This window comes from Schistocerca gregaria, chromosome 1, assembly GCF_023897955.1.
Source record: "Schistocerca gregaria isolate iqSchGreg1 chromosome 1, iqSchGreg1.2, whole genome shotgun sequence".
Taxonomy (NCBI): domain Eukaryota; kingdom Metazoa; phylum Arthropoda; class Insecta; order Orthoptera; family Acrididae; genus Schistocerca; species Schistocerca gregaria.
The window spans coordinates 101,804,480-101,948,658 of NC_064920.1; the positions used below are offsets into that span (position 1 = coordinate 101,804,480).

Genomic DNA, 144,179 nt, shown 5'->3' on the forward strand with positions numbered 1-144,179 from the left:
AGATACGAAGGCCTTGCTGACCCATACACGGTGCAAGCATAGTCAAGACGCGATCGGACGAAAGCCCTATAAAACTGAAGCAGACGCGCCCGATCTGCTCCCCAGGACCGATGGCTCAGACACTTCAAAATATTCAGTGCCTTCAGGGCCCGCACCTTGAGGTGTTTAAGGTGAGGCAACCACGACAACTTGGAATGAAAAGTGAGGCCCAGGAACCTCACAGTGTTTGTAAAAGGAAGAACGGTGTCCCTCAGACGCAATTCAGGGGAGGTAAAAAGACGCCGAGAACGATTAAAATGAACACACACAGATTTGTCTGCAGAAAAGGTAAAACCCGTCTTTGCAGTCCATGCCTCTAAGCGCTTTATCGTAAGCTGTAACTGCCGACTAGCACTGACAAGACTGGAGGAAGAACAGAAAACAGCAAAATCGTCCACAAACAAGGAGCATTGGGCAGGACTCCGGATAGTGGACGTGATACTGTTAATAGCAACGGCAAAGAGGGTGACACTTAAAACGCTGCCCTGAGGAACACCATTCTCCTGCACGTACAAATCCGATAGCACATTACCAACCCGATACCGAAAGAGGCGGTGAGAAAGAAAGGACCGAATGAAGATGGGGAGACGGCCACGAAAGCCCCACTCATGGAGTTGATTGAGGATAAGGCGGCGCCAAGTAGTGTCATACGCCTTATTAATGTCAAAGAAGACCCCTAGACAATGCTGGTTACGTAGAAAGGCCTGCTGGATGGCGGCCTCAAGCAGGTTCAAGTTGTCTATAGTGGAACGACATCTCCGAAAGCCACACTGAGAGGGGCTAAGGAGCTGCCTGGTCTCGAGCAGCCAAACCAGGCGGCGGTTGACCATGCGTTCCAACGTCTTCCCAACACAGCTCGTCAAGGCAATACTCCGATAACTACTGGGATGCGTTCGGTCCTTCCCTGGTTTGAGGAGGGGAATCAAAATTGCCTCCCTCCACGAGTCAGGGTACGTGCCAGATAACCATATCATATTGAAACAGTTCAGGAGAACTTCCTTGGATGGCAGCGACAGGTGCCGCAGCATGCTGTACCGGATTTGATCATGACCAGGCGCAGTATCATGAGCCACAGACAGCGCAGAATCCAGTTCCCACATTGTGAAGGGGCAGTTATAGGGTTCAGAATTTAGAGACCGGAAGTCCAAGTGACCCCTTTCGACGGCAGTGCGGTAGCGGCAGAAATCTGGATCACAGTTGAAATGGAAAAAAGAACACATTGACACCGGTGTGTCAGACCCACCATACTTGCTCCGGACACTGCGAGAGGGCTGTACAAGCAATGATCACACGCACGGCACAGCGGACACACCCGGAACCGCGGTGTTGGCCGTCGAATGGCGAAAGCTGCGCAGCATTTGTGCACCGCCGCTGTCAGTGTCAGCCAGTTTGCCGTGGCATACGGAGCTCCATCGCAGTCTTTAACACTGGTAGCATGCCGCGACAGCGTGGACGTGAAACGTATGTGCAGCTGACGGACTTTGAGCGAGGGCGTATAGTGGGCATGCGGGAGGCCGGGTGGACGTACCGCCGAATTGCTCAACACGTGGGGCGTGAGGTCTCCACAGTACATCGATGTTGTCGCCAGTGGTCGGCGGAAGGTGCACGTGCCCGTCGACCTGGGACCGGACCGCAGCGACGCACGGATGCACGCCAAGACCGTAGGATCCTACGCAGTGCCGTAGGGGACCGCACCGCCACTTCTCAGCAAATTAGGGACACTGTTGCTCCTGGGGTATCGGCGAGGACCATTCGCAACCGTCTCCATGAAGCTGGGCTACGGTCCCGCACACCGTTAGGCCGTCTTCCGCTCACGCCCCAACATCGTGCAGCCCGCCTCCAGTGGTGTCGCGACAGGCGTGAATGGAGGGACGAATGGAGACGTGTCGTCTTCAGCGATGAGAGTCGCTTCTGCCTTGGTGCCAATGATGGTCGTATGCGTGTTTGGCGCCGTGCAGGTGAGCGCCACAATCAGGACTGCATACGACCGAGGCACACAGGGCCAACACCCGGCATCATGGTATGGGGAGCGATCTCCTACACTGGCCGTACACCTCTGGTGATCGTCGAGGGGACACTGAATAGTGCACGGTACATCCAAACCGTCATCGAACCCATCGTTCTACCACTCCTAGACCGGCAAGGGAACTTGCTGTTCCAACAGGACAATGCACGTCTGCATGTATCCCGTGCCACCCAACGTGCTCTAGAAGGTGTAAGTCAACTACCCTGGCCAGCAAGATCTCCGGATCTGTCCCCCATTGAGCATGTTTGGGACTGGATGAAGCGTCGTCTCACGCGGTCTGCACGTCCAGCACGAACGCTGGTCCAACTGAGGCGCCAGGTTGAAATGCCATGGCAAGCCGTTCCACAGGACTACATCCAGCATTTCTGCGATCGTCTCCATGGGAGAATAGCAGCCTGCATTGCTGCGAAAGGTGGATATACACTGTACTAGTGTCGACATTGTGCATGCTCTGTTGCCTGTGTCTATGTGCCTGTGGTTCTGTCATTGTGATCATGTGATGTATCTGACCCGAGGAATGTGTCAATAAAGTTTCTCCTTCCTGGGACAATGAATTCACGGTGTTCTTATTTCAATTTCCAGGAGTGTATTTAGAAACGCATCGAACACTATTTAAAAGACAGATAATAGCACCCTTCTGCCTTATATCTCGTCTTCTTTCTAAGTGTCGAATATCATAAAGAAATTTCTGATTAAGTACGTCTACAGCAACAGTTTTCACTGAAATGTTTACCCCTTTATCATCTTATTTTTCTCTATAGAGTACCCTTATCCTTCGTTAACATATTGTAATGCGTGAATAATCTTTTTGGTGGAGCAGATTGATAACGACGAGGGTATGAGTGAGAGTTTTTAAGTGGAAAATTATATGAGCTATAGATACTGATGCACAGTCGTCAAGAAGAGAGATGGGTGTCAGACTGTAGCATCAATGGTAATATTTAATTATAGTTACACTGGTAGATATGTTCCTGGCTTCCATTATCGTTGTGAGTATGGTATGTATTTGATGATCTATAGACAAGTTTATGGGTTTAATTGTAATGCACCTTAGCGATCTCTGCAAAATAATTTTACCACTGAAAGTCCGAGAAAGAAGAGATGGATGGTGCTTGGATACCGGCAGCATCAGTAATTCGGCTAGTAAATTCGATGAGAGCAAATGATTATGTTGGATTCATTTACATGCTTTGTGCTGGGATATTGGAGCCTCTACGTAGCTGTGTGAACATTTTCGTATGTTGAGAGCAGGATGCATATCACGTGATGGAGTGAATATCACGTTACGTCCGCGATGAAGACTGTATTGGAAGTTACTGTGCTTTATTTTCGTAAAGAGGTTCTGTTAGGGCAGGAATTCTATGGATACAGGCTGAGAGAAGACGAAAACCACTAGAAAAGCACACGATAAGTATTTTTGGGGAACTATGAAATTTCCTAGAGTTCGACTTGGTTACTAGTTTAGATAGCAATGTGGCTTGAGTATAGGATTGAGAACGTTGCTAGATGCGCTTGCGATGGTAAGTAGTTGCGCTCGGCAAAGTGTCAGTCAAACGTCACACATGGTCGGTTACAATAGGCAAGGAGAAAGCAGGTTCTGGTATTCTGGAATGGATTTCTGCAGCGCCTTCGCTGGACTGCAGTTAGAGTGAGGTTAGCGAGGAAAGCCCAATTGCGCGTGGTCCTGCTTGGAGTACGCTCCCCTTTAAATAAACATTCACCCCTGTCCGATCACGTCATCAACGGCGCCTGCATATAACCTTCGCCTGCGTTCGGTGGCAGTTCCCGGCTGCGCTCCCACCAGATCACATCAGCGCATGTGTCTAGGTGAACACGTATTTGGATAGGAATTTCTCAGAAATTAAGTATGAATAAGATGGCGCCGCCCCATACTTGCAGGACCCTGGCGGGGGCCTGTGCATGGTTTGACATCTGACGACTTCTCTGCATCATTGGGGTTGCCTGTGCGCTCTACTGGACTGCGGATTGCGGAGGGTGCTTTCGCGCGTTGATTGAATTATTTTGCGAGCGGGTCTGTAGGCCGTGCTACGAGTTATTTGGACAGTTTACGAGTACTGAGCGTGTCTAGACATAACCGTGCTGAATTATTTAGGAGGAGTCTGAATGTCTGTACTTAAATTATTTGCGTAAATTAGAAGTTGTTCTCATGTCTGCAAACTGTGTATTGTGTGCCGCGCGGGATTAGCCGAGCGGTCTAGGCCGCTGCAGTCGCGGACTGTGTGGCTGGTCCCAGCGGAGGTTCGAGTCCTCCCTTGGGCATGGGTGCGCGTGTTTGTCCTTACGATAATTTAGGTTAAGTAGTGTTTAAGCTTAGGGACTGATGCCCTTAGCAGTTAGGTCCCATAATATTTCACACACATTTGTACATTTTTGTGTATTGTGACCCCAAGCATAAGATGGCGAGTGTTTTGCGTCAGAGTGATAAATATATTCGATCGCTAAATAAAATGTTCGAAACCAAATAGAGCGCACTCCTTCCTTACTCTCCCCAGCAGCCCAGGGGAGTCTGGGTCATTTTAAAGCCATTTTCCTCCTACAGACCACCATCTGGGATTAGGTCAGAAGAGGAATGATAGTACCCTGTGGTATCAGTAATGTTTTCTAGGCCAGTAGGAGTCTAGATCTTGTGGTAGAGACATTGATCGCAAAACAAAAACTTATGTCCATAATAGAGACAGAGGATTCCCACCATTTCGCCCCACCATTTCGGATCACGTCGTACACTATGCACGTTAGTGCACGTTAGTACTCCTACATGGGTCATTAAGGAGTCGTGGTGCTGGGTTGAGGATAGTGGTGAAGACTTTAACTATTTGATTCCAAGTCCAGGTGGGTGGGGCAATGGTTAAAATTGATTCCAAGTACTAGGTTCTATGAAGTCGAATCACGTGACTAATGCAGTAGCCAGTATGTGCGCAGTATTTTAGGGGTGGTGCAGGATGCTACGTCATGAATGAACACTGCACTCATAGTGAGAAAATGGGGAACTTCTCATTTGATGATTGAATATTGAAATAGTAAATTCACTTATTGAATATGATTAAAATTAAAATGGAATTAAGTACTTACGTAATTGATAGGTTAGATGAGATATGTTGGTGTCACATGTGTTCAGTTAAATTCGTTAGCATATTTGCTGAAGACAATGTCCAGTGGGAGTATAAAGGTCTATGCTGGGGGCTGAGAGATCAGTGGCCGCTCGCTCGCGTGCCGCTGGCGTGGAGCATGTCCGGTTATAACGCCCGGGAGAGGGAGAGCAGATGATCCTGTGTCATCACCCGACGTCACGGTAGCGTCCTCTGGCGGCGACGATATGAACTAAGCCTGTTGGGCTCTGGAGCTCATGATGAACACACTGGGTGCAGCCACCTTGAATAACGCCACGTGCGTCATCACCTGACGTCACAGTGGCGTCCTCTGGTGGCGACGATATGAACTAAGCCAGTTGGAATACAGACCCAGTGGAGAACACACCTGCTTGATATTGGTTAAATAATAGAGACCTTTTTTCCCGCCATCGTCTTTGTTTAGTAGAGATAACCGAGATGTGGTGCATCATCCTTCTGGAATTTCAAGTTCGCTCCACTTTTCTGGGAGTGGGGTTGGGGAAGGTGGGGGGGGGGGGGGGGGGGGGGAATGGGACGTATCACTTTCCTGTCAAAATTCAAACTTCCCGCCAAAATTCGACATCTTGACTGATGTCATCACCGCCATCTTGTAAGACGTCATCGCCGCCATCTTGGATAACAGTACTTTGGGGTGGTACGAACGTTGTTCCAGTACTCCTGTATGATGCATCACTGCTTAGAAACACAAGAGTAACTCAATGAAACTTATAGATTACTATACAAATTGGTAGTGATGCAAGGAATATTCTAGGGAATTGGTTTAAAAAAAACTTTATTTCAGTGGCTCCAACCAAGTCCCTAGAAGGTTTATTCCAGTGTAACTTTGGCTGCTCTTGTGTGTCCCAAGCTGCCTATTTTTCAGAACCAAGTGAGTTCTGTCTGCCTAAAGCTGTTGGCGACAGATGATTTCAGCTCTCTGCTGATGTTGTTGACGATTTCACGCCATCGGTTTATCCAATATTGAGCATGTGTTGTGGGTCATATGTGTGGTTGCTGGTGGGTTGTGGAGAGCATAACAAAGCCGTTTCTGTCTGTTGTGGTCCAGACCTTGAGAAGAACAGACGTTTGTTTTGGGATTCTGAACCTTTGGCTCCGCGTTTCATGATCAGCCACTAGCAGAATTTTACATGAACCGCATACTCTCCTGTTGAGTTTGTTCAGTCTCCTATGCTGGTCTACACATGATAACTTACTACCCTAGGCATGCCCAATGTGCTACGTATACTGAAATATATGGTATTTATTTGGCTTAATTGCCCATTCTCATTTAATATTAGTCCTGGACGCGTAAACCTAATTGTGACCGCTCGACCACCTGGACTGCCAAAGTGTAGCACAGAAGGTAACCGACAGAAATACACGACACGAAGAGCAGAGACACTTTTACTCAAAAACAATGTCAGACTGATGTCAACGTACTGCGAGACATGCTTCTTGAGATGGTGATTGACCACGATGTACGCTCTGGAATTCTCTGTAAGGTTCTCCCTTGCCGGCCACGAAATTGGTAAGCAGATCGTGTGACGACACTGGTTTATGACATGTTAAGCGACAATTCATAAAACCGTTTTGTTCTGTATTCTCGTGAACTTTCTGAGTGGAAGAGAACGGTCAGCGAACTCTGGCGTTTTAGCTCGTGTTTTTCCCCATAGTTCGAATGTGGCGAAGAGGTCCTGCCACAGGCCTTAGGCGCTGGGTAAACAATAGCAGAAATCCGGGTGGCTTCCGTCCTGGAACTCCCAGAGGTAGTGGGCACCCGAGTAAGCCACTTTGGATGTCTTCTAAGTCATGGTACTTCAGAAAGGCCCTTCCAGGCTGTGCGAGCCACGCGAGTTCCCCTGAGAGTTGCACAAGGCCCACATGTTGCCCTAGAAGCAGAGAAAGAGCAGAGAAAAACCAGCAAGGGAAACGAGCTGTATTTTTAAGTCCTTTCCACCAACCGTAAAGCGAGGGTTAGTACACCACCCACCTTTAGTTCGTTAACACAGAACACAACAAGCGCTGGAGGAGTAAATTCTGTAGGCTTTCCTTGCGTACAACATGAGAGAGGGCTAGTTCCCCTCTACGGTTTCTTTGGGGTGTGTACATGGTGGCTGTTTGCGTTTCGTCGTTGGAGTGTTGCTTCCTGCTTCTTTAGCTGTTTTGTGGAAGGGTCACATTCCGCGCTTGCGTTGTCTTTGCACTGCGTAGCTCATACTTTGGGATTCTGTTCGCTATTTGTGATTGTTTCTGTCGATATTTATTTATTATACTGGGATCAAGGGTCGATGCCATCCAGTACGTGCGCCTTCTGTGAGTTGCCTAATTTTTGGAAAGTATTTGCATCTCGATTTACAGTTTTCCAGACAGCATTCAGGTGGCTTTTGCGCCGGTAAAGTGCCTCTAAATCTGAATACTATCACGCTGGTAATTAAAAAGAACTTGACATCCTATGTCCACTGATATTTATTTATTTTTATTTATTTATTTATTTATAGATGTATTTAACCTGGCAAGATTGGGGCCATCAGCCCCTCTCTTATATCTAACCAGGAATTCTACTTATTTTACTTTCATATGTTTTATTAGGCATGTTAAACTACATCTAGTATAAAACTGAAATAAACACAAAGGCATACTTGGAAAAATACATACATATACAGTTTATATTCGTATATGATAAATACTGCTATAATTAGACATCATGAAAAAGACAGATTTTAGATAGGAGTGCTAGCAGCAGGGAGTATGAGGGAGACTGATGGTGAAGGGAGCTGAAGAATAGAGACATGATGAAACATAATGAAGGAGATGTAAAGGAAAAGGAGATTGGGTAGCTGATGGAGATAGATGAAGAGGAAGAAAAGAAAGGAGCAAAATAGGAGACTATAGGTTTGCTACTTGACGGAGGAGAGGATTGGCCTCGCGCATTAATTTTGTGGAAAACGTTATGAGGATGATAGTAGGAAATGCTCCAAGTTCTTCTTAAAAGCAGTAGGGAATTCAACTTTACGCAAGGGCAACTGAGAAGCAGTTTGCAAAAGTTTTTGTTTTGTTAGTGGGCACAGTTAGGATACCAAATAATATTGACCTAGTGTTTCGATTATGATGGCATGAAAAGTGTTTAATCTCTTAAGCAAGGTGCTGGGGCGCTTGCGCGACGAGGATTCGGTGAAGTAGATATAGAGTGTGGTAGTCACGCAATTTGTCCGGTCCCAGCCACTCTAGCTGGGAGTATGAGGCACTAACATGATCATATCGGCGAATGTTGCAGGTGTAACGTAGACAGGCATTCACGGTTATTTCTAACCGTCTTTTGTTTTCACTACTCATGACTTGGTGAATTACATCACAATAGTGGAGGTTCAGTAAAACGGGTGCTTGCACGAGCGGACGTTTCACGTTCTGTGCAAATACGTTCCGAAACTTTTTCAGAAGACAGCCACAAGCGGACGTCTTCCGGCACACTGCGACTATATTCTCTGCCCAGTTGAGATGATCCTCCAAAGTTACACCCAAGTTCTTAACTGTTTTTTTCGATATGGTATTGGAATACCGTCCAGCGGAAGAGGAGGCAGCCGTTTCCAGAAATAAATTTATTAATTTCTGATCGACTATTAAGATTAATTGTGTCTTTTTTTGGCATTTAGTTTGAGCCCCACGTTTTTCGCCCATGTCACTAATGAATACAGATCATCGTTAGTACGGAACCGTGCGACTGCTACGGTCGCAGGTTCGAATCCTGCCTCGGGCATGGATGTGTGTGATGTCCTTAGGTTAGTTAGGTTTAAGTAGTTCTAAGTTCTAGGGGACTGATGACCACAGCAGTTGAGTCTCATAGTGCTCAGAGCAATATGAACCATTTTAGATCATCATTCATCTGAACGAATGCAGTGTTTATATCTTCAGGTCTGACGCTTACGTAGAGCTGGACGTCGTCGGTATATCATGATATTTACAGAAGGACTGAACCGACGAAATATCATTGACATATAACAAAGAAAAAAAATGGTTCAAATGGCTCTGAGCACTATGGGACTTAACATCTATGGTCATCAGTCCCCTAGAACGTAGAACTACTTAAACCTAACTAACCTAAGGACATCACACACATCCATGCCCGAGGCAGGATTCGAACCTGCGACCGTAGCAGTCACGCGGTTCCGGACTGAGCGCCTTAACCGCGAGACCACCGCGGCCGGCTATAACAAACAAAACTTATCCTTGTGGCACTCCCGAGGAGACGTGTTTCCATGAAGATTTTTCATTTATACAGACAACACCTTGCTGTCTGTCTTTTAGGTAGCTTTCAAACCATCTCATTGCACTATCTGAGAAATCAAGCTGCTGCATTTCCTGAGCTATGTGTCAAAGTTAACAGTGTCAAAAGCTTTGCTGAGGTCTAATAGCCTTTCGGCTGTCGATGGTATATTTGAGGTCATCAGTTACTTTAATTAGAGCAGTGTTTGTGCTGTGATGTTTACGGAAACCGGATTTAAAGGTGTCATATAGACCGAATTCATGCAAGTGTTCAGTGATTTAATCATGAACAATATATTCAGGTGCTCTGGAAACAGCAGGCAGTATGCTAATGGGTCGGTAATCACTAGGCAGTTGTGGGTTTTCGATCTTAGTGATGGGTCTAATTATGCTTATTTTCCATGCAGTGGGGTATATTCCGTTCACAAGGGGAAAATTAAATATTTCAGTTAAGACAGGTACTTAGATATCGGCAACATTGTTAATATGTTTATACTGATACTGTCTTTTGTGGTTGGCACGACAGCCAACACCGTGTTACTAGAGGAGGCCGAAAGGCACGCGATTTAGCTCACGCAGGCTGGCGTGAGGTCTGGAACAGGACAAAGAAATTAGAATTTAAAAACAACGGACGTAGCTGGTGGAATACTTGTAAGTAGGCTGTTTAGGTTTTTTATATTGGTAACGCCACGTGGCGCTCTGATGGAAATCACTTGCTGTGCTGTGTGCAGTCAGTGGCTGGTTGGCATTGTTGTAATACTCACCACTGTAGTGTTGGGCAGCTGGATGTTAACAGCGCGTAGCGTTGCGCAGTTGGAGCTGAGCCGCGAGCAGTGGTGGATGTGGGGAAGTGAGATGGCGGATTTTTGAGAATGGATAATCTGGAGGTGTGTCCATCAGAAACAGTACATTTGTAAGAATGGATGTCATCAACTGCTATATATATTATGACTATTAAGGTAAATACATTGTTTGTTCTCTATTAAAATCTTTCATTTCTAACTATGCCTATCAGTAGTTAGTGCCTTCTGTAGTTTGAATCCTTTATTTAACTGGCAGTAGTGGCGCTCGCTGTATTGCAGTAGTTCGAGTAACGAAGACTTTTGTGAGGTAAGTGATTTGTGAAAGATATAGGTTAATGTTAGTCAGGGATTATTGAATGCCAGATTGCGTTGCGGTAAAAAAATATTGTGTGTCAGTTTAAGCACAGTCATTTATAATTTTGGAAAGGGGACGTTTCATATGTCGACCCTTAGCCAAGGATACCTCACTGGAATCTTCTGATTTTTTTCTTGTAGTTTGTGTAATTGTTGCAGCTATTGTTTATTGCTAGCGCGTAATTGTCGAGAGAATCTCCCTTGTAGTTGCAGTCTCATTTTGTACAGTAAAACAGTTGTGGCATGCATGTAGATTTGCACCAAGTATTTCGCAGCTGCGCTTGAAATTAACTAGATATTATTTTCAGTGCTATATTAATGTGTTTTCTTATTTTGCTCTTCCAATTGTGCTTTTCTGTTATCGTGTGCAATATTGTGATAATAATGGCGTGTGAAAAACGTAACACTAGGCTCCAAAGTAAACTGAGAAATAATAGTGACGACGAGCGTAGCTTATCAGCACCACTGTGCAGTGAATTAACAGACATTGGAAGTAATAATTTGGTAATTGTGCAAAGGGAAATGGAGCGGGCGGCAAATAATGGTGTAGACAATGAAACAAGTAGTGAACAGGAACCCGAAATGACAGAACACAATATTGCAAATACTGTAGATTCAGGTTTTGCGTCCTCACCATTTTCTCAAATAATTCAATACACATTTTCTGCTTGTCAAAATGTGAATGTTGCCGGTGCAAAAGCACTGCTGAAAAGCATAAAGGAACAGATTCCAGACACTAATACATTATTATTGCAATTAATGCAACAAATGAAACAAAATCAGAGACAAAAGCTTCAAAAGTTAGACACAATGGAACAAAATCTTCGGAAGTTAGACACCACGCTTGAACAGACACGAGAAGATTTAACTAATGAGTTACACAACATTGAACTGAAATGTCAAAAAGTCGGTAATGACGTAAAAACACAAATTTGTGAGCATTTTCAACCTATTTTTTCCCGGCATGAAAATGCATTACAGAATCACGAAGTAGCCATAAACCATTGTTCATGAAAATCATGAGACCGTGCAATCTAAAATTGACTCAGTTGCATCTACCGATTCGGTTACGCAACTTGCAAAAACTCAGGAAAACTTAAAGAACACAGTAGATACGATTTCAACACAAATGAACGCTCTGAAACTTGGTTCAGAAAAACACACAGAGGAAATTATTTCACTATCTGTTAAAGTTTGCAATTAAAAAATTTATTTATGAAAATATACAGTACAGTCACCAACAAACTTTACATATTCACATAGTCCTTTACCTTTTATCCAAATGAATACAGACTCATTGACAGATATTTTCTTCCTATTACGTGTATACAAAGACAAAGCAGAAGTAGACATATAAGCAGATTTAGCAAATTGTTTATTAGCTAGTTCGGCCATATGGTAGGTGCGAAATGAAATAATGTCTCTGTCAACAAAACTTTCGAGTCCAGGAACATTTGGTACTCCAGAACCTCCACGGACTATGGCTACAGCGAACCATCCGTTACCATGACCAAATGAATCATTAATATCTAAACTAAAATTAAGTGCTGATATAGAAGTCCGATAATGTGTGACCTTGAGTCGGACTTAGAATATTTCACAGTGCCAGCAGCGCGTTATCCTGGACGGGATCACTAGCCGTTCTAGGTGCTCCCGTCCGCTGTGCGATAAGTCCGCTGCTGGCGCACTGCCAAGATTTCTTAAGCTGTTCGGCGGGTTGCGTTGGTCGCCTTTGTACGCGAAACATGCTGTTGCATCCTTGAGCCTCCGGTTCTAGATGTACTTTTGTCCGGTTCTCAGCTACGCTACAGATCAGTTTGAAAATAAAAAAAATTATTTATGAAAATATACAGTACAGTCACCAACAAACTTTACATATTCACATACTCCTTTACCTCTTACCCAAATGAATACAGACCCATTGAGAGATATTTTACTCCTATTACGAGTATACAAAGACAAAGCAGAAGTAGACATATAAGCAGATTTAGCAAAGTGTTTATTAGCTAGTTCGGCCATATGGTAGGTGCGAAATGAAATAATGTCTCTGTCAACAAAACTTTCGAGTCCAGGAACATTTGGATGCCTTACAGAAGATACCGTCGCCGTTCTAAACAGAGAGTGTACAAAACTATCGAGAACATCGAGTTTGCTACAACAGCTGGAGACAAGAAGAATCGTATACCAGTCAAGTCTGTTGCTGCTAAAGCCTTGCTTGACGGACCTTCCGTTTTCTGTGGCTGCCGACTTAATTTCAGTTTAGATATTAATGATTCATTTGGTCATGGTAACGGATGGTTCACTGTAGCCGTAGTCCGTGGAGGTTCTGGAGTACCAAATATTCCTGGACTCGAAAGTTTTGTTGACAGAGACATTATTTCATTTCGCACCTACCATATGGCCGAACTTTCAGATCAGTTCACTAACGTATCTACAAAGGTAGATGAAGATCTGGATGACACAAGACCTGTAGCCTTCACTGACACTGAAGAGTATGAACAAATTAGAAAATTCAAACAAATTCAAAATCAAATCAATACACTGTACAAAAGAGATATCCGGGAAGTACAAGATCAGTTGGCACGAGTAATACAATAATTACAGATTTCAGAGGACACTCGAGCTCCAGTACGGGAAGAGGGACATAGAAATACGGAACAACCACAAAATAATAAACAGGTGACTTCGGAAATTATGAAAGAAATTGGCAAGGCGCATTGAATTTTGAGACGGAACCACCGAAACGACGTAACAATGAGCGATGTGCGACTCGACGACACGATGATTTTGACTATAAGCTGTTCATTACTACACGTAAATTCAAGACATTTAAAAAGTTCTGGCAACGACATTCATCCACGAGCAGGGCTTCGTCAATTCTCTCATTGTTTTCCTCCCAACTGGTCATTGCAGCACAGATTAGAATTTATGTGTGGCTACTTAGAGAATGAACCAGCAGTAAGAATGCGATCAGTCATTCACGATTGCCACAGTGAAGGAGAATTTTATCATGCCTTCCTCTCAGCATATTGGTCTCAAGCTGCACAAGACCGAGTAAAACATAGCATCATAATGATGGAACATTTCGAACAATCTGAATTTTCCACTCTTGTGAAATATTTTTCAGACATGTTGCACAAGAATCAGTACCTGTCAAACCAATACACCCCATCAGAACTCATCCGCATTTGCTTAATCAAATTACCTGAACATTTACGACATATTATTTTGGTAGGACGTTGCAAAGACGACATTGAAGCTTTTCAGGGACTCTTACAAGAATTAGAAATTGACACTGACAATCGCGGAACGCTAAAACAGGATCACAACAATTACAGGTCACATCCGTCGCAATTCCGCGATGAAAGAAATAATAACTGGACACAACAAGGCTATTCTTACAACGTTAATCGTGACAAAAACAGACACCACACGTATGACAACCGTTGGCAGATTAGTAATAATTACAGGGAAAGATCACCTCTCCGTAGTAATGAATATGACAGAGACAATCAGAGAAACAGACAATATGGGAACCAAAATAAATATTATCAAGGAAGACAGAATAACTTCAGACGCAACAGTCCAATGCACAGTTACGACTCAGGGAGAAGTTCTCCACCACGTGACCGACAAGAAATTAATTATAGAAATTACCGAGATGGCAGACGATATAATCATAATGACTGACCTGAATTTCATCAGAACTGGCGAGATTCAAACAGGGCAGGACCTTCTCGACAAGGTGAATTTGTAGAAGTCAGGTCTCTTAATCCTAATAACGACGCGGGCCAACAAAGAAACAGACAAAGACTCGCACCGCAGGCAGCCACGTGCACCGGCTGGCTCAGAGAAATATAACATACACGCTAATCCTGAAAAAAATTTTTGCATTCCTTGCCGACATAAACAACATAATAATTACTTAGAAGATGAAACTCTACGTACTCGGAAGAGTAAAGGATTGTACCACATTTCACATGTAAAACTGTTTATTGAGAGATAATCTGTTTTTTAACTTAGTCTTTGCTATAAAACTTTTCACTTCACATTTCTAGTACGCGTTGTCACACTTAGAAACTGTTAACACGCAACTGTGTCTTAAAATTAACTATCCACCCTAGAACCTAGGGAACATAACTAGACAGTAATTACGAATGCATTGTTATTGTGAACAGACGACACAGTGTTATTGTGTGTGTACATTGTTGCTTGTTAGTGGCACGATTAAGTAACGAGCATAAAGCTCACATTCTTAGAACATGTACCGGTAATGCTAATGAGATTTTACTGCTACATTTTGGTTTACTTGAATAGAGATTATGGATTGAAAGTGCTTTCTGAGATATAGCAGATGACACAGTTTATTTGACAGCTACATGACTATATCACAACGCTACTAATATGTGACATAGTTTACATAGTTGCTTTTACGGTGTATCTGTTTTATATCTGCACATTTTTTCTGAATTATTCTGCAAATTAAAACATGTTTTAGTAGCAACTTTTGTGGTATAGCTACAATGAGATAGCCTTTTCCGTAGAACAACAATACGTTACATTACAGTACTTTCTTGATCACGGTAAGGTACGTAATAACTACGATATCTATATGCAAAGCATTTCACTTTCGTTTATGATGAGGTAAGTACATTGACTTCAGCAGAACTTTGCTTACGTAGGACGATAACTACGACACTTCCACAGAATTATCTTACAGCAAGACGCACATTTAGCGCTACAGGACACGCATTTGATAGATTAATTTTGTACTTAAGCCATTTATTTTTCAAGATTTTTGAATTACAAAGAAAGTTTTCCATGATACATTTCATGCCATTTGCTGTAATCTGTAACACCTGATGGTATAATTACATTAATCCTCAGGGGAGTACACGCTTAATTTGTGTACCATGTGTATGGCAAACACAAGGAGCCCTAGCTAATATGGTATTTACTTATACAACTTTACACATCGGTACCATATTTCTCTAACACAGAATTACACAGCTATCTGATCATTTAACTGAGAGAGACAAAAATTTATTTTACTACATCAGTGACAGATGTTTAAGTAATTACACAGTTGGATAACTTCACGCTTATGAAATTGTATTTTATCTGTACCTTGTGAAATATTTATATTTTTTCGGAACCATTGTGATACTATGAGAGCCTTGAATGATGTTTTAGGTATGGGATTATGATTTTTAAAGTACGTTTGAAGTGGATGACACATTTGACATGAGTAGGGAATTTTTTTTAGGTTTTGAAATTATTGGAGGAAGCTATTAAGATTTTGAGATTTGACTCAGGTTTTATGAAGTTATGATGACGATGTGTATTACGCTGTTGAGGTATGTTTATGATCAATAAGGTGATGCTATATGAGGAATTTGATTATGCTATTTATTATGATGAAATATTGAAGAAGTGTCTACGAATATGTATATGTTTAATAAAGCAAGGAATAATGAGTAGTGGTTAGGGACTCTGGTTTGTATAAAAGGATGTTGGAAACCGTGAAACATATTTTAAGAGTTATGAAATGTGTGTATATGCGTGAATGTATCACTATGCTGGCGAAAATTTTTTACAGGATTTTGTTTCTACAGATTTGAAACGCAAATTCTCGACCTGTGAAATTTTTATATGAGACTGTCACAATAGCGGAAACTGATGTCGTAAAGATTTCGGTAAGGAAGGTAGGTCAGCTTTAAGTAATGCGCTTTGGGCGCCCAGCTGAGAGATAGTCGTCTGACAAAAGAAAGCTACGCTATTGACATTTCTTTGTAAAAAGCATCGCAAATACGATTACACTGTGGAGCTTTTCATAGATGATATTTACTAAAATGCCTAATGAAATGATGAGAAACATTTTTAGATCTATTGCCTTTCTAGTTGAGAGATTGCTCAATTTGTTTAATATGTAGTTTCTAGCTGCACTGCAGCATTGGTTAAAATAAAATTTAGTAGCTGTAGTAATATAAATATTTTCTTTCTACAGATCCAGTAAATAATAATTTTATGATACACTTCCAAAAAAATGAGGGAGCACGAAAAGACATTTCCTTTCACAGGAACTGCATACATAATTTTCTTTTCAACTACTTGGTAATATTTCTCGTAGAATAAGTTGTGGTGCACCACTTTAATTACATAGACATTAAGATGTGAACAGACATTTCCCTTTTATGCATTGTTATCTCTAGTGTACTATTTTTTCTGCTTCAGCTTTGTCACATTTAGGTATAAGTTATTGCATTTGCTGCTGGACATTAAGATGTGAATAGACATTTCCCTTTTATGCATTGTTGTCTTTAGTGTACTATTTTTTCTGCTTCAGCTTTGTCAAATTTACGTATAAGTTATTGCATTTGCTGCTGCTGTGTGCCAGGCATAGTGCTACTGAATTTCACTTTGTATTACTCTGTTAAGCCAGCTTTACTACCGCTTTATTTTTCTTATTTGCTGCACATTGGCTGATATTAGTGATAATGTAGCATTTGATTTGCTAACTTATATAGAACTTATATATATTGCAGCTTGCTTTGCCAATTTGCATTTTTTTTGGTCATTGGTGTCTGTCTTCATTGTTATGCGCTGCTGCATTGCCTTGTCCCATGGTCTATATATATATATATGTATGAACTCAGTAGATTTAAGTTAGCTTAAGAGGTGGTAGACTATATAAGAAACTAACTATGATGAATTGGAAGAAATGCATTGAGAAGCTATAAGAAAATGGTTTGGGCAAAAAAAAGTAGTATAAGTGGAGAAAAACTATTTTTGAAAGAGGATGTGAACAAAATACAGAAAGCAGGCTTAGATATGACTTTTTGGAAATTTTGGAAATAATGATGACCGAAGGGAGATCTCCATGCAAAATACTGTAGTAAAACAGTATTTTGTGTTATCCCTCTATGTGTTTGTGTTCACTTGTGTATTTGTGTTTTTCCTGTCTTTATGTGTTTATCTGATGTTGTTATGTTGTAGAATTTTTCTAGTACTATATTATTTACTTTGTAAATATGTTTAGACATTATTTGTTCTGTTTTGTTTTAATGCTCACGTGTATTGTCGAAACTCAACTGAACGTTAACAGTATAGGAAAAGACAATTGCTATTTACTTAAAGAAGACCCGTCAAGTTGCAGACGGGAACGATTAAAAAACATTCACATGAAGCAAAATTTTGTACATGGCTGCACGTTCAGAGACAGTGAATAGTTACAACTGAAAGAAAACAGCCCTCAGTAACTATTTTTAACGAATTAACCGGGTTTCAACACTGCTAGGAGTGTTTTCCTCAGAACTGAAATCAAAGAATGGTCTATAACATGATCACAGAATTATGACTAAAAACATATGACACAGAGTATAAGTACGGAAACATCGTGAAAGACTGGCAGTACTTACATGTGATTTACAAAATAATAAATATGCCGAAAGGTCATTAGTCACAAAGATATTTAAGATAAAGGCAAATGTGATGCCGAGCCACTAAGTTCTGCTCATTACTTGGTGGCTCGCCATCACAGTTTTCTTTATCTTAAATATCTTTGTGATTAATGCCCTTTTGGCCTATTTATTATTTTATAAATGACAAATAAGTATTATTTTATAAATGACATATAAGTACTGCCCGTCTTTCACGATGAATTCATACTTTTACTCTGTATCATACGATTTTAGTCATATCTTTGTGACCATGTTATAGACCATTGTTTGATTTAAATTCTGAGGAAGACACTCCTAGCACTCCAGTTAATTCGTTAAAAATAGTGACCGAGGGCAGTTTCCATTCAATTGTGATCGACATAAGGCTTTCGGCCACAACTTTTGTCAGTAAAAGACACTCATACACTCACACACACACACATACACACACACACACACACACACACACACACACACACAATCAAGCATACCTGACGCACCAAACGACCGCCAACTCTAGTTGGATCAACAGACACAGCACTAACGTTGCACGTCTTGCTTTCCCAGAGTTCGGAACGATGTCCCTCACCGGGTCCTGCCTGGTTGACGTGGTGGCTGCTGCGGCCTTCGTGGCCACGCTGGTCGTCCTCGCCTGCAGGTGGTTCTATGGCTACTGGGAACGCCGTGGAGTGCCGTCCCTCGAGACGGAGTCGATCTTCGGCAACTGCAAGGACATGCTTCTGAACCGCAAACACTTCGGTGAAGGCCTGCTAGAGCTGTACCGGCGCCTGGACCCTCACCCTTACGGCGGGATCTTCATATCCCTGAGACCAATGCTGGTCGTCAGGGACCCAGAGCTCATCAAGAGCTGCCTCCTCAAAGACTTCGGCCACTTCCAGCACAGGGGACTCAAGGTGGGTAGCGGTAAAGCGCCTACATTGCAAGTGATTTTTTAATATTTTGCTTATTCATACTTTATCAGGAGAGTTAAAACAGACCAAAAAACACTGTTTTGTATGCAATAAAAGGTGTATACCGTAGTTATTACTACTTGAAAATAAAACTGATTAGAGAAACTTTGACACACCTTTGAAATAAGCTTGAAATTATGTGCATAATCTGAAATGTTCATGAACCGAGATTTAGTTTCAAAGAATATTCTTAAGAATTTATTTTATTTACTACCGATTCATCAAGAACCTTAACACATTTAATCACACTATGTAAGCATGGAAGTAGTTTCCAGGGAGTAACCGATGAAATCATAACTAAATTCATTTTAATAAATGGGAATTTTATTCACTTTAATAGAGCATAAAAGAATTTTTTAAATGAAACAGATTTAAAATTAAAATCAGAAAGCACCCTCTAAACATCAAAGTTACAATTTATTCAGAGGCAGAAAGAAACAAGTTTTGACTGTATGAGCTTTCGCGCAGAGAACATTGTCGCCACCTTTTGACACGGCCGTAGTTACGACCGCTCACAACAGCCTCTGAAAGACTGCACTGGTGCAAAATCTGCAACACACCAGATTACTTTACACTAGGAGGACGAGGAGGAGGAGGAGGAGGAGGAGATTAGTGTTTAACGTCCCGTCGACAACGAGGTCATTAGAGACGCAGAGCAAGGAAGGATCTGGAAGGAAATCGGCCGTGCCCTTTCAAAGGAACCATCCCGTCTTTTGCCTGAAACGATTCAGGGAAATCACGGAAAACCTAAATCAGGATGGCCGGAGACGGGATTGAACCGTCGTCCTCCGGAATACTTTAAACTAAGAGTTTTAACAATATACACAAGCACACAAACTTTGCAACCCCCGCAGAAGGGATGTAAATGATACAAAACACTAACAATTAAAATATTAACCTTGCCACCGAAGGTACAACTTGATTTTAACTTCTAAGAAAAGCCTTACGGTGAAAAGGTGGCAACTTTATACACTAAAATAATCACTTAAATAAAAGCCCATGAAATGAAATCTTATATAAAATTCTACAAGGTTGACCAAACAATAGTTAAGGTGCTCTACAGTACACAGATACCGCCTCTCAAGGTCATAGACAATAATATCAAAGTTTCGAAAGATCAAAACATATTTTAGGTATTAGGCTATTACAGTCCAAGCAATAAATTCGTTACAACACCAAATCCGACAAACATGACAGACGCAGCTTATAATGTACTCTATATTCATAGGGAGATTACCGAACAACCCGAACCGCAGGTTTCTCTTAGCCGCCCCTACTCCACAAGGGAAAAACGGACCACCCAATTTATAAACAACCACCTTTCCGGGGGTGGGAAAACGGAGAAGAATGGTGGGACTACCCCAAATCAAAACGGCTGGTGACATCACCGGGAAAACAAGTAGAATTTAACAAGAGTAAATCAAACAACATATCACCAATCACTCCTAAGAAACTGCGATTTCTCGAGAAGACCTAGCGCAGCATCCTCAAATCAGTCTCCCGAACCGTCCGCAGCCAGCCGCTTCAACGGACGCAGGAAGGCGCACCGATCTACCGTCTCACGGCGTCGCAGCTCGCACCGGTCTGACTGAGGTCGAGGGTTTACTCCTGTTGCTCTCGCGTCGACCGTGAAGTCACTACAACTCGCTATATTCCGCGGCCCACTGCACTCACGTGGCGACCTCACATGCGCCGACACTCAAGACGGAGAAGTCATCTTGTGTCTCAGTGCGCGACCGACCAAACGATCGATCCAACCGCCAATGACCATTGCTTGAGCAAACTCGAGCAGACTGGCAGCCAGATGCAGGAACTAAGCCCCAACCGGGCGAGTTCAGTTACTGGCGGAGTAGAAAGACTCATTTTGCCTGCTTTAAAGGTTGATCCGAACGACAGACATACTAGCACTCCGAACGACAGACAGACACTAACTGCCTAACAAATGCGGACGAGAGATAAACTAGCAAGCTGGGGACGAGAGTCTGACCCAGACTGCCTGACTGGCGAGCTCATAGCGCCCCTTAAATGCACGTGAACAGGCAACCTTTCCCACCAGAGGGAGACACCAAAGCTGCGGTTGCTACAGCGGCGCCACCGCTGAAACGGAGGGTGTCTGCTGAACACTAAGCACTGCGGCGCATTCTTCAAAACAGCAATTTTTACCACGTCTCAGTTCACACTGCAGTGGCATAAGGAAACCATCGACTGGAAGTACACCAGACTTACAGCCTCCAGTACTCTTTAAGGTGCAAAAGAAGTTCAAATTCTCAGTCAGCACATTATTTGCTGTACATGACATCGAGCAACGTTCAATGTCTCGTCCACCGTTTTCTCCAATCGATAAGGAGCTATCAAATGAAAACCGAACACCCGCCACAACGTGACCATGGGACGGTTCTTTTCAAGTGAAATCACGAGACGCGTTAAAACAGTTATCCAACCGGGAGACAAGACAATTCAATATTCTTTCGCCGAAATCGGTCGGCGAGTGAAACCGACGTTCAAGCATGTCTTTCTTCAGTTTTGCAAGGATATAACAACCACATGATGAATCATACGTTTTTTTATCTCGCCTGGGAGGCTGCGCGTGGCTAGGAACATGAAAATAAAAGGTACTAGTCTCTTGGTACTGCAAGAACGTGAGTTGGTAACAAGATAACACCGTGGTGTATAGACAAGTTGTGACGATGTGCAGAGTAACGTCGAACGAGTGGATCTCTAATCTGAATCTGTGTTGCAGATGGAGGCCATGGAGTACGAATATATTGCAAAAGTATCTGCAAGGAAGCATCGGCGGCAGTCTCGGTAGTAATGCGACGAAAATCCGCCGCAAAACCATCAGCTAATAGTGACAACTTGAGAAACTATTCTGTGGCATCGTTGCTATCTATACCACAATACGGGCTCTACGGAAGATGTTGCGTCCTTCCCAACCATATCGCTGAAGTGTAGCCTTGGCAGTGAGGTGGTGGGAGCTGCCGTGAAGCAGGATGAATCTGTCGAACAGCATTCCGACAGCCCGAGGGAAAAGGCGAAGCCAACACTGGGACTTTCCACATGTACCCCGAGAAAGAAATCCGAAGTAGTCCACACAAGTTTCGGTAGAGCCACGATGACCTTCGACTGCAGTCACCATGTGCCCGTCGTGAACCACAATTAATGCGCAGTGTTATCGAGACACTTGGAGAAACTGCGACGCGCCGCAAAGTCAAAACGCCCACGAATGCAGTCGGACTGAAACATCCTGCTGAACTGTCACGCCCAGCCCCACACTGCCAGTCTCACGGAATTTTCACTTGAACAGTTTGCTTGGGAAACACTGCAACAGCCTCCGTTCAGCCCGCATCATTCACCGTGTGACTTTCTCATCTTCGGTGCACTGAAGAAAGAGATGCGTGGACGACGGTTCCAGTCGAACGAGGAAGTGCACGAGTTGGTGCGGTTGTGGTGCGTCAGAGGTCGACTGCGTTCTACGAAACAAGAATTGATCATCTTGTCACCCAGTGTGATAAATGCTTTAGCACGTGTGGTGACTGCTTCTGAAAGGAACCGTTGCATCGTCTTGTTGTGACAGGTGTTCAGTTTTCATTTGACTGCTACTCATACTTTATTTCTTAATTTTGGACAAAGTATTTCACAAAACATTTCACAATTTTTTCTAATTTTTATTTTTATTTTCTAGTTTTGCACAGAAATACAGATCGCTATATTTTTATTATTAACTGTATACGCATCAGTCAGCATCCTTAGCTGAGTGCTCAGTGCGGTAGACTGTGATACAGGTTCGATTCCAGTAAATGTTAAGGGTTTTTCCTTTGTAGGAGGGCTGGTACGGGGTGCAGTCAGCTTCTTGATGCCAATCGAGGAGATACTTGACCAAGTAGTAGCTGCTCCAAGGTCTGGAAATTCGGCAAAACGGCCAGGAAAACTGTGTGCTCACCAGATACCCCCACATACTTCTTCTGCATGATTCTGCAATGCAGAGGACTTCACGGTGGCGCTTGGACATCCTTCATAAATTCCCAGCCTGGCGAGAAGCTCGCATATACATCAAGAGAAAGCCGAGAAGTTTCAACTTATGCTTCTTTGTTGTAAGAGTGCAGACAAAGAGCAGTTCATCTGTAAAGCAAATGGGTCACAACACGCTACTGCGACCATTTGCAGAGCACTGCTACAATGTTTGGAATTGTTATCAAGTAGCCATGACAAGAGACATCAATAGAATTTAGAGACGCAGTGCTAGTATCGTAACAGGTCAGTGCAGCTTGTACAAAAGTGTAACAGAGGTAGTGGGCAACTTCAATGGCAGTGACTCAGCTGCCCTTACTACTGTCGTTTTATGCAACCAGCAGTGTTGTATTTGGCCTTCAATAACCACACAAGAGATTGTTACAAAACAGAAGAGCACCTCAGATGCACTTCCACCACCAAACATTCGGCACCAGTCAGAATTTCTAGTATGCTGGTAGTGGCACTTTCTCCCATCACTGTACCAAAATTATCGACTATATGAGGTGTTCCCGATACTCGACCTTTTTGGTCTCCATTGATTGGGCTATTATAGCACCAGCATGGTCGGCTATGTCGTTAACATTTATAATTTAAACGTGTCCATGAACGACTTCTGCAATCATTGCATTAAAAGTATGTTGACACTTGTTTCCAAACTTAACACTTAAATGCACGGTAGTTTTGTCGTCAGAAATGGTTCAAATGGCTCTGAGCACTGTGGGACGTAACATCTGAGGTCATCAGTCCCCTAGAACTTAGAACTACTTAATCCTTACTAACCTAACATCACACACATCCTTCCCGAGGCAGGATTCGAACCTGCGGCCGTAGCGGTCGTGCGGTTCCAGACTGATGCGCCTGGGACCACTCGGCCACACCGGCCGGCGTAGTCAGAAGACCTGACGAGTACAACGATAAAATTCTTTATCTTAAACTGCTAACAGTGACAAGACTGTTAGGTAAAATACAAATAAACTTCAGTTTTAACATTTCTGAGTGCGCGACTAAGCCGGTGGCATAATAAGGCCAGTCAATGAAGACCAAAAAGGATGGACTGCGGGAAATACTTCGTTCAGGCGCAAATTTTTGTGCAGTGGTAAGAGAGAGTGTCGTGAGCAACATCTTGTGATCGTGACCAGTGGCGATTGAGTGTGGGAGTGGGGGCGCGTTTGAAGGTGTTTTTTGTGCTCATTTATCGAATAACAGGAAAACTACTGCCTCTAGTGGAAACGTATCCAGGTACAAAATGTGCTAGGTTACATTTCCTACAGAAAAGGTCCCAATGATACTGAATTTGCCACCCGCCTTACCAACAATTAATTTTATATGATCATTCCATTTCAAATCGTTCCGTACGCATACTCCCAGACATTTTACAGCAGTAACTGCTACCAGTGTTTATTCTGCTATCATATAATCATACAATAAAGGATCCTTCTTTCTATGTATTCGCAATACATTACCTTTGTCTATGTTAAGTGTCAGTTGCCACTCCTTGCACCAAGTGCCTATCCGTTGCAGCAATTCGCTGCAATTATCTAATGCTGCCTCATTTCTGTGTACTACAGCATCATCCGTGAAAAGCCGCATGGAACTTCCGACACTATGTACTGGGTTATTTATATATATATTGTGAAAAGGGATGATCCCATAACTCTCCCCTCTGGGACGCCAGAGGTTACTTTAACGTCTATAGACGTCTCTTCATTGAGAGCAACTTTATTCTGCTTGCTGAAAACTCTCAATCCAGCCACAGAGCTGGTCTCATATTCCATAGGCTCTTACTTCGTTTATCAGGCGACAGTGCGGAACTGTATCGAACGCCTTCCGGAAGTCAAGGAAAATGGCATCTACCTGGGAGCCTGTATCTAATATTTCCTTGTGACCACCGCTGCCAGGAATCATATAGAGTGGCTGCATTCCTGCTAAGGCTTTCTGCAGTATCACAGAAGTAACATCCAGGTTCTCGTAGCCCTATTAGACGACCTCCTTCAAAAACACTGAGGCGTTATGGCGTCTTTTCCGCAATAAAGTCATTCTTGACTAACATCAGTTCACCATGTCCAGCTTCATAGGTAACTTAGGCTCACGAACGTTAGTGCGCGTATTTAAAGCAAAACTGATTTGCGTGGGTGAAGTGCCACTAGCGCCACTCTTACGCGACTGGCGCGAAATTTAAACAGGCATCATCTTTCACATGTAGAAACACACCTATCAACTTTCGTTTATGTCGCAAAAATCCTTCTTGGTGCTGGGATTATTTTCGTTCACGTAAAAGGCGACACATTCTCAAGTTTTTGAAGCAGACGGTAAATTTGTTAACGTCGAGTATAGTTTTAAGTATCAGGAAGTCTTTTCTGAAAGTATTTGTATGGTATGTAGCCATGTATGGAAGTGAAACATGGACGATAAATAGTTTAGTCAAAAATAGAAATGTGGTGCTACAGAAGGATGCTGAACATTAAATGGGTAGATCATACAACTAATGAGGAGATACCGAATAGAATTGGGGAGAAGAGAAATTTGTGGCACAACTTGACTAGAAGAAGGGATCGCTTGGTGGGATATATTCTGAGGCATCCAGGATCACCAATTTAATACTGGAGGGCTGCGTGGAGGATAAAAACCATAGAGGGAGACAAAGAGATGAATACACTAAAAAAAAAAAAAAAAGATGTAGGTTACGGCAAGTACTGGGAGATTAAGACTCTTGCACAGGATCTAGATCTACATCTACATCTACAGCCATACTCCGCAAGCCACCTGACGGTGTGTGGCGGAGGGTACCCTGAGTACCTCTATAGCTTCTCCCTTCTATTCCAGTCTCGTATTGTCGTGGAGAGAAGAATTGTCGGTATGCTTCTGTGTGGGCTCTAATCTCTCTGATTTTATCCGGATGGTCTCTTCGCGAGATATGCGTAGGAGGCAGCAATATACTGCTTGACTCTTCGGTGAAGGTATGATCTCGAAACATTAACAAAAGCCCGTACCGAGCTACTGAGCTTCTCTCCTGCAGAGTCTTACACTAGAGTTTAATTATCATCTCCGTAACGCTTTCGCGATTACTAAATGATCCCGTAACGAAGCGCGCTGCTCGTCTTTGGATCTTCTCTATCTCTTCTATCAACCCTATCTGGTACGGATCCCACACTGCTGAGCAGTATTCAAGTAGTGGGCGGACAAGCGTACTGTAACCTACTTCCTTTGTTTTCACATTGCATTTCCTTAGGATGCTTCCAACGTATCTCAGTCTGGTATCTGCTTTACCGACGATCAACTTTATATGATCATTCCATTTTAAATCACTCCTAATGCGTACTCCCAGATAATTTATGGAATTAACTGCTTCCAGTTGGTGACCTGCTGTTTTGTAGCTAAATGATAAGGGAACTATCTTTCTTTGTATTCGCAGCACATTACATTTGTCTACATTGAGATTGAATTGCCATTCCCTGCACCATGCGTCAATTCGCTGCAGATCCTCCTGCATTTCAGTACAATTTTCCATTGTTACAACCTCTCGATACACCACAGCATCATCTTCAAAAAGCCTCAGCGACATTCCGATGTCATTAACAAGGTCATTTATGTATATTGTAAATAGCAACGGTCCTACGACACTCCCCTGCGGCACACCTGAAATCACTCTTAGAATCGGATGACTTCTCTCCATTGGGAATGTAATGCTGCGTTCTGTTATCTAGGAACTCTGCAGTCCAATCACACAATTGGCCTGAGAGTCCGTATGCTCTTACTTTGTTCATTAAACGACTGTGGGGAACTGTATCACACGCCTTGCGGAAGTCAAGAAACACGGCATCTACCTGGGAACCAGTGCCTATGGCCCTCTGAGTGTCGTGGACGAATACCGCGAGCTGGGTTTCACACGATCGTCTTTTTCGAAACCCATGCTGATTCCTACAGAGTAGATTTCTAGTCTCCGGAAAAGTCATTATGCTCGAACATAATACGTGTTCCAAAATTCTACAACTGATCTACGTTGGAGATATAGGTCTATAGTTCTGCACATCTGTTCGACGTCCCTTCTTGAGAAAGGGGATGACCTGTGCCCTTTTCCGATCCTTTGGGACGCTACGCTCTTCTAGAGACCTCCGGTACACCGCTGCAAGAAGGGGGCCAAGTTCCTTCGCGTACTCTGTGTAAAATCGATCTGGTATCCCATGAGGTCCAGCGGCCTTTCCACTTTTGAGCGATTTTAATTGTTACTCTGTCTTCTATTTCGATATCTACCATTTTATCATCTGTGCGACAATCTAGAGAAGGAACTACAGTGCAGTCTTCCTCTGTGAAACAGCTTTGGAGAAAGATATTTAGTATTTCGGCCTTTAGTCTGTCTAGGTTGTTGTACCACGGTGGCTCTTTTCCATCTCTTACGATCTTGCTTGGCACATACTCATCTAACGCATATTGTACGATGGATTTGAACTTCGTCCACTGATCCTCAACACTCTCTGTACTTGAGACAAAACTTTGGTCTTGAGCCGTCAGGTACTCCGTAATCTTATTGTCACTTTTGCTAAACAGAAAAATCTTCCTACCTTTTTTAATATTTATATTTACGGCTGAAATCAGCGATGCAGTAACCGCTTTATGATCGCTGATTCCCTGTTCTACGTTAACTGTTTCAAATAGTTCCGGACTGTTTGTCACCAGATCAGCATGGAGAGCTGCATCGAACGAGTCTCTGGACTGAAGACCACAACCACAACAACAACAACAGTACAGTGACGCAAATCGGCACACACCTAGAGGTGATCCAGAGGCTGTAAGAGGAGACATGTGGCTACGTATGCGTTTGTACACCCAAGACAAATGTGACTGACACCTTCTTCTTCAACCGAGTCTCGCAGTGGGGCTGCGACCAGGCCAATACGATGTAGATGATACCTTTAAGAGCTGTGGTTGAAACTGAGGTGCCTTGTAGTGTTGGTGAGTCTTCTGGAGCACCTGGTCGAATTTGGCCGGTGTCGGCCGACTTGCCGTGTCCGCAGGTGGACGAGGAGCACGACCCTTTGAGCGCGCACCTGTTCAACCTGGGCGGGCCGCGGTGGCGAGCGCTGCGCACCAAGCTGACGCCGACGTTCACGTCGGGCAAGATGAAGCTCATGTTCCCGCTAATGGAGGCGTGCGCGCGAGAGATGGTCGCCGCCCTGCAGCCGCTCGCCGACCGCGGCGAGGTCGTCGAGATGAAGGAGTGGAATGCCAGGTTCACCACCGACGTGATCGGCACCTGCGCCTTCGGCATCCAGAGGAGTGGAATGCCAGGTTCACCACAGACGTGATCGGCACCTGCGCCTTCGGCATCCAGTGCAACTCACTGCGGGACCCCGAGTCCGAGTTCCGCAGGATGGGCCGCGGCCTCTTCACCTCGCCCATCCGGAACCTCTTCAATTTTGTGCTGGTAACGTACGCACGCTCTGTTTATTTGACACTAAAAGCGATTCTTCTGTGGGACTAGTGAGCGAGAGAGTATAAAAATTCTCCGTGGTGGGTGTTGTGGGTTGCATGAAACCCATCTGCAGGGGCAGCTGCCATATTTTTTCCCCATGTACACAGTGACTCACCTGCCCCTACCGATAGGTTTTATGCAACCTGCTATGCCTTCAGTGCGAGAATTTCATACCACAATCACACTGAGGTCTGGTGTAGTGAAAAGCGTTTTACTACGTTATTTGTGGAAAATATTTGTTATAGCTACATACACATCACAACATCTCAACATGGTGCGGAGAATGGAAGTGCTTGCCACACGAAAACATGACAAGCTACCTGTAATAATTAACACAAAAGTGGCCCAGAATATTCATGCTCACCAAATGTAAAGAATAAATAAAAACGAAAACCCACTGATGATGGGGCAGTGGGGCCGAAACATGTTTGGGTATTGAGGAAAACGGTGTTTTGCGTAACTGGCGGACCTCAAATCCCAAAAATTTCATACAGAATTTCCTACAAAGAAACTGAACAAGATTTTTTTGCCAGAATTCATTGTAGTTAAGTTTCGTACTGGGATACGTTTTCGCTGGAAGCCACGGTTTTCGAGTAATTCAAGAAAACCACGTTTGATGGTCACTATTGTGGGTTTTCGTTGGAAAATTCGAAAGCTACAGCCTCTAGCGAAAACTGTTCCCATAAAAAAATTTTATTCCATTAAATTTCCTACAGAAAGATCCTGTTCATTTTTGTATGTGGATCTGATAGCTTGCACATAGTGAGCGACAGTAGGGTGACCAGAACTCCGGATGAATCTGGGAATGTCCTCTTTTTTATCTCATTTTTTTTGCATTGTCTTCCTTTATCGCGAAGTTGACCGTAGTAAACACTACACTCCTGGAAATGGAAAAAAGAAGACATTGACACCGGTGTGTCAGACCCACCATACTTGCTTCGGTCACTGCGAGAGGGCTGTACAAGCAATGATCACACGCACGGCACAGCGGACACACCAGGAACCGCGGTGTTGGCCGCCGAATGGCGCTAGCTGCGTAGCGTTTGTGCACCGCCGCCGTCAGTGTCAGCCAGTTTGCCGTGGCATACGGAGCTCCATCGCAGTCTTTAACACTGGTAGCATGCCGCGACATCGGGGACGTGAACCGTATGTGCAGTTGACGGACTTTGAGCGAGGGCGTATAGTGGGCGTATAGTGGACGTACCGCCGAATTGCTCAACACGTGGGGCGTGAGGTCTCCACAGTACATCGATGTCGTCGCCAGTGGTCGGCGGAAGATGCACGTGCCCGTCGACCTGGGACCGGACCGCAGCGACGCACGGATGCACGCCAAGACCGTAGGATCCTACGCAGTGCCGTAGGGGACCCCAACGCCACTTCCCAGCAAATTAGGGACACTGTTGCTCCTGGGGTATCGGCGAGGACCATTCGCAACCGTCTCCATGAAGCTGGGCTACGGTCCCGCACACCGTTAGGCCGTCTTCCGCTCACGCCCCAACATCGTGCAGCCCGCCTCCAGTGGTATCGCGACAGGCGTGAATGGAGGGACGAATGGAGACGTGTCGTCTTCAGCAATGAGAGTCGCTTCTGCCTTGGTGCCAATGATGGTCGTATGCGTGTTTGGCGCCGTGCAGGTGAGCGCCACAATCAGGACTGCATACGACCGAGGCACATAGGGCCAACATCCGGCATCATGGTGTGGGGAGCGATCTCCTACACTGGCCGTACACCTCTGGTGATCGTCGAGGGGACACTGAATAGTGCACGGTACATCCAAACCATCATCGAACCCATCGTTCTACCATTCCTAGACCGACAACGGAACTTGCTGTTCCAACAGGACAATGCACGTCCGAATGTATCCCGTGCCACCCAACGTGCTCTAGAAGGTGTGAGTCAACTACCCTGGCCAGCAAGATCTCCGGATCTGTCCCCCATTGAGCATGTTTGGGACTGGATGAAGCGTCGTCTCACGCGGTCTGCACGTCCAGCACGAACGCTGCACGTCCAGCACGAACGCTGGTCCAACTGAGGCGCCAGGTGGAAATGGCATGGCAAGCCGTTCCACAGGACTACATCCAGCATCTCTACGATCGTCTCCATGGGAGAATAGCAGCCTGCATTGCTGCGAAAGGTGGTTATACACTGTACTAGTGCCGACATTGTGGAAGCTCTGTTGCCTGTGTCTATGTGCCTGTGGTTCTGTCAGTGTGATCATGTGATGTATCTGACACCAGGAATGTGTCAATAAAGTTTTCCCTTCCTGGGACAATGAATCCATGGTGTTCTTATTTCAATTTCCAGGAGTGTATATTTGTGATTGCTATCGTTCTGTAGGTATTTCCTTAAATACCTTACCTATATACGGCAGCAGGATCTTTGATTATATCGATGTTCGGCTCATGGATCGCTCCATAAGCAAGTGCAGACATCAACTGTTTAAAATTTCCGTTCTGTATTTTCAGTTCCGTATTGATATTCTCTTGGATTGGTATCGTAGATTTCATGTGTGATTGTTATTTGCTGTTTATTGTAACCGATTGAGTGTCATAAATTACCTGGCATTGTGACAGTCCATAACTACTTTTCTATTTACGCTGTTAAAAAGGAACAGCATGTGATAACTAGGTGGTTACCTCTTTTTCCCGGCTATTGAAAATGTACTGGAAATGTTTCCTGCACTGAAATCTTACTTTCTGTCTGAAACCAAGTCACCAAAGGTTTCATTTCAGTTTTTTGACAATAGGTTAAGTGAAACCATGTATGGTACTTGTATTCACTGATGTCTGTGTTCGGTTCAAATATTCTGCAGATCGAAAAGTGCTTGATGTGACTGAAATTTTAGATTCAGTGTGTAAGGTATTTGATTACCAATTCAATGAAACACTCATTTTCATAAAGGTTAAACAGAAGCTGGAAATGGCAACGGAAGAAGGATTTGATAAATGTGTTAAATTTTTTATGGAGGAAGTATATGTCGCTGTATCAATCCTGCCGTGAATATTTAAAACGATGGCTTTATATGTCAGACACCTTTTCCAATTTCAAATGGATGTCCCTTAAGACAGAAGTTAAATACAATGATGTTGAATAAATCTTTTTGTGATTACATGATAAATGTAAAGCTTTTAAAATTGAAGATGTAAAATGTTTTAACTAATTGTGTAATTTTAGACAGTTTCTGAAAAAGAATAGTAATGTTACTGAAGTTAGTGGGTTATCTTCTAGTTAAACATGGGACAAGTATTTTTGCCAAAGTTAGTCTGTTGATCGTCATTCAGATTTGTCAAGATTTGCCGAATACTTTTTCAGTACATGGGGACACAACGCAGCTGTAGTAGATGTATTTTCGCTCATTACAACACAGTGGACTGATGACAGGACTAGATTCAACATTGAATCTGTTGAACGATTTTTCATGGTAGAGTACAATAATTTAAAAGAATATTCCTATGTACTTTTTACAACTATCTGCTAAGCTAGCCTACACTTCTACAGAGAATTGGGTTTTCAGCGAAATACCTTGAAACTTAAGGGACGTATGTTATTTCTAATAATGAATTCATTTACTGAATTTTTCGAACTTCGTCCTCCTTTTTTAAACTTTTTTTACGTCTATATCAGGACACCCTAAGCGAGAGAATGTGATAGAGAATATGAAAATGCTGCGTGGTGGGTGCTGCGGGTTGCATAAAACCCATGGGTAGAATCAGCTGAATCATCTGTTATAGCCATCTTCAGACTTGTATTCAACAAGAGAAGTTCTGATACCAGGGATAAGAATTAAACTCTCTTTTATTGGTATGCTTGCTACATCTTTCCGATCCCCAGTCTCTAGCACTGCTATTTAAAAGCGGACGTTTGACCAGTGATTGCCAATCCCAGTACGTTAGGGATACACAGGAATATACCATTTCACTGAGGGAGGCACGGTAAAGGTATCCAGTCATTGAATTAACCTTTGTAGCGGTATTTCGAGTCCTCATATGTGCTATGGGTAGCCGTTACAATGTTCTCATGAATTTATTGCAGTTTACCGAAACACATTTTAGAGTACTAACAGCAACGTAGCAGATTAAAACCTAGTACCTATGAAAAAAGTTACGTTGTCCTACGAAGTACACGAAAGTTGCCCAGATTGTAAAAGGGGGGGGGGGGGGGTCGAAATTCTGTATAGAGCTGTATTGGGGTTTCTCATTAAATATTTGTACATGTTTATCCCTCCCTGGTGGTTGACACAGGCAGTCGGTGTCACTTTTTTCCCGTCACAGTAGTTTTGTACCACTTACTATTCTCGTTTCAAATGGCTGGTGGTAGCCCTATCGCTATTATTTTGTTCTGAAAGTAGAATCGATAATAAACAACCAGCAATATGAAACATAAAGAGTAACTGGTACAAATACATCCCTACTGGTTAAATACTGACTTGACTGGCTGTATCTCGCCTGCCGGAGTGACCGAGCGGTTCTAGGCGCTACAGTCTGGAACCGCGCGACCGCTACCGTCGCAGGTTCGAATCCTGACTCGGGCATGGATGTGTTTGATGTCCTTAGGTTAGTTAGGTTTATGTATTTCTAAGTGCTAGGGGACTAATGACCTCAGAAGTTAAGTCCAATAGTGCTCAGCGCCATTTGAACCATTTTTTGACTATCTCTACACATGTCGTAAGATAGAAGAAAAACGGCGAACACGCTCTAGAAAAGTGAGTGGCAGTTCAAAGTAAATGAAGACTTATTCAGTACCAGTCTATAGTGTTTTACACTTTCTCGATCGTGAATATCATAACCAATTGAAATGTATTTCAGAACGTAACACTTCCTCTCCAGCAGTGTACGATGTAAACCTAAGAAAACAGATGAAACACAGAAGACTATTGTAATCTGCCCCCTCCTTCCTACTTGCAGCTACTGTCCACAATAAGCAATGTCTTTTATGAAAAATTTGAGAGGAGCGAAGACAACAACAAAATTCCTAGTTTACTTAGCTTTTCTTGTAGGTTTGGCTCCAGTTCTACTTTTCTAGGGGACTGAATCTTGAAGGTGAAATCGTCCCCTTTTACGTTCTCACTGGTGGACTGATTAAATAAATATCAAGATTGTTGCTGGAGAATTTTTGTTGTTACGTTAATATATTTTGTCACATTTTAATATATCATACGGTCTTTTGATTTTCACATTAACAAAGCCGAAATTAGATTGTTCGTACAAAATACAAAAATACGCCCGATCACATTAAAGGCCTGCTTACGACAGTCTCACTCAGCGAAAATAAAAATATTCCAAAGGGTTTACAATTTTTTTAACAGATGAATTTCTAATATTTTCTTTACATTATTACTATGTATGATTATTTTATAAATGAATCCAGAAATAAACATAGTAACCAGTACAGTATTGCTCAATTAATAACCAATTTTAAGTGTGGCAAAAGTTTCTAAAACTAGTAATTCTAACTGTACATTCAGAACTAGTACATACCGATCATAACAAAGTAAATAAAGTAATTCCTTTTCATAAATTTTAGCTTGAAATCCAATATAATGTTTATAAAATTGTATGAAAGTTTTCAGAAAAGCACCTGAGATAACACAGACCTGTCCAAAATTCGAAAAATAACAGTGGTATCGACAACTACTGTTGACGAAAAGTAATGTTAAAGAATGTCCAGTTACACCATGCATCAGAGGAACAGGCATATGGAAGTAACACAGCAGAAGTTTCGGATTTTCAAGAAGGAAGACTCACTAGGTTATAACGTCCCGTCCACAGCGACTCAGGTTATACGTAATTGAAGACAATTCAATTAAATAAAGTATTAAAATGTAACACTGAATGAAAATTCCAGTAGTGCGCTGTAGCTGTATATACTTAAGTAGATTAGAGACCCACTTGATCACATTCGCAGCTTCTATGTTGCATCTTCTAGTGTGTACCTCTACAGAAAATCTTATAAATTACTAATGCTTTGTCAATGGGGAACTGAAGTTATGTAACATATAATAAAGTACTGCGTAAATAGAATTGAAGAAGGGATAAAATATGACGCATCTAGTTAGGTAACTAAGTGTGAAGCACATACCCTCCTCCTCCCTCTCCCCCACAAAAAACGCGGGCCTAAATGTATTTAATAAATGAGATTTATAATTTCGTACAAAAAGAAGTTTACTTACAATCCAACACAAAATGAGATAAGGAGCTGTTAGAGAACTTAGCAGAGTAATAATTGGTGTGGCTAGGAAAAGTTTCAACCCTCCTCAACTGCCCAGTACAGACTAAAAGACGAAGGAATAGACTTACGAATCAGAAACTGATGCTGGATTCAGTGATTGAAAGGAAGGTTATGCTGACGGTCAGAGTTGCCGAAAGACGGCACGATTATGTATCTGTCACCAGCAGCTCATAACACAAGCTACGAGTAGTTCTGCATGTTGACGGAGCGTGTGGGGAGACCGACGTCCTTAGACGTTTAAGGAAATCAATTAACGCGTGCAACACGGAAGATGCGAGAAGCGCGCTTCTGACGTTCTGTTGAGGAACTGCGGTCACTTCGAAAACTATTACACTCTGCTCTCTCTATTACCTTTGAAACAAAACCTAGGTGATACTGATCTAATAATGTTACGAAGGTGAAAATTGTAAAAATTGATTGTTATTTCTGCTTCAATAGAACAGTGTAAACACTGAATGAATCAGATGACATAGATGTGGACCGGCAGTGGCAGTAAACTTGGATATTAACGTAAAAGACTGTAATAAGTTAACTAACTAGTTAGCTGCTGAGACAGCTTACTTAAACAATTCACATAGTGGAAGTTGGCCAACAAAGCTCGGTGTCTTAATTCCGTTTGGTAGTTGAGAGTATTACCAGAGGTATGTCCTACGATCCTTATTGTACGAGGGTTGCCCAGAAAGTAATGCACCGCATTTTCTTTTCTTCAACAATTCTCTATTGAACATAATGATAATTACACATACGAATGAATGATGTTTTATCTCCATCCTCCAGCGTGAAACAACCGCGTGTATACCCTGCCGGTACCGACACCTGTGCTGGATGCGGAATCAGTGCTTCACTGTGTGGATCAGCTACTCATCGTCCTCAAAATGTCTTCCAAGAATTGCATCCTTTAATAGCCCAAACAAGCGGAAGTCCGAAGGGGCTAGGTCAGGGCTGTAGGGTGGGTGGTCTCCCCGACCGCTGCAAATCGTGGAGCTCCACCGAACAGCACTCTGATGACCTCATCCAGCGTGCCCAGCGACTAACTGCACTTTGGTTGACAGCAGTTGCTCAATAGACTTTGAAAAAGCGTTTGTGATCACTTACCACAGTTTTTTCTCTGGAGAAGGAAATTCAGTGACGGCACGTTGCTTGTAACGTGCATTACCTATACACGCCATTTTGAAACTGTCCTGCAGATATGCTATGCGAAGCAGTGACGGAAACTTGGCGCACTCACTCATGAGACTTCAAACAATACACACGTAGCGTTTCGAATTCGTAGCATTGTTCTCGGCTGAGGAAAAAAAAATGCGCTGCATTACTTTCTGGGCAACTATCGTACTATAAATTTTCCAGACGGACACTAACGTATCGTTGCCTAGCGTCATTTCGCGAGAACACCGTCACGTGTCATCCAAAGGTTGTCATCGAAGATACCTGAGCATTAGTGTAACCCTATTGTACAAATTACACCGACGTGTAGGAACGAAGTACCTAGTCTCTCTGCCACCATGCCTGCTTCATAAGGACACCTATAGCTGGAGGAGTACTCCAAACTGTGTATCATTTGCGTCTTGTGTATTTCCTTTACAGATGCACTGCCCTTTCCAACAGTCACCCCGACATTTCTTAGTCATCCTGCTCAACCCTGTTTTGCGACGTGAACAGCAGTCCTCAGTTTTGTGTGGGGCCGAGCGTTATCGTGTTACAGCAAACCATCTGGTTTTCTGTGGCGCTGAAGTCGCTGGAAGCAAGTCTTATGTTTTGTTAATTTGTTGACACAGGCTTTTGAGTTAATGGTACCTCCTTTTGGCAGCACATCAATGAGAATCACACCTTCACAGTCCCTGAACACAGTGATCATTGTCTTACCGGTGGGAGCAGTTGCTTTGAATTGTCTCTTGTGTGGGTAGTGGGAATGGTGCCATTCCATCGACCGTCATTTAGTTTCGGACTCAAAATGGTGAACCCAGGTTCCATCACCTGTCGCAATCCTGGAGAAGAAGACCTGCACCTCAGCTTCAATGAAGAAAAATGTTTTTCTGTGCGATTTGTGATCCACCGTTAGACACCGTGGAACCCATGTTGCCCACACTTTTGAATATCCAAGAGTGGGGACAATTGCATCCACACTCCCATTGCTGAGTGACAGGTGCAGCGCCAACTGATGAGTCGTAATGCCTCTGTCCTCGCGAATGACATCAGCTCGCTGCAACATTCAGGCCTGACTGCTGTGGATGGTCGTTCTGACCTCTGCAAATCATGGAGCCTTCTGATGCCCCCCCCCTTCCCCCCCCCCCCCCCCCCCCCGACGTGCCCAGCGAGTAACTGTACTTCTGTCGACATCAGATGCTTCATAGACTTTGCACAAGAGTTTCTGAATATGGTCCACACTTTCTTTCTCTGCAGTAGTGAGAAATTCAATGACGGCGCGTAGTTTGTAACGTACATCACTTACAGACGGCATTTTGAAACTGTCCTGCAGCTATGCTATCTGTCACAAGTGAAGGAAACTCACTCACGAGACTTACACACGTACGTAACGTTTCCCATTCGTAACATTGTTCTCGTCTGAGAAAAAAAAATGTGGTGCATTACTTTCTGCCAACCCTAGTATGTATCTCCATAAGCACATTTAAAACACAGTGCCATCTCTCTTTACGTACTATCTCCAAGTTCTTTTGGAGATCTGAAATAGGATGTTAATTATCACGTAAGTGAGAAACTAGTGCGGATTTCGAGCCGCTCATTTTGAGATGTTCTTAAAGCGCATTTAGATACCTGTACCAGTTTGCCCATTTGTAAACAGACATTACAGGGAATTGAATAAAACCGTGTGTTCTTGCCGGGAAGGTTAGGGAGTTGTGATGGAGGCGGTGGAGAAGCGATCGGGAGACAGCCATTTCATGGGATGATATGAAGAACGATGAAGTAAGGTGCTAGTGGTCGACAGTTTCCGGTAAATATCAGAAACTAAAGTATTGTTTCTTAATGTGAATTAGAGGCGAGGGTAAGTGAGTGTGGCATACACACAGTGTTTGATTGCAAATTGGGTACAAGACTGCTGCGAGTTCAAATGGTCTAGTAGGGAGCCGAAAAACTCCTTGTGGCCTTTATATAACAATAAGATAAAGTAATAAACTAAACGAAACCAACCACTGATTTCTACAGCGTAAGATGGGTGTTTTTGCAAAAAATCGTTTCCGAACATGGACAAAAAATTTTAGCATGGTGTAAAGACAATGGACAACCGATTTCTAGTACTTGTTTTTAATGAAAAAAGAATTACTAAAGTTGACATAATAATAATAAAAATAATTCCTAACAACTTCTGCGTTCAATTAATTTCGTCAAGTGGACAATTGCAACGAGTGCGAAAATTTTCAGCGGTAACAGTCTGGGCTTGGTGCGTAAGTGCATTAATATAAGTATTTTTAATATCTAAAGATGATGTGTTGGCGTAAGTGGGACTGTGCAAGTTGTTTGGAATGCAAATTAGACGTGCGCACATGCGTAACAAAAAAAAAGATAGTCATGATGCTTATTCAAAATGATACATAACGAATTCGTGAGGAGAAGCATAGCCTGCCATCGGGGAAGGATCATTAACGAAATAGGCCCTGCTCTTCCAAAACCATATTCTTGCTTGTCATTAGCGATTTCAGTTAATCACAGCAAACCTGATATTGAGAATTTGATTTCCATGGAACATCATTGACCGCGTTAACTAGTACTTGAATGCAAACTATATGTGTGTGCCATTTGCGTAAATTATACAGGGTGCTCCATTGATCGAGACCGGGCCAAATATCTCACGAAATAAGCGTCAAACGAAAATAATTACAAATAACGAAACTTGTCTAGCTTGAAGGGGGAAACCAGATGGCGCTATGGTTGGCCCGCTAGATGGCGCTGTCATAGGTCCAACGGATACTAACTGCGTCTTTTACAAAAATATGAATCCCATTGTTATTACATATTCGTGTAGTACGTAAAGAAATATGAATGTTTTATTTGGACCACATTTCTCGCTTTGTGATAGATGACGCTGTAATAGTCACATACAAATGGCTCACAATTTTGGACGAACAGTTGGTAACAGGTAGGTTTTTTAAATTAAAACACAGAACGTAGGTACGTTTGAACATTTTATTTCGGTTGTTCCAATGTGATACATGTACCTTTGTGAACTTATCATTTCTGAGAACGCATGCTGTTACAGCGTGATCACCTGTAAATACCACATTAATGCAATAAACGCTTAAAATTATGTCCGTCCAGATCAATGCATTTGGTAATTCGTGTAGCGACATTCCTCTCAACAGCAAGTAGTTAGCCTTCCGTAATGTTCGCACATTTATTGACAATGCGCTGACGCATGTTGTTAGGCATTGTCGGTGGATCACGATCCTTCAACATTCCCTACAGAAAGACATCCGGGGACGTCAGATACGGTGAACGTACGGGCCATGATATGGTGCTTCCACGGACAATCCACCTGTCATGAAATATGCTATTCAATACCGCTTCAACCGCACGCGAGCTGTGTACCGGACATCCATCATGTTGGAAGTACATCGTCATTCTGTCATGCAGTGAAACATCTTGTAGTAACACCGGTAGAACATTACTTAGGAAATCAGCATACATTGCACCATTTAGATTGCCATCGATAAAATGGGGGCCAATTATCCTGCCTCCCATAATGCTGCACCATACATTAACCCGCCAAGTTCGCTGACGTTTCACTTGTCGCAGGCATCGTGAATATTCCGTTGCCCAATAGTAAATATTATGCCGGTTTACGTTGCCGGTTTTGGTAAATGACGCTTCGTCTCTAAATAGAATGAGTGCAAGAAATTTGTCATCGTCCCGTAATTTCTCTTGCGCAAAGTGGCAGAAGTGTACACGACGTTCAGAGTCATCGCCATGCAACTCCTGGTGCATAGAAATGTGGTCCGGGTGCAATCGATGTTGATGTAGCATTCTCAACACCGACGTTTTTGAGGTTTCCGATTCTCGCCCAATTTGTCTGTTGCTGATGTGCGGATTAGTCGCGACAGCAGCTAAAACACCTACTTGGGCATCATCATTTGTTGCAGGTCGTGGTTGACCTTTCACATGTGCCTGAACACTTCCTGTTTCCTTAAATAACGTAACCATCCGGCGAACGGTCGGGACACTTGGATGATGTCGTCCTGGATACCAAGCAGCATACATACACACGCCCGTTGATAATTTTGATCACAATAGCCATACATCAACACGATATCGACTGTTTCCGCAATTGGTAGACGGTCCATTTTAACACGGGTAATGTATCACGAAGCATATACCGTCCGCACTGGCGGAATGTTACATGATACCATGTACTTATACGTTTGTGACTATTACAGCGCCATCTATCACAAAACGAAGAAAGTGGTGCACCTAAAACAATGTCTGAAGATGGCCTTGTAAGCCGAAAACCGGTTAGCAATAAAAGTAATATTGTAGAACATAAGCTAACTGGTGCTTTTCATTTATTACTATAAGGTCGCTCTACCAAGAATCGACGGAAGATTCTGTTAATATGATAAAACATTCTTATTTCTTTACGTACTACATGAATACGTCATACAAAATGGGTTTCCTATTTTTTTTTAAACGCAGTTGATTTCCGTTTGAGCTATTGCAGCGCCATCTAGCCGGCCAACCATAGCGCCATCTGGTTTCCCCTTTCAAGCTTGACGAGTTTCGTTCTTTGTAGTTTTTTCGTTTGATGCTTGTTTCGTGAGATATTTGGCCCCGTTGCTATCACTGGACCACCCTGTATAGACAACCTTTTCGAGCACTCCATTCAATTTTTGTCGTTGCGTCGTCCTGTGTAAGAACAAGATGATGTAAAAGTGGGTATTATTATATAAATTGAAGGTAGATGGGAAGATGAGGGAAAGGAAAATAAATGAACTGATGATGTAAGCTGCATCGGCATTTTATGCGGGTAAGTTAAGCCGAGTGAAAATGTGTGTCAGGCTGGGATTCGAAACTGGGATCTCCTGCTTACTAGACAGCTGCTGCAACCACTGTGGAACTCAGGTAAAAGGTTAACACACTTGCGCTTGCTACCTTGGTAAGTTCCTCCACCGATCCACATTCCGCCGTAGTTCCACCTCTCTGCAGTCTCCGTCTGTGCCCTCCATCCTCGCTACTTTGAGATCCTCGTAGGAAATCGAACGTGATTGAGCAAACTCACAGGAGCTCAAACACGACTGAGCTTTCGCACTCAATGTGGTGGATTCATTTCCCACCGAGACGACTCAGTTATACGAATGCTTGCAGTCTGGAGGAATCTCAAAGTCGCAAACTTGGAGGACATGGGAGGGCAATGCGGATAGGTGGCGCTGCTTTAGAGTGTGGGGTGGTCGAGACGCGTACCAAGATAGTCCGTGTAACTGTGGTGCAGTTGTTAAAGCAACTATGCAGTTAGCAGGAGATGCCGGATTTGAGATCAGGTGCGAATGTTGTAACCGCGACCGTTCTTGTCTCGGGGTTGGCGACAACGAAAGCGCGGCAGGACCAAACGGGCGAGGCCCGCGAACAAACAAAACGAACGGGCAAGGACGGACACGAACAACGACGGACGACCGAGCAAGACCTAACAAACAACAACACGCAAATAGCAACGGGGTCGTAAGCAAAACCTCACGATTCTACAGTGGCCACTCGTACACGGAAACCAAGTAAACACGCTGTCTGCAGGCCAGATGTCGAATAGACTAACGCGAATATCAGACTGCCTGCTGAGCGAGAGGCAGGCGCTTAATTAACTGATAGAGTACGTTGTTATTGGCGCTGGGACCATGTGCTCCACCATGGCGGCCTCACATTATACGACGGCCAGGAGCACGCGCGCTGCCATTGCTTATGGCGTGGCGACTGGTGACACCTCTAGTGGTAATCGAGGTCCATGCTGTCTGACGCGGATTCGAAACCCGCGGCTCTTGGTACCAGATCCCTCCCCCATGAAACTTGCATGGAGGGGCGCAAATGCTCTGGACGGGGGCAATGCAGTCGGCAGATGGGAGAAGACCCAGGAATGTCAGACGCCGTTGGCGGGGAGGAAGGAACGCCCGAGGTGTCCATGGCGGCGGATCCAAAGACCAGGGCGGCTGAGAGAGCCGCCAATACACCCGGAGGCAGGCCCGCGGGAGACGGCAACCGGGTGCAGGGACGGTGACTCGAGTACAATGTCCATACCCGAAGGAGGCTCCGGCGTGAGTCCCGCAGGGACACGCGGGCGCAGCTGATTATGATAGCGGCGCTCCAATCCTTTCGACGTCTGCACCGACGTCTCACGCCTCCCATGGGCCACGACCACCGTGGCGGGCGTCCAACTCGCCTTGCACCCGTACTCACGGGCCCACACGGTCGTGAAGGGGGCGTAACCCAGAGACGGCCTTTGCGTGGGGGCGGGAGGGACACGGCATCATCAAATGGAGCAGGGTCCACGGCTGTCGACCATGGAAGAGCTCCGCCACACTGTGGCCGTCAATTAGAGTGATGCGCTAAGTGCACGAAAACAGGGTGAGGGCCGACGTGATTGGAGATGTGTTGACTGCTTTTGTCAACTGTTGTTTGAATGTGTGAACAAGCCTCTCTGCCACACCATTTGAGGAATGGTGGAAAGGCGTGCTACCGAATTGTTTGACACCGTTGCCCTAACTGAATTCATGGATGCTGTGAATTGGGGGCCATTATTAGACACACCCGTGTGTCAGGCAGGCCTTCTATGGCGAGAACCTGGGCCAGGGCAGTGAGTGTGGCCTCCATGTTACTTGATGCCATGCAAACGACATATGGGTATTTCGAGTAGGCATCAACGATAAGTAACCACAACAGAGTCTATATTTTTGTTGTGCCATCGGGTAACATTTTCGATACAGTGCTATAGTTCCTGACCAAGGGCTAATGCGGTGTTCTATCACGCCTTCTTCAAGAAGCTGTATTACGAACTGTTCTCGTAACGGCTGGAGATGCCTCAATAAATTGCCGTTGGAATCCAATGCTGTGTTATGGGGGTGGATCGCTGAGTTAAATAAATCTTTGTATTGCACGAACAGTGATTCCGTGACTGACCGATCATAATCCCCCACAACGACTAACTTTACTTCGCAGTGCAGACATGCTGACAGTTTGCTTGACATTATGCTCTATCACTGACATATCACTGCTTTTCTATCTTGTACTTCTATTGTAGCTATTACAAACTCCTTCGAAAGACTCACTTCGTCCATTCCGAAACTCTCCAGGCTTACTGGCACCATGCAATGGTCATCTGTGTTCCTTGTTTGTGCTATACTTCTTCGTATAAAACAATGCTGTTCATTTAAAATGTCATTACTCGTCAGTGATTGTATTAAACATAAAGCTTGCTACAGTACTTGGAGGTCTGTTGTAAGCTAAATTAGCTTCCCTATACCTTCCGGTGCTTTGTCATCAGAAGCAGCTTTTAATGTAGTTTTACGCAGTTAAATAATGGCATGTACATTATAACACAGAAACATTTGCTACATCCGTACCTATCAGAAAAGAATAGCCTTTGAGGTCAACTGTTTATTGCTGGAGATCGATTTTACCACGATGCCTAAGTGCTGAAGGAAATCCTTTTCCCACGGTTGGGAACATTTCCATTTTCTCACAGAAACATGTTTTTCCTACATTAAACTTGAGCAGTGTTGTTCCTACTGAATCTACTCTATGATCCATGCAATCTGCATCTCCTATGGTCCACGAAGTCCAGACCCCACAACCAATACGTGGACAGCAGTATCCACTAGACATTCATACTTTTTATTATTCACCCAAGCTATCAAGTAACAATACGTCTCTGTGTACTTTTTTGCTGTCCTACAGTTTATTGGAAACTCCTCGCGACGAAAGTAAAATTCTCACAGGCATTTAACGGTTTTCATTTTTCTTCGTATTTACCCAGCTTTTTGGATCTAGAATTCCGGGACTTACGTCTGGACCGTAGGTAATTGCAGCATTTTGGGTAGCGATACTGTACCTTCAAGTGCCCCTCCTGATCACAACGGTAACATTCCTTTTTCTTTTTTTGAGTCATCAGTCTTCCGACTGTTTGACGCGGCCTACGACGAAAGCCACTCCCGTGCTAACCTTTTCATCTCAGAGTAGCAGTTGCAATCTACGTCATCAATTAATTACTGAATGTGTTTCAATCTTTGTGAAAAGGGGTCCCGCAAAATCGAGATGGATGAGATCCCAGGCTCGGCGAGACACAGGCCAGGGTGCAAACGACAGAGGAGGGCTTGCATGGTGACGTGCACACACAGTGCACCTGCGGACCAGGCGGTCAATATCGTCATCAATGTCGGGCCAATACGTGTGCCACTGAGCCAAAACTTTCATGCGGGACATACCCCAGTGCCCACTGTGTAACAAACTGAGCACTTGACGCTGCAAATCCGGAGGGATGACCACCCGATGGGCATCCGACACTAGGGCTAACAGAAGGATATCATCGACCATGGAGAGCCTATGGGACGGGTGGCGTCAAGGGCTGAAATCGGTCGTCTGGTGAGTAATATAGGAGGGCCACCTATGGACCATGTGGAGAACCAGCCGCAAGATAGAGTCGCAGCTTGTAGCCGCAACAATGTGAGCAGCGGTAAGAGGCAGACCGTCCAGCATATCCCAGCGGGTGGAATCAGTGTGAAAGCAGAGGACCTCCTGTTAGTCAAACGCATGATCAGGGCCTGCTGGGAGACGTGACACAGGGTCCGCATTATAATGGTGGGTGGAGGGATTACTCGGGATAGTGTAAGCGTAATTTTGTAGAAATAATGCCCAGCGCTGGAGCCGTTGATCCGCCCGCTCTGGAAAGTGAGAGGTTTTATCGTCCGTCAGGAGGGTGAACTTTCCCTCAAAGAGACAGGTGTGAAATTTTTGGACCGTGAACACGTTCGCCAGATCTTCCTTTTCAATCTACGAGTAGTTCCGTTGTGGTGCGGTCAATGTTTTAGAGGCATAAGTGATGGGCTTTTCAGAGCCATCGGAATTCCGATGCGCGAGGACGGCACCAATGCCATATGCCGACGCATCCGCTACCACAACCAACGGGCGGTCGGGAGAGAAGGGGGTAAGGCAAGGGGCGGACTTCAGTATCGCCTTTAAATGAGGAAAGCCTGGTCACAGGCAGGAGCCCAGTCGAAAAGGCGACCGTTTGGGACAGAAGTGAGGGGTTGAGCAACGGAGGCAGCCTGGTGTAACAACTTTAAGTAATAAGTAACCTTGCCCAAAAAGTACTTGGGACGAGGAAGGGCCTCAATGGCCGCGACGTTACGACTTGAAGGGCGAATACCATCTTTGCCTAACCAGTTAACTAAGTATTCCACTTCCAGTTGAAAAGAAACAACACTTCTCCAGCCGACAGCATGAACGTGCAGAACACACAATATGAAATAAGGCACTGAGGTTTTGCAAATGTTCCTGGTGGGGACGCCCGGTGACCAAAATGTCATCCAGATAATTCATGCAGGCAGGGATAGGCTACGTAAGCTGCTCCAGGAACCGCTGGAAAATGGCTGGCGCTGAAGAGTCACCAAATGGAATTCGCCTGTACTTGTACAATGCGAAAGGCGAGTTGATAAAATGTTCTGGTTCAAAATGGTTGGCTCTGAGCACTAAGCGACTCAACGTCTGGGGTCATAAGTCGCCTAGAACTTAGAACTAATTGAACCTAATTAGAACTAATTAAACCTAACCAACCTAAGGACATTGCACACATCCATGCCTGAGGCAGGATTCGAACCTGTGACCGCAGCGGTCGCTCGGTTCCAGACTGAAGCGCCAAGAACCGCACGGTCACTCCGGCTGGCAAATGTTCTGGGAATTGGCATCCAAGGGTAACTGGTGGTATGCCTCAGGCAGGTCGATCCTGGAAATGTACTCTCCGCGGCAAGCTTGGTGAGTAGGTCTTGTCTACTAGGGACTGAGCATTGACAGTAGCGCCCAAGTCCACAAACAGGTGAAGGGACCCATTGGTTTTGCATATGACCACCCATGGTGTTAATCAGGCACTGAATGTCACAGGCTCCAGAACGCCAGCGGCCTGAAGCCGATCAAGTTCCAGCTTGACTGTCAGCCGTAAGGCCAATGGAAGGGGTTCGGGCCTGGAAAAAGAGATACTGCGCATCCGGCCGAAGAGTGATGTGTGCCTGAAAATCGGAAGCACATCCGAGGTCCATTGCAAACAACGACGCAAAAGCGGAGCACAGATCGTCCAAGTCCTGAACAGGAACAGCCGTGGAAATGACCTTAACTTCATCGGAAATTGAAAAGCTAAACACCTGAAACGCATCCAAACCAAAAATATTCGAAGCCGACGAATGGTCGGCAACAAATAGGGTAAGGAGTTGGGGTACATGTTTGTACTACTCCTGGATGACGAACTTCCCACGACTAGGAATGGAACAGTCTCTGTAGGCGACCAAACGCTGAGAGGAAGGTGACAACTCAGGAGAGCCCAGGCAGGTATATGTCACCATATTAATTAGGGAGATGGTGGCCCCAGTGTCTACCTGAAAACTGACATCCTCAGTGAAAAGGCGGAGCATGAGGAGACTCTTCCGTGCTAATGGGACATCGTGTGGGACTACCAATTGTAGAGCATGGACGGTACCTTGAGGCCCAGGAGGGGCAGGACTGGAGCGAGTCGAGCGACTACGACAGTAAGATCGGATGTGTCCCTGCTTGTTACACGGTGTGCACGTTTTCCAGCGGTGGGGACAATCAAATCGAGAATGTGTTGTAAAGCACTGTGGGCAAGATGGAAGTGGGCCACACGGCCAGCGACTAGCGGCGACTGGAGGCGCCGATGCCATAGAGATGTCGGACAAAGAGGAGTCCTGATGGCGCTGGCCTCTGTCGGCACGGCATCGTCGCGAGGGCAGAACCCACAGGGACGCATCGATTGCCGCCACTTGCGGTCGCGCCATAAGACGCTCATTAGCCGCCTGTGAAATTTCAAAGGAGTGGACAATTCTGGGAATCTCTTCCAATTATCGACTCTCAATTCTGCAGTGCAGACCTCAGGTTCGGGAGCAAACTGAACCACCACATTCTGTATCAGGGAGTCCGCATACAAAGTCTTACACTGCTGATTCGTGCATGTAAAATAGCATCGATGGCTGAGTCCCTGCAAGTCCGTGACCGAGGAGTGATATGATTGACCAGGCTTTTTATGGTACAGGTAAAACTCCAGCGAAGAGGCGACCACATGGTAGCATTGGGAATAATAGTTCGTCAGCAAAAGGCATATCTCCTGGAAACAGAGAGCCACAGGATCGGACAACGGTGCCAACTTGCATAGAAAAAAGAACGTGTATGGGGAGGCCCAAGAAAAAACAATGACCACTGAAAGGAGTCATCCGTGATTTGAAAAGCCATGAGTTGTTGTTACAGTTGATGTAAGTATGTTTCCCAGTCTTCTTTAGTGCCTTTAAATGGTGGGAATGACGGAGGACGTGGGAGAGCATCGGACACCTGAGAACTCCGAAGCTGTTGTGGTGATGCGTCCCCGTAATCGACTTTGTCCGTTAGCAACCGCAGCATCTGTTGTAAGATGTCTACCTTGAGCTGCTGCTGCTGCATCAGCTGCTGCTGTTGCTCCAGAAGACAGGCTAACTTCGCATCCATACCAACAACTACCACCGTTTACCTCATCACCAAAATGTTGTAACTGTGACCGGAACAGTAGCGGGGTTGCCGAGAACGAAAGCGCGGCGGGACGAAACGGGAGAGGCCCACGAACAAACAAAACGAACGGGGAAGGACGGACATGAGCAACGATGGACGACCGAAGAAGACCTAACGAACAACAATAAGCAAACAGCAACGTGCTCACAAGCAAAACCTCACGAATCCACAAAGTCCACACGTACATGGAAACCAAGTAAACACACTGTCTGTAGGCGAGATGTCAATAGACTAACGTAAATATCAGACTGACAGCTGATATTTTTTCTTTGTTGTTATTTTCAAACCTTATACAAAGAGAGGCCGGCAGCGGCAATATTACACCGCTCATCGGCCACAGATAATACATAGAGAAAAAAGGAAGACATAGAAAAACAAAACATAGAGATGGACAAAAAACAGTAAACGCATGAGTAAAAAACACGGAGCTGTCCACAGGTGTAGTAAAATATAAAATACGTTCCGCACTTGTACACAAACACTGATGACTGAAATGACACATGTGAACGATGGAGCATGGGCAGTGAAACACTAAAGCACAAACATGACAGCACGCACAAGTTTCCCAGGTTCGATTCCCGGCGGGGCCAGGGATTTTCTCTGCCTCGTGATGACTGGGTGTTGTGTGATGTCCTTAGGTTAGTTAGGTTTAAGTAATTCTACGGGTCTCATGACCATAGATGTTAAGTCCCATAGTGCTCAGTGCTATTTGAACCATTTGAACATACAAAGAACTGATGGCGATGATCTGCGGCGCGCGAATGTTCACTGTACATGTATGAGTCTGGGGACCTGCCAAAGGGGAAAAGGTGAGGGATGAGGGAGGGGAGATGGTGGAGATGCCAGTGGCAGAGGAGATGAGAGGGGAAGGAAGGAAGGTAGCGGGTAGAGGAAGCCCGGAGGGAGGAGGGAGGGAGGAATAGAGGAGGGAGACAGGGGTCCCTTTGGGTTAAAACACAGGGTGTGGTTGGGGAGGATCAAAATTTTAGGAGGGGTAGATGGAGGGGATGAGGGCATCATCATGGAGGGGGAGTTGGTGGAAGCTACCTTGGGCGAGGGTATGGAGAGTGGAGAGATGGAGAGCAGGTGGGACATGGGAATACAGGCGAAGCAGCAGAGGAGGGTGGTAGAGGATGGGAGAGACAAGCGGGTGAGGGGCATCTAGTTTACGGGAGTCCGAGAAGATCGGTATCCATTCGAGGAAAAGGAGGATGTGCGGGAACGGAATAAGGTCATACAGGATCCCTTTGGGGGAGAGGAGACGGATGCGATAGGCGACGCAGAGCGCATGACGTTCTAGGATTTGAAGGGATTTGTATTAGGTAGGTGGCCGGAGATCCAGGCAGGGTGGGCGTAGCAGAGGATAGGGCCGATGAGGGATTTATAGGTGTGGAGAATAGTGGAGGAGTCCAGACCCCATGTGCGGCCAGAAAGGAGTTTGAGGAGATGGAGTCGGGAGCGTACCTTGGCTTGTATTGTCCAGATATGGGGGTCCAGGAGAGGCGACGGTCAAGGGTGACGTCAAGGAACTCGAGGGTGGGGGTAAAGGCGACAGGATGGCCATAAATGGTGATATAGAAATCGAGGAGGTAGAAGTGGTGGTTTTGCCTACAATGATCGCCTGCCCGCTGAACGAGAGGCGCTAAAGTACCTAATAGAATACGTTGCTATTGGCCGCTGGAACCACGTGCTCCACCGTGGCGCTGTCATATTATAAGCGGGCCAGGACCACACATGCAGCCACGGCTTACATCGCGACCGCTGGAGAGACCTCTAGCGGTAATCGAGGTCCATGGCATCTGGCGCGGATTCGATACCCGCGGTGTTTGGTACCAGAGCTACAAACATTTCCAGTCATCGACGCTGATTCCGCATAATGTACCGATGCAGCTGAAATCATGAGTTCCTTCCTTTTCATTTCCTTCATCTTCCCCCTCCACCTTCATTTTACATAATATGTATCAATAGCTGCTGATTCTTCGTGATGTTGATACATCAGCTGATCAGGGCTCATCCCGGTGATGTCATAAAAGCGCCAAACTTGTCCTACTAACAGCTTTTTCCCAGGGCCAATTTGTCTCTTTAATCATTCAATAGCGGACATTATCCAGAAGAACAGGCACCACATATTCACATGAATAGCGAACAAATGACATAGAAGTTGGTATTCCATCTGAATATTCATTTATTTGACTATTCTTCCATGAGTTATTACAACCTTTTATTTTCGTTTTTAAGAATGGTATCCGATGAGAGCTGTGTATGCTGTCAATTAATGGTACAAACATTATTAAAAGAACTCTTCACGCCACCGTGGTGCTAACAAAACTTGTTAAACTCGTACGGTATTTGGAGAGCATGAATTGTAAAGACCAAGAGCGCAGTGCAGCGTCTTTAAATTTAAGCAGTGCAAGCGGCAAGAGTGCCTGGCCCTGTAGCTGTGTTCTGCCCTCAGGATGAGCTTGTACCAATAACCAGGAAATTGCAGACTAATTCTGCACACGGAGGGTTCGTCCCATGTGATATCGAGACAGAGGTACTACACAGTGTTCATCGCTTCGCGCTTTATACCTGCACACTTGCACCTGACAGTTCCATAACAGTCTCCTGGGCACCACATGCCCCCTGAGGTCGATACCTTGGCCTTCATTCATTTTTCTACATTTCAATCAAATACTTTGAGCAAAGCTTCCAAAACACAATTACATTCAATGTTCGCATTTTTCTCCTTTTCAGAAACATTCCTCTTGCTATCATTAAGTTTACAGTTTACGTTCAGCTTACCACAGCCAGTGGCAGTTCTTCTTCTGCTCAAAAACAAACAGACCTACTACTTTCATTGCCTCATTTTCTAATCTGATTCCATCAGCATTATATGATTTCATTTGATCCAGAGTTTCCTACTGATCTGCTTATTTACATTTTTCATTACAAACAGAAAAGAAGACAATATGTATTCCCTCAATTCCGTTCAAATGGCGTTCCAAATCCACTGCAATCTTTTACAGTTTTACAACGCAACAGTTGTACCTGAACAATTTTTATTTCGTAAGCTTGAAGTAGTAAGTACTACTTGCATAAGCGCACTTTCAACGCACTCACACATAAGATATCAGCGATATGAACGCAGTCCTTTTACAACTTCCTAGGTACCTAGGCTCTTCTCGTCTAGTGTACTGACTACGGTCCAAAACCACTACTCAATGGTTTCTCGGAAACTACAATGTGATAATCTGTCCAAAGCCTGAATAATCACCTTTTTGCAAAGTGGACTGTTGCCAGACGTCCAAGAAGAGCATCAGTGAGTTTCTAGAAGGTACTGCCAAAGATGTGGAGCCATGTCCATCCGAATGCCGTCGCCAGCTGCCCTAGGTTCCACGCCTGAGAATCCATGACGTGAACTGCTTGATCTAGGTGGTCACACAGATTCTCGATTAGGTTTGAAATCCGGGGAGTTTGGCGGCCAAGGGAGTACGGTAATCTCAGAATGGTGCTCTTTGAACCACACATTTACACTGCAAGCTGTGTGAAACTTTCAATTCTCCTGCTGGGAGATTCCATCGTGCCAAGCAAGAACACACTGCATATAACGTTTGACATGTTCCCCAAGGATAGATCCATACTTATGTTTATTCCTTTTGCATTCCGGAACTTCGAGATCACGCACAGAATGTCACGAAAACATTACCCAGATCAAAAGGCTCTCTCCTCCACCCTAGTCCCGTCCGAAGGCTGTTACAGGGTGTTGGCTTTGAGACGTTTCACGCCGTACATATCGTACACGCAAGTGGCCATTTTTTCGAGTATAAAACGTGACTCATATATAGAGGTCATTTGTCGGTGCTCTGTGGTCATCCAACTGCGGTACTGGCGTGCAAATTCCAGCCTTCGTTGCCCATGTACGTCAGTCGGCATGGGTGAATCGAGCAGGCGCCTGCTGCCGAGACCCATATGCACTAACCTTAACTGGACGGTCGTTGAGAAGATTCTGTTGCTACCTCGTTTGTTCATTTGGGCGGTCAGTTGCACGAACATTCGCACGCACACATCTCCGCTGTTGTTCTTCAACCATCTCACCTGTGACCCTTGGTGAACAACAGTTGCCTCAGTGCCGGTTTTGGACAGTGCCATTTTGTTGTGTTAGGGTATATTTTAAGCATGGTGTCTAGCCAACAGTTTACAGAGTCAGCCGCTTTGGAAATGCTTCCACCCAAAAGCCAGTGATAGCATTCTTTTTCATGTCAGATAAATGTTCAAATGTGTTTCAATTCCTATGGGACCAAAGTGATGAGGTCATCGGTCCCTAGACTGACTCACTACTTAACTGAAACTAACTTATGCTAAGAGCAACACACACACACACACACACACACACACACCCATGCCCATGCACGAAGGAGGATTCTAACCACCGGCGGGAGGGGCCGCGCAATCGATGGCATGGCGCATCTGACCGCCCAGCCACTCTACGAGGCTGCTTGTCAGATAAATCGCTCCGTTTCCGCATTACGACAACGGCTCCATCGTTCCCCGCGTCCACCCAACAGGCTTTACATACCCTCCACTGGTCTATATGAAAGGTTTCTTACCTGATATCTACAGCGTTACAATTGTTGAACTTTATGAAAAAAATGTAAATTAGTTACAAACGGTGTCGTGCACACAGTTTATTCAAAATGTAAACGTAATTACAGATATTCGGATTTAAATTATGACATTTTCGGTGCGCCTGCCGCCACTGGCTATGACGTGGTGCAGACGAGTAGCGAAATTCTGGATGACATGCGGAGTATCTGCACATCGATGCTGCGGATGACCTCCTGAATGCCTGTTTTCAGCTGAGCAATGGGTTTGGGGCTATTGCTGTACACCTTGTCTTTAATATAGCCCCACAAAAAGGAGTCGCATATCTTCAGATCCGGAAAAGATGGCAGCTTATGCCAATTGCCGGCCGGTGTGGGCGTGCGGTTCTAGGCGCTTCAGTCTGGAACCGCGCGACCACTACGGTCGTAAGTTCAAATCCTGCCTTGGACATGGATGTGTGTGATGTCCTTAGGTTAGTTAGGTTTTTAGTAGTTCTAACTTCTAGCGGACTGATGACCTCAGATATTAAGTCCCATAGTGCTCAGAGCCATGCCAATTGCCACTGGGTACCCCAGAGCCAGAATGCTGTCCCCAAAGTGCTCCTCCTTGACATCACTCTACTGTTTCGATGGAGAAGAGATCCGTCTTGCATCAACCGCATCTTGTCGAAATCATGATGACTTTGGATAATGTGGATGAAATCATCTTCCAAAACCTTCACGTATCGTTCGGTAGTCACCGTGCCATCAAGGAATATCGCAACCATTATTCCGTGACTGGACATTGTACACCTCACAGACATGTCTACGTCTACGTGATTACTATGATATTCACAATAAAGGGCCTCACAGAGGGTTCAATGAAGCATCTTGAATCTGTCTCTCTACCGTTCCACTATCGAACTATCTGGAAATACGAGCACTTAAATTTTTCTGTGCGAGCTTTGATTCTCCTATTTAATCGTGATAATAATTTCTCCCTATCTACGTAGGTGCCAACAATATGTTTCGGCATTCGGAGGAGGAGAAAAACGGTGATTGAAACTTCATGAGAAGATCCCGTAGCAACGGAAAACGCCTTTGTTTTAATGACTTAATCTCCACGTATCATGTCTGTGGCACTATCTCCCCTGTTTCGCGATAATACAAAACGAGCCGCCCTTTTTTAAACTTTTTCGATGTCATCCGTCAGTCCCACGTGATGCGGATCCCACACCGCACATCAATACTCCAGAATAGGACGGACAAGCGTGGCGTAAGCAGTATCGTTAGTAGACCTGTTGCACCTTTCAAGTGCTCTGCAACGAATCGCAGTCTTTGGTTTACTCTACGCACAACATTATCTATTGCACCTTTCAAGTGCTCTGCCAACGAATCGCAGTCTTTGGTTTACTCTACGCACAACATTATCTGTATGGTAGTTCCAATTTAGGTTATTTTTAATTGTAATCCCTAAGTATTCAATTGAATTTACAGCCTTCAGGTTTGTGTGACTTATTGCGTAATCGGAATTTAGCAGATTTCTTTTGGTACTCATGCGGATAACTTCATACTTTTCTTTATTCAAGGTCAATTGCCACTTCTCGCAACATAGAGATATCTTATCTAAATCATTCTGCAATTCGTTTGCCTTTCAATGCGGACTCTCAGTTCCCAAAATGCGCCAATTTAGCTTATTGAAGAACCCAACCACATGAAAGTGGCCTTCGTCGCTAAACCAGACCACATTCATATCAATGTCCTTCGAGTGCGCACGCGGTTACTGGCTCCCATCATGCCCAGCGGCCAACCGTGCTGTCTGTACGTCCTAACACAAACTGTTCAGAAGTGACGACTATTTTATTTCGTGGAGTTCAATAATTGCCAACTGTGTATAAATAACATATCGTTATTATCTAGTGTTCCAACTATTTATACTGGTGCGAAACGTATGACGCATCGTAACGTTTCACCTCTCTTGCTTCCCTACTTTCATTTTCTTCCCGAGGGTCCCCCACTCTGTTGGGGAACTTGGTTGAAATCGATGGTTGCAGACCCCTCGGTTTAATTGTTCGTGTTGTTCCTCGTGTGCATTTCTTTCCCTGTGGCACTAATGGTAGTCGCAGTTGAGAATAGTAAACGTATTTTATGGGAAATACAGACTCTGCATAAGATATATATCTCAACACGGTGTAGTTTCCGTTAGATGTTATTAGTCGTTTATGTTCGCCATTTTAAAGAATAATATTTAGTCTGAAGCGTTGTCCCGAGCATTTCTTGTACAAATATTTATACATTTACATATGTACACTCCTGGAAATGGAAAAAAGAACACATTGACACCGATGTGTCAGACCCACCATACTTGCTCCGGACTATGCGAGAGGGCTGTACAAGCAATGATCACACGCACGGCACAGCGGACACACCAGGAACCGCGGTGTTGGCCGTCGAATGGCGCTAGCTGCGCAGCATTTGTGCACCGCCACCGTCAGTGTCAGCCAGTTTGCCGTGGCATACGGAGCTCCATCGCAGTCTTTAACACTGGTAGCATGCCGCGACAGCGTGGACGTGAACCGTATGTGCAGTTGACGGACTTTGAGCGAGGGCGTATAGTGGGCATGCGGGAGGCCGGGTGGACGTACCGCCGAATTGCTCAACACGTGGGGCGTGAGGTCTCCACAGTACATCGATGTTGTCGCCAGTGGTCGGCGGAAGGTGCACGTGCCCGTCGACCTAGGACCGGACCGCAGCGACGCACGGATGCACGCCAAGACTGTAGGATCCTACGCGGTGCCGTAGGGGACCGCACCGCCACTTCCCAGCAAATTAGGGACACTGTTGCTCCTGGGGTATCGGCGAGGACCATTCGCAACCGTCTCCATGAAGCTGGGCTACGGTCCCGCACACCGTTAGGCCGTCTTCCGCTCACGCCCCAACATCGTGCAGCCCGCCTCCAGTGGTGTCGCGACAGGCGTGAATGGAGGGACGAATGGAGACGTGTCGTCTTCAGCGATGAGAGTCGCTTCTGCCTTGGTGCCAATGATGGTCGTATGCGTGTTTGGCGCCGTGCAGGTGAGCGCCACAATCAGGACTGCATACGACCGAGGCACACAGGGCCAACACCCGGCATCATGGTGTGGGGAGCGATCTCCTACACTGGCCGTACACCTCTGGTGATCGTCGAGGGGACACTGAATAGTGCACGGTACATCCAAACCGTCATCGAACCCATCGTTCTACCATTCTTAGACCGGCAAGGGAACTTCCTCTTCCAACAGGACAATGCACGTCCGCATGTATCTCGTGCCACCCAACGTGCTCTAGAAGGTGTAAGTCAACTACACTTTTCAGCAAGATCTCCGGATCTGTCCCCCATTGAGCTTGTTTGGGACTGGATGAAGCGTCGTCTCACGCGGTCTGCACGTCCAGCACGAACGCTGGTCCAACTGAGGTGCCAGGTGGAAATGGCATGGCAAGCCGTTCCACAGGACTACATCCAGCATCTCTACGATCGCCTCCATTGGAGAATAGCACCCTGCGTTACTGCGAAAGGTAGATATACACTGTACTAGTGCCGACATTGTGCATGCTCTGTTGCCTGTGTCTATGGGCCTGTGGTTCTGTCAGTGTGATCATGTGATGTATCTGACCCCAGTAATGTGTCAATAAAGTTTCCCCTTCCTGGGACAATGAATTCACGGTGTTCTTATTTCAATTTCCAGGAGTGTATTTATCCTGAGAAAGAGATATTCTCTATTTATTACATTAATAGAGACAACCTTCGTTGCCATTATCAAGGATTAACAATGAGCCAGTCTACGTACGACGTCTTGAACACATGTGCTACTAGCATAACTCATTTCAGATTACTGCTTCACTGGTTTCTGAAAACACCCGCGGTTTTCTCACACCATCGTGGATAAAATAATAAATTATAGACGTCTCACTGTTTCTCGACGTTTCTCTGTGGATTTCTTTTACGTTCTCCGACAATGAAAGAAGTGAACGTACCTTATGTGTCTGACGAAATAATATTCAACTGTGTGTTGCAGGTGCGTATTGGTTACCTGCTGCGCATAAAATTTCTGAGTCCCGAACACGAGCGCTTCTTCATGGGCGCTGTGCGTGAGACCGTGGACTACAGGAAGAAGAATGGCGTCGTCAGGAACGATTTCGTCAACCTGCTGCTTCAGCTGCAGGAGAAGGGGCAGGTCGATCCCGACCACGACGGTTCTGACAAGGACACAAAGGTTTCTCACTCACCGGACACCGACTTCAGTAAGTACACACATTCCACTAACAACGTGCAGCACGGTCTGCAGAAAGATGACTTTTCTTCCTATAAAAACGGTTAATCAGATTGGAAAAGTGCTCAGGTCATCCCAGTTTTCAAGAAGGACGTGGAACAGATGTGCAAAACTATAGACCTTTATCTCTAACGGCGATCAGTTGTAGAATTTTGTAACACGTATTATGTTCGAGTATAATGACTTTTCTGGAGACTAGAAATCTATTCAGTAGAAATCAGCATGGGTTTCTGTTGTGTTCATAGTTCCGCGTAGTCAGCGCGTACACAACTTTCCCACTAGAGCGCGCCCCACTAAGCACAACAGCGCAGGCGCAGCGCTCGTCCGTCCCCGCACTACGAGATGGCGCTACCTTACAGACGGACCAAATTCTGCTTCCGCCGATCCGCGTATTAATATGTAACGAAGCCAATGAGACTGCACTAACGAGGAACCTTTTCTCCTCGTGGATCACACTCGCGCAGTGATACATGAACGCGCGAGGTATTATAACGAGTGTACAGACCTCCGATTAGTCAGTCTGCATTAGTCAGCATTAGTCTGTAGTCAAGTTTCAGTCCAGTTTGCATGTCATCATTAGTCTGTAGTCAAGTTTCAGTCTGCGCCTAATAAGATTACCATATTCCTGTACATAGCCATGAAGATAAATGTGTAGACACTTTTGTCAAGTATCAGAGATATGTGAGAATAAGATTAACGTAACAAGACCAAAGGAACATCAGATTGTCAATTGTAAATAGCATCCTGAACCAAGTTAAGTTATTTTTATGATTGTTATTATTTTAATAAATGTGTGTGAAAATTAATCAAGTTCTGTTTAAAGTTGGTCACCGTCAATCTGCTACTCTAAGCGTGCAAGTGGCATTTCTATCGTCTGACCTAACGGCAGAAGATAAACACGCCATGATAAGACCACGAGACATATTGCTGACACTCGCCTACTTCGTTAGAGCGACAAGTCAAATAATCTGATGGTGTGTGTACCGAACGTCTTACAGTACGCACACCACACTTTCGAAAAAGACGATCGTGTGAAACCCAGCTCGCCCTATTTGTCCGCGAGACTCAGAGGGCCATAGACACGGGTTCCCAGGTAGATGCCGTGTTTCTTAACTTCCGCAAGGCGTTCGATACAGTTTCCCACAGTCGTTTGATGAACAAAGTAAGAGCATATGGACTATCAGACCAATTGTATGATTGGATTGGAGAGTTCCTAAATACCAGAAAGCAGCATGTCATTCTCAATGGAGAGTAAGAGTGATTTCGGTTGTGCCGCAGGGGAGTGTCGTGGGACCGTTGCTGTTCACAATATATATAAATGACCTTGTGGATAACATCGGAAGTTCACTGAGCCTTTTTGTTGATGATGCTGTAGTATATCGAGAGGTTGTAACAATGAAAAATAGTACTGAAATGCAGGAGGATCTGCAACGAATTGACTCATGGTGCGCGGAATGGCAATTAAATTTCAATGGAGACAAGTGTAATGTGCTGCGAATACATATAAAGAAATATCCTTTGTCATTTAGCTACAATATAGCAGGTCAGCAACTGGAAACAATTAATTCCATAAATTATCTCAGAGTGGGCATTAGGAGTGTTTTAAAATGGAATTATATATAAAATTCATCGTCGATAAAGCAGACGCCAGAATGAGATTCATTAGAAGAATCCTGAGGAAATGCAATCCAAAAACAAAGGAAGTAGTTACAACACTTGTTCGTCCACTCCTTGAGTGCTGCTCACCGGTGTGAGATCCGTACCAGATAGGGTTGATAGAAGAGATAGAGAAGATCCAACGGAGAGCAGCGCGCTTCGTTACAGGTCCAGAGACAGACGCTGTAGGAGAGGGCATTTTGGATCGCCCTGTGCTTTACTGTCAAAGTTCTGAGACAGTGCGTTTCTGCGAAAGTCAACCCATCAATTCTTTTCTTCTACCTGTGTCTCACGAAAAGGCTTTGAAGGTAAAAGTAGATTGATGGAATCTCACACTTCTTCCAGCGAACGATTTACGACTGAAACAAGACAACGTAGAAGCATCAATGATGCACGAAGTACCTTACACCATAAGGTCGCTTGCTGAGTATAGATATAAATGTAGAGGGACTGGCAGCTGCCTCTCAAAGTAAACATATATATTGTGCTTCAATAGACAGTAAGGCCGATTAATTATTGCATGGATATAAGATTATAGAACATTCAATAGAAGCTAGGACTGTTCACATTTTTAAAAATATAGGTATTCCGGTGTATCGATATTTAAAAATTTCATTACCGTCCCTAGATGTACCGAAGGAAATTATCGATATATAGACGGTAAAGCTACCCACGTGCTTGCCTATAAAAATATCGGCTGCACATTGTAAATATACTGCCGGGTTTAGAAAGCTGTATTTAAGCACTGATTTATTATCAGATATTCTTTACATCAACAAGCTAGCACCCTACCTATCCTCCTTAGAGCAATAATTCAAAGGAAAACTACACACGTTCACTCTTGGAAATAATCACTTTGGTAGTAATTGTAATTGCATATACCAGTAAGTGGCGTTAGGTGGCGTAATAGAAGGTGTCCGATGGGTCCTTCTTTCGGTATCGTGACATATCGGATTTGTATGGAAGACTTCATGTCGACTTCCCTGTTTTATATTTCCGCTAACGCCAGCAACCTAACAGCTGGAGGAGAGTCAAACTTGCTTGGCGAAGTTAATCGTTGCAGTTTCTGTTGGTAGCGCCGAGTGTCGATTACTCCAGAATTTCCTCTCGCACGTATTCGTCTACCATACAGACCAATTTTCTCATTTATATTTTTTTTGTTCGTCATTTTCAGCAACTGTTTTTGAAGAATTCCGATGTGAAGAAATAGCAGATGTGCTATTTCTTGACATAGGAAATCTTGCTATTCCTTTAACATCCTCACTCCTCCCCCCCCCCCCCCCACCCCCTGAACCCCTTCAGTGCACATATACTTCATTCACACAGTCAGAGAGACAGACTGCACTTGGTGAAACCTCAAGAAGTAGTAAGACCCCTTCACACATTGAAAGTTAATTATGTTCTACTACAGTTCCAAAAGAACAATTTCATATATTTACCAGAAACTGTGAAAAAAGTATAATATAAAATAAAATTATTGGCACTTGATGTTGCCATTTTGATATCGATATACAGTGTACAACATTGCTTGTACAAAAATCGATATTTTCACGTGTGATCTCGATATATCGATAAATCGTCATTATATCTGCAATACTACTGCAATGAGTCACATCGACAAAATATCAGTGAGTATGCGTATGACATAAAACTAATTGTAGGTATGACAGATGCCATACTGAGATTCATTGGGAGAATAGAGAGAAAATGTGTCCCACTCATAACAGAGGTAGCTTATAAAACCTTCGTTCTACCAGTATTTGAAAATTGCTCGTCATTCTGGGATCCGTACCAGATAGGGTTGAGACAGAAAATTAGAAGAGATCCAAGGACTAGCAGCACGTTTCGTTAGAGGTTAGTTTAGTAAACGCGAAAGCGTCACGGAGATGCTCAGTCAACTCCACTGGGAGATACTTCAAGAAAGACGCTCTGAATCACGTTGTGGTTTGCTGTAAAACGTCAAAAACTGACGGTCCTCGTCTGGATATTTCAAAGAAAGTTCGTGGACGTTAGATTGGAGAGACTCTAGCTTATATGAAGGCTTACTATTAATCGCCCTTTCCGCGAACAGTTCAGATTGGAAAATATCGGAATGATACTGATACACGAAGTACTTTCTTAAACACACCATAAAGTGGCTTGAATAATATAGATGCAGATGCAGACATAGATTTAAAAAAACAGGTTCTAGTGATAACATTCGAAAGGCAAGGAAGGCAGTGCGACGGACCAGTCGCTTATACCATTGTTATTGAATCAGTACATGAAAACAACAGCAAAGATAACGAAGGAGAAATTTGGGAGAGCGGATGAGAGATCCCGAAGAAGAGACGAAAATTTTAAGTATTGCCGATAACATTACAATTCCTGCAGAGACTCTCAAGGACAATGTAGATCAGGTGACAGGAATGAGTAGTTATCCAGAAGAAAAGTTATAAGACATATGTCAGTAAAAGTACATTATAGGTAATGGAGTGTAAGCAAAATAAATCAGGCGACGCTGGGCGAATTTGATTAGGAAATGAGGCCCTGAAAGTAATAATGAGACTTGCTATTTGGACAGTAAAACAACTGACGGCGACAGAATTTAACCATGCAGCCTTGGAGTAGAAAGGAACGTTTTTCTTAACGAAGGGAAATTGTTAATGTCGAGTATAGACTTGGTTTACGAAGGGTTTCATGAAGGTATTTTTCTGGAGTTTAAGTGCACTGAAGTACGGATGATTAAGAGTAAACTCAACTGAACTACGACGCCACCGGAAAATTCTTGAGATTATATCGACAATCGTGTACCGAAAGAGGATCGACTGATTTAAATCTCGAAGGAAAGACTTTCACGGCACAACTTCAAAAAGTGAAGGGATAGGTCACCACCATACACCTATGGCATCAAAGAACATTAAATTTCTTAAATGTGGTAGGTGTGAGGGGTAAAAATATATAGTGAGATGAAGGCTCGAATTCACTCTTGACCATTTTCAGCTGAAAAAACACAGAATTTGTTTCGGGCGGCTTGTAATATTTACGCTTGAGCACATGTAGTTGCATGAAGTTTCGACAGATGGTTGCGCTATATGTATCCTTCAAAATGTCGTCTGTAAGGGAGTTGCGTACCAAGTTTGAGAGTACCTGTTGAGCTTCTTTCAGCCGAAAACATGACCATCACAAATATTCGTAGCGGTAGCAGAATGTCTGCGGAGATCTGGCATTGAACAAAAGCGCGCTGAGTCGTTGGACGAGGTGTGCGTCATTATCGCAACAAGGTCGCACAAACCTGTCCCATCCATCGCTTGCCGGTTGGCTGCAAATAGCTGTAGCTCCTGCAGTGATGGAACGTGCGGACCCTCTCATTTGAGGTGCAACTACATGTCCTCAAGCGGAAATATTCCACGCCGCCCGCAACAAATTCTGTGTTTTTTCAGCTGAAAATGGTCAAGAGTGAATTCCATCGCGTGCCGGTTGGCTGCAAATAGCTGTAGCTCCTGCAGTGATGGAACATGCGGACCCTCTCATTTGAGGTGTAACTACATGTGCTCAAGCGGAAATATTCCACGCCGCCCGCAACAAATTCTGTGTTTTTTCAGCTGAAAATGGTCAAGAGTGAATTCCATCGCGTGCCGGTTGGCTGCAAATAGCTGTCGCTCCTGCAGTGATGAAACGTGCGGACCCTCTCATTTGAGGTGATATACGGATCACAGTCAAACATGTTGCTGTATAACTAGGCGACCGTGATGCTAGAGCCGACCCACTCGTCCAACATTTGTTGTACTCAAAGGTGGATTCCTCGCGCCTAATGGGAGACCATGAAGTGCAACGACGGACCTTCTCTGCGTAATTGTTTGGGCGATACGATTCTGATCGTCAAAACGGCAATCCACTGAGTGGCGCTACACCACTTCTCCTTCGAAGGAAACGTTCAAAGCCACACTCTCCACTGGGAAACCGAGCGAGGTGGCGCAGTGGTTAGCACACTGGACTCGCATTCGGAAGGACGACGGATCAATCCCGTCTCCGGCCATCCTGATTTAGGTTTTCCGTGATTTCCCTAAATCGTTTCAGGCAAATGCCGGGATGGTTCCTTTGAAAGGGCACGGCCGATTTCCTTTCCAGTCCTTCCCTAACCCGAGCTTGCGCTCCGTCTCTAATGACCTCGTTGTCAACGGGACGTTAAACACTAACTACCACCACCACCATCCACTGGGAAAGTCACAGCGACGGTCTTCTCGGGCTCTGAAGGGGCCATTCTGTTTTATGTCCACCGTCATGGTGCAACCATCAACTGGAAAGCATATTGTGTTATCTACATGTACATCGATACTCTGCAAATCACTTTTAAGTGCCTGGCAGAGGGTTCATCAAACCACCTTCAGAATTCTCTATTATTGCAGTCTCGTATAGCGCGCAAAAGGAATGAACACCTGTATCTTTCCGTACAACCTCTGATTCCCCCTATTTTATCGTGGTGATCGTTGTGCCCTATCTATGTCGGTGTCAACAAAATATTTTCGCATTCGCAGGCGAAAGTTGGTGATTGGAATTTTGTGAGAAGATACGGTTGCCTTTCTTTTAACGATTTCCAGCCCAAATGCTGTATGATTACTGTGACTCTCCTCTCCCATATTTCGCGATAATACAAAACTTGCTGCCTTTCTTTGAACTTTTTCGATGTACTCCGTCAGTCCCACCTTGTAAGGATCCCACACGGTGCAGCGAGTGTCCTGCCAATAAAACGCAGCCTTTGGTTAGCCTTCCCCACACCATTTTCTGAGTGTTCTTTCTAATTTAAGTTGTTCGTAATTGTAATACCTAGGTATTTAGTAGAATTTACGGCTTTCAGATTAGACAGATTTGTCGTGTAACCGAAGTTTAACGAGTTCCTTTTAGCACTCATGTTGGTGACCTCACACTGTTCGTTATTTAGGGTTAACTGCCACTTTTCGCACCGTTGACATACTTTTTTCTAAAGCGTTCTGCAGTTTTTGTTTTTCTTTATCTTCTGATGACTTTATTAGTCGATAAACGACAGCGTCATCTGCAAACAACCAAAGACGGCTACTGAGATTGCTTCCCAAATCGTTTATATAGATAAGAAACAGCAATGGGACTACAACACTATCTTGGAAAACGCCTAAAATCACTTCTGTTTTACTCGATGACTTTCCGTCAGTTACTACGAACTGTGACATCTCTGACAGGAAAACGCAAATCCAGTCACATAACTAAGATGATATTCTATAAGCACGCAATTTTACTACTAGCCGCTTGTGTGCAACAGTGTCAAAAGTCTTCCGGAAATCCAGAAATACGGAATCGATCTGAAATCCCTCGTCAATAGCACTCAACACATCATGTGAATAAAGGGCCAGTTGTGTTTCACAGGAATGATGTTTTCTAAACCCATGGTGATTGTGTGTCAATCGACCGTTTCCTTCTAGGTAATTCATAATGTTCGAACACATATCGACGTTAACGATATGGGTCTGCAATTTAGTGTATTACTCCTACTACCTTTCTTTTATATTGGTGTGACCAGTGCAACGTTCTAGTCTTTGGGTACGGATCTTTCGTCGCGCGAACGGTTATATATATTGTTAAGTATGGAGCAATTGCATCAGCATACTCCGAAAGGAACCTAACTGGTATACAGTCTGGGCCAGATGACTTGCTTTTATTAAGTGATTTGAGTTGCCTCACCACTCAGAGGACATTTACTTCTACGTCGTCAGCTGTTCTCGATTAGAATTCTGGAATATTTACTTCGTCTTCTATTGTAAAGGCATTTCGAAAGGTTGTGTTTAGTAAACCCGCAGGAAACTGAAGAAACGAGTTTGGCGTGTATGTCGCCATAAAAATGCAAACGAACTTCTCCTTTTCTATAACAACGCAAAGCCTAACGCAATTCTGCGCACCCGATAAGAGTTCACGAAACTTCATTAGACTGGTTTTCCTCATTCACCCTACGACCTGATTCTCACGCCCTTGACTTCCATCTGTTTGGCTCAATGAAGTGTACACTCCGCGTAAACCAGTACGTGGATGATGAAGAGGTCATTGATGCAGCAACGTCGACCAGCACAGTGGAACACCGTGCAGGCATACAAACCTTCCCAGTAAGGCGGCGCAAGAGCGTCTTTTGCACGCAGATTATGCTGATGGACAGGACTTTGTAGACGGGTAATAATATAGTGTGTTGAAATTCTGAATAAAACCAACCTGATTTGCATCACTTGTAAGTAGGCTGTTCAGTTTTTTTACGTTGGTAACGCCACGTTGCGCTCTGTATGAAAATCACTGACTGTCCTGTCTGCGGCTGGTTTGCATTGTTAGAATATTCGCTATAGTAGTGTTGGGCAGTTGGATGTGAATAGCGCGTAGCGTTGCGCGGTTGGAGGTGAGCCGCCAGCAGTGGTGGGTGTGGGGGAGAGATGGCAGAATTTTAACAGCAGATGATCTGGAAGTGTGTCCCTCAGAAAGATAAATTTGTAATACTGGATATCATGAACATATGATGACTTTTCAACATTATTAAGGTAAATACTTTATTTGTTATCCATCAAAATCTTTCATTTGCTAACTAGGCCTATCAGTAGTTAGTGCCTTCAGTAGTTAGAATCTTTCATTCAGCTGGCAGTTTTGGCGCTTGCTGTAGTGCAGTAGTTCGAGTAACAAAGATTTTTGTGAGGTAAGTGATTCATGAAAGGTATAGGTTATTGTTAGACAGGGCCATTCTTTTGTGGGGATTATTGAAATTCATATTGCGTTGAGCTAAAAATATTGTGTGCCAGTTTAGTGTTGATCAGATTAAGTATTGAGAGAAATGACTGAGTACGTTCATTTCTGCTCAGCTGTTTGAAAATCAAATAACTTAAGAGGTTTATCGGCACAGTAATTCATTCATTTTTCAATGGCGATGTTTGACACTTACTGACCGCCCATTTTACGATACCGTAAAATTATCCGGATATACACTCCTGGAAATGGAAAAAAGAACACATTGACACCGGTGTGTCAGACCCACCATACTTGCTCCGGACACTGCGAGAGGGCGGTACAAGCAATGATCACACGCACGGCACAGCGGACACACCAGGAACCGCGGTGTTGGCCGTCGAATGGCGCTAGCTGCGCAGCATTTGTGCACCGCCGCCGTCAGTGTCAGCCAGTTTGCCGTGGCATACGGAGCTCCGTCGCAGTCTTTAACACTGGTAGCATGCCGCGACAGCGTGGACGTGAACCGTATGTGCAGTTGACGGACTTTGAGCGAGGGCGTATAGTCGGCATGCGGGAGGCCGGGTGGACGTACCGCCGAATTGCGAAACACGTGGGGCGTGAGGTCTCCACAGTACATCGATGTTGTCGCCAGTGGTCGGCGGAAGGTGCACGTGCCCGTCGACCTGGGACCGGACCGCAGCGACGCACGGATGCACGCCAAGACCGTAGGATCCTACGCAGTGCCGTAGGGGACCGCACCGCCACTTCCCAGCAAATTAGGAACACTGTTGCTCCTGGGGTATCGGCGAGGACCATTCGCAACCGTCTCCATGAAGCTGGGCTACGGTCCCGCACACCGTTAGGCCGTCTTCCGCTCACGTCCCAACATCGTGCAGCCCACCTCCAGTGGTGTCGCGACAGGTGTGAATGGAGTGACGAATGGAGACGTGTCGTCTTCAGCGATGAGAGTCGCTTCTGCCTTGGTGCCAATGATGGTCGTATGCGTGTTTGGCGCCGTGCAGGTGAGCGCCACAATCAGGACTGCATACGACCGAGGCACACAGGGCCAACACCCGGCATCATGGTGTGGGGAGCGATCTCCTACACTGGCCGTACACCTCTGGTGATCGTCGAGGGGACACTGAATAGTGCACGGTACATCCAAACCGTCATCGAACCCATCGTTCTACCATTCCTAGACCGGCAAGGGAACTTGCTGTTCCAACAGGACAATGCACGTCCGCATGTATCCCGTGCCACCCAACGTGCTCTAGAAGGTGTAAGTCAACTACCCTGGCCAGCAAGATCTCCGGATCTGTCCCCCATTGAGCATGTTTGGGAGTGGATGAAGCGTCGTCTCACGCGGTCTGCACGTTCAGCACGAACGCTGGTCCAACTGAGGCGCCAGGTGGAAATGGCATGGCAAGCCGTTCCACAGGACTACATGCAGCATCTCTACGATCGTCTCCATGGGAGAATAGCAGCCTGCATTGCTGCGAAAGGTGAATATACACTGTACTAGTGCCGACATTGTGCATGCTCTGTTGCCTGTGTCTATGTGCCTGTGGTTCTGTCAGTGTGATCATGTGATGTATCTGACCCCAGTAATGTGTCAATAAAGTTTCCCCTTCCTGGGACAATGAATTCACGGTGTTCTTATTTCAATATCCAGGAGTGTATTTAAGGTGAGCCGTCTTGGTCGTCACAGTATTCTGTGACCAGTATTCAGAAAGACTTTGCCGTAGTTCGGCAGTTCTATGGAGTGTTATCTATTTTATGGAGGTAAACAGCTGAGATTACAGACTAACGTTGGTCTATCGTGTTGCAGCGCTCAAAGACGAGCTACTTGCTGCACAGTGCCTCGTCTTCTTCGTAGCGGGCTTCGAGACTTCGTCGACCACAATGAGCTTCTGCATCCACGAACTGGCAGTCAACCAGCATATCCAGGACCGCCTTAGGAGTGAAGTCGACAGCGTGCTCAGCAAACATGGAGGGCAGGTGACGTACGAAGCCGTGCACGAGATGTCCTACCTCGACATGGTGGTCGCAGGTACGGGGAATTCAACTACCGACATTAAATACACTCATGAAAAAATGAAAAGCTTACACCTTACACCTGTAAACATGGGACAAGTGAGCACAGTGATTAAAGGCTCACGATCTTCCAGATGGTTGGTAGCGTTGTTATCCCGCCGTTCCCCCAGGAAATGGTGAAGATGGCTGGTGTCGAAACGTTGTGATTTCTAAACTCTGCTTCATACTTGGGAACATTTGCAGCGGAACTGATGGACGGCAGTTAAGATCATGACCCAACCCTCTGTGCTTTGAAGGTATATGAGATCATTCCTTAGTCAGGATCATCACAAGTTTGACTCTGCCCTCCATGTTTTACTATCTTGAACTGTTTTTTCTTTCATTTCTATCAGCTACAAGAAACGTTTTCTTCAAGCTATTTTATATATTCCTGTCTTCACAGCCCCAAGGTTAACCTGGTGCCGGAATAGAAGACCCACTAACGGGTCCCAGCGTCTAGTAACAGTCTTCCAAACTGTTGATCCTGTGTAGCATGTGTCTGAAACTTGAGAGTTAGTGTGCTGTTTCTCAAAACCAAAATATTCAATGAAATCATACATCCAAAACAGTACAAGAGTATGTATATAATATTGTAGTGTTTTAGATGTATGATTTTATTGAATATTTTGTTTTCAAAAAATGTCGATGACATTGTTTGCTTGATTGATGAAACACAAAACCGAATAATATAATTACTCAGTGACATAAATACAGTTCACCAAAAAATAAAATTCACCGTTGTGACAGAAGAGGAAATAAAAAAAATAATTAAAATAGAGCAAAACATTAACAAATCACCACCCACAGCAGAGAACCATACACAGTATCAACAACAAACATAATTTTCGGATCTTCAGGACACCTACAGCTGCTAGTACAACCGCTCACATCAACTCCAACCACCCACAAGTTTCAGACTATTACTGCACAGGCTCAACACAACTCCATTGGACAAACTAAACTACACACAAGAACTAAATACAATACACCAAATAGCCAGAGACAATGGGTCCAACTCACGAATGATAAACAAACTGAACAACAAAATTAAAAAAAATAATTAAAAGGGAGCAAACCATCAACAAATCACCAGCCACAACAGAGAACCAAGATCACAATCTCCAGCCAAACACACGATACCATGAACACCCTACAAAGAGTACAGCATGGTGAATGCTAACATACAGCAACAAAAACGTACACAGAGTTTGAAACATACTGAAGGAACACGGGCTACAGAAACATCACGCGCACAAATGACACAGTACACAAGAATTTAAGAACACCTCTGCAGACAAATTCTCCAAAGCTGGAATATATCACTTAACCTGCAGTCCATGCCAGTCGGTCTACATAGACCAAACATGCAGAAATTTCAAAACGAGGTACTCCAAACACCTCAGCGCCCTAAGAAGTCATAGTACACACTCCACTTTTGTAGACCATGTAATACAAGAAAACCACCATCCAAAAAACATGGAGACTGATCTTAAGATCCTCAGAGAAAGCAACAGTCTCGATCAGAAACTTACAATAGAGGAGAACTACCAAATAGAAAAAGCAATATTTCAGGGAAAGAGAGTCCTGATTGAAAATACAATACTGTGCAACAAATAACTGCCGGCCTGCGTTGCCGAGCGGTTCTAGGCGCTACAGTCTGGAACCGCGCGACCGCTACGGTCGCAGGTTCGAATGCTGCCTCGGGTATGGATGTGTGTGATGCCCTTAGGTTAGTTAGGTTGAAGTAGTTCTACGTTCTAGGGGACTGATGTCCTCAGAAGTTAAGTCCCGTAGTGCTCAGAGCCATTTGAACCAATGGTGAACAAGTGAGCAACGGCAGTAACATGACACCTCTCACTGAGTGTATTGCCAGAAGTGTCTGCTCATATCGCATTTCGCCACATTTTGTGTAAGTTAATGTGAGGTGAAGTAGTGAGCGGAAATTTATGAAGAACTGAGTGAAAGCAATGCGCTAAATAATATCTGATTAAGACACCCACCAGGGACACGAAACAGGGCGGAAAATGTAATTACAGAAAGATACAAAACCTCTATCCTCGAAACAGCTCTCCACAAATACGCAGTAATTTCTGTTAATGGCTAGTTTGCAGATGACATTCTGCAGAAAAATAAAAACAAAATTTAAAAAATTAAATCAACACCAAAATAGATGTTTAATAATACACTTCAATTAGCGATGTAAAAAACAAATATTGTATGTCTTAGGCCTACAGTAATTAAATTATAAAAATGTGACGTATTGTACAGAAACTAAGAATTTAAACCCACAGAAGATGACATATTTATGTAGAAATATGTATGGGGAAATATAAAAATAAACTAATTGTGTTTGCATAAGGCTGAGTTCCAAAATAACCCAGTTTTTACTTTGAGATTATAAACACTTCAGTCATTTTGAGATTTTTATGACGACATAATAGTTTAAATTTCTATTTACAGATTACACAGATTTTTCTCTGTACGCTTTATTGTTTAGGTTTTATAACTCTTCTTCCGTTTGTGTTCATACAAAACATCATTTACACAGTAAGAGGAAATAAAGGCGTTTTTTCATGCTACGTTTTGAATAATGTAGCCAACTGTTGAACATTATTGCCAAGTATAGAATACATGTTCGTGATATCTGTGTTCTGTGAATCTATGCATGTGCTTATATTTATGTGAATTGTATTTGTTTTACTGTAGTTAGGTGTGTGCGAACTTACTGCTTTTATTAATACTATTATTATTAACTTTTTAAAAATTATTTTATGGAAGTTTTTGAGACAGAATTTGTATTTATTTTAGGTAGGCAGGAATGTAAATTTACACAGCCACGTATGACACACACACACACACACACACACACACACACACACACACACACACACAGAGAGAGAGAGAGAGAGAGAGAGAGAGAGAGAGAGAGAGAGAGAGAGAGAGAGAGATTACCGAGATAACTGTTTATTAGTAACAGAACAATTTATATCCCCAATGTAGAAAGTACAATATCTAAGATTAAATAATGTGTAAATTAAGAATATGGTCATATTTCAGGCCAATAGAGATGTCTTTCGAATAACAAACGCGAGTCGCATGTAATATGAGAAAATTCGTTGCCTTCATCCGTAATTAGACGGATCTCAACTTATAATTATGAAGGGAATACGTTTTTACTTATAAGTGAATGTGAATATAACCTAATGTAGTGTATCGATAATTAATGTTGCTATTTGATAGTATCAGCAGTATAATCTATATCGATCTCGAGACCACTAGTATCAATATCTTTATTTATATAGCAGACCGATCAAGAGGCTACTATCGTAATATTTAACATCGCAAATTTCATGAATTATTGCATTTGATTTACTTCAAAACCTTTTAATGCTGAGATTGAACAATCTTACAGGCAGAGCAAGATGTTGACATTTGCAGGCGGTTCTGGAGCCATTCAAAAACTCTCACTCTAGACTATGACTCTAGGGTTAATTACTCCGAAAGGAGTTACAAATTCAGATGAAAAGGTCTGTCGTTTCCCGTGATACATCAAGCAGAGGGTTTAAAATCCATCACTATTCGGAATTAAAGTGGGAAAGTCCCTTATTACACACTATTTCTATAATAGCTGTTTGTCATAATATTTTGACTCCAAGATGTGAATTCGAGTTGTCACTGAAGGTCACATTATAAAGGCCTTTTGCTTGACCAGCAGATATACAGGCTTTATTTCTCTGTGTAAAATTACATAAATACTTAGTTTGAAGTATTACATAAATGCAGAACATCAGTAACATGAAAGGAGAAACATTAGCTTTTTTATGTAGCTGAATTTCTGCTAACGAAGAAATCCCTAAATAATTTTCAGAAGCATTAAATTATGTGGATCAGCGCTAGTCATTACTGATTGCTTATGTACAATTTAGAAATACGTTACAGTGTTTGTTTCTGCTATATGACTCGTTTCGCATCCCTAAAGTTTCTCAATCTTAATAGAGCGTGAGGAAGTGAACGAATGAATGAATGGCGTGAGTAACTTTCTGATTAGGCCTTCACTTAAATAACTAAATAAGAAAGTCTTGAGTCTGAAAGAAGTAACACACAATATATTTTAACTGTAGCCAAAATGGTTGTTATTGACAATCTCTCACATTCTTTGAAGCTTTGTTTCTTGAAGATTTCGGAGCTTTGTCATAGCGCTGTCAAATCAGCATTTTCAGATACACACTTCTGGGGTACTGACAACGCTATGAAGCTCCTTACATAAACACCTGAACTGTGACGATGAACTTGTGACTTCCGAATTCATGCTGGCACAGCAAAAACGCTGTAGAAGACACTAAACGAATGTCGTTATTAATTTTTTCTCTATTTTTCGCATACGGGTGGTAATAATAAGATTTAAAAGTGTCGTGTGATTTTCTTGTTTTATTTACAGAGACCCTCCGGAAGTACCCTCCACTGACGGAGTTGGACAGAATCTGCACAGTGGCCTACACCATTCCAGGCAGTAATGTCAAGATAGAGGAGGGGACCAAGCTTATCATACCGGTCTACGCCATACACCACGATCCCAAATACTACCCGGATCCAGAAAAGTTTGATCCGGAACGCTTTACGGAAGACCAAAAGGCATCACGCCATCATTTTGTTTACCTACGGTGAGGGACCCCGCATCTGCATAGGTAAGGGCTTCGTGTTATGCACCTAATTTTAAATAAAAAAATATGGTGATGCATCAGGAATTGATTGAAAAGAATAAAGAAAAAAATCCAAGCACTCAAATAATATTTCAAGTCCCTGAAGAGTCTTCTGTTATGAAAAAAGTCATACTTTGCAAGAAAATATAAATCTGTCGAAGCATATTTACTAAACACAGCCTTCCGAAATGCCTTCACAAAAGAAGACGAAGTTATGGTTATGTACGTGCGTCCATGAATCAGAAAAGAACACAGGGTGGTTACTTTAGAGTCCAGGTTACATCAAAGGTAAAGAATGTTCAACTCACTGCAGGTATCGTGTGTTTACTGTTGAATGAAGACCATCGAATATAAACAGCGTTGCAATCACTGTAGGTTCCGGTGTTTACTTGTTGCATGAAGACCATTAGAGTATAGTTTGTTATAGTAGCGAGTAGACGACGTCTCCATACAGTTATCAGATCTTGGAACTCCCTGGCGGACTGAGACTCAAATTCGGGCCCTTTGTATTTCCCTGGAAAATACTCCACCGATATGACTTGCCAGTGAAAGCCAAAGGCCCCTACTTCGAGTCTCGGTCCGGCTCAGTGATTTAATCTGCCGGAGAGTGTCATATCAGTGTATACTCCACTACAGAGTAAAAATGTCATTATGAGATCTTCATAATGTTCTGCGCAAGCGATGTGAGAAACGATATGATTTTTATTTAGAGTGAATGGTGCCGAAAATGAGGACGGCAGTGTCCTTGTATGGTGAGAGATGTCCTGATTTTGCAACACCTTCGCTGTCTACCTTCGCAGACGTAGTACAAACATTTCAGGAAACAAGATACGTTGATAGCTCAAATCAGTAACCGACCAGCAATGTGCAATTCTCATCTTAGCAGCTGTAACACATAATCCACAAGAAAGCTCTAACGAGAGAGTGGGATCAGCAAATGAAGTGTTCTGTGAATACTAAATTTCAACGAATTTCATCCATACCACATATAGCTTCATCAGGAACTCTATGGCGATGAATTTCGATGAAGGGTACAATTCTTCGAATGGAGTCTACGGAAACTGCAAAGAGATGACGTATTCCTAACCAACATGCTATTTACGGATTTAGCATCATTTAGAAACGATGGGCACACTAATATCAGCAACATTCACTAATGGTACTCTGAAAACCCGCAATGGATGAGATAAGTGAACGAACAAAACCTTTGTCACTCAACATGTGATGCGGCCTTCTAAAGAATTATGAATGGGAACTTAAATAATGCGAAAAATTTTTATTTATTAACAGCGGCACTATTTCTGTTACCAGAAAACATCCGACTGGACATGCTACAACTCGTGTGGTACCAACACGTTGGTTTTTTTGCACGTTCCAATAGACGTGATCTAATAGAATTATTGTACAAACGTATTATTAAAAGTTTAATATATCGTGCCAGCCCATTTAAAATGACAAAGTTTACTATCATATGTCCTCTACACCTCTGCATTCCAAAAAATTATGAAAACAACATTCAAGCGAAGAGACTTTTCATTGAAAAATTTTATGCTATCACTAAACGTGGCTGAGGTATCGAGTGGTCTCACACTGTACACATTGTCTCCCAGGAGGAATGGTCACTGTTCAGAGATATGACAGCAACGGCCATTTGAGCGAACAAAGTCAGATAAACATGAGTTCTAAGATGCATACCTTAAGAGCTATGACCACTTCTTCATGTTCGATACAGTAAAACATATTTTGAAAGATGGTCGTATGGTCAAAAGCAAGAAAAACTGACCAACAGACACGAACTACAAAATGCATATTTTGCGAGTTACGAGCACCTGTGTGGAAAGGAAGAATAAGCGCTAGCAGCTCTCAATGTATGGAATTTGGAGCCCATATTTGGTAGATATCTTTGCTCCTAATGATCGTTCCAGGTGTATCCCTGAATTATAATCATTGCTCCTGGGGTACCCTGGATATAGATGTAAATTTAGATGTAGGTTCATCTGTCTGAAGGCCTTGATGTTGATGATTATGTCCCAAACTCTGTGACAGATCGTAGGGGAACGATGCGGGAGACCCGCACCGCCGTACTAGGCAAGGTCCTAGTGGAGGTGGTTTGCCATTGCCTTCCTCCGGCTCTAATGGGGATGAATGATGATAATGAAGGTGACACAACAACACCCAGTCATCTCGAGGCAGGGAAAAGCCCAGAAACCACCGAGAATCGAAACCGGGACCCCGTTCTCAGGAAGCGAGAACGCTACCGCGAGACCACGAGCGATTGCTTTGAAGGCCTTATTGGTGCATTTAACCGTGAGATGACGTTACAACAGTGTAACCAATATGTACCTGGAAGCAGTGTCCAATAGATGTAAATTTCTGTTTTTGGGCTTCACTACCAAATTTCTTTCCTGTAGTGAATTTGAAACACAAAAATTCAGCATCTGCAGAAAAGTCGTCCGCCAAGTTTCCCTCATTTGATTGGCGACTTTCGTTGATGATAACGAAAAGTTTTGTTTCCTGTTGTTGAGAAGTTTTGGGGAATTCTGATTATCGCTTGCATCGTGGCCTGATTGGTTCATCGAATTCGAAGTGAATATGTCTCGGGGCTCAGGTAATTTCAGCGTTGTCTTGTTACCTTCATGCCAAGTTCAAGGTTTATTTCAGATGGTGGGTGGAAAACGGGGCGAAATGAATGACTGGATGCAGATTTCCTCTTACTGTGTGAGTCGTTACTCCACACGGGCATCTGATAGTCTAATGTGCTAATAACAAACCACTGAATGTATTGGTCACTCGTGCACTGCATTATATCAATTATTCATGCGTAATAACATGTGGAGAGATAAAGTTGAACTATTATATAGGCGCGGATGTGGTTAAAGCAAACGGAAAGTTATGGGAAAGTTACTTTTTATCTCGAAAGTGACTGCTTACAAAATTTTTATGTGGCAGATGCTTGTATACTGCACAAGCGTATGGGACACATATCAGGTCGAAGTATCAGAAGACATAAAGTGGACAAGAAAAGGGAGGCCGTCGAACGGTAACAACGCTTCTATGGCAAGCGAGAGTGTAAAAAAGTATTGCAAGACCTAGATTACTTCAAGAACAGTCGTTCATGGTAGATATTATGAATGCCCTAGAGTTTCATCGTATCTATTTCGCATTGTCCACGCAGAAAGGATAATTGACTACTAACAAATCACATAAAGCTTCCATTTTTTTCGTCCTACATCTATCAGTGGAACGAGTGAAAACTCCAGTATATTCACAGTAGGAACAACCCCTTGCCACATACATGCCAGTGATCCGTAAAATGTAGGGTATGTAGAAGGCTTCATAAAGTTTTCTTGCTCTCTGAAGGTGTCCTACTCACCAGAGACACGTTTGCATTAATATTGTAACATGTTACATGAAAACAAATGCCACGTGCAACTTAGAGCAGCCCTTGTTTTCTCTCTGCAGGTATGCGTTTCGGCCTTATACAGACCAAGCTCGGCATCGCTTCATTGGTCTCCAAGTTTGTCTTCAGCGCCACGAGCAAAACACCTGCAAAGCTCCAGATGGATCCCAAGGCAACTGTGGCGTCTGCTCTCGGAGGCATCAACGTGCGTATCACCGCCAGAACTTCATAAACTCACAAGCAGGGCTGTCTACTGAAGGACCTGATGCGTATGGACTTGAAAGTGTATGACCTGACTCATTCTTCACCTACACTTACTACAGCGAAGACGCATAATATTTTGTTTACTAACATCAGTGAGCCATGCAACTCAATAATGAACGATGGCAAATATAATAATAAAGCCCTTCTATTGTTTGTTCCGTGACGTATTTTATTCGCCTATGTTCCACCATGTCCAAAAGTATCCTACCGCCATGAACTGCGTTGGGCCTGATTTTCGTGCAGCCCACATCCTTGTTAGTCCTCAGTCACATTTTGATACAGTCACGTGACTATATAAAATAGTCACCACAACACATCACTAGAGGATGCAGCATTGTAATTTAATCACTCCAGATGCAAATTAGTTCTCCGACAGAGCAAATGTCGCGCACAGGTTATTGGACATGACACTGATTTTTATGCTTGTACACTCAAAGATATTAGAGGTAGTGTCATTTCAAAAAGTAAGTCTGAGCTTAAAATTACCTCTTCTTATTTTCAAAAGGCTAAACCTTGTCTCTGCAGCCACAGCTTCCTCTCTTCAGCAGTTCACTTCATTTCCATGTGTGAAGAACACTCCATAACACTGATCATATTTCTTTTAAATGGGATATTCTCTATAGTCTATCTGTTCCCTCCCCTGCTATCTTGTCTTCGAAAACGCTATTTAGAAGAATACCATGTCTAATTATGTGTCCAACGAGTTTTACTTTGCGTTAGCTCACATCTTTGAGTACTTCTTCCTTCTCTCCTGTTTCGTATGGTACCATCTTACTTGTTTCTCTACCGGTCCAGCTAGTTCTCGCAATTCCTTCAGAACCACATTTACACTTCTTCGAGGCCTGCTTTTTTCTGCTTTTCTAACGTCCAGATTTCACATCCGTATTGCAGGAACTCCACTCTAAGGTCTTTACCTATCAGTTATTGGTGTGGATGCTGATGTGTTAGTTTCATTGAAGTTTCTTCCTATTTTGGATGACACTCTAGGCCTCTGTTATTCTACTCTTGATTTCATTCAGACATCTATCATTTTCATCCACAGTGCTACATAAAGACTGAAATTCGGTTTCTTCCTCGAGTTGCTCACTGTAGATTTTCATATCGTCCTTACTTTCACCAACTTATTTGTCTATAACCATGACTTTTCTCTTGTTTGTATTTATTTTTTGTTCTGATTTTGTTACACTGACGACACCCTTCAAACGATTCAACCCTACGCTAACGACATCACGGGTCAGCATACACATTGAACGTGATCTCACCCCAATTTTTGCTCTGATATACAGGGTGGATCCTCTAGCGATGGTTCAAAACAATTCAACGAAATACGAACGTGATCCGAAGCAGCGCTCTTTCTCTGGCTCACCTGTGGTGCAACATTGAAATGTGTGTGAATAAAGCGGCTAAGGTTCTCTATAAGATCTCCAGTTTTGGCAACGTCTTCAGTGCGACCTACAAACCTTTCTTGAGCACGCTAGAAAGGCACTGGTCAGAGACTTCGACACCCATTCAGCGGAGTGGTGCCTAGTGGCTGCTCTAGTGCCTGAGGGCATGCGACCCCAATTAAGGGGTACAAAAAGGGATGTCTGCCCTCAGGCACTAGAGCAGCCACTAGGCACCACTCAGCCGAGTGGGTGTCGAAGTCTCTGACCGGTGCCTTTCTAACGTGCTTAAGAAAGGGGAATACGATGCAAGAGAGACGTCCTGCAACACCGTGTTGTTAAGGTTCCAAGAGAGTGTTTTCGTAGATGAGTCAACCAACTTACTGCGTCCTCTGCTTACATCTCGCGAAAGACGATAAAGGTATCACCTACCATTCTTTCCACTAGCCATGCAAAACTGAAACGGAAAAAGGGGAAGTGACAATGGTGCACCAATTACTGTTCATTAAACGCCATAAGGCGGCTTGTGGAATACTTATGCAGATGTAGGTTTAGAAACGTTGTGCTCATTTCTTCATCTGAGTCTGCCACTATTGCACCGTCATCAGCAGCTCTGATGTTCTGATGCCGTCGACATGAATACGATTAATTTTAATTCCAGTCGTCTTTTCTTTCATTGATGTTATTGCCCCCTCGATGAATGACTAATGTGAAGAAGGCAACACTGTCTTACTACCATTGTGACGTATGCTTCTTTCTTGTCACCACAAATATGTAGTTCAGTTCTGTGACTTTTTGTATGTACTCAGAACTAAATCGGCTGTCTCTCCAGTCAAGTCTTACTTTGCGAATCGCCTTATAAACTGTATATATATGTACTTTCACTCTCCTTTCCAAATTACATAACCAAAATATTTTCTTGTTATTACACGGGGACACGAATCTAGCCCCTAATCATGTTGTTAACCAAGCAGAGTCAAACAACAGATATCGAAATTTTTCAACAGTAGCCAGATGTTTAAGTAAAATGATGACGAGAGCATGACTGAGTTACCGGTATTCTAACCTGGCACCTAGCGCCGTTTTTTTCTCGCTACAAATAGACGATACATATGGGTTTCACGAGTAGCGAGATGGCGCAGGTCTGAACTAGAATAAAAAGCACGACAATAAATTCGGTGTCTCACTGGGAGTTCAAACCGGCGCCTATCAATATTGTTGGCAATACATATTAAAAATAATTTTTCAGCGGTAATTTGGAGTGCGTATGCTACAGCTGTATACGACATGACGAACATTTTTGTAACAGACGAGGACTCGAAACCAGCCACACATCTACATCTACACCTACATCTGCACCGACGTGATTACTCTGCAACACGCAATTAAGTTCCTTGCAGAGGGTTCATCGAATCATCTTCTGGCTATTTCTCTACCGTTCCACTCTCGAACAGCACGCAGGAAAAACGAACACAGTCTTTCTGTGCGTGCTTATATTTTCCTTATTTTACTATGATGATCATTCCTCCCTTACGTAGATCGGCGCTCCAAAATACTTTCACACACTAAGGAGAACGTTGATAATTGAAATTTCGTGAGAAGATCCTGCAGCATCGGAAAACGAATTCTATCCCAATTTCCTAGGTGCTCTTTCCCTTATTTTGCGACAGTACAAAACCAGCTGCCCTTCTTTTTACGTTTTCGATGTCCTCCGTCCATCCTATCTGATTCGGATTCAAAAAATGGTTCAAATGGTTCTGAGTTCCCCTAGAACTTAGAACTACTTAAACCTAACTAACCTAAGGAGGTCACACACATCCATGCAAGAGGCAGGATTCGAACCTGCGACCGCAGCAGTCGCGCGGTTCCTGACTGAGATTCGGTTTCCACACCGCACAGCAGTACCCCAGAAGAGGACGTACAAGCATAGTATGGGCAAACCCTTAAGTGCATTTGTTGCATTTTTTTGCGTTCTGCTAATAAATCGTAGACTCTGGTTTGCATTACCCATTCCAGCTGAAGGTATTTGCAGTTGTAATCCCTGAGTATTTAGTTGAATTTACAGCCTTTTAATTTGTGTGACGTAAATTGGCGGATTCCTTTTGGTACTCAGGTGGATGACTACACACATTTCATTATTTACAATGGACTGCAACTTTCTCACAGTACGGACGGACATCTCGTCTAAATCGTTTTGCAATTTGTTTTGATCATCTGATAACTATACAGTATGTGACAGCATCACCTGCAGACAATCTAAGAGTGTTACTCTGACGCAGATAGGAACAACAGACGGCCTATAATATTTCCTTGTGAAGCGTCAGATATTACTTCTGTTTCAGTCGAGGACCTTCTGCCAGTTACTACGAATTGTAACCTCTGTGACAGGAAATCACGAATCCAGTCGCACAACTGAGATAACAGTCTGTAGGCACGCAATTTGATTAGAAGTCGCTTGTGACGATCGTTATCAAACGCCTTCTGGAAATCAAAAGTATGGAATCGGTCAGACAATAGTACTTGTCACTTCGTGTAAATAAAGAACGGTATTTTCTGAATCCGAATTGATATACCTTTCGTGGAGATCTTGATGACACAGGAATTTCTGGGAAACAGCGGAATGGTGGAACAGCATCATCCCGAAGGGGTTAAATGCCACCAAAGCGGAATTCTGGGCCCAGATCCCAACCCAGAATTTTCAAGATATAAGTTTCAAACACAAAAACATACGGGCCTCCGAAATTAAGAATGCTTACTATTCACAGAGTTTATACTTCCCCGACTCACTCCTCTGCCATGGCTCATGCTGAAGCGACTCTCCTCCAGTTGGTAATGAATGAATACTCGTATGAAGTTCGATGATGATTTGGAATCATGGTGCAATCCTACGTTGTTCAATTGGCTTTACCGAAGGTGAATTGGGTCTGTTTGTGGCAGTTAAAACTGTCTGGAATATGAATCGAACCAAAACTTTAGATTCCAACAGACTACCTAATTTCACATTCATGTAGCTAATGATATTGGTGGGACGAGTAATGTGCCACACTGGATGGGAGATCGAACTCCCTCAGGTCGATTACAGCCTGTTCAGTACATTCATTTCCTTGTTCGACCACACCGCCGTGCAACTGCGGCCACCGTTACGCAAAGCTTTCTTTCGATTTGACTTTGCAATCACCGAAACAAAATCAAATGGCCATTTGCACAAACTGCCCACACTGTGGGATGAGGAGATTTCTATTGGCAGTGTTGTTTTCCACTTGAACTGCTATGGTACTGCATATCCAATGACTGGAAAGAATCTCAGCACTAAAAGGTAATTAATATTAACGAAATTTTGGGTATAATATTTAAATAATTGACATTGAAAGATCACAGGTTAATGTGAGCGTGAGACAAGCCATGGAAATTGTGAAATGCTGGTGCATTAGTAACCTGTCGAGAAGCCAGAATGTTGAATTTAAGTGTACAGACGTGCATCCATTGTGTTGTAAAGGTGCTAGATGTGAGTTTGTGGGATGGAGTTCCATGCTCACTGTGCATGGTCAATTAATACAGGGCGGTTAATGTTGTTTGCGGGTGATGCTGAATTTGTTGTCCGATGATGTCCCAAATGTGCTCCAATGGAGACAAATTAAATGATGGAGCAGGCCAAGGCAACACGTCAGCACTCTGTAGAGCATGTTGAGCTACATGAGCAATATACGGTTGAGCGTTATTCTGTTGGAAATCACCCCCTTGCCTGCTTTTCATTAATGGCAGATCAACAAGTCGAATCAATGGACTGACGTACAATTTTGTAGTCATGGCACGTGGGAAACCACGGGAGTGTTCATGATGTCATACTAAATCGCATCCTAGACCGGTGTAAGTCCAGTGTGCATAGGTGGCAGACAGGTTTGTTGCAAGCCATGAACTGCTTCTAACCAACGGATGGTCATTATTGCCATCGAGGCAGAAATAGGTTTCATGTCAAAAACGCAACAGACCTGCCACCTGCTCTACAATAAGCTCTCACTTGGCACCACTGAAGTCACAAATGGTGGTGCTTCGGGTCAGTAGAATGGACGCTACGGGGTGACTCGATCGGAGCTGTCCTTGAAGTAAGCTATTTGCAGCAGTTCGTTGAGTCACTGTGGCGCCAACTGCTGCTCAAATAGCTGCTGCAGTTGCAGTAAGAAGTGCCAGAGCCATACGCCGAACACGATATTCTTCCCTCTCGGTAACGCCACATGGGTGACCGGTCTTTTTGTGACCGTACATTCTCGTGAACACCACTGCCAGCATCACGTACAGCGGCTACATTATCGCCAAATATATCTGCAGTGTCGCAGATGAAACGTCTAGCTTCTCGTAGCTCTATTACACGACCTCGTTCAAAATGTTTTGGGTTTTGACAATAGTGGGCAACGACGTTGCAGCAGTGGTAACACAAGTTCCCGTCAGATCACCGCAGTTAAGCGCTGTCGGGCGGGGATGTGTGACCATCCAGTCTGGCGACCGTTGTTGGTAACCGGGTTGAACTTAACCCTTGTGAGGCAAACTGAGGACCTACGTGACTGAGAAGTAGCGGCTCCGGTCTTTCAAACTGACATAGAGCCGGGAGACGGTGTGCTGATCACATGCATCTCCATATCCGCATCCAGTAACGCCTGTGGTCTGAGGATGACACGGAGGCCCGTCGGTACCGTTGGGCCTTCATGAGACCCAGAAAATATTAGATACAGGCTCCCAGGCAGATGCCATTTTCCTTGACTTCCGGAAGGCGTTCGATATAGTTCCGCACTGTCGCCTGATAAACAAAGTAGGAGCCTACGGAATATCAGACCAGCTGTGAGGCTGGATTGAACAGTTTTTAGCAACTAGAACACAGCATGTTGTGGTCAATGGAGAGACGTCTACAGACGTTAAAGTAACCTCTGGCATGTCACAGGGGAGTGTTATGGGACCATTGCTTTTCACAATATATATAAATGACTTAGTAGATAGTGTCGGAAGTTCCATGCGGCTTTTCGCGGATGATGGTGTAGTATACAGAGAAGTTGCAGCATTAGAAAATTGCAGCGAAATGCAGGAAGATCTGCACCGGATAGGCACTTAGTGCAGGGTGTGGCAACTGGCCCTTAACAAAGACAAATGTAATGTATTGCGAATACATAGAAAGAAGGACCCTTTGTTGTATGATTATATGATAGCGGAACAAACACTGGTAGCAGCTACTTCTGTAAAATATCTGGGAGTATGTGTTCGGAACGATTAGAAGTGGAATGATCATATAAAATTAGTTGTTGGTAAGGCGGGTGCCAGATTGAGATTCATTGGGAGAGTCCTTAGAAAATGTAGTCCAACAAGAAAGGAGGTGTTTCACAAAACACTCGTTCGACCTATACTTGAGTATTGCTCATCAGTGTGGGATCCGTACCAGATCGTGTTGACGGAGGGGATAGAGAAGATCCAAAGAAGAGCGGCGCGTTTCGTCACAGGGTTATTTGGTAACCGCGATAGCGTTACAGAGATGTTTAGCAAACTGAAGTGGCAGACTCTGCAAGAGACGCGCTCTGCATCGCGGTGTAGCTTGCTCGCAAGGTTTCGAGAGGGTGCGTTTCTGGGTGAGGTATCGAATATATTCCTTCCCCCTACTTATACTTCCCGAAAAGATCACGAATGTAAAATTAGAGAGATTCGAGCGCGCACGGAGGCTTTCCGGCAGTCGTTCTTCCCGCGAACTATACGCGACTGGAACAGGAAAGGGAGGTAATAATAGTAGCACGTCAAGTGCCCTCCGCCACACACCGTTGGATGGCTTGCGGAGTATAAATGTAGATGTAGAAAGCCTGTTCGGACAGAGTTTAGTTTAGTTAAGTTGATAATAGTGCATCTGTCGCCATAAAGAATTCTCGACTAACATCAACTCAAGACGTCCAATCTCAGAGATAACGGTCCCTCAGGACAGTTACAGCGTTTATTTAAAGCAACTCTGATTATTTATCCTCATAGCGGCGGAACTAGAGCCACTCTTATAGAACTGGTGCGAAATTTGAGTCGACATCATCTTTCAGATGTAGAAACACGCCTACCAACTCTCTTATATGTCACACAACCCCTTCTTGATGTTTTGATTTTTTTCCGTCCGTATATTAGTAGCGTTATTGTTAGACCAAGCATTGTAAGCGCGAAGTTGATGGGTTGAGATTATTGATGTTTCGTCTGTCTGCCAAAAGAATAGCTCTAATGGAGACTCAAAGTGACTCACTTCAATTTCTGACCCACGGAATATCAAATTACATTTCCACGAAACAAGCGTTGTCTGTCTTTCCAGATGGGAATAGTTTTAGCGTGGTTCTGTAGAAGCGCACTCTCCATTCGCCGGCCTCCGTACGTTGACCGCCTTTGGTCAGGTGATCACGCCTTGTGCCTATGACCTACAGCACACATAAAGACGGCAAAGGCAGGCCGAAACAGTTTTCGCAGAACGCGGTGAGTGCCATCGAGGAAGTCATCCCCGAATACTGTTTTCCTGTTTCAAGTACGATCATTCCGCCGGAAGCTTTTCGCACTTTCTAAACACAATGCGTTTTAATGAAGAGCATCTTCAGAGTTATCTCTGTGATTCACGGCAGTCCGAAAGTTGCATGTAGTGGGCTAAGGTCCAAATTCGGGTGTGGCGATACTGCATGCTATAATTCATAGCAATGTAAATGAAACAGTTGATCAGAGCTAGGTTTTTAGTTGATCATTGTGTCACCACAGAGTATTCCGTATCGTTACTGCTGCTGAATTAAGTTCCTATACATCAAATATATTAAACGATACTAACGCGTGAGCAAAACATCTCCTCAAGCAAAGGGTAGCTAAGCAAAGGGTGGCCCCAAATGTTGCCTACTATGCAACCACAATATCCGCTGCTAATTCAACGCCGGCCGGGGTGGCCGAACGGTTCTAGGCGCTACAGTCTGGAACCACGCGACCGCTACAGTCGCAGGTTCTAATCGTGCCTCGGGCATGGGTGTCTGTGATGTCCTTAGGTTAGTTAGGTTTAATTAATTCTAAGTTCTAGGGGACTGATGATCTCAGAAGTCCCACAGTGCTCAAAGCCAGTTGAACCATTTGAGCTAATGCAACGGGGGGCAGGGCTGGACGTACCCAGTAGTATTCACGGCATGAGGCTATGGAGCGTAGTTCAACTGCTTACTCTACGAGTAATTCATAACGGTGCTACAGTGCTAGTGGTGTTGATAGAAAGGAGAGCAATGGCAACGCTAAACAAAGCAAACAGTGCAAACATATGGATAACATTTCTCCAGAAAGGAAACCAAGGAATTCTGCAGGAAAGAACGTGGAGCTGAAAAACTAGCGTTTTGCAGGATGAGTCAGTGTTGTGCGTTGTGTCGTGTTTTGCTCGACTGTGAGGACAATGTACACGAGGAGCACAATGATGATGATACAGGCTTAAAAACTGAAACTGATGTCGAAACAAGTGCCGAGCATTGTAGTCATAATCCTTGTCAGACAGGAATCCACAATTCTCGTCTCTAGTGCAACATAACAAAGGACATTAGTGGTCCATAGAGCGGATACGAAGCATAATTACGTACATGAAAGATTATCTGCAGCATAGGAAAAATAATTATGAGCAAATTTCGGATAAATCCGCAGCAATATGGCCGTGCAGTGTATAAGAAGAGTGACGGATATTCGTGGGAGGGCAAGGCACGTTTGTTACAAAAACTGATGTTAGCGAGTTTCAAGGATGCTCTGTGATGCGCGTAGGATTAGTGTGATAGTGACCTATCACGTCAAACTGTGCACGACATAAGTTACAGTGATTTCAAGGGAAGCATTGGGTAGTTACATAACGTAAACAGTGACACAGAATTGGAAGACATAAGCGTCAACTTGATGATGCACAGAGAACTATGAAACCGGCGCGAAAATCTGTAGATCTGATAAACAAACGTATCCCATCGTTCAGCAAGGAATTTCTTTTCACTTCCTGCTAATCTGGAATTGAAGAGAAAATACATGCGAAAGAAACCCTGGAAATTACAGTTACCAAGAGAGTTGTATCGAGACTTTAATGAAACATAAAATATCTATAATATGAGTCTACACAAAACTTCACGTGGTTTCACCTGCACAAAGTCGGTGTCTGTATGCAGGTCTCTGTCATATTCACGAAGCTTTTCTGGACTGGCTTTTCTGGAGATTATTTAGTTTTAGTACTGATAAAAGGTTCAAAATGGCTCTGAGCACTATGGGACATCTGAGGTCATCAGTCCCCTAGAACTTATAACTACTTTGACCTGACTAACCTGACGACATCACACACATCCATACACGAAGCAGGATTCGAACCTGCGACCGTAGACGTCTAGACTGTAGTGCCTAGCACCACTTGGCCACTCAGGCCGGACCCTTTGAGAAGGCCCAAAAATTTATATTAAGTATTTAGATACATTTTTTCTTCACAATGGCTTCCTACGGTTAATAACACAATTGAATAGATCGCAAAATGCGAACGTCCACAAAAGAATTTCATAACCTGATAATGTGCTGAAGCTTCAAACGAAAGAAGCAAACAGTGCAAGGAAATCTTACGGAATTACCAAAAATACTGATTCAGAATGCTGTGAATAAAATGAAACTAGTGAACGAGAGCATTGCAAGTTCCATTTCAGCTTCTGATAACAAGAAAGGGAAAACAATCGTGCTCAGAATGGACAACATGGAATACAAAAAATATGGGAATAATATCTCGAATATGTCACCCTCAAGAGAAAACGTCATTCAGTTCATAAAAGTTGAAGGAAATGAATGCATGGTTTATTCGCTATGCTTGTACTGTAACTGATGTTTTGTCCATAAAAGCCAGAAACGACCTGCGAACGAGCTTTAAAATTTTTGAACACCTTAGAGAAGGCAGAGCCCTAACTAAGAGGAAGAGGTTCACCTACATTACTGATGGAAGGACTTTCTAGGCACCTCCTCACAAATGGCACATTTCACTCGTAGTTTATTTCCATTTTGTTTCGCACTAACGAAGCCTCTATGCTATAAGATCGTTCATGTGAGAATTAATGAGGTGTCATTCCTAGAACTGCCTACTACGTTAAATACAACGGGATCTGCAGGTAAATCTGACTCAATAAAGAACTAAACTCCGCCCGAACAGGCCATGAAGGCCGAACGGTACCGACCGGCCGCCGTGTTATCCTTGGCCCACAGGCATCACTGGATGCGTGTATGGATGGGCATGTGGAAAGCACACCGCTCTCCCTGCCGTATGTCAGCTCACAAGGGCAAATCTGACTAACGCTAATTGTAATTTTATTTCGTCTTTGAGACTGTTGTAAGGGCTTAATAACGCTTCAGAGATAGATACTGCGCAGTTCGGCTTATCTCCTGATGCACTTGCTCACCGAGTCTTGCTTAGCTTAGAAAAAATTGGGGATTACATACGCACAGCAAAACCAGAACGCTAAATGCGGGCGGAGATAAAGCAGCTCAGTCCTTACATCAGCGTGAAATAAAGAAAAAATTGTTAAGAAGTCGAGATCTAGTATGAAAATACTTTCAGATAACATGAATTAAACATTCGCAGATGACACCTAATTAATGGTTATTGATGTTGTTCATAGATACCTCTCAGCAGCTGCAGTGTCTGATTCATTTCACCAAAAAATAATCGAAATCTGTAAAAAAGTTCTATGAATCTCATGTTACCTGTTTCAATAGATTAATCTGCCTTCTTCAGAAGTGTGTACAGGCTACAATCATAAGAAAGCCAACGTCACATAAGGATCGGATAATAAAGATATCCTATAAACAATCAGTAAATAATATGGAAAGTTCGTTAAAACAAATCAGAAAAGTGTTACAGGTTTGTTAAAACGGATGTACAGCTGTTCAGCATTCGAAAAGACAACATACTTCTTTTATTGAAATAGCTAATAGTATCAGACCGCTAATGATACGTAATATATGTTAGGAATAGTAACCAACAGACTGATCGGGCCTATATGCAAAACTAGCTTAGCGCCCGCTGGTTTGTTCGGGTAGACTGTGTGGTCCGCAAGGATTTCTTTTTCTTTTTCTTTGACCTAAATTTTTTGTTGTTCGCACATTGCAGCAACTTCTAAACTTTTGGAGGCTAAATAGGTTTATAGAAGCGTGGTCTTTTCCGAATGTACTTCTGACCAAAAATTGATTCTAGTAGCTGGAGTCCAATTCATCATGTCCTTTGTGTTCTTGGGGGGATATTGCCAAAAAAACTTTCATCCCCTAACACTAATTCCTTTCTTTCTACCCGTGAGGTCAGTTGTAGCTTTCAAAATGTTTTAATAGTTTCCTTAACAACGATTTGTTTTCAAAACAATTTCACACACTATTTTACCCCCTTCGTGGTTGAATTTCTAAAAATACTGAAACAACAGTTTTTATTTCTGACTGAGAAATCGAATACCAATTTTCGTAGTTCCAGGTTGAAAATTGCCTTAATAAAGGTTATATTTTCTAAAAGCGTTTCACCTCCTATTTCATCCCCTTAGGAGTAGAATTTCGGACAATCGCTTCTTAAACGATGCCTACAGTATGAGATCCACACATCTCCAATTTCAAGTTTCTGTCCCTAGCGGTTTAGGCTAGGCGAATATGAGTCAATGAATCCGTCTGAAGTTGTTTCACCCCATTTAAGAGTTGAATTAAGAAAAACAACAGTGAAAGATCTGTCTTTTTTTTAAATTTCTAACCGAGTAGCCAAAAATAATTTTCAAAAACTCTTTCACAGTTACAGATTTTCATAGATCATTTCAGCACCTAATTCACTCCCTTAGGGGATGAATTTCCAAAAGCAGTGAGATGGGTATTTTTTTTTTATTAATCGCACAGATGTCAAATAAAAATTTCAGAGATTTAGCTTTCATCCCCTCTTTCACCCTCATATGGGTTGAATTTACAAAATCTCTTCTATTTATTGTAGCTGCAAATTTTCATAGATTTAGGTTAACAATCTTTCATGATGAAATATTTTCATAGTACACTTCATCTCCTTTATTTGAACTGAGAAGCCAAGTACTTGTTCTCATAATGTAGCTTTAAAAATACTTCAGTAATTTTTAATATAGGATTTGTTTTCAAAAGAAACTTCCACCCATTAGTTCACCCTCATTTTCAAAAATGCTGAAACATATATTTCCTTATTTCTAACCGATAAACGAGATGCTCGTTTTCGGAAGTCTATCTTCAGAACTCCCTTAATAACGACATTTTTTCACAAAAGTTCTTATCCCCTATTTCACAACCTTAGGGGCGACATTTCGGCAAATCTCGTTGTAAACGACTACTGCAGTATGAGACTAACAACTTTTCCTAATGTAAAGTTTCTACCCTTAGTGATTTGTGCCCACCGACGATGAGTCACTGAGTCAGTTAGTCGGGAGGTTGCCTTTTATATACAGAGAGGTACGCTACAGCCCATAGAACCTTAATATAAGTATATGGAGCTGGAGCGCCAGTATCCACAGAATCTTATGAAACAAAGTAAACTGTTTGTCACAACCCAAAAAGAAGACAAGTGAAAATTGAATCAAATGTTCAAAGACCAGCCAAGAATATAAATAAAATTATTTATGCACGGAAAGGTAGCTAGTAAAGTTAGGCGAAGAATTGTATTCCATTAACAGCTGATGGGGGTGACACGATACGATGCAGCAGCACAATTCACTAAACTTTCCAGTATGCTGGAGATTAAGCCAGCAGCCGGCTTCGAGTCAGTCGTAACGCCAGGTAAGTTGGCTGCGCTCAGACCAGAATCCCAGGGAGGGGAGACCACCGACCCGAAAGCATGTGAGGAGGGTAGTTCATGTTTACAAGTTGAAATAGTATGCAACACCCAAAACTCTTATATGTTCTAATTAAATCCTAGTGTAAACATATTTAAAAGCTAGTACAACGACAAAACATTACCTTAATGTAAACAGTTTAACAGTAACATAGTTACACACTGTACAACACTGTAGCCCAAAGCTATGAGTTGAAGGCGCAGCTACAATAAGATACTTGCAACATTAAATGGCGCTAGTACATACGAAATTGAGAGATAAAAAATTTGTCAGGAGTTACCTAAAAATATGTGCACTAGCCACTTCCTAATTTCTATCTATTGAAACATTTTATTATGAAACGTATTCGCAAATTTTGAATACGATTACGCAACAGATACACAGTCTGCCAGGAACCTATGGAAATTAGTGTCAGAGTGGGACTCGAACCCAGATTTTCTAACTGTCGCAAGTGGGTACCCCAAACACTTCGGCTATCCGAAGCCTCTTCCGTGAACGACTCATACCTCCATATGTCCCAGTGTCCACATCCCACGCTGCTCGCACGATTTGTGATTTCCACACAGGGACAGACCTATTCATGAGGGTTACTAAGAAAACAATGCACCGCATTTTTTTTTCCTCAGCCGAAAACAATGCTACAAATGCGAAACGTTACATGTTATTTGAAGTCTCCTGAGAGCGCTCCAAGTTTCCGTCATTTCCGACAGATGGCGTAGCTGCAGAACATTTTCAAAATGGCGTCTGTAGGTGATGTAGGTTACAAGCAAAGTGCCCTCATTGAATTTTTAACTGCACAGAAAGAAACTGTGTGAAATTTTCACAGACGCTTGTGCAAAGTCGATGGAGCATCTGCTGTCGACAGAAGAACAGTTAGTCCCACAAGCTGCGGCACTGTCGCGAATAAAACAATGACCCGTATATGCAATATGTTTCCTTTACTTTACGTCTATGATCACAAATTTTTTGTTAACAGATTACCGGTTTCGGTCTAAAATGACCATCATCAGATCTGTTTCATAAAAACGCAGAGGAGCTCCACGATATGCAGCGGTCGGGCAGACCATCCCCGGCTGTCACACCTGACATGTAGCAGCACGCTGATGTTGTCATTCGCGAGGACATATTCATTACGACTGGACAGTGGAAGACGTTTTGAGAACGATGAGGAGGTGATTCACACAGTGAAGCACTGGCTCCGCCACCAGGACAAGGGTTGGTTTCGCGCTAGAGGTAGGCCATAGAAGGGGATAGAGATTACGGGGAAAAACATAGTATATAGATAAAACACCATTCTGTCGTGTGTGTAATTCTCGTTATGTTCAATAAAGAATTGTTGAAGACTAAAATGCGACACAGTACTTTTTAGAAAACTTTCGTAGTTTTCGCGTCACGTTAACTTCGCTTTTGCATGTAACATATTAGTGCAGTGACTGAATTTTACAGTGTCGGTATAGTTCGATGCATGGTTCCTTCGGACATACATTCGTGTCTGACGGAACATTGCACTGAACTATACAGATACTGAAAAATACAGGCACTACATTAATGTATTACAACATTAGTTCGACACAATCGCCAAACAATTTGTTGTTCAGTGCCTGCTGATCATTCAGTAAATCCTTAAAATTAATGCAGGAATGTTTATATACTGAGCTGCAAAAATCGTAGAATAGCGATGTTCACGTACACAGATGGCGATAGTATCGCGTAAAAAAGGTATAAAGGGGCAGTGCATTGGTGGAGCCCATTTTGTAGTTAGGTGATTCATGTGAAATACTTTCCGGCGTGATTATTGCCGCAGTAACACACTTTGAACGCGGAATGGTAGTTGGAGCTAGATGCATGGACCTCCCATTTCGGAAATCGTTAGAGAATTCAATATTCCGAGATCCACATTGTCAAGAGCGTGTCGAGAATATCAAATTTCAGCGTTACCTCTCACCACCGACAACAAAGTGTTCCACTTCTTTTACTTGACGACCGACACCCGAGATGTTAGCGTAGAATTGTCTGTACTAACAGACAAGCAACAGTGCGTGAAATAACCGCAGAAATCATTGTGCAACCTATGAGAAACGTATATGTTTGGACAGTGCAGCGAAATTTAGCGTTAATGGGCTATGGTAGCAGACAACTAACGCAAGCGCCTTTGACAACAGCACGACATCGCCTGTAGCACCTCTTCTGGGTTCGTGACCATATCGGTTGAACCATACACGACTGGAAAACCGTGGTCTGCTCTGATAAGTCCCGATTTCAGTTGCTAAGAGTTGGTGGTAGGGTTCGAGTTTGGGGCAGACGTCACGAAGCCACGGAAGCAAGTTGTCAATAAGGCAATGTGCAAACTGGAGGTGTCTTCCATAATGGTGTGGGCTTTGCTCACAGGAAATGGACTAGTTTGTCTAGATATTTGGTAACTTGGAGACCATTTGCAGCCATTTAGGAACGTCGTGTTCCCGAACAAGGATGGAATATTTATGGATAACAATACGCCTTGTCACCAGGCCATAAATGTTCGCTGTTGGTTTAAAAAAAAATTCTGGACAATTTAAGTGACTATTTGGGCGACCTAGTTAACCCAGCGCTAACATTTATGTGACGTAACCGAGGGAACAGTTCGTGCGCAGAATCCTGGAGCAGCAACAATTTCGCATTTATGGGCGGCTACAGAGGCGGCAGCGAACGACTCCTTGAGTCCATGCTCCGTCGACTTGCTGCATCATACTATGCAAAAGGGGGTGCGACACGATGTCAGGAGGTACCCCACGACTTTTGTCAACGCAGTGTATATTTCGAACTCTTTATTTGCAGCCTTTGACAGATATAGGCATAGTATTTGTAATAATGGGAACGGTGCTCTCCGGCGCACACAGTGGCAAAGAGTAGGTGCAGAAGATGAAAACAGACAGTGGTAACAACTACTTTATTGACTTCTGAGTCTGTGGGCATACATGCATTGCGCACAGGATGCGGCAGTGGCGGCTGTCGGTGAATCCAGGTCGCGGTGGGCGGACGAAGGCGTACTGGTGTCAGTTCTTCCGGTCAACACTGCTTAGTGGCGCATTGTTAACAGCGTATTGTTGCGTCTTTGTGCTGCTTCAGAGGGCGGCGACTTTGCTCACGTAACGGCTGTCGGAACGAATCAGCGAAGCCGGCCGCGGTGGTCTAGCGGTTCTAGGTGCTCAGTCCGCAACCGCGAGACTGCTACGGTCGTAGGCTTGAATGCTGCCTCGGGCATGGATGTGTGTGATGTCCTTAGGTTAGTTTGGTTTAAGTAGTTCTAAGTTCTAGGGGACTGATGACCACAGATGTTAAGTCCCATAGTGCTCAGAGCCATTTTTGAACCAGCTGAACGAACCTCAGTAGTAGCAGTGGTGGTCCTGAGTCTGGACCTGGGACTAATGACTGGAGTGTGTAGGTTGGTGCATTCGGACCCTCATAACTCCAAGTTGAGAGGACGTTAGCTCGACCCATTTCCAGGCTGCGAGTGCTGATTTTTGGTCGTGCCTGGATGGTGGAAGGACACTGTTGGCCTCACAGAGGCAGCCAACAAACAGCAGATGTTGTTTCGAAGCTTAGCAATCGCAACATCCACAGCCTGGCCAGATTGTCAGTTTTTATACACATCAAGGCAGGTATGTTGCACTGAGGTCATGTACACATCCTGCAGAGCACTGCTGAAACGTCCCAAAACTTTGCATATTACCCCAGTGCGCGGTCCTTAGTTGCTGAGACCGTGGCGTGGCATAAGTGATGAGATAGCGAGTGTTGACAAGCGCCCAGAATTTGACATCGACTCCAGACTCATGCCTGCATGGCTGAACTCCTTGCTTATTGAAGTAATTACCCACCGATTTCCTGTTTGTATAAATTATACGTGAAACTGAGGTGCTACTACCTGTACAGTTTCCACTTCACAAACTCCTAATCAAAACACAAGTGCGGCACACAAATTCTAGTTAGATGCTATATGTGTGTATTCTTTATTCATCGCTTTATATTTACACTTTTTAGAGCATTCCACATTATAGAGGATCAGTCACTGTGTTTTTGATTCTTGCTTTGCGTTGTGGTTGGCAGAAGAGCCAACATCATGCTACTAAAGGAGGCCAAAAGGCACGCGTTTTAGCTCACGCAGGCTGGCGTGAGGTCTGAAACAGGACAAGGAAAATTGAATTTAGAAAAACGGACGTAGCTGGTGGAATACTTAACATTAATCCATTAATGATCAACGTCGGTTTTGACGGTACATGATTCACAATATCAATAGTAACTGATAATGGCGCCTTTCTGGTAGCAAATGACGTAGCTGAAGGCTATGCTAAACAATCGTCTCGGCAAATGAGAACATAAGTAGGCAGTGAACCATCGCTAGCAAAGTCGGCTGTACAACTGGGGCGAGTGCTAGGAAGTCTCTCTAGACCTGCCGTGTGGCGGCGCTAGGTCTGCAATCACTGATAATGGCGACACGCGGGTCCGACGTATACCAACGGACCGTGGCCGATTTAATGGCTACCACCTAGGAAGTGTGGTGTCTGGCGGTGACACCACATTCCTTCCCGGCAAATCGTCGTACGGTTGTGGCATAATGCTTCCGCCCGCCGTGGGGAGGACCCCATGTTGACTTATGCGACAAGGTGGGGACCCTAACAACAGGCGAGGCTGTGCCACCCGCACACTGCCATTCGGACCGCGGGGAGCTAGGAAACGCCTGAATACCTGCTCCAGGGTGTACGCCAATATGCGGTGTATGCGCCCGTAGAGAGACAGGAGGGGCCGAAAGGTCGACCTCCATCGGGCCGGGGCACCCGCCGGGCGAAGACGACATATGGTCCGGAGCGGGCAAGAGTTCCATGTCGGAGGACAACTGGTCACGGGAAGCGATCGGCGACGCGTGACCCAGGGAGGCGCAGAGCGGGTGCTGCGAAGCGTCCACTGCAGGCGTCGCCGGCGAGAGAACAGACGGCGGCGTCGGCGCGTCGCCATGGGGAAAAATGGAAGGCACCCCCACCGCTTGGAAGCGCCCAGACGGAGGCTGCGGGAGAGGGGTGGAGATTATATAAAGACGGCATCCATGAGAAATCAACCAGATACCAAGAACGAATGAAGATGGCAAGAAGTCGGCTTGCCGAAATGTCACGCCTTTAGGACGACGCTAACTGACTGAATACAGGAGAAATTTCAATATTTAGCAGTGTCTTTTGGAGGAAAGAGGGATCAAAGAATACCTAAAGCTCTTCACTGAAATTAATAGTAGGGTTCTTGCTGACGGTATGAATGTTATTTTCAGACGAGACTTCTAGCGATTCGTTAACACAGTCGTCCTTACACAAGTTGACAGAAGAATTGCTTGTATATGTCCTGATGATGAGTGCATTTTCTCATCTGAGCTTATTATTAATACACTGAACTGGAACTAATACTATTAATTTATTTCGCGACAAGCTCATTAACATAGCAACTTGTCTTAGCTCGTTCACATCGGTCAAGCTTAACATACTCCACAGCATCTTCCATCTAAACGGCAAGTTTAGTAGCAGTAGCCTTGTGTAGGGAAGTTTTACCGTTATATTTAAGACGCTTACTGCGAAAGTGAAAGTAATATTCGTCAGATGATAAGTTGGTCTTTTTAACGGTTCTCTAATACAAAGAAAATTTTGGGGTATTTTCAGCTGCATTCCTTTTGTGACAATGCGTTTTTAGGGCATATTCAAGGACTGAAATTCTTTAATAGTGTTGCTGAATTATCAAATCCCCATCCACAATAAGTAAATTAGAAACTGACCTGAAAATAATGTCTAACTGCAGTACATGCAATAATCTACAAAATTATAGATATGAAAGGTAAGTGTTAGAGTTTGGAGGGTCTCTTCCGCCATTTAGTTCACATATTTCATCGTTAATTAAGTAGCAGTGAATGAAACGGTGAGTCTCCTAACATTACCGCTGGATGTATTTCGTAAACCACATCAAATACTGACGAACCGATTCCACAGACCGAACGTGAGAAGGGCTAGTGTAATTGGTTAATACAAACCATAAAAAATGCACGGAAGTATGTTTTTTAACACAAACCTTCGTTTTTTGAAATGGAACCCCGTTAGTTTTGTTAGCACATCTGAACATATAAACAAATAAGTAATCAGTGCCTTTAGTTGCATTGTAAAATGTTAATTACATACGGAGATATTGTAACCTAAAGTTGACGCTTGAGTACCACTCCTCCACTGTTCGATCGTGTGTATCGGAGAGCATCGAATTACGTAGGGATCCAAAGGGAACGGTGATGGACCTTAGGTACAGAAGAGACTGGAACAGCACATTACGTCCACATGCTAACGCCTTTTTATTGGTCTTTTTCACTGACGCACATGTACATTACCATGAGGGGTGAGGTACACGTACACACGTGGTTTCTGTTTTCAATTACGGAGTGTCCCGACATTTCAGGCCAATAGATGTTCAATGTGGTGGCCATCATTAGCTGCACAGAATTGCAATCTCTGACGTAATGAATGTCGTTCACGCCGCAGTACATCTGGTGTAATGTCACCGCAGGCTGCCACAGTACGTTGTTTCATATCCTCTGGGGTTGTAGGCACATCACGGTACACATTCTCCTTTAACGTACCTCACAGAAAGAAGTCCAGAGGTGTAAGATCAGGAGAACAGGCTGTCCAGTTTATGCGTCCTCCACGTCCTATGAAACGCCCGTCGAACATCCTGGCAAGGGTCAGCCTAGCGTTAATTGCGGAATGTGCAGGTGCACCATCATACGTCGACGCATTTCCAGTGGGACATTTTCGAGCAACGTTGGCAGATCATTCTGGAGAAACGCGATGTATGTTGCAGCTGTTTGGGCCCCTGCAAAGAAGTGAAGATCAATGAGGTGGCCGCCAATGATTCCGCACCATACATTTACAGAACACTGTCGCTGTCGCACTACCTGTCTGAGTCAGCCAGGATTGTCCACGGACCAGTAATGCATGTTCCGTAGATTCACTGTCCCGTTGTTTGTGAAACCCGGTAGCGCCATGGTCTGATGCATTAGCGGCAATTAGCTAAAGTTTCAAGATTCCTGGAGACGCGGCTGGCAGCCACATGCGAGTTTCAGGAAACAGAACGTGAGTGAGCAGCAGTCACGTCATAACGCATCGGAGTGGAGATCAACAATTTGGATGTGTGTGAGGAGCCACAGCGTATGTTTACAGTTGGCTTCGTGTGCCGAACCTGTGTCTGCAGCTCGTAAAAATGCTAATTAAATTTTAATAGACACATGATTAGAAACTAGTATAGTGCTATGATATTCCCCCAATGTAGACGTTCAGGCAGGATATCTTGAGAGAGTTAAACGCTTTCCTAGCTCGTTGCCGAATGCTTCGTATTGAAATCGAACTTAGCACAAAAGAAAGTCCATGATGTCTGCAGGTCTGTAGTCCGCAGTTTCTGTTCTGACACCACTACAAAATTAAATGTCTTGAGCCAACCATAGGGCTCCTTACAAAATTTAAACATCTTCACCTGTGATCTCCTTCAGGACCCAACAACTGTCTGCTATGCTGTGTATGTTTTGTTTTCCTCCTGGCTTCACAGATCTGTTTCTTTTTCAAAAGAGATTCCTTAAGCTTCTCACTTTCTGAAGGTTTACAGTGTGCTGGGCACTCTCTCTCTCTCTCTCTCTCTCTCTCTCTCTCTCTCTCTCTCTCTCTCTCTCTCTTTTGGTCTACCACCCTCACAGAGGACGCCTGGTGTGTTCAAATCTGTCGAAAAAATAAACAGTGTTCTGGTTCTAGTCTGTATTAGCCTCAATACTAGATTTCAGCACAAACATTTTTACTCCCTGTGGTCTACATTCCCCTTGGGGCTCTTCTTCATTGCCAGCTAACCATATCAAGTTACAGAATTAAAGAAAGAATTACTAGTTGATTCTGGAATTATTAGTATTAGATTTAATTATGTGCATACTTTCATGCAGCATTAATTACTTAAATGGACTGGGTCCTCTCACTGTAGTAATGGTATATTCATAAGGTGACAGAGCAGTTTCGGAAAAACTGTCCTGTAACAAGACGTTGCTGCGCTAGTCTTAGTCGTAGAATAGGGGAATTTTGTTAAAATTCAATAAAGGCGCGGTAGTAGGGTGATGAAATCTGGGGCCGCTGGCAGTGTGTTGTAATAGTCGGCAGCGGATAGGCCGGGCAGAGTAAACAGGGCGTGGGGCTGCGACGGCGTTATTGCACGCATGATGTGTTTGGTGCGAAGCATCAGTGAGGCTGCTAACCGCAGCATTGCCTGAAGTTGTTGCAATGTATAAGGCGAGGCAGTAGGCCAGACCCAGGAGGGCGATGTGTAAATGGCTGATGAGTCAGGATTTACCCCTGCCATAGGTTCTGTCTCTCTCTCTGACACTACGTCAGAAGCGATGGATAAAGCAGTATAAATAGACGGGCAGTTTTAGCTAGGGGCAAGTGTGTGCCAGGTCAGTCGAGAGACGGGTCGGACCTGTGCTGGTCTACCCTTATAAGGGACAGTCTGGTCGAAATATTCTATGTAAATCTGTTCTTTGTTTGTATGTACTTCTTCGGGCTGTATTCCACTTTTGGGCACACAACACCGGGGTGGGATGGAATGGCAGCTGGGTACTTGGAGACTGCACGGTCTGCCTGAAGGAGGGCAGTGACAGCGGTCTGCAGCGGGCCCAGAATGGGCCACATTCGCTTCTCACCTGGTGCACCGGGGTCTGGGCGAGGCGAGCACTGCAGGAGGCGTGGTAGCGCTGCGGCAGTTCAAGATTCGGTGACGGCTGTTGCCATCCAGCAAGCACCACTAGCTGCAAGTTGCGGCACGGCGTCCAGGAGGGCGCGGGTTCGAGTCCGCTCCTATCCTGGGAGCAGCAGCAACCGAGAGCAACGGGTGACCAGTACACCCACCTTCATCCCATGGTCACACAGACCAGGCCAAACGGTGCGGAGGGCAGCGAGGACCAGGGACTGTAGCAGGCTCAGGAATCGCGAGCATCGGTGTTTTGAGGAGGGTGGATAAATATTTGGGAATACAAAGATTTAAGAAAATTTCATATATAAAGCTATTGGTAATTGTTAAAAAAAACTTGACTGGGTAATGGTAGAGTAAAAATAAGAAGAGTAACTAGTGATATTCGATATGGAAGTGTTTTTGTATGTATGGAATTGTACAATGTGTGATCAAAAGTATTCGGAGACCCCCAAAAACATACTTTTTCATATTAGATGCTATGTGCTGCCATCTATTGCCAGGTACTCCATATCAGCGACCTCAGTAGTCATTAGACATCGTGAGAGAGCAGAATGGGGCGCTAAGTGGAACTCATGGACTTCGATCGTGGTCAGGTGATTGGGTGTCACTTGTGTCATACTTCTGTATGCGATATTCCTACACTCTTAAACATCCCTAGGTCCATGGTTTCCGATGTGATAGTGAAATGGAAACATAAAGGGAGCACAAAAGCGTACAGGCGGACCTCGTCTGTTGACAGACGGATACCACCAACAATTGAAGCGGGTCGTAATGTATAATAGGCAGGCATCTATCCAGATCATCACACAGTAATTCCGAACTGAATGAGGATCCATTGCAAGTACTATGGCAGTTAAGCGGGAGGTGAGAAAACTTGGCTTACATGGTCGAGCGTTTGCTCACAAGCCGCACATCACGCCGGTAAATGCCAATCGACGTCCAGCTTGGTGTAAGGAGCCTAAACATTGGACATTGGACAATTGAACAGTGGAAAAACGTTGTGCGGAGTGACGAATCACGGTACACAATATGGCGATCCGATGGCAGGGTGTGGGTATGGCAGATGCCCGGTGAACGTCATCTGCCACATGTGTAGTGCCAACAGTAAAACTCGGAGGTGGTGGTGTTTAGCTGTGGCTTCGTTTTTCATGGAGACGCTTGCACCCCTTGTTGTTTTGCGTGGCACTATCACAACACAGGCCTACATTGACGTTTTAAGCACCTTATTGCTTCCCATTGTTTAAGAGCAATTCGGGGTTGGCGATTGCATCTCTCAACACGACCGAGCACCCGTTGATAATGCACTTCCTGTGGCGGAGTGGTTACACTACAATAATATCCCTGTAAAGGACTCGCCTGCACAGAGTCCTGACCTGAATCCTACAGAAAACCTTTGTGATGTTTTGGAACGCTGACTTCGTGTCAGGCCTCACCGACCGACATTGATACCTCCTCTCAGTGCAGTACTCCATGAAGAATGGGCTGTCATTCCCCAAGAAACCTTCCAGCACCTGATTGAACCCATGCCTACAAGAGTGGAAGGTGTCATCTAGGCTAAGAGTGGGACAACAACATATCGAATTATAGCATTACCGATGGAAGGTGCCATGAACTTGTGTCATTTTCAGCCAGGTGTACGATACATTTGATAACATTGTGTATGTATAAATGAGAATGTAAATTTCGTGGTCTGAGGACTATTTATGATCTGTTAGGGAGATGGCACTTGAGGACTATTTATGATCTGTTAGGGAGATGGCACTTATTACGGTGTATGATTAAATACATTCATGTTCAGAGAAAATGGAAGGCATTGAACGATTAGAGACAGTACATTCATACACACAGGACATGTACACTAGCTTGTTCTTCAGTAATTATTTGCATTTGAACCGTGTCGACCCGCTGGTTCAGGGTCAGCACCGATGTCATTGCGCACCACCATCGTGGTAAAATGTGCCAGCGGCTCTTATAAACCGAAGGTAATGGATCAGTGTGACTTGAGCATACATGCAGGATGCCTCACAGATTGATGCCTTAACTGTACCATCAAAACAATGTGTTTGAAAAACGGCGCATTATTAGCATGACAGAATATCATGCATCCACCCAGCAAAGTGCTGCTTGTGTGGGATGAAGTGTGGTGGTGGTAGTGGTTAGTGTTTAACGTCCCGTCGACAACGAGGTCATTAGAGACGGAGCGCAAGCTCGGGTTACGGAAGGATTGGGAAGGAAATCGGCCGTGCCCTTTCAAAGGAACCATCCCGGCATTTGCCTGAAACGATTTAGGGAAATCACGGAAAACCTAAATCAGGAGAGCCGGAGACGGGATTGAACCGTCGTCCTCCCGAATGCGAGTCCAGTATGCTAACCACCGCGCCACCTCGCTCGGTGATGAAGTGTATCAGCATGTGTGCAGAATGGTAACAGAGAACAAAACCAGATGGGCCATGTCGTATCGCCCACACCCCCCACCCCCACTCCCAAAGGAGATCGGCACCTCATTCGAAAGCTATTGTGGGACAGATCTGCATCCTCCTCAGCTCTGGCACAACAGTGGAACAGTGTAATATATCTTACACTATCGTGGCACACAGTTTGTCGTCGTCATCTCCGGCATGTGTCGTCCACCTCCCCATTTACCTTTGATGACTTTACAGACGACGTCACTGTGGACGGGAATGGCAGTAGATAGTGTTTTCAGGTTCAGATTGTCTCAAAATGTTGGCCAAATTTTGGTTCGCCGCAGACAGCTGGAGTGCCCCCAAAGTGACTGCATTCAAACAAGACATACAGCACCAACTCGATGATAACATTAGCTTGGTAGGAAAGAACGTTGTGCGCAATTTTGGCTCGGTTGCAAATAGTGCAGTTCACGACAAAAGTCAATGGCTTGTAGAAAATAAACTAACGCTAAATTACAGTAAGACTCAGTATCTGTGTTAGAAACTGTAAAAACTGACAGGTTTCAGATAGATTACGTAATGGTAAGACAGAGATTTAGGAACCAGGTTTTAAATGGTAAGACATTTCCAGGGGCAGATGTGGACTCTGAGCAACATCTGTTGGTTAAGAACTGTAGATTAAAACTGAAGAAACTGCAAAAAGGTGGGTATTTAATGAGATGGTACCTGGATAAACTGAAAGAACCAGAGGTTGTACAGCGTTTCAGGGAGAGCATAAGGGAACAATTGACAGGAATGGGGGAAAAAATACAGTACAAGAATGGGTAGCTTTGAGAGATGAAGTAGTGAAGGCAGCAGAGGACCTAGTAGGTAAAAAGACGAGGGCTAGTAGAAATCCTTGGGTAACAGAAGAAGTACTGTATTTAACTGATGAAAGGAGAAAATATAAAAATGCAGTAAATGAAGCAGGCAAATAGAAATACAAATTTCTCAAAAACGAGATCGACAGGAAGTGCAAAATGGCTAAGCAGGGATGGGTAAAGGACAAATGTAAAGATGTAGAGGGTTATCTCACTAGGGGTAAGATACATACTGTCTACAGGAAAATTAAAGAGACCTTTGGAAAAAAGAGAACCACTTGTATGAATATCAAGAGCTCAGATGGAAACTCAGTCCTAAGTAAAGAAGGGAAAGCAGAAAGGTGGATGGAGTATATAGAGGGCCTATACAAGGGCAATGTACTGAAGGACCATGTTTTTGAAATGGAAGAGGATGAAGAATATAGGAGATGAGATACTGCGTGAAGAGTTTGACAGAACACTGAAAGACCTGAGTCGAAATAAGGCCCCAGGAGTAGGCAACATGGCCTTGGCAGAGCCAATCCTGACAAAACTCTACAATCTGGTGAGCAAGATGTATGAGACAGGCGAAATACCCTCAAACGGCAAGAAGAATATAATAATTCCGATCCCAAACTAAGCAAGAGGTGACAGATGTGAAAATTAGTGAACAATCAGTTTGATAAGTCACAGCTGCAAAATACTAACGCGTATTCTCTACAGAAGAATGGAAAAACTGGTAGAAGCGGACCTCGGGGAAGATCAGTTTGGATTCCGTAGAAATATTGGAATACGTGAGGCAATACTGACCCTACGACTTATCTTAGAAAATAGATTAAGGAAAGGCAAACCTACGTTTCTAGCGATTTTAGACTTAGAGAAAGCTTTTGACAATGTTGACTGGAATACTCTCTTTCAAATTCTTAAGGTGGCAGGGGTAAAATACAGAATTGTACAATTTGTGCAGAAACCAGATGGCAGTTACAAGAGTCGAGAGGCAGGAAAGTGAAGCAGTGGTTGGGAAGGGAGTGAGACAGGGTTGTAGCCTATCCCCGATGTTATTCAATCTGTATATTGAGCAAGCAGTAAAGGAAACAAAAGAAAAATTCGGAGTAGGTATTAAAATCCATGGAGAAGAAATTAAAACTTTGAGGTTCGCCGATGACATTGTAATTCTGTCAGAGACAGCAAAGGACTTGGAAGAGCAGTTGAACGGAATGGACAGTGTCATGAAAGGAGGGTATAAGAAGAACATCAACGAAAGCAAAACAAGGATAATGGAATGCAGTCGAATTAAGTCGGGTGATGCTCAGGGTATTAGATTAGGAAATGAGATACATAAAGTAGTAAAGGAGTTTTGCTAATTGTGGAACAAAATAACTGATGATGGTCGAAGTAGAGAGGATATCAAATGTAGACTGGCAACGGCAAGGAAACCGTTTCTGAAGAAGAGAAATTTGTTAATATCGAGTATAGATTTAAGTGTCAGGAAGCCGTTTCTGAAAGTATTTGTATGGAGTGTAGTCATGTATGGAACTGAAACATGGACAATGACTAGTTTGGACAAGAAGAGAATAGAAGCTTTCGAAATGTGGTGCTACAGGAGAATGCTGAAGATTAGATGGGTAGATCATATAACTAATGACGAGGTACTGAATAGGATTGGGGAGAAGAGAAGTTTGTGGCACAACTTAACTAGAAGAAGGGATAGGTTGGTAGGACATGTTCTGAGGCATCAAGGTATCACCAATTTAGTATTGGACGGCAGCGTGGAGGGTGAGAATCGTAGAGGGAGACCAAGAGATGAATACACTAAGCAGATTCAGATGGATGTAGGTTGCAGTAGGTACTGGGAGATGAAGAAGCTTGCACAGGATAGAGTAGCATGGAGAGCTGAATCAATCCAGTCTCAGGACTGAAGACCACAACAACAACACACAATTCAACAAAACCTGACGTTTTAATTGCACAGAATATATGGTTAGTGAAACTGAACAGGTGTTCACATAGATAGTAAACTATTGTGGAAAGCCTACGTTCAGGATATTGTTCAAAGACTTGATGCTGCCATTTTTAATATTCGAATGGTATATGAAGTGAGTGATCGTTCGACACGAAAATTAGTCTACTTTGCTTATTTGTATTCGCTTATTATGTATGGAATTATATTTCTGGGCAACTCTTCCTATTCTAAAAGGATATTTTTGGCTCAGAAACGGGAGTTTCGGGCTACAAGTGGTGTAAGCTCACGAACCTCTTGTCGACCCCTGTTCATGAATGTGGGTATTTTGACATTGGCCTCTCAATATATATACAATCCTTACTGTCATTTCTTGTTAACAATATTATTTTATTCCCAAGAATAAGCAGCCTTTACTCAGTTAATACTCGGCAGAAATCAAACCTGCATTTGTATAGGACTTCCTTAATTCTTGTGCACAAAGGTGTGGAGTGTACTGCTGCAGCCATTTTCAATAGGCTACCGATAGAATTCAAAAACCTTACCTGTAATCTACGTGCTTTCAAATCGGTACTGAAAAGTTTCCTAATGCATCACTCCATCTGTTCTGTCGAGGAGATCAGCGCCCTTCGATACTTGCACCCATACTTATCGAAGCGTTAGGTGTTTCAGCAGCAGCGGCAGTCGACGCAGCAGAGCAGTAGCAGCAGGGGAGCAGCCCCGAGGCAGCAGCAGCAGCAGCAGCAGCAGTCCCGGCGCAAGCAGCAGTGCCAGCTGCTCCACGCAGCGCCAGAAGGTCCCTTGCAACGCCAGCGGGTTCCAGCGCCAGCCCAGCAGCCCAGCAGCCCGGCTGCTCAGCAGTCCAGGGACAGCTGTGGACCCGGTCAGCCCATCGCCGCCCCCCCGGAAGCGGTTCTTCATCCCTTGCGGTCGCCCTCCCATTGGCTGCAGCAGATTGGGACTTTGGCCCTAGAAGGCGCCTTTATCTCCCCATCTTCGTCCCCATCATTTACTTCATCTTTGTCTCCATCTTCGCTTCCGTCTTCGCCTCCAACTTGATCTTCGAGAGTGACCCATCACTATCTTCGTCCCTTGTTTGTCCGTGTCTCCTGTCCTGTTTTTCCCTTCATCCACTAATCCTCTTTGCCATGAGTACCCCCACCACCACTGCAACCATCACAGCCATCATATACACTTCCTCATCCGCCTCCCACTTCTCACCCTCCCCACTCCTGCGCCCTTCGTCTCCCCATCCCCTGCTCGTTCCCCCCTAGCCTCTTCCTCTGATCCCTGCCCACCAATCCCCCACACCGTTTCCACCGTACTTGTTGCCCCCACAAGGGTGGTGGCCTGGAGGGCACATCTCCTGCAGGATGTATCTGAGGACATGTATCAAGCCCTACTCCTGAAGTAGGGTTCGACAACAGCGTCATAAAATGGTGCCAGTATATCGAGGCAATGCATCAAAAAAGAAGTTTGAACGGCTTCCGAACATCGTATCGATGTCTGTGATGGAGGAAGCACCTAATTTCAATTTCACAAGTATTCTTCGTCAGATAGGAAGAGAGGAAGTTCAGAAGGCACTTGGATTGCACGGCGAGCACAAAACCGAGAGGCTTCAAGAGGTCATAAGGGAGGAAGTGGAACAGACATTGAACCCAATCTCTCGTCCTTCATTTCTCTTGCAAACGGTGAATAAGTCAAGACTCAGATGGAGTTATGTTCCTAGAATGCTGCATGATGACTTGTTTCGGCACCAAGAAAGACTGGCGTCTGCAGCACCCAAGATAATCATGCAGTATGTTTCCACTGCAAGCCACCGTATTTGAGACCATTCCCGTTAGTTAACAGGGACAATAATAGGATTCCTTTATGCGCTATTGTCGAGAAAGGCGACGGATATTTGATGACTCCCGCGCAAGAAGACAACAGACCGATCTTAGCCGACGCCAACTCCGGGACGACGAAGATGAACAAGAAGGTATGGGTGTAGGACGACGTAGGTCACCATCACTGCAAGCTAGCCACTGGAAAGGACGCTCCCCAACAAGTCGATCAAGGTCTCCATCGTCGTTTAGAAGCTCCAACCGATCACCCAGCCACCGCAACCTGGAAAACTGAAGAGTGTACCTGCCTTGGAGGTGAGGCCATGGTAGAGAAAAATCCTCCGCCGTCGATCACTATAACAATGATAGGGAACTACGTCGATATCCTCATGGATGGCCGAACAGCCCAAGCTCTTGTGGAGCATCCTATTCAGTCATTTCGGAGAACACCGTCGCTAGTTGCAGAAAACCGTATTCGTTGACAGCAAAACATCTTTGCTGAAGGTGGCTAGTGGGAAATATGTAAAACCTACAGGAAGATCTACCACTCGTTTGGGTATAAGTGACCATATACAGCATTCATAAATGGGAAGGGTGTATTTCTTCCATTTTAATATCCACTTATAGGTGTCAGGATACTTTTGATGAGAGAGTGAATACCGGTCTTGGACTTTCGTAACTGTTTCCAAAATGTTTTAAATTAAAGATAGTGTACAAGATACTTTTCCGGACGATCAGAGGCTCTTTGCTCTTATAGTGGAAACATAAATATAATTCTCAGTAAACAGGGGGATGGTAACACGCAGCTCGCGATGCATAATTTGCTTAACCAGTCACTCTTTCGGCATCATTACAGGACGGACACAGCAGATTTTGTCGGTACCACATTGTATACAGGTACCTCTAAATATTCTCAACTAAGTCCTCTTAAATAGAAAAACGCACCGATATTTCCAATCCTTCATAAATAAAACGTACACTGACGAGCTTTCTGATGTATCTTGGCGTTACTTAGTCACTGGATACAATCAAATTATTTCTGCAACAAAGACGAAAACCTTACCTTCAATTTCGTCGTCAAACGTGGGCCGGTTCTAGGCGCTCAGTCCGGTACTGCGCGACTGCTACGGTCGCAGGTTCGAATCCTGCCTCGGTCATGGATGTGTGTGATGTCCTTAGGTTAGTTAGGTTTAATTAGTTCTAAGTTCTAGGCGACTGATGACCACAGATGTTACGTCGCACAGTGCTCAGAGCCATTTGAACCAAAAGTGGGCCATAAATACGGTTTTCACTAGATGCTAGCTGTATCCGGTCATGCTTTGTGGTCTGTTTAAACAGAAAGACGAAACAGAAAATCTCACCTTTCTAACGTGCATTAGAATTGGAAATACGTCCTAATCTTGTTCTCTCCCCTGTCCGTGTCCATCTCCGGTTCCTCGTTTCCATCTCCATATCCTCCTCCTTACCCTCTCTCTGTCCATCACCTCCACCCCTCTTTCTGTCCACCTTTTCCTCCCCTCTTCTCTCTCTTCATCTCCTTTTGCTCCCTCTCTCTCGCCCTCCCTCAGTCTATTACTGCCTCCTTTTCTGCCCATCTTCTACCCCCGCCACCTCTATCCAGCTCTTTCTGCCGTTTCTCGCTGTCCATCTTCTAACTCCCGTTTTATATGTCCATTTTCTTCCACTCTCTTGTCTGTCTCCTCTTGCCCCCAGGCTCAAACAGGCTTGAGCCTTGTTTACCGTTACTGCAAGTTGAGATTCTGTAGTAGTATTCTTCTCTTAAACGAATTAGTAAAAAATACAACTTTCTTCTTTTGCTAACAACGTTTCACTGTAATTAATTTTATATAAATGTACCATTAAATGCATTTAAAAAAACTGGTAAATAAAAACACATGTGTATAAAAATGGAACATTGAGTCAAAATTTCAAAGGAGTTCCTGAAGAACTTTTGGAGATTAACGACTTTAAGCAAACCAACGTTTACATTTTTATAACGTTTCCCATTTTCTACGTATGGATTATACACATACGAGATGCCTTTTCGAGTAGGTATTATAAAAACAAGTGAATATACGAATGCAATGTTATGTCAAACCTGAAAAGCAATCAGTGAAGAATTTTCGGTGATTTTAGAATTTGACAAAACTAACATCTACGTGTGTACTTATATAGAAACTGAAAATGTGCCTAATCACAAATCTCTCAATGTTTGTGACCAAATTACTTGAAATTTTGGCACAACGTTGCTTTGTTGTTGTTATATGCGTAGTTTTTAACATATGTATTATATAATTTCTTATAAATTCGATAATACGGAAGTGATGTTACAAAAAATTCAAAAAGGTATGTATATAGAAACAGGGATCTAAAAACACTCCTGTATTAGAATTCCACTTTGTGTCAAAATTTCAATGCAATCGGTGAATAACTTTCGCAGATACACGATTTTGAACAAACGAAGAGTTAAATGGTTCAAATGGCTCTGAGCACTATGCGACTTAACGTCTGAGGTCATCAGTCGCCTAGAACTTAGAACTAATTAAACCGAACTAACTTAAGGACATCACACACACACATGCCCGAGGCAGGATTCGAACCTGCGACCGTAGCGGCCACGCGGTTCCATACTGAAGCGCCTAGAACCGCACGGCCACACAAGCCAGAAACGAAGAGTTAGATTTTTATTTGCATAGATATTGTTCTTCATATATAATGGCTATACATATTAACACAAGGGAATGGATAACTTATTTCTGATTTGGTACAGTGTATGTTATCTTTCGTAACAATATAAAAATCGCAGGAAGATGCTGAGGATGAAACATTCACTCATTTAAAATATCTGGAAAACAGCAGTGAAATTCTTTCCCACGTTCAGATGGTTATTTATGTAAAATGGATGGCTTCGCTGAAGAGATAAATCGCAGGTCTGATGATATGAAGACACTTGAACCTTCATTTTCGTACTTGGAAAATTCAATTGCTGATTACACTGAGCTGAGGGGATAGCTGTCCTATTTCACCATCAATTTTTTTCTGCTTTAGAATTGGAGCTACCGGAATTGTAAGAGGGGATGGACTAAAGGGGCTTAAACGGACTGGTTGTTCAGCAATTGAGAGATTCAGCCAAAAGTTTGGCTAAGTCTCTGTACAAGTATTGTATGGCCACTAAATGACTTTCTGAACTAACTGATGATTATTTCATAAAATGCTCGAAAATTACACCCAGCAATTAGCAGCCATATTTCAAACAAGAGATAGCCCAAAACAAAGAACACTGCAAGAAGCACATTACAAAATGAAGTTATATGTCCTCCTGTAATGAATTTTGTTAGACGTTATAAATTTCAAAATTAAAAGACTCGTATCTTCGTTAATGAACATTGTTACTCTCTAAACATTCAGGCGCTCCCTAAGTTAGCGGCTACCACGCCTGACACAGTGCCTTACTCACAAGGGGAATTCCCCATCGCACCTCCTTCATGCTCAGTGGTAAGATGGGGCCGTAGATAGTCCGCTAAAATCTGTACACAGATGAAGCATGAGAAAAGGGAGGTCTACAGAATTGGGAGAACAAAAGCAAAATAGAAACAGTGATCAGTCCATAATTAAAATTTGCCACATCGTTTGTTGTCACGTCGTAGTGGTTATGTGGCCACGGTGATTAACTGTGATGTGGGACACATGTACTCAAATCTCCCTAATGTCCACCTTTTTTCTCACAAATATGTCTACTGACGGTTCGGACAATGACGTGTCTTTCGCAACAACAAGGTGTAAGTAAGGGACCTCCAGGCGTACGTACCTCCTATTTGTTCTGCTCAAGTACCTCATGTTATGATTCTTGCCTTCCATTTTGGAAGTATTGGCTCTTGAATTCCTTTGATGTAACACAGTTCACGTCCGTTTGTTTGTTGTTGTCATTTCTGTGAGAGGTCTATGCGGGATCTCGCGTGCTGTCACTATTCATCACATTTACTTGCAATGGTAATATATTCTTAGTGACCGTTCTAGAACCAGTGTACAGTATGACAATCACCAAAACTACAGAAGGAGAACAGTCACGTCAATTAATGGACAGAAAGTTCATAATTTTGTGGAAAAATATGGGGTGTGAAGAAGATTTTAACATGGATCTCCAATTTTGCACTTTGACACCATGAAAATACAACCACGACAAAGTTGTCTTTGGATATTGTTCGACATTGCACATCTTTTGCTTGTACCGTTCACTGTTTCTAGTTTTCTTCTTTTTTCACAGTTTAGTACACCTTCTTCCTGTTTTCATGCTTTGTCTGTGTTTAGTTTTTGATGGACTGTCCACGGGGGCATTTGACTAGTAAATCTGGTGAGACGGGTGTGATGGGGTGTTTCCCTAACACGTTCACTACGTGATGAAATAAATGAAGCAATGAGAAGGCGTGGTCGGATATTAACATAACTCGGTGCACGTACACACAAGTGGCGGGTGTGTAAAACCAACTCTCCGTGAAAGGCAGGTCGAACTCCAGACTGCATTGGTGTTGTTAATGGTCAGTGTCGTTACCAGATCTAATATGGTATGTAAGGGGCTTCAGCAGTCGGATATTGGGTGATAATTGTGAAAAACATGGAGATGACACGTACTCGTGTGTCAAAGCGTTATCAGCGCCTGAAATAGTTACAAATGAGCTTTATTGTGCATTTTTATTTGGAAGGCGGGTTGTATCGACCAACATCGAGATCTGTGGGCCATAATCACCTTCAAGGTTCTGCTCGATGACCACTGGCCACTAGAAGCCAGCTAGCCGTATTGCGCACCAAGCATATCGCAACTCCTTTATGACTGCACCTTCCATCCGAGAACAAGCAATGGACTCCATGCAATATTCTGTGCTATGCCCGTGTCTGAGACTAGTATCAGTTCAACCAGGGAACAACTGTACCATTCATGGGCTGCCGTTAACACTTAGAGTGTTGTCATGACCGGTAAACACTGATCGTTGATGAATGGCATCTCACTGCGTTCAGCTATTAACTCGATTTTCCAGTTTTTTGGGAAGGCGTGGTGGTGTTATTCCTGCCATCGTGGTGTTGGAAGGCAACGAGAAAGACTTTCCAGTTAAGGTTACTAGTGATTGAGTGCACAACAATATGTCTTGGACATCCTGTGTCCTCAAGTGTTACCTCTCATTCACTGTTTCTTGATGTTATTTTTCGAACAGGGCAATGCTCTCCTACACATGGTGCATGTCCTATGAACTGCCTGTATGAGAGTGAGGTATTTCCGTGTGTATCAAGGTACCTAGATCTGGTCCCCATGGAACGTGTGGGACCATCTCAAACGTCAACTCGGTCCCAGTGTCAGTATCATGGATATTAAGGACCGATCAGCACGGTTGTGGGTCAGCTTTCCTCAGGACAGGATACAACAGCTTTCAGTCACCTTCTGAAACAGTACATGGATCGTGGCCAGATGGCATTTAACCTCATACTGATAAGTGAACACCTACTGCCAAGATCTTTGTAATGAACTCGATTTTGTAATCAATGAAATTATATCACATACATGAATGGGACACTTCAGGTACATGCAGGAGAACATATGAATTTCTCCGTAACATCAGAGAGAGATTAAAAATGAGATTTCTTAACCCATCCAGTGGATTGATACATTACTTGACTGGCCATGCCCCTTGTGCCATGTATGTATACAAAATGAGGAGACAGATGAATGATAACTGCGCCTGCCGCAGGGTAGACCCACCACAACCCATATAGTGGGACTGCACACTCGATGAAAATGCTGCGGGTAATAGACATGAGGTATTAAGGACAGTGGATCCCAAAGCAGCACTAAAGAGGGAATCGATCTGGCACATCTTGGACGATACTGCAGACGCAGTATCCACGAAGGCCTAGGAAGACTTCACAGGACATTCAACCATATAAGCCATCATGCTGCCATCCAGGCTAGATAACATACTATGCAGATTGAGAGCAGATAACTGAGTTCAGCGACTACCGAGTAGAATACTGTCACGTGAATCTACATTGCGTTGGTGCAAGTGATCATGGAAGTGCAGATTTTAAGAACTGACAATGATGGGTAAAATTACTTCCAGTAGTGGAACCGCTGATGATGTGCTGCCCGATGCGAAAGGAAACCAGCAGGCTATGGTTGCTGACTGGGTTAGTATGAGGTTGGGCCCGTTAACAGAAACGACCATCTACAAGTTACATGCAGGAAAATACATCGAAAAACAGAGGACAAATTCTGTAGTGTTTGTAGCACATTAGTAGCTGGGTAAATGGTTAAGGATTCATTGTAGGTATTTAGTAGTTGTTGCCACTATCGGCTATTGTGTATTTTAATTTTTTCCATAATAGTCCCTAATTATGAAGAATAAATAAATAAATATTCTCTCTTTTCATAAAGTTTCAGTTCGTGTACTGCTCCCGTTTGTAGACTTCACCTTTTTCGTGAAATAGTACGTAGATGAAGTACGTTGCTTACCCAGTAACAGGTGTGTCATGTGGACACGGGGTGGAGCTGCCCTTCGGCACGTGCTGCGTGGGGAACGGCGAACGGCTGACATTGTGGCTGGGGTGGCGGTGAAGAGTGGGTCGGGACAGGACTGCTCACAGTAGAGTCCCTCCAGCCTGCCTGACGTACGCCAGGTCGTTTACATAAACGACGCCGTGACCGCCAGAGCACAGCACCTACATCCGGAGACCCAGCAGACTGCCAGCCCGTAAACGTTAACGCCCCACTTTACACGGTCTCTCGCTGCCGACAGTCGAAAGCAGACTTCTGTGTCGTAGGTTCCTTGTGCTGTGTGCTGTTTGCCTTCAGAAGCAGTATTCTGATTAAATGTCGCCCATAATGGTCTTGTTATTAAGAGCTGGTACTCATTTAGTACTATATAAAAATTTTTGGAACAGTGCTTCAATCACGTTTTTCATATATATATATATTTAACACTAGTACGTGTTTCGATGGTCATGGCATCATCGTCAGATTGGTCAAGGTACTTTTACATTGTTGCATTGTCTTCTGACATACACGTGCGTTGTTTGCACTACTGAAAGGACCTACAGACCTTTCTACATTTATGTAGAGGCTGTATATAGTACATACATGGCCGAGTGTACTTTCTGTACGCTTCAGTATCGAATCCCACATTTATCACTCCATCATTTATCACTCCACTCATTTATCTGCTCTCAATCTTCAGAGTGTGTTGACTAGCCTGGAAGCCGGCCGCGGTGGTCTCGCGGTTCTAGGCGCGCAGTCCGGAACCGTGCGACTGCTACGGTCGCAGGTTCGAATCCTGCCTCGGGCATGGATGTGTGTGATGTCCTTAAGTTAGTTAGGTTTAAGTAGTTCTAAGTTCTAGGGGACTGATGACCACAGATGTTAAGTCCCATAGTGCTCAGAGCCATTTGAACCATTTGACTAGCCTGGATGACAGCATGATGGTTTATATGGTTGAATGTCCTGTGAAGTCTTCCTTGGCTTCCTGGATACTGCAACTGCAGAATAGTCCAAGATGTGCCAGCTCGATTCACTCTTTAGTGCTGCTTTGGGATCCAATATCCTTAATACCTTATGTCTATTACCTGCAGCATTTTCATTGGGTATACAGTCCCACTATGTGTGTTGTGGTGGGCCTACCCTCCGGCAGACGCAGTTATCATTCATCTGTCTCCTCATTTTTGTATACATAAATGGCATAAGGGCGATTGCCAGTCAGGTAATGTATCAATCCAAGACTTGCAAGTGAAATACACACTAAGAAGAAAAATCAAAGAAAGAAACACTTGTCGAAGGAACTGTCTGAATTCGACGGAGTTCGGCAGAAGCGTTGTAAATGAGCAGACAAGCAAATGACAACATCTTTAGAAAAATTGGAAGATTTATTCAAGAGAAAGAGATTCACAAGTTCCACAAGTAAATCAGGCTTGTCTACCTCTGGACCTTACGCAAGCAGTTTCTCGGCTTGGCATTGATTGATAGGCATGTAGGATGTCCTGCTGAGGGATAACGTTCCAAATTATAACGATTGGCGAATTAGATCGTTAAAATCTGTGATTGTTGAAAGTTCCTGCAAATAGTGCTCCAAAAATTCTCTATTAGAGAGAGTTTCAACGAATTGGCAATCACGAATACAACCAGTAGAAAGAATTAGGCGCAGGTCTACCTCAGGACCTTACGCAAGCCGTTATTCGGCTCGGCATTGATTGATAAGGATGTAGGATGTTCTACTGATGGATAACATGCCAAATTCTGTTGACTGGCGAATTAGATCGTCAAAACCTGTGATTTTTGAAAGTCCCTGCCCATAGTGCTCCAAAAATTCTCTATTACAGTTCCAACGAATTGTAAATCGCTAATACAAGCAGTATTAACCTCGCCGTGTGCTGGCGGGTATTATCTTGAAGAAATGCTTGCCTTGGAGGACAACAAAATGAGGCGTGAAATGTCGTCGACGAACGCTGTGCTGTAAGAGTGCAGCGGCTGACAATCAAAGGGCTCCTGCTATGGAATGAAATGGCACCCACGGTCATCACTCCAGGTTATATGGTGAGTGACGGTCAGATTGGTATTCCATCGCAGACTGTGGCGTCTGCTGACACGCCTTCGTCCAGTTATCTCACAGACTGGAGTGGAACCGGCTTCAGTGATGAGTTCCACTTCAAACTGAGCTCCAATGACCAGTGAAGCAGAGTTAGGAGACGTCCTGGGCAGGGGAGCGATACCAACACGCCATACGGCCCGACACCAGGAGTAATAGTTCGGGTACCATTTTCTTTAAAACAGGGCCCCTATGATGTCCTCCGTGGCACCCCCTTACACCACCACGGTACGTCAACAAAATTCTTCGTCCCATTTTGTTGTCCTTTATGGCAAGCGATCCTTTGATTACATTCCAATCTGTACACGACAGGAGTTCTTACTGCATGTCTTCGTCCTTGCCAAACCCTAGCTTGATCAGCAAGGTCACCAGGTGGCTCCACAACTGAAAACGTTTGGAGCATTATGAGAAACGTCCCCCAATCAGCTCGCATGTTGACCGTCTAAAGCGTCAATTGGACAAAATTTGGTACGATATCCCTCAGGAGGACAACCAACAAAGGTATCAAACATCGTAAAGCCAAATAACTGCCTGCACAAGGGCCAGAGATGGACCACTGTGTTATTGGTACAAACGCCTCTAAGCACTATGGCACTTAACATCCGAGGTCATCAGTGCCCTATACTTAGAACTACTTAAACCTAACTAACATAAGGTCATCTCACACATCCTTGCCAGAGGCAGGATTCGAACCTGCGGCCGTAGCAGCAGCGTGGTTCCGAACTGAAGCGCCTAAAAACGCTCGGCCACAGCGGCTGGCGTGTTATTGATGTGCCGAATCTAAGATGCTCTTTCCCTTGAATAAATCATCCAATTTTTTTGAGATGATAATCATTTGCTTGTCTCTACATATTGATTACATCTACCGACGAATAATCTTTCGTAACGCGTCATCGGTTTTTTCCCCTCTTTTTGCCTTAGAGCGAATACTCACTGTCACAATGGTTGTGGACTTATGGCGAGGATGGTTTAAAAAATGTGGAGATATACAAAAGTCATGGAGTTTAATTCTCTGTAGTACTAATTGAACAAAACACGAAAATAAATAAGAATCACCATTTTAGTCTGTTGAGCTTGCCAAATTTGTCGTATACCATATAATATTTAACTTATTTACAAACATATCGGATTCACATTTGATAACTATATCGCTACAGTCTAGTACTGTTTCACTCACTATCCGCTTCCTATCATTCTTTCCCGGAAGTGATGCATGACCAATGTTCCCATTGCGCTTGAAATCGGAGGAGGCACGTGAGAAAAAATATTTGGTCCGTTTGATTGTATGTGAAGTACAGTGACAGTAGTGACTTAGTATTGGTATCTCTTTCCGTAAGGGTTACTTTCAGCTCCCCTTAATTTGGTGGCTTATACATACTGGTTCGTGCAACAATACAGTTGGATGTAACTGAATGGTTGTATTTCTCGACTGACAGTAACTCTGAGCAGTGATATGTTGGTTATGTGAAGTAATGACCTTCGGTTAAACTCTGGCTATAATTACGATACAGTGATTATTTTGTGGCTTATGTAGTTTGGTTCAATTGTTAGCAATTCAGCTATTGAGGCTCCTTGATGCCATTTCATGCAGCAGTTATAAGTGTGGTTCTGCGCTTATGTTGATGTTGTAGCTAATACCTTCACAATTTTTATGATTGGCCTGCATCGAACACTGAAACTGAAGTTGCGGGTACTGTCATATACTCACCCCGTCAGTATACTATAAGACTTTCGCTGGAATGTTTGGGTTCTGTTCACGTGTATCTGGAGATTAGACAGGTGTCAAGGAATTTTCTGGATATTCTACTCCACTTCCGATGGCCCCTGTTACGTGTACTTCTGAGTACTTCTTGTATTCCAGAATGAGATTTTCACTCTGTAGCGGATTGTGCGCTGATATGAAACTTCCTGGCAGATTAAAACCGTGTGCCCGACCGAGACTCGAACTCGGGACCTTTGCCTTTCGCGGGCAAGTGCTCTACCATCTGAGCCACCGAAGCACGACTCACGCCCGGTACTGACAGCTTTACTTCTGCCAGTATCAGTCTGCTACCTTCCAAACTTTACAGAAGCTCTCCTGCGAACCTTGCAGAACTAGCACTCCTGAAAGAAAGGATTTTGCGGAGACATGGCTTAGCCGCAGCCTAGAGGATGTTTCCAGAATGAGATTTTCACTCTGCATCGGAGTGTGCGCTGATCTGAAACTTCCTGGCAGATTAAAACTGTGTGCCCGACCGAGACTCGAACTCGGGACATTTGCCTTTCGCGGGCAAGTGCTCTGGAAACATCCCCTAGGCTGTGGCTAACCCATGTCTCCGCAATATCCTTTCTTTCAGGAGTGCTAGTTCTGCAAGGTTCGCAGGAGAGCTTCTGTAAAGTTTGGAAGGTAGGAGACGGATACTGGCAGAAGTAAAGCTGTGAGTACCGGGCGTGAGTCGTGCTTCGGTGCCTCAGATGGTAAAGCACTTGCCCGCGAAAGGCAAATGTCCCGAGTTCGAGTCTCGGTCGGGCACACAGTTTTAATCTGCCAGGAAGTTTCACTTCTTGTATTGGTTATCTGTAATCTAATTTTTGATTATTTACATCTGACCAGGAACAATAGAGTCTCTGTGAGATGCTTTTTAACCTGTAAAGGGAATACCTTTTGTGTTTCCGTACTGGGCGAAATGACGCTGATATTTTCTTGCTAACTGCAGTTGCGTATTCAATCCAGTCTAAATCTTAGTTGAGTGACTCCCAAGTTCTTTGCAGTTAATGATGGTAGAGATTCTCTGAACTGAGGGGTGATAAGTCTTTTGGAGAGAGTAAGATTGTATTTTAGATGTATTAATTTTCTAATCTGTGCCCTTCGTCCCAATGACATGCCAAGTAAATCGGCATTTACATGCTGGATGGCTGTGCATAAGTTTGTAGGAGAAGCGCTTAGATGTAACTGAATGTCGTCAGCCATAGGGGATATCTGCAGTCAGAGGCAATTGTAGACACGTCATTAACACGTAACGAGAAGAGCAATGGGGCCAGCACTGATCCTTGTGGGTCACTTAATACTAAATACCTCCACTGTGAAACTTTTGCCCCAATCATTACACACTGATGGCTAATTGTAAAGTATGAATGACACCACCATGCGGCACGTGAACAAAAATTTTGACTTGTGAGTTTAGAAAGTAGGATGTTATGATTGTTTGGTTGACTGATTGGGGGGAAAAGACCAAATAACGAGGCTATCGATCCTATCGGGTAAGGGAAGGATGGGAAAGGAAGTCTGTCTTGCTGACTTGAACTGTCACCCTCCTGAATGCGAGTCCAGGCTGCTACCTACTGCGCCACTTTGCTAGGTAGAACAACCATTACTAACAAGGAGGGAAGGGGCAGAATACGTAAGGAAACACCATTAACCACGAGAGATGCTTTAAAAACAAAAGCGAAACGCGTCTGGTGTAAATCTTTTTAATTAAATTGCAGTCAGCTCAAGACGAATAACTAATACTAACAGAAAGTACCTTAATTTTCTTGCGCTGCTGTGGGACGACGTATGGTTAGATCCAGAAAAGGGCGAGACATTCTCTATCGGTATATTCCAACATCTAGAAAATAAAGAACAAATGTTTCACAGGTACATTCTCAAGTCACCGAGAAAATGTTCTTTCCCTGCCTGGGGTTATAACAAAAACATCGAGTTATCATAACAGCATTAGTTAGAGAAACATAGACTTAACTTGTAACAGTCAGCAACCGTAAGTATCTTAATAAAGAATATTTCATTTACAGTTGACAAACGTAATATAACAACGATATATTTGATGTAACTGTTAAGGAAATACACACAGTCATCAAGAAATGCATTGCACTAGCATAGATTCCTTAGTCGCCATTATACTCTCGTCAGCGTGAAATCCTGTTGAACTATATGGATACAAAACTACATTAATAAATGATTTTCGATTCATCATTAATAAACAGTTATGCCGTTAGTAATATTGTGAGTCAGTCATGCTTATCAATTATTTATTTAGGAATGTAGGCTTTTTTAGTTAAATGCAGTGTGGGGATCTAGAACAAGTCGCCCGTTATCTGCTTCTGTCCGAAAACACACGTGATAAATTAATTCAGTTTCCTTTCATTAGTTCTGTTTTTACTGACTATTTTAAGAATTGTTCTTATTAGGATTTGTAAATTATTTACAATAACTGAACAAAAGATACATATTAAAACATAGTTTTTAATACATACGAGTTCCTTTAGGCAACCGACCCAATCCTGCACTTCCAGTTTCGCTTGTATCTAATTAATAATTTCTGTCTTAACTTTTTCCTAAATACATTAACATATGTTTCCACCTCTTTAAGATTAATGTATTTTTACTCTTGTTGGATTAACTTTGTGTGCACATACCTAATAGAAATAATAAGTGTTGACATCTGGCATAAATTAAAAATTAAGTATTAACATGTCCCCTCCCATGACTACAAAATTGAGTAATATTATTATTTTTAACTTTAGTTTATGCATATACGTTTTGCAAGCAGTAGATGAATTGGCATACCGTATTGCTCCATAGACAGTCCCAGAAAGTTATTGAATAAACCATGATGAGTATGCTAGTGATGAATACATTCTTCCAACGTAGACATAGTCCCCAGAGTTTGATTCCGCACACGAACGAGAAATACAGAGCAAAATTCATCAGAACGCAACGTGAAATGCGTTGAATATTTCAGTATTTGCGTAAACGGAAAATGCAACTAAAATTTACAATTGCAACGAGAAAAAAAACCTGGAAACGTTAATAATGTTGTTCCGGCTGAAGGTGCACGAATTGCTCATAAATGATGTAGCTTTTCCGCAAATTCCTCAGATTTAAATATTATAGCGAGTGCCTTACACATTGCGTGCCGTTCCTAGCCACCTGTTTATTTTCGCAGGCGTATGAAAAATCAAAGGTTGAAATTTTAAATCGACGTAAATGGATCATACATTCACGAATTCACCATGCAAACAGAAACTGAATATGCGACAAAACTTTGCGTTTCATCTCTAGCTGCTTTCTCCTAGTCACCAGAAGATTGTCTTTGAGTTCCAGAGCTCGACTCTGTTTGTGCGAATAATCGTTTGAAAGTAACTTCCGCAGTTTACGGTTAGGGTAGAATATGAGATGGGTAGTAGGAATGAGAGAGGAGAAATATTAACTGCGTTCTGTAATAAATTTCAGCTGGTAAAAGCGAATACTCTGTTCAAGAATCACAAGAGGAGAAGATATACTTTTAAAAGGCCGGGAGATACTGGATAATTTCAGTTAGATTATAACATGGTCAGGCAGAGAGATTCCGAAATCAGACACTGGAACGCCAGGCGTACTCAGGAGCAGATATAGATTCCGATCACAATTCAGTGAAGATGAACCGTAGGCTAAAGCTTAAGAGATTAGTCAGAGACAACCAATACGCAAAGAAGATTGTTACAGAAGTACTGACGAATGAAGAAATACGTTTGAACTTCTTAAAGGCTACAGAAAATGTGGTAAGGAACAGCTCAGAAGGCATTTCAGCTGAAGAAGAATGAGCATTTCTAAAAATAGTAAACGCCTTAGTTGGAAAGAAAAACATAGGTATCAAGAAAGTAACTGCAAAGGAGCCATGGGTAATAGAGGAAATACTTCTGTTGACCGAAGAAAGAAGAATGTAGAAAAATGTTCACGAAAATCGAAGAGTACAGAAATATAAGTCGCTGAGGAACGAAATAAATAGGATGTGCTGGGAAGCCAAGACGAAACGGCAGCATGAAAAATTTGAAGATATCGAGAAAGAAACGATTATCTGATGGCCTGAGTCAGCATACAGGAAAGTGTAAACAACCTTCAGTGAACTTAAAACCAAGGTTGGTATATTAAGTGTGCATTGAGAATTGCACTGTTAAATGCTGAGGAGAGGGCGGATAGGTGGGAAAAGTATTGTGAAGGCTTCTAAGAGGGAGAAAAATTGTCTGACTTGATAGAAGAAACAGGAGTCAATACTGAAGAGAAAGAGGATACAGTATTAGGATCAGAATTTAAAAGAGCGTTGGAAGACTTGAGATCGAATAAGGCACTGGGGAAGGATAACATTCCTGCAGAAATTCTAAAATCATTGGGATAAGTGGCAACTAAACGACTGCTCACGTTGTTGTGTAGAATGTATGAATCTGGCGATATACCATATGACTTTCTGAATAATATCATCCACACGATTTCGAAGACTGCGAGAACTGACAACTGCGGGAATTAGCTTAACAACTAATGCATTCATGTTACAGACATGAATAATATATAGAAGAACGGAAAAGAAAAACGACGATGTGTTAGGTGACGATCACTTTGGCTATCAGACACGCAATTCGGACGTTGCGATTAATAATGAAAGCAAGAGTATGCAAAAATCAAGACACGTTCATAGGATTTGTCCACCTGGAAAAGGGGTTCCATAATGTAAAATTGTGCAGGAAATTCTTAGGAAGATATGAGTAAGGTGTAGGGGTAAAGGGGAAATATACAGCATGTATAAGAGCCAAGAGAGAATAGTAAGAGTGGGAGACCAAGAATGAGGTGCTTGCAATAAAAAGGGTGTAAGACAGGAATGTTGTCTTTCGCCCCTATATCTATATAATCTATAGAACGAAAAACCAATACTGGAAATAAAGGAAAGGTACAAGAGTGGAATTAAAATTCAGGGTGGAAAGATGTCAGTGATAAGATTCGTTGATGACATTGCTATCCTCATTGAAAGTGAAGAAGAATTACATTTGTTGAATAGAATAAACAGTCTAATGAGTACACAACATGGATTGAGACATAATCGAAGAAATATGAAAGTAATGAGAAGTATCAGAAATGCGAACAGCGAGAGACTTTAAATTACTATTGATGGACACGAAGTAGATGAAGTTAAACGATTCTGCAACCTAGAGAGCAAAATAACCCGTGACAGACGGAGAAATGAGGACGAAAGGGCATTCCTCCCCAAGAGAAGTCTGCCAGTATCAAATATAAGTCTTAATTTGAGGAAGAAATTTCTGAGAATGTGCGTTTGGAGTATAGCATTTGGATGGTAGTGAAACACGGACTTTGGGAAAACCAGAAAAGAAGAGAAACGAAGCATTGGGGATGTGGTGCTAGAGAAGAATGTTGAATGAGATGGACTGAGAGGATAACAAATAAGGAGGTTCTGCGCAGAATGGGAGAGGAAATGAATATATGGAAAACACTGAAAAGAAGGGACAGGATGATAGGACATCCGTTAAGAAATCTTGGAATAACGTCTATAGTACTAGAGGTAGCTATAGAGGGTAAAACCGTTGAGGTAGACAGATTGCAATACATCCAGCAAATAACTGATCCGCAGGTCGCAAGCGCTACTCTAAGATGAAGAGGTTGGAACAGGAGGGGAATTCGTGGCGGGCCACATCAAACCAATCAGAAGACTGACGACTGAAGAAAAAAAAGTAGATTATTCCTCCTGTATTTCCTGAACATTGGTATGACCTGTGCAACGTTCCAGTCTTTAGGTACAGATGCTTCATCGAGCGAGCGATTGTGTATCATTGTTGAGTATGGAGCTATTGCATTAGCATACTCTGAAAGGAACCTAATTGATACCCAGTTTTCATCAGAGGCCTTGCTTTATTAGGCGATTTAAGTAGCTTCATTACTCCGAGGATATCTACTTTAAAAGTTGCTCATATCAGCAGTTGTTCTTGTTTCGAATTCTGGAATGTTTACCTCGTCTTCTTTGGTGAAGGAATTTTGGAAATCTGTATTTAGTAACTCTGCTTTAACAGCACTGTGATCGATAGCATTTCCATTGCCATCACCCACAGAAGGCATTGGTTGCGTCTTGCCGCTGCCATACTTTACAGAATGTCTTTGGATTTTCGTCAGGTTCTGAGATAAAGTTTCGTTGTGGAAACTATTGCAAGCATCTAGCATAGATGTCCGTGCTAAATTACGAGCTTTCATAAAAGGTCGCCAATATTGGAGACTTTGCATCCGTTTGGATTTGGTATGCGTTTTTAGTTGTTTCTGTAACAGTGTTCTGACCCGTTTTGTATACAAAGAGGGATGAGCTCCCACGTTTGTTAACTTATTTGGAATAAATAAATTTCTGTAGATACTATTTCACTGCATTTAAACCACATATGGTCAACACTTACATGCTTAATTTGGAAAGAGTGGAGACTGCCTCTCAGGAAAACGTCAAGCGAATTTTTCCATGATGAGAAAATTTGGAAGGTAGGAGACGAGATACTGGCAGAAGTAAATCTGTGAGGACCGGGCGTGAGTCGTGCTTCGGTAGCTCAGATGGTAGAGCACTTGCCCGCGAAAGGCAAAGGACCCGAGTTCTAGTCTCGGTTGGGCACACAGTTTTAATCTGCCAGGAAGTTTGAAGCAAATTTTTATCTCCTTTTTTGTATAGACACAATTTTTGTTACTTTTGTTGGATTGAGAGCTACGGTACTCAGTCTCATTACTGTAACACTGTGTGCACTAATACATTTATAAGTTTTTATGCAAATTTTTAGCTCACGATTATTTGCTGCTAAGAGGACAAGTATGTTTTCCCAAACGTTTACTATTTGAATGGGCTCATGAACTAATTGCGAGAAATAGTTATCAGAGAACGCGTTTAGAACGATTTGGGGTGATGTTTCATGCAAACTTTCGGATTTAAACATGTATTTTCGCCAACATATTGAGGGCCAATTGTTCTAGGCGCTACAGTCCGGAATCGCGCGACCGCTACGGTCGCAGTTTCGAATCCAGCCTCGGGCATGGATGTGTGTGAAGTACTTAGGTTAGTTAAGTTTAAGTTATTCTAATTTCTAGGGGTCTGATGACCTCAGAAGTTGAGTCCCATAGAACTCAGACCATTTGAATTTTGAAGGCCAATTACAGTCAGCATCTTACTCTTCTTCGAACTTTTAAGCAACTGTATCATGTAAGTTGAGTTTTATTTCAAACTTCCAGCAATTGTATCATGTGAGTCGAGAGACACCCATGTATCCAATTATTATTGCCAAGAATGTCCTCCTCCCATTTCAACTTACAGTAACCATCTACTTCAATTTTGCTACAAGATAAACTTTGTGTAACAGCAATCGCCAGTTGTTTGTAGCTTATCCTTACAGAGGATCGTTACGTTTTTCAAAAAATTTCTGCTGAACTTATCTGTTGTTTTAGCTAGCTTGCAGTGCCTATAACGATTTGACCATCAGTGCTTCCTGCTGACGCCTGGAGCTCTGGTACTGTCCCAACACAGGTACGACAGTTTACAACTGTTATACGGATGGCTCCTAGATCCACATTCTTCCTGCGTTCAATCTGCATCCTTTCTGACTGATGCCATTTTTTTGTGTTTCCCCGTGACCCCCTAACCTAAAAAACGACCAGTCTAGGGCACACAGCCCCTGCTACCCAGGTATCCGCCTCCGGCGTATAATGACCTCTTGTCCTATTTAGCGGAACTTGAAACCCAGCCACGCTACGGTGCAAGTCGAGGAATCTGCAGCCTACACCGTCGCAGAACTATCCGAGCCTCTAATTCAGACCCTCCACTTTGTTCGGTACTAGTGGTACCCCATCAGCCCTGGCTACTATGCTGCAAATGGTGAGCTCTGCTTTCATCTCACAAGCATGGCAGTCTTTACTACTTTTGACAGGGGCTCGAAGCCAGTGAGAATCTCTTCCAATCCAAAGCCAGACAAATTCTTGGTACTGATGTGAGCCACCATCGGTGTTGCTGGACTCTGTGCTCTTCATGGCATCTGGAAGGACCAGCTCGACGCCTGAAATGACACCACCCGGTATGCACAGGAGTTCACACTGCCTTTCTCCCCTCCTTACCAGCCACGTTCCTAAGGGGCCCCACGACGCGCCTAAGATTGGAGCTCCCAACTAAAAATAATACCGCACTCTGTGACTGTCCGGATCTTGCTGGCTGACAAGTTCCCTCTGAAACAGGAAAAATTACTGCTTCTGGCTGAGGGACAGTGTCTGCAACGTACAGCACCTGGAACCTGTTTGTCAGACTAACTGGGAATGTCTTACCTTCGGCCCCCTGGGAAGTCTTTTGCTGTCTGCCACGCCCGAGGCGAACTTTCCCTCGGCGAAAGGTGAGCGATGAAGATCAGTGCGAACAGTAGCTGGACTGGCCACCGATGCGGACCAATCGACGAACTCGTGGGTCGTGCTGGACTTCTGTTGGATTCCCAGAGCCGGCCCACAACAGTGCTGTCCATGAACTGCAACTCCAAGCTGTCAGCTTAGAGGTGAGAGTGAAGTGTCACGAAACCGGTTTGCATCATTTTATAGCTCGAAAAGTAATACAGTATTTTTATACTTATTTCTACGTAGTCTCGTAGTAAAAGTATTTTTTATATCGCTCAGAAGTTCAGATTGAGCTGAGCAGATAATCACTGGCCCAAAATGCTTAATAAATAAGGGATATAAACGTTTAGGGTTCTTTTACTCTTATTGCTTTCCTACTTTAAACAAAAAGGAAAACATATTCACCACTTGTTTCCCCTACAGTTGTGATGTAGCAGTCTGAACGATAAATTAATTATATCTCCAGTTGTACATATTCTCCTCTTGTCGCTAGTGACCTATGAAATAAAATGACAAAAATCATTTCTGATCGAAAGCGCCACTTTACCCTTACCTAAAATGGTTCAAATGGCTCTGAGCACTATGGGACTTAACATCTGTGGTCACCAGTCCCCTAGAACTTAGAACTACTTAAACCTAACTAACCTAAGGACATCACACACATCCATGCCCGAGGCAGGATTCGAACCTGCGACCATAGCAGTCGCGCGGTCCCGGACTGAGCGCCTTAACCGCGAGACCACCGCGGCCGGCCTTACCTAAAAGATTTTACCATCCCACTTTAGATGCTACATTTTTACTACAATCTCTTTGCAGATATCCACTAGAAAAATTAATCAGCTCAAACGGTATCCGCTCGGACTTGGGGTAGACGAAGTGTAGTAGTTTTCGCATACATTATCGCAAAATGCTACGATTATGTAGCTCTTCACTGGATGTAATTCTTCTGTAGACTTCGACAACGTGATAACAATACATTTCCTTATAAAAAGGGTATAACATTCTAATAATATGTCAACTGTGGACAAGTTAATTTTTATGATATATTTAATACTGTGATTAACGTCATTTGCTCTCTGGAGATGAAGTTGCTGGTTACTTTATAGTATTGCCCAACAGATACCGCCTCCGCTGCAACTGCCCGTCTCGTTCCTCGCATCGTCCCATATACAATGAACAAATCATGAAAGGTTACCAGGAAAATCCTCTAAGTACGAAAATTAGCTGTAATCCTTGTAACTTAGGTAGAGGCGTACTGTGTAATCGGCTTTTGTCAGTCCATTAAGAGGGCACACGCACTGGGGCGAATTGGACATAAAATGCGACAGATTCACTTATCCTTTGTAAGCAAATAGTTCCAAACGTTATGTAAAGGAAATCTCAATCACCAAGAAAGGTAGAGTTCAGAATTCATGCGTCCAGCGATAAGAAGCGTTCCACTCTCGGACGATCGACAGCCTACAACGGAATGAGCATTATCTTGATCTTGTCCACTAACAAGGCCTTGCGAAGGTAACTCTGGGTTAGGGGGTGTTGGCCGGCCGCTGTGGTCAGCTATTTTTAGGCCCTTCATTCCGGAACCACGCGGCTGCTACGGACCCAGGTTCGAATCCTGCCTCGAGCGTGGATGTGTGTGATGTCGTTAGGTTAGTTAGGTTTAAGTAGTTCTAAGTCTAGGGGACTGATGACTATAGATGTTAAGTCCCATAGTGCTTAGAGCCATTTGAACCATTTTGAGGGGGTGTTTGTTGCCATCTTACGTTTGCCTACATCAACCTCTGTCTGTATGAATCTTTCAGTGTGACGAGTACTCTAACCTAAGGGTTATAACAATGCAACCTGACGCTTCCATATATCGTGATCTTTAGTATCATACGTTACTGTACATACCCGGATCTTAACAAAGCTACAGCTCAGGTGGCCTTTGTTTCTTGTAATTTCCCGGAGAATCTAGTAAGCCATAGATATGTATTAATAAACTAGCGTCTCTGCTCTTCTATAAATACATGTTATCTGCCAACACATGAAGAAGCAATAAAACGCGGTCTAGTAAACTTACTCAGAGTCTCGTTTACCCAATCATCTCCTTATCCACCATCTTAGCGTAACATCCTAGTCTTTCTGTACTGCGTCCATCTACAGTGCCCTGAAAGATCTCAGCTTGATCCTGTACACAGCAACTGGTGTACCAAGAAACGGTTAACCTTAAATCCCACGTCACCTCTCATCTGAGACGGAATTCCTAAAGTAAGTATGTTGCAACCTATGTTGGGTTACATACAGATAACAATGAATGTATTAAATACTCGTCATTACTATAAACACTATTCACTTTTCGTGAACATAGGCTACGATTGTACTACATTCGTCGCAAACTAATTGCTGTAGAGCTTTCCTCTCAAGGAATAATAGGCTAAAAAAGTAAGTCGTTACTCCCTTCTCATTCAAATAAACTAATTTTAATAGCGTACTATCTCCCTCCCACCCGCTCTACCTCCTATAAAAGCGTACCTTCTTGTGGTACAATATTCAGTTTTGGTACACATTGTATCAACACAGGTCTGACAGGCTATTCTGAGGTGCAGAAGTTAGGTAGGGATTAGAAACGTATGTCAGTGCTACACATTTCTGAACATAACTAGCAAACAGTTTAATCACTTTAAAAAACTAAATTTCTTTGTGTGAACATAAAAAAAAACGGTTATCTTCAAAGTTCAGAGAGTGTCGTTTCTCCAACCGACCAGAAAATGTTACTGGCGCCTGCTGACTCATGCAATAAGCGGATATCAGTCGAAATTATTGAAAGCGTTTTATCAAAAATAACAGTACAAGAGGATCTTTATTTGAGATTCATCAAATTCCCTCGGCCAAAATTTGTATAAAGCTTATTAGGCAACTACTATTTAATGTTATTCCCAGGTGATAGAGTACGACCGGTTTTCCAGTCGAGTTGACTACTCCTTCACAGGCGCAATTTCTTCTCATTCTCCGAGTACCAGTTCTGAGTATTTCTTCTGATAGGAATCCTGCGCCATGTTCTCTAACAAAGTCGGATTCTTCTCCTGTTGTAGTGACTGGCACTGAGCTGTTGTTAACGTAGGGCCTTTATCTATTATCTTTCACAGACAAATGTTATTTACGTCTAGATGTTTACCTCAAAACCCACTGTAGTAATTGAGTTTGGCTACTTTTTACCATATTAGCTACATTCGTACACTTTCGCGTATTAAAAAAATACGAAGTTTGCCCAGAAAGCAACGGACCGCATTTGTTTTCCTTCAACAATTCTTTATCGAACATAATGAGAATCGCACACTCGAATGAACGGTGTTTTATTTACGCACCCTATTTTTCCACGTAATCTACAATCCGTTCTGTGGCCTTCCGCCAGCGCGAAACAAGTGTGTGTATGCTCTGTCGGTACCAGTCCATGTCCTGGTCACGGATCCTGTGCTTCACTGTGCGAATCACCTGTTCATCGTCCTCGAAATGTCTTCCTCGAAAGGCATCCTTTAATGGCTCAAACAAGTGGAAGTCCGCGGAGCTAGGTCAGGGTTGTAGGGTAGATAGTCTTCCCGACCGCTGCAAATCATGGAGTTCCACCGAAACGCATTCTGATGACCTCATCCTCCGTGCTCAGCGACTAGCTTTACATCTTTCGGCAGCATATGCTCCATAGACAAACACAAGCGTTTGTGAATATTCCCACATTCTTTCCTCTGCAGTGAGAAATTCAATGACGGCAAGTTGATTACCTACAGATGCAATTTTGAAACTGTCCTGCAACAACGCTATTTGTCAGAATTGACGGAAACTTGGTGCGCTCACTTCAGATAATACATACATAACGTTTCGCATTAGTAACATTGTTTTCGGCTGAGAAAAAAAAATGAGCTGCATTACTTTCTGGACAACCCTCGTGCTATTTATATTTTCCAGGCAGACATTAGCGTCTTGTGTCGTTATCTAGTGTGATTTCCCGAGAACATAGTCACGTTTCATCCAAAGGCAGACATTGAAGGCACCTGAGCATTATTGTTACACTACTGTACAAATTAAACCGACCTGTCAGATCCAAGTACTCCGTCTCGCTGCCGCCTTGCCTGCTTGATAAGGACTCCTGTAGGTGGAGCAACACTCCACACTGTGTATCATTTGCGTCTTGTGTATTTCCCTTACAGATGCACTGCACTTTCCTACAGTCACCCTGAAATTTCTTAGTCATACTTTTAAAAGTCCTAATAGTGATATCGCCTGACAGTGATAACCCCCAATATAAAAGCTTTGTGATGTCCTGAGGTACTATCAGTCTTTTGATGGTATGTATCTTTGCTGCAGGCATTAGCCTATCTTAACCCATTTTTTCTCTTTATAATCTTGCAGTAGGCCTCCACATCAAGTGGATATGTGTTCCAAGATTTTATGAAGTTTCTCAAGATCATACTACTCCGACACTTTTCTTTACACAATGGCTAGTGAACGACGAAGTTAAAGGTTATTTTAAGATATCTAGAGGCATAACTGATGTTAACTTTGTTTCTGTTGTATATTTGCATTTCTGTTAAAACAGACCCTATGGTTGTATTTCGAAAGTATTTCGGAATTCTGGGGATATGGGAACTACCTAACGACCTGTATGTACTGTTTGCAAGCATAGGGTGTACCATAAAAACGGACTTGAATGAGGAAACTGAAGCACCAATTGATGGATGGGTTGTTGTATTGAGATCAGTCCACATCCCTGTTTCTTCAGTAATCTCTGCGTCTCTAATAGGAAGCGAGTGGACAAACCATTTTATTTTTTGAGTCATCAGTTTTGTGGCTGGTTTGAGGCAGTCGGCCAAGTATTCCTCTTCCGTGCCAACCTGTTCATCACAGACTAGCAACGGCAATCTACGTCCTCAATTACTTCCTGGGTGTACTAAAATCTCTACCTTCCTCTACAGTTCTTACGCTCTACATTTCCCTCTAGTATCGTGGAATTTGTTCCCTTATGTCTTTACATATGTTTAAAAATAGGGAATTCTACTGGAATGTTTTCAGATTTTATTGTCCTGGAATGGCAAGAAGCCAACTAAAACATCAACACAAATGTTAATTAAATTTTGTATCTACACCGAGAGACACGTTTTTAGAGATAGAAGGCAGATAAATATTTTTTATGCATCGATTCAGAGGCATCATGTTCATCGCCTGTTTTACTAGATGATGTTCAGCTTTCTCTGTTTTCTTGTTCACTTTCTTATGACGTGGGTATTGGAACGAATATCTGCCATTGCCCTGTATGCATTTTAATTGTACATGAATTTGCATAAATTCTAATTCTAGATCAGGCGTACAGCCACTGGTATGATACATAACATGTAGAGCACCGTGTATTGGAAGATGTTAAAACTAAGGTAAAATAACTTCTTTGTACAATTCATTTGTAATTATTCAGTATCTGAATGCACCATTCTTCTCTTCTTAAATCTTAAAGATGAAAATCCTGCGTAATTCTAATTACTTGGCAGTCTAAGTGTAATATGACGGAGGAGATAGACTCCTAAAACGTAAAATTATCAATGTATTTGTCTCCATGCAGTAACATGTATTGTTGAGAGGCGATAGGGCCATTTTAGAAATCATCGGTAAGACCAGGAACGTAAAAAAGAAAGAAGAAAAAAAAAAAAGAAAACGAAGCCCCTATTGAGAATCAAGGAAATCATCTTTCAATTATTTAGGAAACAAGTGATTTTGCTCTTATTTGCAAGCTAACATAGCGTGAAGTGATGACGGCAATAGTGTTATCATGGCATCTTCTTTAGGCAGACGTACACAGCTACCCTCTCACCCGGTGGCCACTTTCCAAAACCTACTGTATAAGAGATTTGAGCCATAGACACTCTCATCGACTTGGTTGAGCAACAGTTACTGGAACTTCATTCGCTAAAACAAGTTTACTTATGCAGATCCCGAGAAAACCTCAGAAGCGAAGTATAAATATACATTCCGGTGTCAGGCTCTGAGAGAAACAAATGTTAGTTCTAGTGCCAACCTGCGTGGGAAGCAACCGCAGTGTTCCGGTTTTTGAAGTCTTCCAACTTCTGGCGTTCACTTCGGAGGAGGTCAGCTTCTGATGGGTCACGTCGTTGATTCCACATCGTTGGTTAAACAATGCTTTGCGCCATGATTTGTTGAGTTCAGTTATGCTTTGTTGATTCTGACGCAACAGTTTCGAGATGCGTATTTTATTCAAATTAGCTTCCATCGTTTAGCTATTTTCTTTATCTTCGTAAATTGACTGCAGACCAGTTAGTATTGGCCATACGCTTATTTTCAAAGTAGTGCTATTGCAAGTGCCAAATGGATTGTATTACTTCTCTTTGCATACATGAATAACCATAACTTTTACGAAAAACGACTATCCATGCAATTGTTTCTGGCACTAGCGGAATATATTAGTCATGTTGTCCTGCTCATTACAGGTGATGCCCTTCGGTTTATTTTGCCTCACCTGTTTCCCCTGCAGTTATACGTACGAGAGTAGTGTGTTGTATTAGTGCTTACATAAGGTATTGGTTTATGATTTTGTTTGATCTTATCCATACGTCCATTCTGTATAATTCAGTTTTTCTGATCATGTCAAATATTAAATAATTCAGTCCACCAAGAGTAATGTATAATAGTTTCACTCAAATGCACGTTCACTCCTTGAGAGAAACTTGTTTTCCTTCAGGAACGTCATAATGTTTGAAGTGAGAATGTGCTCTAGGATGTCGCAACAGACGAAAGGTTGCCATATTGGTCTGTTATTAAGAGCACACATTTCTCTACCATTTTTGCAGATGGGCATTGAATTAGTCCTTTTCCAGTCATATTAAAATTATCACCGCACAACAGACTCTCAATAATTGTGATCGATGAATGAAGCTATTTTAGTATCATATTCCGTCAGAAATCTAATACAATTTCGGTAGTGTATAATTCCAATCCCAAAGAAAGCAGGAGATGACAGATGTGAAGATTACCGAACTATCAGTTTAATAAGTCATGGCTGCAAAATACTGACACTAATTCCTTACAGTAGAATGGAAAAACTGGCAGAAGCCGATCTAGGGAAAGATCATATGGAATCCGTAGAAACGTTGGAACACGCGAGGCGGTACTGACCCTACGACGTATCTTACAAGATAGATTAAGGAGAGTGAAACCTACGTTTCTAGCTTTTGCAGACTTAGAGTAAGCTTTTGACAATGTTGACTAAAATACTCTCTTTCAAATTCTGAAGGTGGCAGGGATCAAATACAGGGAGCGAAAGGATATTTACAATTTGTGCAGGAATGAGATGGCAGTTATAAGAGTCGAGGGGCATGAAAGGGAAGCAGTGGTTGGGAAGGGAGTGAGACAGGGTTGCAGCCTATCGCCGATGTTATTCCATCTATACACTGAGCATTCAGTAAAGGAAACAAAAGAAAAATTCGGAATAGGAATTAAAGTCCATTGAAAAGGAATTAAAACTTTGAGGTTCGCCGATGACATTGTAATTCTGTGAGAAACGGCGAAGGACCTGGAAGAGCAGTTGAACGGAATGGGCAGTGTCTTGAAAGGAGGATATAAGATTAACAACAACAATAGCGAAATGAGGATAATGAAATGTAGGCGAATTAAATCAAGTAATGCTGAGGGAATTAGATTAGGAAATGAGACACTTAAAGTAGTAGATGAGTTTTGCGGTTTGGGGAGCAAAATAACTGATGTTGGTCGAAGTAGGGAGGATACAACATGTAGACTGGCAATGACAAAAAATGCATTTCTGAAGAAGAGAAATTTGTTAAAATTTGTAGATTTAAGTCTCAGGAAGTCATTTCCCGAAGTATTTGTGTCGAGTATAGTCATGTATGGATGTGAAACGTGGACAATAAGTAGCTTAGACAAGAAGAGAACAGAAGTTTTCAAAATGTGGTGTGACAGAAGAATGATGAAGATCAAATGGGTAGACCACATAACGAATGAAGAGGTACTGAACAGAACCGGGGAGAAAAGGAATTTGTGGCACAACTTATATAGAAGAAAGGATCGGTTTGTAGGACATGTTCTGAGGCATCAAGGGATCACCAATTTAGTATTGGAGGGCAGTTTTGAGGATAAGAATCGTAGAGGGAGATGAATACAGTAAGCACATTCTGAGGGATGTGGGGTGCAGTAGTTGCTTGGATGTGAAGAAACTTGCACAGAACAGAGGAGCATGGAGGGCTGCAACAAACCAGTCTCTGGACTGAAGATCACTACAGTAACAACATTATTCACTTCGAGCACACTTTATCGTTTCTCCCATTTGTATGTCTGTGTGACAGACAGTCAGTCATATCTGTCAAAAGTCTTTATTAGCACCACTTGTAGCTTGCACGGGCAGAAAGAGAGTCAGTGTTCCTGGAAGTATTGACAGGGATATGGGGCCATGAGGAACTCTGTGCTGCGGCCAGCTGCGCTAGGTTTCACACTTGAGGATCCATGGTGAGAACATCCCGATCGAAATGGTCCACTCAGATTCTCGATTTGGCTTAAATCCGGAGTGTTTGATGGCTAGGGGAGTACAGTGAACTCATCCCGATGATCTTTGAGCCCCGCATGTACACTGAGAGCTGTGTGACACAGTGCATCATCCTGCTGGAAGATGCAATCTTGCTGAGGAAAAACAAAATGCGTACAGAGGTGAGCGTGGTCCACAAGGACAGGTGCATAGTTGTGTTGACCCACTGTGCCTTCCAAAATGAAAAGCTTACCCAGGAGACGTTTCCTATACCACAACTCTTCCTGCTGTGGCCTGAACCCTCTAGATAGTTGCGTTGTTGCTGTGGTATACAAGCCTAAAATCTATAAGTATGGTGGAGCCTGAAATGTAATTCATCTGAACAGGCCACCTATCGCCACTGCGAGGTTGTCCAGCTACAGTAGTGGCGTGGAAATTGCAGCCTCCTTCTTCACTGAACAGCTACCAGCACGGATTAGTGACCCAGATGCTTGCTGCGTGGGCTTGTACACAGCAACGTTTGCTGAACGGTCTATGAGGAGCCCTTTGTTCATCTGGTCGCTCAGTTACTCAACATTTACACGTCTGTTAGCCAATACACATGCCCGCAACCGTAGTTAACCACCATAATCTATGGACCGAGGTGCACCACAGTTGCCGCGGTTACAGTCTTTTCGCCATAGTCGGTGTACTTTAACCACGGCGGAACACGAACAGCTTTTTTTTTTTTTGGTCATCAGTCTACTGACTGGTTTGATGGGGCCCGCCACGAATTCCTTTCCTGTGCTAACCTCTTCAACTCGGAACAGCACTTGCAACCTACGTCCTCAAATATTTGCTTGACGTATTCCAATCTCTGTCTTCCTCTTCACTTTTTGCCCTCTACAGTTCCCTCAAGTACCATGGAAGTCATTCCCTCATGTCTTAGCAGATGTCCTATCATCCTGTCCCTTCTCCTTATCAGTGTTTTCCACATATTCCTTTCCTCTCCGATTCTGTGTAGAACCTCCTCATTCCTTACCTTATCAGTCCACCTAATTTTCAACATTCGTCTATAGTACCACATCTCAAATGCTTCGATTCTTTTCTGTTCCGGTTTTCCCACAGTCCATGTTTCATTACCATACAATGCTGTACTCCAGACGTACGTCTTCAGAAATTTCTTCCTCAAATTAAGGCCGGTATTTGATATTAGTAGACTTCTCTTGGCCAGAAATGCCTTTTTTGCCATAGCGATTCTGCTTTTGATGTCTTCCATGCTCCGTCCGTCATTGGTTATTTAACTGCCTAGGTAGCAGAATTCCTTAACTTCATTGACTTTGTGACCATCAATCCTGATGTTAAGTTTCTCGTTGTTCTCATTTCTACTACTTCTCATTACCTTCGTCTTTCTCCGATCTACTCTCAAACCATACTGTGTACTCATTAGACTGTTCATTCCGTTCAGCAGATCATTTAATTCTTCTTCACTTTCACTCAGGATAGCAATATCATCAGCGAATCGTATCATTGATATCCTTTCACCTTGTATTTTAATTCCACTCCTGAACTTTTCTTTTATTTCCATCATTGCGTCCTCGATGTACATATTGAAGAGTAACGGCGAAAGGCTATAGCCTTGTCTTACTCCCTTCTTAATACGAGCACTTCGTTCTTGATGGTCTACTCTTATTATTCCCTCTTGGTTGTTGTACATATTGTATATGACCCGTCTCTCCATATAGCTTACCCCAACTTTTTTTCAGGATCTCGAACAGCTTGCACCATTTTATATTGTCGAACGCTTTTTCCAGATCGACAAATCCTATGAACGTGTCTTGATTTTTCTTTAGCCTGCTTCCATTATTAGCCGTAACGTCAGAATGGCCTCTCCCGTGCCTTTCCTTTTCCTAAAGCCAAACTGATCGTCACCTAGCGCATTCTCAATTTTCTTTTCCATTCTTCTGTATATTATTCTCGTAAGCAGCTTCGATGCATGAGCTGTTAAGCTGATTGTGCGATAATTCTCGCACTTGTCAGCTCTTGCCGTCTTCGGAATTGTGTGGATGGTGCTTTTCCGAAAGTCAGATGGTATGTCGCCAGACTCATATATTCTACACACCAACGTGAATAATCGTTTTGTTGCCACTTCCCCTAATGATTTTAGAAATTCTGATGGAATGTTATATATCCCTTCTGCCTTATTTGACCGTAAGTCCTCCAAAGCTCTTTTAAATTCCGATTCTAATACTGGATCCCCTATCTCTTCTAAATCGACTCCTGTTTCTTCTTCTATCACATCAGACAAATCTTAACCCTCATAGAGGCTTTCAATGTATTCTTTCCACCTATCTGCTCTCTCCTCTGCATTTAACAGTGGAATTCCCGTTGCACTCTTAATGTTACCACAATTGCTTTTAATCTCACCAAAGGTTGTTTTGACTTTCCTGTATGCTGAGTCTGTCCTTCCGACAATCATACCTTTTCCGATGTCTTCACATTTTTCCTGCAGCCATTTCGTCTTAGCTTCCCTGCACTTCCTATTTATTTCATTCCTCACCGACTTGTATTTCTGTATTCCTGATTTTCCCGGAACACGTTTGTACTTCCTCCTTTCATCAATCAACTGAAGTATTTCTTCTGTTACTCATGGTTTCTTCGCAGCTACCTTCTTTGTACCTATGTTTTCCTTCCCAACTTCTGTGATGGCCCTTTTTAGAGATGTCCATTCCTCTTCAACTGTCTGCCTACTGCGCTATTCCTTATTGCTGTATCTATAGAGTTAGAGAACTTCAAACGTATCTCGTCATTTCTTAGAACTTCTGTATCCCACTTCTTTGCGTATTGATTCTTCCTGACTAATGTCTTGAACTTCAACCTACTCTTCATCACTACTATATTGTGATCTGAGTCTATATCTGCTCCTGGGTACGCCTTACAATCCAGTATCTGATTTCGGAATCTCTGTCTGACCATGATGTAATCTAACTGAAATCTTCCCGTATCTCCCGGCCTTTTCCAAGTATACTTCCTCCTCTTGTGATTCTTGAACAGGGTATTCGCTATTACTAGCTGAAACTTGTTACAGAACTCAATTAGTCTTTCTCCTCTTTCATTCTTTGTCCCAAGCCCATATTCTCCTGTAACCTTTTCGTCTACTTCTTCCACTACAACTCCTTATTAACCCAATAATCAACCCAACTTTTGACGTCAGATAATTCGGTATATTTCCATATTACAACGAGTGCACTGCTTTCCCTCATTTGCTGCGCGCTTTACATCCAGTCCTCTGCTAGTGCTGCCGTCTGACTTGTGTAACTGGTCATTGCACATCTACGTCGAACATACACGGTGTGCCACATTAATGTGACTGCACCGTGTTCTTTCATTATTATATGTAGTATTTGAAATTTTGGCCTGATGTATATTGTATTCAGCTGGTCTATTAGGAGGCAGAATAAAAGGTTAGCATCCGTTCATTCACTCTTTATACATTGTGAGGCGTGGCGCCTTGCATCGCTCCTGTCTAGAGTCTGTGCATGGAAGAATGACTCGTGTGTGCACAGTGACAGATGGTGGTCTGAAGCAGGTTCAGTCGAGGACGTAGTTCTAATTTTGATCTCCTAGAGGACAGCATGCTCAGAGACGTTCAAGGAACAGGCCAAGAGAATGTTTTCGTGAATTGTTATTCTTATTTCTTTGAGGCTTTTTTGTTTATATATGTTACCACAGTTTTGTACAAGCTTTTAGTACTGTGAATGATGTATGACTACGGAGTGTTCTTTGGGTATCGTTTCTCTTGGAGATATTGAATGATTACAGCGGTCTAAAGCAGTCGGCAGTGGAGACCACCTTTCAATGTCTGCCTGGATATCCTCTCCCCCCCCCCCCCCCCCAAATTCTACAAGTCCCTCCAGATCCTCGAGCGCCATGCACTCTGCCTCACCTTCCATATACACCTCCCATTCCCCAAGCGGATCCTCTATGACATGATTCCTTTCCTACATCTACTCCTATTCCTCGAACATATCCGCGTCCTCTACACCTCCCGCCGCCTTGATCCCCCGCATCCTCTGGTTCCTCCTCTCCTCCCTAACCCCCGCCCTGTGCTGCACTTTCACTGTTGGGTCCCCCTCAACCCTCCACCTCTACACCCTTCATTTCCTTTCCAAAGTGGCTTCCACCGACTCCCCCTCCCGGATATGCCCTCTCTCCCTCCATTTATTCCTCCTATCAACTCTAATCCTCACCTCCCCGTCCCTTCCTCAGTCCCGTTTTTTCCCCACCTACCCTCTCTCTGCCTCCCTTTCTCTCCTCTGAGTCCTTTTGCATTCCCCTCCTCTGCTTTCCCCACTCCCTCTCGCATCTGCCCTGCCCTAGCTCCCCTTGCGAGTCCTCTTCCTCTGTCCGCCCCCCCCCCCCCCCCCCACACACAAACATACACTTTGATTTTCCTCTCCTAACCCTCTTTCTTTCCCCTCATCTGTCCAGCCCCCACCCCCATTTCCCCTTGGCTGTGGTGTGTCATCTTCATGCCATCTTTTTAGTGCAGTGTTTCAAGTGAGTGTTTAGTGTTGTGCATCTTTTACGAAGTGTTGCGAACTGTCGCTGGGTGTGATTTTTGTATCGCTTGCGAACATAAACCAGACTATCGCCGTGCTTTTTTAATTGTCTGTCTACTATTTTACTTGTCTGCTTCCTGCATATGATATTAGCATCGCCAACCCTTTGTTTTATGTTTTAGCTTCCACAGTTTTCCGCTATTTTACAATTTAAGTCACCGTTTTTATCGCCTGCATTTATTGTTTATTATCTTCTTCTTATGTTTTACAAATTCTGTAGGCTGAAGAGCGGCATACTAAGCTGCTGCCAGCTCGCTCCCTTCGGGGCAATTGAAAGTCAATCAAGGAAAAAAAACCATTCAGTGGTACTGTCCTGTGTACCATGAGCTCCGAAGAAAGTCATAATTTGCCGGTTTTTGTTGCACTAGATGTTTCAGAAGTGTTTTATAGTGAATGCACATTTATTCTGGTGTGTTTTTTAGACAGTACGAATTTCTTAAGCAATTCCGTGTATGAGAAAAGACAGTAATTCCGCGTGGCGTATTTAGCAGATCGGTGACAAAAACGTGAGTGTACTAGACATCGATAAACTTGATAGTGTGGCGCCTTTTCGTTGAAGAACAATCGGTGTTTAGTAGCTGCTCAGATTTCGGGAAATACGTTACCATAAACTTGAAAACGTGAATGAAAGGGTTTGTGCATGACTGTGTTAATATTAGAACGCTCTTGGCCGTATACGTGTCTTTTTCAAGGTTCAGAATATACGGAATTTTTGCCAGTATTTCGACTTTTCACTCAAAATTAAGAGCTTTTCCCGAGTCTTGAAATATCGAGCGTTGTATGCAGCCTGGTGCAAGTTGCAGTACGGTGGGTTTCTGCTCGACTTCCCTGTCGGCGATCTGCTGCAACGAGTTCACAGGTAGGTGCATGTAATGGACGAAAGGAACCGCGCCGCCTCAACTGTAAGAAAAATAAAAGTGCACTGGGAAATATATTATGCAACTTGAGGTGGGCAATCAAAGTTATGCCTTGCCATCTAGAGCAGGGGACGTAAGTTAGGTTTCTTGTGTTAAGGTGGATGACATGTTTACTGAGGCAGTTTCTCTTACCCACCCTGTACGACCAGGACCTCCACCTGTTTTATGGTGGAGCTTATACCAGAATCTGACTGTGCCAGTTACTGCTGACAAATGCACAGCACTTTTCACGAATGCCCAAGTTCCTCTCTATCAGTTTCTCAGGACCCCCATTTATATTTAAAGTGTTCGCACCGCATTCTCCGCATCTTACCATTAACCCAATGTTCCAACAGGAGCTTAAGTCAGTAAGGCTACAGAGCTGGGAGAAGTATGTGCAAACACAATTAGCTACGGACCCATGGGGCGTAACGCACAAGCTAGTACAGGAAAAGATTAGGTCACCCATGGTGCTGTCCACCGTCAGGGATCAGGGCAGGATGACGGAAACCTTGCAGGAAACTGCTGAGGTCCTCCTCCGTGTCCTGCTGCCTGACAATGGCGAGAATGACGACTCTGAGGCACAACAACAGATTCGAAGACAAGATCAAGAGGAATACCGGAACAACAACATGGTATATCCTTTCTCCTAAGAAGAAGTAGCCGCTCAGATAAATGCCCTTAAATGAGGCAAGGCTCCTGGCCCAGACGGCATCACTGCAGAGGCAGCGCAATCCCCAGCTGGTAGCACCTCTCACAAAATTATACAACGAGTGCTTGCGGCTCGGGAAATTCCCCAAAATATGGAAAAAGTCCGCAGTCGTAATAATCAAGAAAATCACAGACAAAGACCCACAAGAAGCCAAGTCCTACAGGCCCGTCTGTTTACTAGACACTCTGGGGAAACTTTTTGAGACGGTGCTGGCAGACAGACTGGCAGCACACCGAGTTTTATGCGGGATGAGCGACAGACAATTCTGCTTCAGGGCCGGGAGATCGGCGTCTGACGCCATCGCTCTGGCTGCGGAGGTCTGTGTCTCAACCTCGGCGCCATGGTGGATATCAGTGGCGCCTTTGACAATCTATGGTGGCCCTGGCTTGCAAGGGAAGGAGTGCCCGGCGTCGCTATATGGCTGTCTCAGAGGTTATTGTGAGAATAGGGAGATTTGGCTATCGTCCCCTAGCGGGAGAATAGGTAAAATGATCGCCAAAGGGTGTCCACAGGGATCTGTCCTGGGGCCACTCTTCTGGGATATTGACATGGAACCCCTCTTGCACAACCTACAGAACAGCGATAATGTGCTAGAGGGCATAGCCTATGCGGACGACCTCCTCCTGCTGGTTGACGGCCGTAGCCATGAAGACTTAGAGCCAAAAATTGAGAGGGCCACATGACCAAAATGAATATCTCACCAACCAAGTCTACGTACTTACTCCTGAAAGGACAATTAGTCAGGAATCCGAATGTAAGAGTAGATGGCTCATCAGTTCTTCGACGGCATGAGGTGCGATACCTGGGAGTAGTCGTCGATGAGAGGTGGACTTATGCGTCACACATTGACACCGTCACAAACAGATCATTGGAAACACTAAACAATCTAATAGCGATTGGTCACAAACGGTTCCACCTGCCACCAGAATTAATCAAACTATACCACAACCGCACACTGACATCAATCGTAGGATATGGATCAGGAGTCTGGGCCCACAGACAAACGTGGGTCATGCCTGCCATGCCTGTGAGAAGAGTTCAGCGGAACATGCTTCTCAGATCAGTAGTGGCATATAGAACAACCCCAGGTGCTAATAGTAATAACGGGGCTCCGTCCACTTGATATAAAGGTCAGAGAGCAAGCGACATGGTACTGGGTTAAAAAGGGAAACAGGGAGAAGATAATCGATCTAATGGGGATTCATGTGGGAAACAAAATGGAAATCAAACGCAGGGGGGAAGAACTCAGGCAAGAACAGTGGGACAATGAAGAAGCTGGTCGCAGAACATACGAACTGCAGTCCAATATCAGGGAGAGACTGCAATTAAAACACTTTACACCGTCACTAGGCACTTCCTCATAGGCCATGGACCCTACCCCGCATACTTATGCCGGTTCGGGAAACGGGCTACACCAGCGTGTGACTGTGGGGCGACACCAGGCATCCCAGAATACGTGGTGTACGAGTGCCAGCTCTTCGACGACGTAGCGGCGCAATTACGCCACCAGCTACCCAACCACGACACGTACCACCTGCTCAGGCATGAGGACCACTTTTCAATCCTGAACAAATTAGCAAACGACATCTAACTTAAAGTAATAAAGGAATATCTTAGGAACAACGACTAAGATGTCATCGCAACCAATCTGACTCCACGCACCTGACCCGTTTCCGCCGAGGCTTGGACTTGGCCAGCCGTCTCACGGCTGGAATCCGCCACGTCTGGGATTAGGAGGAGGGTGCGCCCAACTACCGATCTAGACACTCACCGGTTTTGACACTAGGTTAAGCTAGGTTGGATGTAGGATAAGCTAGGATAGCAACACTAGTGTATTACTGCAGCGATCAACAACTCCAGCCAGCTCGGTGCCAGGGGCGCGTGGAGCGTTCACCCTGATTAGCTCAGTGGAGGGTCAACATCACAGGTTTATACAACGCTGGCACGTCTGTAACGCTACAGGTAGAAGCAGATTAGCATAAGCAGAACAGAGTAACATAATAAAGACACAACAGTAGTGCCCATAGTGAGAGCAAAAGATAACTAAAATCGAGTAAGCTGTAGTAACTTTAATTGTATCAACTAGGACCCACTAATTGCATAAGGTGGTGGGTTGTTATGTATCATATTTATTGAAGAATAAAGATTTTAAAAAAATAACCCAATGTCAGTATTTGGTAAGTTTTATTCATCTACGTCTACATCCATACGGTGTGTCGCGGAGGGTACTTTGAGTACCTGTATCGGTTCTCCCTTCTATTCCAGTCTCGTATTGTTCGGGGAAAGAAAGATTGTCGGTATGTCTCTGTGTGGGCTCTAATCACTCTGATTTTATCCTCATGGTCTCTTCGCGAGAAATACGTAGGAGGGAGCAATATACTGCTTGACTCCTCGGTGAAGGCATGTTCTCGAAACCTCAACAAAAGCCCATACCGAGCTACAGAGCGTCTCTCCTGCAGAGTCGTCCACTGGAGTTTATCAGTCATCTCCGTAACGCTTTCGCGATTACTAAATGATCCTCCTCTCCGTTGAATCTTCTCTATCTCCTCTATCAATCCCACCTGGTACGGATCCCACACTAGTGAGCAATATTCAAGCAGTGGGCGAACAATTGTACTGTAACCTACTTCCTTTGTTTTCGGATTGCATTTCCTTAGGATTCTTCCAATGAATCTCAGTGTGGCATCTGCTTTACCGACGATCAACTTTATACGATCATTCCATTTTAAATCACTCCTAATGCCTACTCCAAGATAATTCATGGAATTAACTGCTTCCAGTTGCTGACCTGCTATATTGTAGCTAAATAATGAAGGAGCTTTTTTATATGTATTCGCAGCACATTACATTTGCTACATTGAGATTCATTTGCCATTCCCTGCACCATGCGTCAATTCGTTGCAGATCCTCCAGCATTTCAGTAGAGTTTGCCATTGTTACAACCTCTCGATATACTACAGCATCATCTGCAAAAAGCCTCAGTGAACTCCCGATGCTTTCCACAAGGTCATTTATGTATATCGTGAATAGCAACGGTTCTACGACACTCCCCTGCGGCTCACCTGAAATCATTCTTACTTCATTTGGCACATATTATGCCACGTTTTATGTACTGTGTTTATTGGACATGAACTAAATGTTGTCCGTCCGTCTTTTACGTAGTTTGCTGGTGGTATCAGTCAATTCGGCTAGACACGACTGCTCTTCTAGCTTTCCTCGATGATCAGTACGCCTCTGGTGACAACGTTCCTGTAGTAGCATCCTAGTCGCTAACCTCGATCTCGCTCTGACTGTTATTGGTTCCAATTGTTTAAATGGCTCTGAGCACTATGAGACTTAATATCTTCGGTCATCATTCCCCTAGAACTTAGAACTACTTAAACCTAACTAACCTAAGAACGTCACACACATCCATGCCCGAGGCAGGATTCGAACCTGCGACTGTAGCGAGCGCGAGGTTCCAGATTGTAGCGCCTAGAACCGCTCGGTCACCGGCCCGGCTGTACATTGTACTCGGGAAGACTGTTTGCTCTTACCACCGATAACACACGCCTAGTTATCCCAGTATATAGAGAGCAAGTCAGACTTATCACGCACCTTATGCTCAGGTTTTCCCGTTATGTTGAGTTTAGGCTGCCTTGAATCTGAGAAACACATACCCATCTGCATTAGGTTACACTCAGCGACTGTCTGTGACTTATCAATTACAGAGTGCAGCACTCAGTCATCCTTTTTAGAATTTATTATGCATCTACAGATTTTGGCTATTATCTAGCCATTGTCAATACGCTATTTTCAAAGCATGCAAGTCTCTGTTGTTCGGGCGTGTCACAGTTCTTTGAATACTAGAATGCATTGAAAATAGCACATTAAGAATGACAGCTACTAGCCGAAATCTGGATTTCCATAATAAAATCCAAAAAGGGTGACTGATTGCTGAACTCTATAACTTATAAAACATACCCATCTCATGCGCTCCGGCTCAGACGGAAGAGATCACCGACAAAACCTTAATAAGTCGAGTGTGTAATCCAAAACTGCTTACATAACAGCTTCCGTATGTATTACTAGGATTGCCAAAACTCTTATGGCTATAAAGGGCTCCACGAGTATTATACGATGCCATAAACTAAAATCTTGCACCATCATAATTAACTTTATGTTTCTCATTTCACACTTATGGCTCAAGCTGTCCCGGTGAGAGCGGATTTACTATCTTGTTTCCATCGCATGTCCCCCTGCAGTGTCTAGCACCTGACTTCAATTATTCTGATGGTCTGCTCTGAAAAGGCATTCTACGTTAGCAGAGAATGTGATACACACAATTCATTAATTATTACTTCGAAGAGCCCTTCGTCCGAATAGTTGACAATACATGTACATATTATTGTACATAAATGGAACATACACCAACTCTCCGATGAAAAGATGGACCTTGACATAAAAATTGAAACTTTTCATCTTAGCATGTTGTGGCGGAATCAAAGCTTTTATCGTAGGTTGTTCCAGTTCAGAGAACATAGGGGAAAACTGCTTTTTATTTTTATTTTTCCTTCTCTAGCTTATATATGGAAACATTAGCATGCTCCTACGGAAGCCTGGTATCCAGTGCATTTCATTTGCTATAAAAAACGTAAAAGATCTTACGTGTACTGGTAAGGAATATTTAGAAGCCACGCTACTTTCTCTTTAGTAGAGAAACACGTGGTGCAAAAATTGAGAAACCGAATTTTACGCAATTCGGATTCAGTCTGCCGCTGGATATCGTGTCGAGGATACATTACTTTTAACACGTAATTGAAATTGGTTTCTGTGGAAGTTAGCTGTGTTAAAGATTAATAAGGTCATTGAAATTCGCACAGTACTGTCCATAATTAAACGTCCCGATCTGTTTGAAATTCGATAATCAGGAGTGGAAGAGCCATACACTTGTATTGAAATTACAGTTTGTTAATTTATTTAACGAGTTCAACTGTCAACATGGATGCACCGGAGCCACATTGTAAGATATCGAAACGCGCTCGTTATCATTAATTGCAGCAGTACTCATTATGAATTAATGGACATAAAACTCGAATCACGATTTGCTCTTGAAATGACGCAATTGCAAAAATAATATTTTCTCTAAAATGGGAGTGATTTACTGTAATGAACTGGAATTCTGATGTAAACATACTGCAATGCAGTAAGTATTGGTTAATATACAGATAAGCTGCTACATGGCATGTGTAATTTGATTTTTTACTAATTTCACTCCGTAGTCATGAGCATTTTCAAACATTCACTACATTGACGGGAACACGGTAAATGTTTGAACCTTATTCTGTGATTACAATGGACCTAAACAAGGCTTTAGCCTTTAAACTACTACCTTCAAGATGACGGATATCCGAAAATATTCGTGACTAATAGCTAAACTAGTGCTAAATCAAATGCTACACGACGTGTATTGGTTTCTCTTTATACCAGTCTGAAAAAGTCACTGAGTCACCTATAGGAGATGCGTTTGCTAAATAAGCCTTTCTGTCGTTGTTTGACTGTGATTCCGGGTCTCGGATGACAAATAATCCTTTTCGAACTCGTTCACTTTCCAGGATTTTTTACAATCTTTTACTCTACAAATTGCATTTCGTGCCTCCAGCTTAGGTCAGGGGCCGTCACCTCGTGACGCAAACAATTATACAAGAAACTCTAAGTACATCGTTCAGGCAAAAGTTCGAGGTCCAGATGGTTGCATAACAGACAAAAGATAACATGTAGTTTTCTTTGTTTGATGCGTCATATCCATACTAGGCTCCACTGCAACTCAAACTAACAGCAGTAGCACCTGGTATGTCATCAACACCACCGTTTGCGAGTAAATGTAGGAAAGTGAGTAAATCAATATGCGGACCAGCACTAAATAAAAAAATCAATATTTAACTCTATAAGTTCGAACTGTTTTTGTGTGCAGTCACTTGACTGTTTAACTTTAAGCCACTAATGATATTTCCTTAAAGGCAGCGTAATACGAATGGTGGACTGGACTGGGACAGCTTTCTCTTACAGTTATGCTCGGTAACCGTGAACTAAGGGTTGTAGCGGCAAGTCTAGCTTGGCCTGGCAGAAACTGTCGACTCGTAAAGTGTATCACGCTGTGTTAACTAGATAAACAGAAGAGATGAAACAAGGAGTAAAATGTGAGAAATGTTGACGAATTGAGGAAAAAATGAAGAGAGATGAGTAAAAAAGGAAATATATTATGTGCTTCTGTCCAAATACGTTAAGGTAGGTGCCTAATTCCCAACTTCTGTACAAGGAAATGCATTAATCGTAGCCGTTTAGAAGCAGAAGTCTAAAGCAACATAAAAAATTCCAAGGTGGTTCAAGTGCTAATGATTCATTCGTCACGCTCATCGGCGATCAGAGGTTGAAATCCAACGTGCACTTGGTTTGTCTGCGGGGGCCCTCATCCAAAATGTGGAGGCGGCCTTGTCTGCGGCTATGGAGCTTACGGGGTGCAGTCGTCTGCAAG

At 43.6% G+C, this 144,179-nt stretch overlaps 1 pseudogene; it reads left to right on the forward strand.

Moving 5' to 3' along the window:
• Window positions 1-18,627: 18,627 nt before the first annotated feature.
• On the forward strand, window positions 18,628-75,129 carry LOC126278358 (probable cytochrome P450 6a13; annotated as a pseudogene).
• The last annotated feature ends 69,050 nt before the right edge of the window (window positions 75,130-144,179 follow it).